At 43.7% G+C, this 144,179-nt stretch overlaps 4 protein-coding genes and 1 pseudogene across 7 annotated transcripts in view; 3 read left to right on the top strand and 2 right to left on the bottom strand.

The window, feature by feature from the left end:
- The window catches only part of LOC142834714 (disintegrin and metalloproteinase domain-containing protein 21-like), a 2,244-nt gene extending 920 nt beyond the window's left edge, over positions 1-1,324 (top strand). Inside the window, exon 1 of the mRNA XM_075947546.1 lies at positions 1-1,324. This exon is cut by the window's left edge and continues 920 nt beyond it. Within this exon, the coding sequence (XP_075803661.1) occupies positions 1-1,324 (1,324 nt within the window).
- An 11,769-nt stretch (positions 1,325-13,093) lies between these two features.
- Positions 13,094-15,337, top strand: LOC142834713 (disintegrin and metalloproteinase domain-containing protein 21-like). The gene has a single exon (XM_075947545.1). The coding sequence runs from the start codon at positions 13,094-13,096 to the stop codon at positions 15,335-15,337; it is 2,244 nt and encodes a 747-aa protein (XP_075803660.1).
- A 24,763-nt stretch (positions 15,338-40,100) lies between these two features.
- Med6 (mediator complex subunit 6) lies at positions 40,101-89,499 on the bottom strand. 4 transcript variants are annotated; one of them, XM_075948649.1, is made up of 8 exons: positions 89,419-89,499; positions 50,516-50,675; positions 49,576-49,667; positions 47,732-47,814; positions 46,782-46,890; positions 43,160-43,275; positions 41,049-41,076; positions 40,101-40,504 (listed from the first exon to the last, which is right to left on the bottom strand). In XM_075948649.1, exons 2-8 carry the CDS (start codon positions 50,542-50,544, stop codon positions 40,374-40,376), a joined length of 588 nt encoding a protein of 195 aa, XP_075804764.1. In that variant the 5' UTR covers positions 50,545-50,675; positions 89,419-89,499; the 3' UTR covers positions 40,101-40,373. The 4 variants fall into 4 exon arrangements, with proteins under 4 accessions (XP_075804764.1, XP_075804761.1, XP_075804762.1 ...); XM_075948646.1 differs by lacking the exon at positions 89,419-89,499 and adding an exon at positions 54,361-54,568; XM_075948647.1 differs by lacking the exon at positions 89,419-89,499 and adding an exon at positions 54,266-54,394.
- LOC142835266 (proteasome activator complex subunit 1 pseudogene) lies at positions 41,710-43,095 on the bottom strand (annotated as a pseudogene).
- Positions 89,434-129,984, top strand: Ttc9 (tetratricopeptide repeat domain 9). The gene is made up of 3 exons (XM_075948651.1): positions 89,434-90,202; positions 123,181-123,363; positions 125,989-129,984. The coding sequence occupies exons 1-3, from the start codon at positions 89,806-89,808 to the stop codon at positions 126,066-126,068; spliced, it is 660 nt and encodes a 219-aa protein (XP_075804766.1). The 5' UTR covers positions 89,434-89,805; the 3' UTR covers positions 126,069-129,984.
- Positions 129,985-144,179: the final 14,195 nt, after the last annotated feature.

Here is a 144,179-nt window from a genome sequence, read left to right as displayed (position 1 = left end):
AATTCAACAATATGAATACATGGGTCAGAGTAACACTCTGTGCCAGGACAACAGGGCAGTGTCATATGTAAATGCTGCAAGCCGCCATGTGTTTCTGATAGCAGTTTTTATGTCTCACTCAACAGGTCATGTTATGGGTTTACAGCATGATGCTCCAGGCTGTTATTGTTTCAGAAGAAGCAACTGTCTCATGCATGATTATCCCATTCTCACAGATATGTTAAGTAATTGCTCCCAAGCTGCAGTACATAAGAGGATCCATGAATGGGACGAATGCCTGAGTGAAAGTCGTGTTCCATATGACAATTTTAAATATGTAGTTCCTCGCTGTGGAGATAAGAAGGTGGATGAGAATGAGGAATGTGACTGCGGCTCCTTGAAAGAGTGTGCCTTCAACAGGTGCTGTACAACCACTTGCATCTTTACTCAGGGCACTACTTGTAATATAGGAGGTTGCTGTAGGGAGTGTACATTTGCACCATTTGGAACTTTGTGCAGAGAAAAAGCTGGCATTTGCGATCTTCCAGAATACTGTGATGGCAACTCCCAGAATTGCCCGGAAAATTTTTACATCCAGGACGGAACTCCCTGCTCACCACTAGCAGTTTGCATGTCAGGAAATTGCAGTGATCGTAATTTGCAGTGCCAAGCACTTTTTGGATATGAAGTTAGGGATGCTGACCCAATATGTTATAAATTAAATACCATAGGTGACCGATTTGGAAACTGTGGAGTAAAGAAACAGCGAGGAGGAAGCATACCTCTTGCGTGTGAAGATGACGGTATCTTTTGTGGACTGCTACATTGTGATGGTGTCAGTCGTGTTCCTGGTGGTGGTGAGCACACTACATTTCATCACATAAAGGTGCGAGGTATTAAAGAAGAGCAGTGCTTTGGGTATGATGCACACCACGGGACAGAAGTTCCTGAAATGGGGCTTGTAGTGGACGGTGCAAATTGTGGACCAGGGAAATTCTGCAAAGATAGAGCCTGTGTTTTTCATCAAGACTTTGATTTCAGATGCAACATCAGCCACTGTAATTTCAGAGGGGTATGTAACAACAGAGGCAATTGTCACTGTATGCAAGGTTGGCAGCCACCAAACTGTGAACAAAGAGGAGCAGGTGGCAGTCCAGACAGTGGCCCTGCAATTTCCTCTAAGAAAAGGTTTCGAGCCAAAATACGTGTGAGTGTGAACAGGATATTACTTGTCTTATTTACTCGTATGGCTCTTATCTTGGTGTCACTTCTTTTTGGTGGAATTTCAAAAGCAATAATAGTTATAGACACCAGAAAGAGACGTCCTCCTGTAAAAGAGAATTAATTTCATTCCATACGAACTGGAGCCACACAATGAACAAAATCATGTCGATTGCTATAAGAAATAATCAATGATTTCCTCTGGCAGCCATGTAACTTTCCCAAGTCTGTGATTTTCATCATTAAATAAAATCAGAGGAGTTAAAATTCTGCCTCTATGTTTAAATTTGTGCTTTTTAATTGTTTCTTAAAATCTCACTTCCTCTCTCCTCTCCTTTCCCTTTCTCCATCCTCATCCCCCCCCATTTGTAAATGTGGGTGCAGAAACTTATGGAGGCCAGAGTCACAGTTCTTGGAGCCAGAGTTGCAGGTGGCTGTGGGTAACCCATCGTGGATGCTGAGAACCAAACTCTGGGTCTCTGCAAGAGCAGTAAACATTCTTAACTGTTGAGTCTTAATATCACATAATTTATCATGTCTGAGGTTTTGTTTGGAGTTTAATTGTTTTTGTCTTGTTTGGTGGTGCTGAGCAGCACAGTCAAGAACCCCGAGCCTTACCCAAGCCAGGTAAATGCCCCGCCACTCTACTGTGCCCCAACATTTGGTCACATTCTTTATACTCCTATATGTAAATCCATCTTTCAGATCATTTTTCATGAAAAAAGAAAACATTTCTATGGTGTTCATGTTAAAAGTTTTCTAGATGCCTGTGTCAAATATGGGCTGCATTAGTGTGTGCTACTGTGAGCATTGCCCTGGTCTGCTTGCAACTCTAGTAGATAATTCTGTTTTGTTGTTAATGGAAAATTAGTCTCAAGAGGGACATTTGTGAATTAAATGGATGCATGAATGAAAGAAACATTCACGTTTTTAGACATCAGAATTTCAATAGTGGTGCTGAACTTTGCTATGTGACAATGGGAAAATTCTTTGTTTTGTCAAATACCCAGGGATTGCACTCAGCATCTAAGATGAGATACACTCCCTCAAAAGTATCAAAGTTGATGCAGTACCTTCAATAATGCTGGAGTAGTTTATGTGCTGAATATACACACTAGCTCCTACCATTGTCTTTAGGTTGTACAATGCCAAGAGCTATAGTTGCAGGGGAGTGTGTAACAAGAACGAGTCCTGTCGTTGTAGGTGTGGTTGGAAACCACCAACAGAGAGGATGGGGTAGTAGTGAAGATGGGGGCCTTCCACCTTATAGGCAAAAGGTTGAGAACCAGGATATCCATGCGTGTAAATCAGGCACTTATTCTGACACTTACTCACTTTGTTGTTTTTAAGGTTTCAGTGCTTGTCTGCTGACCTTTCTAAAGGAAAGGGGGGCCTTGTGGGAGAGGGGAAAACATCCAAGTGCTGGGATTAAAGGCATGTGCCACCACACCTTAAACTCACAGAGGTCCATCTACCTTGTCCCCCATGTGTTGGGATTAAAGGTGTGTACCACCAAACCCAACTACTCTCTCCCTCTCTCTTTTTTTTTAAAGACTTTAACCTTTTCTTTACTCTTCCAAGCTTGCATATATGTTTAACACACTGTAAACCATATAGAGGATTTCTTCATCTTTGAATCTCTCTTTACTGTATATCTCTCTTTTTCTGACCTTGTGAGTCTTTAATTTGCTAAGCAATATAGAGAGGATTAAAGCCATGGCTTTGATGGCTAGATTCAGCCCATTTCTTAGCTTTCTGAGATTTCAGCCTCATGGCAGAGGTACTGGCTACAGCTGTGTTTTTGCCACAACTCTATGGCACTTCACGGTCCCTGCCAGCAAGCAATCTGCAGCAGTCTGTTCACAAACCACACTCAATGCTTCATAGTCAGACCCCCTGCCTGAAAGAGTCAATATTTGCCCTGGCAGGACGGCCCAGAAAGCCGGAATTTTAAAACAGCACAGCTTTTTTCCTGCTACAGCTGAAAACCGAAAAGCATGCGGTCAGCTTTTTATCAACACTATTTAAGTGTTTCTTGGAAGGACCTCTTAAAAGAGCTGCAAGGCTTTACAGCTAAAGGTGAGTCAGGAAGCCTCTCTTAGTTGAGAGCACTTACTTGCCTCTAGCAAGCAGAGCAGACCCGAGAAATTGCTGCTACCAAGAAACCATGCATAATGCTGTTATTTTGTTCTAGAATTACTTCGCAAGCTGTCTCAGGCTTGATGGGGATGCAGTTGTCCACATGTTGGTGCCATTCTGTAACATGATGGACCAAAGTAGATATAAATATTGTAACTGTAATTCTTGCTTGATACCTGTTTTATTATATGTAATTTTACTATGTTAAAGTTAAAGCCTTCCTTTTTGTTTAAACAGAAAGGGGAAATGGTGTAGGAGATCCTTCTGTATCTGTGTTACTTTCATTGGTTAATAAAGAAACTGCTTTGGGCCTGGTTATAGGGCAGAACTTAGGTAGGCGGGGAGACAGAACTGAATTCTGGGAGGGAAAAAAGCAGAGTCAGAGATCTGCCATGGAGACACCAGAATCAGACATGCTGAATCTTTCCCGGCAAGCCACGACCTCGTGGTGATATACAGATTAACAGAAATGGGTTAAATCAAGATGTGAGAGATAGCCAATAAGAGGCTAGAGATAATGGGCCAGTCAGTGTTTAAGTATATATAGTTTCTATGTGATTATTTCAGGTGTAAGTTAGCAGGGTGGCTGGGACGAGAAGCAGCCCACTCGTTCCTGTAACAGAAAACAGTGAATCAAAAACAGTATCACATTCCCAGAGGAACTGCAGAAATTAGTGCCACCATCAAGGACTTGAAAGATGCAGGGATGGTGGTCTCCACCATGTCTCCCTCTAACTTTCCTATCTGGACAGTGCAGAAGACAGATGGATGTGGAGAATGACAGTCAACTATCAAAAAACTCACTCATGTAGTGACTCCAATTGCAGCTGCTGTACCAGATGCTGTGTCCTTACTTGAGCAAATTAACACATCTCCTGGTACATGATATGCAGCTATTTATTTAGCAAATGACTTTTTCTTTGTGCCTGTCTACAAGGACCACCAATAAGAAGCAATTTGTCTTCAGTTGGCAGTATACCTTTACAGTTAGTATATCCTCAGGGATATACTAACTCTCCTGCACTGTGACATAACTTAGTTGGAAGGGATCTTGATCATCTGTCTCATACACAAAATATCACACTGGATCTAGGCTGGAGTAGGCCTGAGAAAGCAAGCTCCACAGGCGTGGGAACGGATCCAGTCCAGAGACACTTGTGGCCCAGGACTGAGCCAGCTAGCTACCTGGGCTTGAGCAGACCTGAGACAGTGAACTCCACAGAAACAGGTACAGGGGAGCAACCGCTGAGCAAGTGAGCCAGAACCAGAAACCGCTGAGTGTCCAGATGTGAATCTGGGACCTTCAAGGAAGTAGACCTAAGCCAGGACCCCCGAATGTCTGGGCATGATTCTAGGACTTCCGAGGAACTGGGCCTAAGCCAGGAACTCTGTAGGTCTGGGCGTGAATCTGGGACCTCAGAGGGAGTGGGCCTGAGCCAGGACCTCTGTGCCTGTGGGCATTGGTCTGGGATGGCAAAGGGAATAGGCAGGAACCAGAAACCTCTACAGGTCTGAGCATGAGTCTGGGACCTCTAAGGGAATAAGTCTGAGCCAGGTCTTCTGCGGGTCAGGGCATACCCATGTCTGGGAACTCCAAGGGATTAGACAGGAGCCAGAGGCCTTTACAGGACCAACCCCAAGTCAGGGACCTCTGCAGGAAGAGATCCAGACTAGGGACATTTACAGAAACAAGTCTGAGCCACCATCCTAGGCTAGAGCAGGCCTGAGACAGAAAACTCCCAAGGGAGTGGAGCAAAGCTTGGGAGTGCTGAGCGACCTCCAGGAACATGGTGTGAACAATGGGGTACTAGAACTGTTGCACTGACTGTACCATGAGGAACAACTATCTGAGCCTTGGATTCACTGGCACCTAGAAGATTAATCAACAGAATTACAAGACAGCACCAACCACACCTATTAGAGGAAATGATGATCAGAAAAGGTAAGAACACACACAACACCACAAAGAGCAACACGACACCAGTAAAACCTAAAGACCCCACAACAGCAAGACCTGAGCAACCAAATATAGATGAAGCAGAAGAAAATGACCTAAAAGTAACTTCAGGAGAATGAAATTCTTAAAGAGGAAATGAGAAATTCCCCCAAAGAAATGGAGGAAAAGATAAACAAAACAATTAGAAGACATCAGCAAATCCCTTAAAGAAAACCAAGAAAAAGCAATCAAACATATGAAAGAAACTCTTCAAGACTTGAAAACTGAAATAGAGACAATAAAGAAAACACATCAAGTGAATTATATAAATAGAAATCATGAGAAAATGATCAGGAACTACAACGCAAGCATGAACAGCAGAATAAAAGAGATGGAAGGGAGAATCTCAAGCGCTGAAGATACAATAGAGGAAGTAGACACATTAGTCAAAGAAAACATTAAATCTAACAAAAGCTTAACTCAAAATATCCAGGAAATATGGGACATCATGAAAAGGCCAAACCTAAGAACAGCAGGTATAGAAGAAGGAGAAGAAGTTCAACTCAAAAGCACAAAAAAATATATTTAACAAAATCATAGAAGGAAAGTCTCCCAACCTAAAGAAAGATATACCTATGAAAACAGAAGAAGCTTACAGAACACCAAATAGACTGGATTAAAAAAAAAGTCCCCTCACTACATAATAATCAAAACATTAAACATACAGAGTAAAGAAAGAATATTAAGAGCTGCGAAGGGAAGAGGCCAAGTAACATATAAAGGCGGCCTTATCAGAATTACACCTGACTTTTCTCTGGAGACAATGAAAGCCAGAAGGTCATGGCAAAGTGTTGGGGGCCTTTTGTTGTCTGGGTTTCTGCCCTGCCTGGTTTCTGTCCTCCCACCAGGTCTCACAGCAGGTTAGCCCCAAAGAAATCACACAGAGGACTATATTAATGATAAACTGATTGGCCCATTAGCTCAGGCTTCTTATTAACTCTTATAACTTATATTGGTCCATTATTCTAGTATATGTTAGCCAAATGGCTCAGTACCTTTTTCAGCAGGGCAGGTCACATCTTGCTTCTTCCTTGTCTGGACAGGACTGGGGAGGAATGGGCTTCTTTCTTTCCAGAACTCTGCTGTTCTCACTGACCTAACTCTACTTCCTGTCTGGTTGTCCTGCTTATACTTCCTGCCTAGCTACTGACCAAGCAGTGTTTATTTAAAACATAATTAACAGAATACAGAGTTGTCCCACATCAGCCAAGTGTCATGTAGACATTAAGAGACCACTAGATCCCAGCCCAGACTACTATACTCAGCAAAACTTTCAATCACCACAGAAAGACAAAACAAGATAGTCCATGACAAAACCAGATTTAACCAATACCTAGCCACAAACCCAGCCCTACACAAAATACTAGAAGGAAAACTTCAACCCAAGGAAGTTGGCCACATCAACAAAAACACAGATAATTGATGGTCTCATAGCAGCAGATCCCAAAAAGGGAAAAACACATAAATTAACATCACCAACAATGCAAACTAAATTAACAGGAGGGAGCAATCACTGGTCATTAATATCCCTGTATATAAATGGACTCAACTCACCTATAAAAAGGCACAGGCTTTTTATATCTGTTTTGGTTACGAAAACAGAATCCATCCTTTTTCTGCACACAAGAAAAACACTTGAACCTCAAAAAAAGACATTGAAGGGCTGGGAAAAATATTCTAATCAAATGGACCCAAAAAACAAGCGGGTGTGGGATAAATCCGGACTAGCTGAACATAGCGGACAATGAGGAATACTGAGAACTCAAGAACAATGGCAGTGGGTTTTTGATCCTACTGCACGTACTGGCTTTGGGGGAGCCTAGGCAGTTTGGATGCTCACCTTACTAGACCTGGATAGAGGTGGGCGGTCCTTGGACTTCCCACTGGTCAGGGAACCCTGATTGCTCTTCGAGCAGATGAGGGAGGGGGACTTGATCAGGGGAGGGGGAGGGAAATGGGAGGCGGTGGTGGGGCGGAGGCAGAAATCCTTAATAAATAAATAAATTTAAAAAAAATAAAAATTAAAAAAATATATTAAAAAAACAAGCGGGTGTAGCTATCCTAATATCTAACAAAATAGACTTCAAACTAAAGTCAATCAAAACAGATAAAGAAGGTCATTTCATATTAGTCACAGGAAAAATCCATCAAGAGGAAATCTCATTACTGACCATCTATACCCCAAATACAAGGGCACCCTCATATGTAAAGGAAACACTTCTAAAGTTTAAATCATACATTAAACCCCACACACTAATAGTGGGAGACTTCAACACGCCACCCTCACCACGGGACAGGTCAGTCAGACAAAAAATGAACAGAGAAACAAGGGAATTAACAGATGCTATGATTCAAATGGAATTAACAGACATCTATAGAATATTCCATCCAAACATAACAGAATATACCTTCTTCTCAGCATCTCATTCTCAAAATTGACCACATACTCGGTAACAAAACAAACCTCAACAAAGACAAAAAAAAATGGAATAACCCCACGTATCTTATCAAATCACCATGGTTTAAACCTAGAAGTCAACAGCAATACTAATTCCAGAAAGCCCACAAATACATGGAAATTAAACAATGCTCACCTAAATCATCAATGGAGAAATTAAAGACTTCCTAAAACTCAATGAAAATGACCACACAACATACCCAAATTTATGGGACACAATGAAAACAGTGTTAAGAGGAAAATTCATAGGACTAAATGCCTACATAAAGAAGCCGGAAAACTCCCACACTAGTGAATTAACAGAACATTTGAAAACTTTAGAAGAAAAAGAAGCAAACTCACCTGAGAGAACTAGGTGGCAGGAAATAGTCAAATTGAGAGCAGAAATCAACAAAATAGAAACAAAGCAAACAATACAAAGAATCAACGAAACAAAGAGTTGGTTTTTGAGCAAATCAAGAAAATAGATAAACCTTTATCCAAACTAATCAAAAGGCAGAGAGAGAGAGAGAGAGAGAGAGAGAGAGAGAGAGAGAGAGAGAGAATATACAAATTAACAAAATCAGAAATGAAAAGGAGGTCATAACAACAGAAACAGAGGAAATTCAGAGAATCATCAGGTCATACTTTAAAAACCTGTACTCCACAAAATTGGAAAACTTAAAGGAAATGGATAACTTTCTGGATAAATATCATTGACCAAAATTAAATCAAGACCAGATAAACAAATTAAACAGACCTATAACTGCTGAAGAAACAGAAACAGTCATCAAAGGTCTCCCAACCAAAAAAAGCCAAGGACCAGATGGTTTCAGCTAAGAATTCTACAAGACTTTCAAAGAAGAACTATTACCAATATTCCTCAAGTTATTCCACACAAGAGAAACAGAAGGAACATTGCCAAACTCTTTATATGAGGCTACAATCACCCTGATATCCAAACCACAGAAAAACATTACTAAGAAAGAGAACTACAGACCAATAACACTCATGAACATTGATACAAAAATACTAAATAAAATACTGGCAAATAGAATCCAAGAATACATCAGAACCATCATCCACCATGATCAAGTCGGCTTCATCCCACAGATGCAAGGATGGTTCAACATACAAAAATCTGTCAACGTAATACACCATATAAACAAACTGAAAAATAAAAACCACATGATCATCTCATTAGATGCTGAAAAAGCTTTTGACAAAATACAACATGCCTTCATGATAAAGGTCTTGGAGACAGCAGGGATACAAGGAACATACTAAACATAATAAAGGCATTATACGGCAAGCCAACAGCCAACATCAAACTAAATGGAGAGAAACTCGCAGCAATCCAATGAAATCAGGAATGAGACAAAGTTGTCCACTCTCTCCACATCTATTCAATATAGTTCTTGAGGTCCTAGCTAGAGCAATGAGACATCAAAAGGAGATTAAGGGGATACAAATCAGAAAAGAAGAAGTCAAACTCTCACTATTTGCTGATGATAGGATAGTTTACATAAGCAACCCCAAAAATTCTACCAACAAACTTTTACAACTAACTCATAAACACTTTCAGTAATGTAGCAGGATACAAGATTAACTCAAAAAAAATCAGTAGCCCTCCTGTACAGAGATGAAAAATGAGATGAGACAGAAATCATAGAAACATCACCCTTCACAATCGCCACAAGTAGCATAAAATATCTCGGCATAACTCTAACCAAAGAAGTGGAAGACTTGTATGACAAGAACTTTAAATCTTTGAAGAAAGAAATTGAAGAAGACACCAGAAAATGGAATGATCCCTCATGCTCTTGCGTAGGTAGAATTAACATGGTAAGAATGGCAATTTTACCAAAAGCAATCTACAGATTCAATGCAATGCCCAGCAAAATCCCAGCAAAATTCTTCACAAACCTCAAAAGAACGGTACTCAACTTCATATGGAAAAGCAAAAAACCAAAGATAGCTGAAACAATCCTGTACAATAAAAGAACTGGAAGCATCACAATCCCTGACTTCAAACTCTACTACAGACCTACAGTACTGAAAACAGCCTGGTATTGGCATAAAAACAGATAGGAAGAACAATGGAACTGAATTGAAGGCCCAGATATTAATCCACACACCTTCGAACACATGATTTTTGACAAAGAAGCAAAAAATATCAAATGAAAAAAAGAAAGCATATTTTAACAAATGGTTCTGGCATAACTGGATATCAACATGTAGAAGATTGAAAATAGAACCATATCTATCACCATGCACAAAACTCAAGTCCAAATGGATCAAAGACCTCAATATAAAGCCAGCCACACTGAACCTTATATAGGAGAATGCTGTAAGACATCTTACAGCTTGTGGTTACCCGCCTACTGGGGCATGGCCTCTTATAATATATATGTTGATGCAGAGCATGTCTCTGTTCTCTTTCCTGGCCTCTCCCTCTGTTTGCAGATTTCAGTTTCTGATCATTGTTCCAGTAGAGGATTCTGATTTGTGAGTTTACCCCTAAACAAACAACCATCTATTTCTCAATTCTGAACTAGTGTGGGATTTCTTTTAAGCTACTGTCCTCAGGAGAATGTGTGAGGTACACTTGAACGCATGGGCACAGGAGAACATGTCTTAATTTTAACCCCAGCAGCACAGACACTGAGAGAAACATTTAATAAATGGGACCTCCTGAAGCTGAAAAGCTTCTGTAAAGCAGAGGACACAGTCAACAAAACAAAATGACAGCCTACAGAATGGGAAAAGAACTTCACTAACCCCACATCAGACAGAGGTCTGATCTCCAAAATATAAAAAGAACTCAAGAGACTGGTCATCAAAAGAACAAATAATCCAATAAAAAATTGGAGTACAGACCTAAACAGAGCACTCTCAACAGAGGACTCTAAGTTGGCTGAAAGACACTTAAGAAAATATTCAACATCCTTAGCCATCAGAGAAATGCAAATCAAAACAACTCTGTGATTCCATCTTAAACCTATAAAAATGGCCAAGATCAAAAACATTGATGACAACTTATGCTGGAGAGGTTGTGGGGTAAAGGGAACACTTCTGCATTGCTGGTGGGAATGCAAACTGGTACAGCCCCTTTGGATGTCAGTATGGCGATTTATCAGAAACTTAGGAAACAACCTACCTCAATACCCAGCAATACCACTTTTTGGGTATATACCCAAAGGACGCTCAATCGTAACATAAGGACATGTGCACAAGTATGTTCATAGCAACATTATTTGTCATAGCCAGAACCTGGAAATAACCTAAATGCCCCTTGACCGAAGACTGAATAAAGAATATGTGGTACATTTACACAATGGAGTACTACACAGCAGAAAAAATAATGTCATTTTGAATTTTGCAGAAAAATGGATGGAACTAGGAAACATCATTTTGAGTGAGGTAACCCAGACCCAGAAAGACAATTATCACATGTACTCACACACAAGTGGTTTTTTTAAACATAAAGCAAAGAAAACCAGTCAACAAATCACAATCCCAGAGAACCTAGACAACAATGAGGACCCTAAGAGAGACATATATGGATCTAATCTACAAGGGTAATAGAAAAAGACTAGATCTCCTGAATAAATGGGGAGAATGGGGATCTTGGGAGAGAGTTGAAGAGAATGGGAGAAGCAGAGAGGGGAGCAGAGAAAAATGTAGAGCTCAATAAAAATCAATAAAAGATAAATTTAAAAAATTAAAACAAAAAAACCCAAAATATCACAGTGGTGCATTATATTGATGACATTATGCTGATTGCATCAAGAGATCAGGAGGTAGTAACCACTTTGAACTCATAGGTAACACATATTTATACCAGAGGATAGGGTGGCAGTGGCAGCTAGGGATGCTATTTGGAGTCTTTGCAGGCCCCTACATGTGAATCACAGAGGAGACCTTTGGGATTTTGGAGCAAGGCTCTGCCATTACCTGCAGACAACTAGTCTCCCTTTGAAAGGCAGCTCTTGGCCTGCTATTGGGCCTTAGTGGAAACTGAATATTTGACAATGGGAAACCAATTTATCATGCAACCTGAATTGCCCATCAGAAGCTGGGTGATTTAAGCACACTAAGTCATAAAGTAGGGCATGCAGAGCATCTGTTTTATCAAATGGGAGTCATATATACGAGATTGGGCTCAGGCAGGTAGGTCCTGAAGACAAAAAAGTTAAGTATTGCAGGCTATTTGATCACACTGTAAAGCCTGAGATTGAACTAGAAACACATGTTTCTAGTTGGATTGTGGCTCAGCCCTAGCACACACCTTTAATCCAAGAGCTTTCTGCTTTGATATTTTAAGCAGGATTAAGTAAAGTCAACCATAGATTAAGAGGCAGAGCAAGCAACAAGTTGACAGGAAGTGAACATGATTATTAAGAAAAAACAGAGTAAAATGGAGTCAGGAGGATGGATAGAGAGACACACAGGAAGTAGAAGGGAGGGACACTGAGTTTGAAGAGATTTGTTTTAGATGGGAGAGAGGAGAAGCACTGGAGAGGTCTGTGGAGGAGGAAGGTCAGCTGGGTGCTTTCTCTGCCTCTCAGAACTAGCAAGTTTTCACCCCAGCATCTTGCTCCCAAACCTTTATTGGTAAAAGGCAACAATTGAGATTTTGATACAAACAACATTTGACACTCCACTACACAGCACAACCACAGGGTCAGAGAAATCATGCCAGCTGCAGACAAACTGAGAAGCCATCAGATGTGGTAGGACACTTTGGAAGCCGTTAAGAAGAGACTTAAGTAATATTAAAAGGAAAAATCTTTCCCATGTTAAGGATGGGAAATATCATAACACCAGGTGTTAGTATACAGCATAGTGCTACTTTAGGTGAAAATAGAAGCAGATTATGAAAAACTAAATGACTTATCTGAGATTGACATAATACCAATTATAATTACTGTCAGTCTGGTAATTCATTTTATCTTCAATAGCCATAGTGGGGTTTTTGTACCAACCATGAAAAGTGGATTGATAATTGTGTCAAATATGAAAAATGGACAGATAAGATACAAGCCTTAGAAAGCGTTATAAGTGTTTTGCTATAAATATATCCTAATTTCTCCAAGTGGCTCCCCCTTTGTTCGCAGCCCTGGGGCTTTGCCATAGGCTCTCCAGATCACTGAGCACACAATGCTTGGCTGAGCACAGCATTGTTATGTAACAGCATCTCTGGCTTTGCTCATCAGAGCTTGTCAGCCTCTTGCCTCACTCTCCTCTCCTCATGACATGGTGTAAACTTTGGGATCTTAGTCTTGTCTGCCCTCAGTGGACTACATTTGCTTTTGTCCATGGCCCCCTTCCGGGCATCTATCTGGACTTGGGTCCCCCTGGGAGGTTCTCTCTGGCTATCTGTGCTCTGGGTACTGTTGTGCCCTGTCTGTTCCCATAGCCCGCCAAAATGGCGCTTCACTACCTCTGAAGTTGTGATTCCCAGGAAGGTCCCCCAGAGGATGGGTAGAAGTGATATGCCAGCCGAGATCACCTACAGCATGCGCTTCAGGGGACAAAGACACGTGGTCCACATGAAGCTCAAGAAGAACATGATTCCTAAAAATTTTCCTGTATACACTACTAACGACCAAGGAGCTGAGCAGGAGGACTACCCATTTGTTCCTCGAGACTGTTACTTCTACAGCTACCTGGAAGGGGTCCCTGGGTCCCAGGCCACACTAGACACCTGCAATGGAGGTCTCAATGGCATGCTACAGGTGGATGACTTCACTTATGAAATCAAACCACTGGCATCTTCTTCCAAATTTGAGCACGTAATTTCTCTGCTTGTGGCGGAAGAAAGATCACTTGAGTCTAAAAGGTGTAGAAACGAAGAGCAGGTGGCAGAGGCAGATAAGTCCCTTGAAGAGACGAAGCTTGTTGGGAGTCCCAGAGCAGCTCCAGTCTACTTGTGGCGCGTGCATGTGAAAGTACTACGAGTCCACTACACGATGACTTCTACATTAGCTAAGGCAATCAACAACTTTACCCGTTCAGTTGAGTTTATATTGGTTATGAACAGCATATCAGACACCATTTACAAGCTAAGTGGCCTAGCTGTCTATGTACGCGCTGTATGTATTTGGCAAACACACGACCAAATGAATATTGAAAATTATAATAATAATAATTGGGGACTTGTGGTAGCATTTGGCGTTTTTAGAGGAAATTTTCATAATCAGATGAAGGCATCCCTTTCAGTTCTTCTAACAGGAAGGAGATTTGGAAAAGTTGAATACCTAAGCTATCAGAACACACTGTGCCAGCAAAGCAAGGCAGTGTCATATGTAAATGCTGCAAGCCGCCATGTGTTTATGGTAGCAGTTGTTACGTCTCACACAAACGGTCACGTTATTGGTTTAAAGCATGATGCTCCAGGCTGTTATTGTTTCAGAAGAAGCAACTGTCTCATGCATGAATATCCTGTTCTCGTGGATATGTTAAGTAATTGCTCCCAAGCTGCAGTACATAAGAGGATCCATGAATGGGACGAATGCCTGAGTGAAAGTCGTGTTCCATATGACAATTTTAAATATGTAGTTCCTCGCTGTGGAGATAAGAAGGTGGATGAGAATGAGGAATGTGACTGCGGCTCCTTGAAAGAGTGTGCCTTCAACAGGTGCTGTACAACCACTTGCATCTTTACTCAGGGCACTACTTGTAATATAGGAGGTTGCTGTAGGAACTGTACATTTGCACCCATAGGAACTTTGTGCAGAGACAAACTTGGCATTTGCGATCTTCCAGAATACTGTAATGGAATCTCCCAGGATTGCCCGGAAAATTTTTACATCCAGGACGGAACTCCCTGCTCACCACTAGCAGTTTGCATGTCAGGAAATTGCAGTGATCGTAATTTGCAGTGCCAAGCACTTTTTGGATATGAAGTTAGGGATGCTTCACCAGCATGCTATAAATTAAATATCAAAGGTGACCGATTTGGAAACTGTGGAGTGACGAAACAGCGAGGCGGAAGCCAACCTCTCCCATGTCAAGATGACGGTATTTTTTGTGGACTGCTACATTGTGATGGTGTCAGTCATGTTCCTGGTGGTGGTGAGCACACTACATTTCATCACATAAAGGTGCAAGACATCAAGGAAGAGCAGTGCTTTGGGTATGATGCACACCACGGGACAGAAGTTCCTGAAATGGGGCTTGTAGTGGACGGTGCAACCTGTGGCCCTGGGAAATACTGTAAAAACAAAGCCTGTGTTTTTCATCAAACCTTGAATTTTCATTGCAACATCAGCCACTGTAATTTCAGAGGGGTATGTAACAACAGAGGCAATTGTCACTGTATGCAAGGTTGGCGGCCACCAAACTGTGAACACATAGGAGCAGGCGGCAGTTTAGACAGTGGACCTACATTTTCTCCGGAGCAAATGTTTCGAGCCAAAATACGTGTGAGTGTGAACAGGATATTACTTGTCTTATTTACTCGTATGGCTCTTATCTTGGTGTCACTTCTTTTTGGTGGAATTTCAAAAGCAATAATAACTACAGACACCAGAGGGAAACAATCTCCTATAAAAAATTAATTGATTTCATTCCATATGAACTGGAGCCACACCATGAACAAAATCATGTCGATCGCTACAAGTAATTATCAATGATTTCCTCTGACAGCCATGTACTTTCCCAAGTCTGAGATTTTCATCATGAAATAAAATCACTGAGGAGTTAAAATTCTGCCTCTATGTTTAAATTTGTGCTTTTTAATTGTTTCTTAAAATCTCACTTCCTCTCTCCTCTCCTTTCCCTTTCTCCATCCTCATCCCCCCCCCCATTTGTAAATGTGGGTGCAGAAACTTATGGAGGCCAGAGTCACAGTTCTTGGAGCCAGAGTTGCAGGTGGCTGTGGGTAACCCATCGTGGATGCTGAGAACCAAACTCTGGGTCTCTGCAAGAGCAGTAAACATTCTTAACTGTTGAGTCTTAATATCACATAATTTATCATGTCTGAGGTTTTGTTTGGAGTTTAATTGTTTTTGTCTTGTTTGGTGGTGCTGAGCAGCACAGTCAAGAACCCCGAGCCTTACCCAAGCCAGGTAAATGCCTCGCCACTCTACTGTGCCCCAACATTTGGTCACATTCTTTATACTCCTATATGTAAATCCATCTTTCAGATCATTTTTCATGAAAAAAGAAAACATTTTTATGGTGTTCATGTTAAAAGTTTTCTAGATGCCTGTGTCAAATATGGGCTGCATTAGTGTGTGCTACTGTGAGCATTGCCCTGGTCTGCTTGCAACTCTAGTAGATAATTCTGTTTTGTTGTTAATGGAAAATTAGTCTCAAGAGGGACATTTGTGAATTAAATGGATGCATGAATGAAAGAAACATTCACGTTTTTAGACATCAGAATTTCAATAGCAGTGCTGAACTTTGCTATGTGACAATGGGAAAATTCTTTGTTTTGTCAAATACCCAGGGATTGCACTCAGCATCTAAGATGAGATACACTTCCTCAAAAGTATCAAAGTTGATGCAGTACCTTCAATAATGCTGGAGTAGTTTATGTGCTGAATATACACACTAGCTCCTACCATTGTCTTTAGGTTGTACAACGCCAAGAGCTATAGTTGCAGGGGAGTGTGTAACAAGAACGAGTCCTGTCGTTGTAGGTGTGGTTGGAGACCACCAACAGAGAGGATGGGGTGTAACATGAGGGCTGGCTTGTTGGGGTTTCCGTCCCGCCCAGTACCCCACAGCAGGCAAGTCCCAAGAAAATCACACACAGGTCTACATAATTTATAAACTGATTGTCCCATTAGCTCAGGTTACTTATTAGCTCTTATCACTTATATTAACCCATTATTCTGATCTATATTAGCCATGTGGCTCAGTATCTCTCTCAGCTGGGTAGATTACATCTTGCTTCTTGGTGGTCTTGGCAGGACTCGGAGGAATGGGCTTCCTCCTTCCTAGTATTCTCCTGTTCTCATCTCCCCACCTCTACTTCCTGTCTGGTTGACCCACCTATACTTCCTGCCTGGCCAATCAGGGTTTACTTAAAACATGATTGACAGAAGACAGACAATTCTCCCGCCCCAATGGGGTAGTAGTGAAGATGGGGGCCTTCCACCTTATAGGCAAAAGTTGAGAACAAGGATATCCATGCGTGTAAATCAGTCACTTATTCTGACACTTACTCACTTTGTTGTTTTTAAGGTTTCAGTGCCTGCCTGCTGACCTTTCTAAAGGAAAAGGGGGCCTTGAGGGAGAGGGTAAAACATCAAAAGGAGAATTTGAAATTAGTAATTCTCGTAACACACCAGAGGAAGTAACATTATGGAGGAAATAAATGTCTGCTACAGGAAGGAGTCATCATGATTCCTGTGACAATCTCATACTCTCCAAGAAGCCTGGCCTTTTCATCTTGAAATGAACTCATGGTGGGCTTAGAAAATGGGCTTCCACATTTAAACTTATCTCAAACATAATTTCTGAAGGTTATTCTGTTTTCTTTGTTTTGCTTGGCTTTCTTTATACTGGACTATCCCGTGCCGTACTTCAATGTCTGCTTATGCTTCATTGGTGCCTAGATAAGAGACAGCTTCCAAAGTCACAAGAGGAACTGCACACATTCTAAGGCCAGTCCTCCCAGTTTCCAGAGAAGCCCTCACTGAATTTAAAAGGATTAGCACCTACCAATATTAATGCTGTCATGGTATTTAAAATTGACGGTATTAGAATTTTATACTTGTCCATTTTACTGCTAGTCTAAACTAGCATTTGGAAGGACATATGCCAGTGATGTAGGGAGAAGCATGAAAGCATTTTTGTCTTAGGCATCTGGAATTTCAACAGTAGTTCTGAACCTTGCTATGCAGCTACCTATAGTAATATTTTCAGGCCTTGGAGGATGATATTATTATTCCTAGATAAATATACTTCGGCTACATGCTCCTGAAATAAAGACCACAAGTAAGGAAATGATGGAACATTCTAGGGACTGAATACACAGCCGCGTCTAGGCTACCTTCTCACTCTCATTCCTGGACTGTGCTAACTGTGTCTATCCCACATTCAGTCTTTGACATTTTTACTGTTACACCAGCACACAAGAAATCAACAGGTATGAATTTCAATTATTTAATTACTTCCTGAAACTTCTCACGTTTGAAATCATAGGATCACATATGTCAATTCCCAAAATTACATAAACAGAGGGTAATGGAGGAAGGTCATTGGTTAAATAAAAAGAAACTGCTTGGCCCTCATTGGTTAGAAGATAGGTGGGAGGAGTAAACAGAACAGAATGCTGGGAGGAAGAGGAAGTGAGCTCAGACTCCACAGCTCTCCTCGCGGGAGCAGACGCCTCAGAGAGACGCCATGCTCCCCACTCCAGGGAAGATGCACGCGATGAAGCTCCGACCCAGGATGGACTTAGGCTAGAATCTTCCCGGTAAGCGCACCTAGCTGTGCTACATAGAATATTAGAAATGGGCTAGTCCAGGTGTGAGAGTTAGCCGAGAAGAGGCTAGATAGAAATGGGCCAAGCAGTGATTAAAAGAATACAATGTTCGTGTAATTATTTCGGGGCATAAGCTAGCCAAGCAGGCGGCCGGGGTGCTGGGAACGCAGCCCCGCTGCTCTTATTACTACAAGAGGGTGTGTAAATTAAATTTGCATGGCTATATGAAGTTTACAGATAAAATTTTGGTGGAAGAGTTTAGGACGAATCACTTCAGAAATAGGTTCACAGAATATATGATGGGCAATGAGAAGCCTATTCCCGCCTTTGAAGTCAAAGTCTTTAAGCAAATGCATTTTCTGAATCAGAGCTCTACTTTGGGGTTGCCATCAAAAGAGAAAGAAGGGTTAAGAAGCAAGAGAACCACTGTGGTTGACACTTGGGACAGTCGTTATTAATCACCAACTTGAAACAATCTATAATCGGTTGGGATGGGCATCTCAGTGAGGGATTGTCTAGATTAGGTTGGCCTGTGGGCATGTGTGTGGATTATCTTAGTTTTGTTAATTGATGTGGGAAGACACATCCACTGTGGGTGGCACCCTTCCCTAGGAAGTGGGTTTCAAACTCTGTGGAGTGTAGAAGATGATCAGATACTAGCTAGTACTCCTGCACCAGCACCCTGCTCTCTGCTCCAGACTGTGGACATCATATGATTCAATGCTTCCAGTTCTTGCTACCTTGACTTTCCGGCAGAGATGGACCATAGCCTGGAATTGTGAGCCACGCCAGCACTTAGGTTGCTTTCCCCAGGATTTCTTATCATAGCAGCAGGAAAGGAAGCTGAGACCATTTACAGCATTATAGTTTGTCCATTTTCTATCGGGCTCTGTGAGCTGCAGCCTTTTGCTCGAGTGGCTCATGTGGAAGAAGAGTCATCTGAGTTTTCACTGAAGGTAGGTCACCTCAAACATTAGTAACTGGGTTTGTGCCTGACACTGCTAGCTACAGAAACCAAGACAGGATGGCCCTTTACCAACAAGACTGTATCCGCTTGATGCAGTGTTAGCGACTGAAACCACAGTGTAGCTACCTAGGAAGTGGTCATTTTGTCTGTGTTTGAGCAGGCTGTTGCTCAAGTGTCATAACCGTAGCCCCTGAAACCATAAGTTTTGATGTGGGAGTCTGCTGTTTTGTGTTGACTTCATTGGTTAAATAAAGAGACTGCCTTGGCCCTTTAAGAGGACAGAAAATTAGGTAGGTGGAGTAGACTGAACAGAATGCTGGGAGAAAGAAGCAGATTCAGGAGTCGCCATGATTCTCCCACTCCAGACAGATGCAGGTTAAGATCTTCCCTGGTAAGCCACCCCGTGGGCTACACAGATTATGAAAAATGGGTTAGATCAATATGTAAGAACTAGCCAATAAGAGGATGGAACTAACGGGCCAGGCAGCGTTTAAAAGAATAGTTTCCGTGTAATTATTTCAGGTATAAAGCTAGCCGTGCTAGCGGCCGGGTGCCATGAAAGCAGCCCCGCCACTCATATTTCAACAAAGTTTCAGTTTCCCTCTTTTATAACAGATGCTTACACTATTACTGAGCTGTCTTGTATTTGTGAAGAAGTTTTGTGTAGTAATATGGGCGTCCCCAAATCCCCAGCCGCCTGGCTCGGCTAGCTTATGCCCCAAATAATTACACGGACACTGTATTCTTTTAAACACTGCTCTGGCCCATTTCTAATCATCTGTGTAGCGCCCCTAGGTGCGCTTACCGGGAAGATTCTAGCCTAAGTCCATCCTGGGTCGGAGCTTCATAGCGTGCGTCTTCCCTGGAGCAGGTAGCATGGCGTCTCTCTTGCGTCTGCTCCCGAGAGAAGAGCTGTGGAGTCTGACCTCACTTCCTCTTCCTCCCGGCATTCTGTTCTGTTTACTCCTCCCACCTATCTCCTAACCAATGAGAGCCAAGCAGCTTCTTTTATTTTAACCTTCCTCCATCAGTTTTGGTTCCCTGAAGCTAGCTGTCTTCCTAGAGTTCTGATAGAGCTGTAAGCTTAAGTGTGCACGTTTTTCTGGTCTATTCAATATTATTATCTTAGAAATAGTGGAGCAACTAATGTCAGGCAGGATGTAATGTATTGAATGGTATTCAAACCCACAATCTATAGTCTCTCTTCATCTTCACCGTTCCACTGTTTCCAGAACTTTGATGCCTTCATGGGACTAATCCGTTTGGTATGTAATTTAGAATTTTTAAATTATTTTCTGCTTGGTACATCTGATGATTGGACTGGGGACTTCATGCACACTAGTGGCCTGGCACTGAGCCATAGTCTCAACACACAGTGCGTGTGCCGTGAATGGCAGAGCCTGCTAGGTGAAACTGCTCATGTCCCTCAAAACTCAGATGACTATGAGTGGGTCCCAGATGTCAAGCACTGAACATTTTATACTGTTGGAGTCTGGCTTGCTTTGATTTGATTGTGACTATGCTCTTATTATTCCCTTTGAAGTATGAGAGCACTTAATTTAGCTTTAATTTTTTTTACCCTTTCAACAATTTTTAAACAAACCAGTAAAAACCATGAAGCTTACACACTTCTTATTATGACACAAAATATTGATTACCTCAAGTCTCCATTTAAAATAAGCACAGGATAGCTGAATGTGTTAAGAAGCAAATCTGTTACTTGTGTATAAAAAACTCATCGTAGTTTTAAAGATAAGCTCACATTAACATGAAAGGATGGGAAAAAGTAGTCTAAGAAAATGAGATCAAGATACACATAGGTATTGCCATATTCATACCTGACAAAATAGACCTCAAGCTAAAACCAATTACAAAAAAAAATGAAGAACACTTATAATAACGGGATCAGGGAGAGGACAGAGTACTGGGGACTGAACCCAGGGAGGCACACATGCTAATAGGTGCTCTACCACTAAGACAGGTAAAATAGACTTTTATGTCTCTGAGATTCACCGACATTTCCATGGCTGGACACAATAGGCATAAAGAACCCTCAAAGCCTAAATTGAGATTCTTCATAATCCACGCAGGGCTCGCAAATGAGATGGCTCCCAAGTGACTCTTCTAGTCAAGGCCACCAACCACCCCCAACCCCCAACCCCTCGTCCAGAAGAGATGGCTGAGAATTTCCTGGGAGTCTAGGAAGAAAGCAGTGACTTTGCTTTGGGCAGTGCTATGGATGCTGTGCTCTCCTCTCTTCTTTAAGTATTGGATGGGAGAAGACGGCCTCTCATGTATCTTAGGCCAATGAGTGGGCTTCCTGTGGATCAGAGCCTCTATAAGAAAGCTTTCACCACAGGCACACACTCATGAACGAACGCACACATGCACGCACGCCCTGACAGTACCATCTGGAAGGGTGAAAAGTGGCTTCAACAAAGAGTGGACCAGGGCTTTCAGCTATGCTTCCAGTGACTAGGCTCCCTTCCTGATTGCACAGAGGGCTGTTGTCTGGGACGGTGATCTACACTCTGGCGCAGCGTTCCATTTGCCCTAGATCTTGTCCGAGTGCAGACGCAGGAGCGGCGGGGACCAGCGGGGACCTGCGCGGTGGCAGATGCAGGCAGAGGGGACTGGCGGGGACTGGCGTGGTGGCAGACGCAGGCGGCAGGGACAAGCACGCAACACCAAGAGCAGATAGCCCCACTACAATTAAATCAAAGAGGTAGGCCTTTTGTTGGTGAGGCCCCTGGCAAACGGGGAGCCTGTTCCTGTTCCTGAAGACCCTTCAGAGGGGTGAGAGGGATCTTGGCCCGCGGCAGGAGCCAGGAAACAGAGGGAGGGCATTTTGTAAGCGGAACACCTGGCCAGCAGGAAAACGTGATCCGGTTTTAAAGGACCCATTAGATAGCATTGATAGGAGGAGATGGGCAGGCACCCAATAATCTGAAAAGCAACATGAAAACAGCAGAACCCAATGATCTTTCAACAGAAGGATTTGAACACCCTAACACAGAAGTGGAAAAAATTGACTTTATGAAAGCAATAGAGTCCCTTAAACAACATGTAAAAAACGCCCTTATAGAAATGGATGAGAAGTATAACAAAAAGTTTGAAGAAATCAGTAAATATGTACATAATACCCTGGGAAACCAAGAAAGAACGATCAAACAGGTAGTGGAAACAGTTCAAGAATTGAAAACTGAAATGGAAGCAAGGAAAAAAAACACAAACTGAGGACCAGCTGGATATGGAAAATCTAGGTCAATGAGTAGAGTCTACAGAAACAAGCATAATCAATAGAATAAAAGAGATAGAAGAATCTCAGATTCTGAGGACACCATAGAGAAAATAAACACACAGATCAAAGAAAACAGCAAAGCCAACAAATTCTCAACACAAAACATTCAGGAAATATGGGACACAATAAAAAAGACCAAACCTAAGAATAATAGGAATAGAAGAAGGAGAAGAGTCACAGCTCAAAGGCCCAGAAAATATTTTTAACAAAATTATGGAAGAAAACTTTCCCAACATAAAGATATTCCTTTGAATATTCAAGAAGCATACAGAACACCAAACAGACTGGATCAAAGAAAAACATCCCCTCGCCATATAATAATCAAAACACAAAATATACAGGTTAAAGAAAGAACATTAAGAGCTGCAAAGGAAAAAGGCCAAGTAACATATAAAGGTAAACCAATCAGACTTACAACTGACTTCTCTATGGAAACCATGAAAGCTAGAAGGTCCTGGATAGAGGTACTTTAGAAACTAAGAGATCATGAATGCAAACCCAAACTACTACACCCAGCCAAGCTATTGTTCACTATCAATGGAGAAAACAAGACATTCCAGGATAAGAACAAATTTAAACAATACGTAGCCACAAATCCAGCCCTACAGAAAGTAATAGAAGGAAAATTGCAACCCAAGGAATCCAACATAGCCAACAATGCCTACAATAACTGAGGCATCTAGCAACCCTTCACCAGCACAACTCAAAGAAGGGAGACACACAAACTCTACTACCAAAAACAATAAGAATAACCGGAGTAAACGACCACTGGTCATTAATATCACTTAATATTAATGGTCTTAATTCACCTATAAAAAGGCACAAGCTAAGAGATTGGATACGAAAACAGGATCCAACATTCTGCTGTTTGCAAGAAACACATCTCAACCACAAAGATTGGCATCTACTCAGAGTAAAGGGCTGGGAAAAGGTTTTTCAAGCAAATGGTCCTAAGAAAAAAGCAGGTGTGGCCATACTAAATTCTAACAAAACTGACTTCAAACTAAAATCAATCAGAAGAGATCGAGATGGACACTTTATACTCATAACAGGAACAATTCATCAGGATGACGTCTCAATATTGAATATCTACACCCCTAATATAAAAGCATCCACTTATGTAAAAGAAATATTACTAGAACTCAAGGCAGACATCAAACCACACACACTAGTAGTAGGAGACTTCAACACACCTCTCTCTCCAAGGGACAGGTCAATCAGACAGAAACCTAATAGAGAATTAAGAGAATTATTGGAGGTAATGAAGCAAATGGACTTAACAGACATCTATAGAACATTCCACCCAAATAGGAAAGAATATACCTTCTTCTCTGCAGCTCATGGAACCTTCTAGAAAATTGACCACATACTCGGAAACAAAGGAAACCTCCACAGATACAAAAAAAATATCAGTGTCCACTTGTGTCTTATCAGATCACCATGGATTAAAATTAGAAGGCAACAACAATACTACCCCCAGAAAGCCGACAAACTCATGGAAACTGAACAGTCAACTACTGAACCACACCTGGGTCAAGGAAGAAATTAAGAAAGAAATTAAAGTCTTCCTTGAATTCAATGAAAATAAAGAGACAACATACTCAAACTTATGGGACATGATTAAAGCAGTGCTAAGAGGAAAGTTCATAGCACTAAGTGCCCACTTAAAGAAAACGGAGGATGCATACATTGGGGACTTAACAGCACACCTGAAAGCTCTAGAAAAAAAAGAAGCAGACACGCCCAGGAGGAGTAGAAGACTGGAAATAATCAAACTGAGGGCAGAAATCAACAAAATAGAAACATAGAAAACAGTCCAAAGAATCAATGAAACAAAAAGTTGGTTCTTGGAGAAAATCAACAAGATCGACAAACCCCTATCCAAACTAATTAAACGACAGAGAGAGAACACGCAAATAAATAAGATCAGAAATGAAAAGCGGGACATAACCACGGACACAGAGGAAATTCAGAGAATCATTAGATCTTACTACAAAAGCCTGTATGCCACAAAACAGGAAAATACAAAAGAAATGGACATTTTTTTAGATAAGTACCATTTACCAAAGCTAAACCAAGACCAGATGAACGATCTAAATAGACCTGTTAGTCGCGAAGAATTAGAAACTGTTATCAAAAATCTCCCTTCGAAAAAAAGCCCAGATAGTTTCAATGCAGAATTCTACCAGAACTTCCAAGAAGAGCTAATACCTATACTCCTAATGTATTTCACAATATAGAAACAGAATAGTCATTGCCAAATTCCTTTTATGAAGCTACAGTTACCCTGATACCAAAACCACACAAAGACCCAACCAAGAAAGAGAATTACAGGCCTATCTCACTCATGAACATCGATGCAAAAATTCTCAATAAAATACTGGCAAACCGAATCCAAGAACACATTAGAAAAATTATCCATTATGATCAAGTAGGCTTCATCCCAGAGATGCAGGGCTGATTCAACATACGAAAATCTATCAATGTAATCCACCATATAAATAAACTGAAAGAAAAAAACCATATAATTTCATTAGATGCTGAAAAAGCATTCAACAAAATTCAACACCCCTTTATGATAAAGGTCTTGGAGAGAATAGGGATACAAGGGTCATACATAAATATAATAAACGCTATTTACAGCAAGCCGACAGCTAACATTAAATTAAATGGAGAAAAACTCAAAGCCGTCCCACTAAAATCAGGAACACGACAAGGCTGTCCACTCTCTCCATACCTCTTCAATATAGTGCTTGAAGTTCTAGCAATAGCAATAAGACAACATAAGGGGATCAAGGGGATTCGTATTGGAAAGGAAGAAGTTAAGCTTTCATTATTTGCAGATGATATGATAATATATATAAGCGACCCCAAAAACTCCACCAAAGAACTCCTACAGCTGATAAACACCTTTAGTAATGTGGCAGGATACAAGATCAACTCCAAAAAAATCAGTTGCCTTCCTATACACTAAGGATAAGGAAACAGAGAAGGAAATCAAAGAAGCATCACTTTTCACAAATAGCATAAAATATCTTGGGGTAACTCTGACCAAGGAAGTGAAAGATCTATTTGACAAGAACTTTAAGTCTTTGAAAACAGAAATTGAAGAGGACACCAGAAAATGGAAGGATCTCCCTTGCTCTTGGATTGGGAGGATCAACATAGTAAAAATGGCATTTCTACCAAAAGTAATCTATAGATTCAATGCAATCCCCATCAAAATCCCATCAAAATTCTTCACAGATCTGGAGAAGACAATAACCAACTTTATATGGAAGAACAAAAAACCCAGGATAGCCAAAACAATCTTATACAATAAAGGATTGTCTGGAGGCATTACCATCCCTGACTTCAAACTCTATTACAGAGCTACAGTATTGAAAACAGCTTGGTATTGGCATAAAAACAGAGAAGTTGACCCAATGGAATAGAATTGAAGACCCTGACTTTAACCCACAAACCTATGAACACCTCATTTTCGATAAAGGAGCTAAAAGTATACAATGGAAAAAAGAGAGCATCTTCAACAAATTGTGCTGGCAAAACTGGATGTCCATCTGTAGAAGAATGAAAATAGATCCATATCTATCACCGTGCACAAAACTCAAGTCCAAATACATTAAAGACCTCAATATCAGTCCGAATACACTGAAACTGATAGAAGAGAAAGTGGAAAGTACTCTACAACACATGGGCACAGGAGACCACTTCCTACGTATAACCCCAGCAGCACAGACATTAAGGGCCTCATTGAATAAATGGGACCTCCTGAGACTGAGAAGCTTCTGTAAAGCAAAGGACACTGTCACTAAGACAAAAAGGCAACCACTGACTGGGAGAAGATCTTCACCAACCCCGCAACTGACAAAGGTCTGATCTCCAAAATATATAAAGAACTCAAGAAACTAGACCGTAAAAGGCTAATCAACCCAATTATAAAATGGCGCACTGAGCTGAACAGAGAATTCTCAACAGAAAAAGTTCAAATGGCCAAAAGACACTTAAGGTCATGCTCAACTTCCTTAGCGATCAGGGAAATGCAAATCAAGACAACTTTAAGATACCATCTTACACCTGTCAGAATGGCTAAAATAAAAAACACCAATGATAGCCTTTGCTGGAGAGGTTGTGGAGAAAGGGGTACACTCATCCATTGCTGGTGTGAATGCAAACTGGTGCAACCACTTTCGAAAGCAGTGTGGTGGCTTCTCAGCAAATTCGGGATCAACCTACCCCTGGACCCAGCAATACCACTCTTGGGAATATACCCAAGAGAGGCCTTATCATACAACAAAAGTATATGCTCTACGATGTTCATAGCAGCATTGTTTGTAATAACCAGAACCTGGAAACAACCTAGATGCCCTTCAATGGAAGAATGGATGAAGAAAGTATGGAATATATACATATTAGAGTACTACTCAGCAGTAAAAAACAAGGACTCCTTGAATTTTGCATGCAAATGGATGGAAATAGAAAACACTATCCTGAGTGAGGTAAGCCAGACCCAAAAAAAGGACCATGGGATGTACTCACTCATATTTGGTTTCTAGCCATAAATAAAGGACATTGAGACTATAATTAGTGATCCTAGAGAAGCTAAATAAGAAGGAGAACCTAAAGAAAAACATATAGGCATCCTCCTGAATATTAACCTTCATCAGGCAGTGAAAGGAGACAGAGACAGAGACCCACATTGGAGCACCGGACTGAAATCTCAAGGTCCAAATCAGGAGCAGAAGGAGAGAGAGCACGAGCAAGGAACTCAGGACCGCGAGGGGTGTACCCACACACTGAGACAATGGGGATGTTCTATCGGGAACTCACCAAGGCCAGCTGGACTGGGTCTGAAAAAGCCTGGGATAAAACCGGACTCACTGAACATAGCGGACAATGAGGACTACTGTGAACTCAAGAACAATGGCAATCGGTTTTTGATTCTACTGCACGTACTGGCTTTGTGGGAGCCTAGGTAGTTTGGATGCTCACCTTCCTAGACCTGGATGGAGGTGGGTGGTCCTTGGACTTCCCACAGGGCAGGGAACCCTGATTGCTCTTGGGCTGATGAGGGAGGGGGGTCTTGATTGGGGGAGGGGGAGGGAAATGGGAGGCAGTGGCGGGGAAGAGACAAAAATCTTAAATAAATAAATAAATAAATAAATAAATAAATAAATAAATAGAAAAAATAAAATAAAGGGATCAGGAAATTAGGAAAATTTAACACAGCTAAACACATGTGCACCAAATTCTGGGGCACCTAACTTTAAAAAATCATGCTAATGGAGACAAAAAGACAGATTCACACAAACTAACAATAGGTGAATTCAATATCACATTTTCTCCAATAGCGAGGTTATCAGTTGGTGTAGAGTGCTCATTTGTTCCCGGCTGCCCAGACCCAAAATAATTACACAGAAACTGTATTACTTGCAACACTGCTTGGCCAATAGTTGAAGCGTATTTCCAGCTAGTTCTTACATCCTAAATTCACCCATTTCTATTAATCTGTGCATCACCACAAGGTCATGGCCTACCAGCAAGGTTCCAACATCTATCTCCTCTGGTGATTACATGGCATTTCTCCCTAACTCTGCTTACTCTTCTTCTCTATCTTCTTGGAACTCCCTCCGTGCCCTATTCTGCACTGCAATAGGCCCAAAGCAGCTTCTTTATTAACCATTGGTATTCATCGCATACAAAGGGAAAATACAACATCATCTCCCCTTTTATGACTAAATAAAAAGGAAGGTTTTAACTTAAACATAGAAAGATTACATACAACAAAGCAGTAAGCAAAAAAACAGAAATATACACATAACAAAATTGACCTTAAATTTGTATCAAAATACCATTTCAAAGTGTCCATCTCTATAGCATATCCCTCTGTAAAGGTAAACAAACATTTATAAACAATCATTTAGGGAATTTGGGTGTAGTTCTCTCCAAAATGTTTCCTGCTTTTTATTGGGCAAAGTAATTTTAGGGGTTTACAGAGACCTTTCAGGGTCTTGATTTATCAAATGACACTAGTCTGGAAGGAATCCAGAGGTCCTCATCCTCTGGGGAAACAAAACTTCTTTTCCAAAGCAACATACCCTTAGACCCAAATTTTGAAGTCAAGATACCTTTAAAGTATGTATGTTGTTTTAGCTTAGCACCCTGTACAATGAAATGTTTTTCTGTACTTAGTTCATTCACAGTAAAAAAAAAAAAAATTAAAAAAAGACCATAATATATATAATCCAGACTCTCCATGTATTTTCCATTTCTATGTGGCTTATTTTTTTCACTCCTTTAATCTATGAGTGCCTGTGTTCTGTCTCTTTAAAGACTTTGCTTTATTTTTTTAACCCTATTTCTTTTTATAACTGTCTATACTCTTTTTCTTCTCTCTCCCAAGCTTATGCACATTTATCCAACACTGTGACCATTTAGAGGTCTTTTTATCTCAATCTGTCTTTATTGTGGATCTGTAATTATTTTCTGAGTAGAAGCATTTTTTTCTTAAATTTTAAGCAGACATGGCTAGGGCCAACTCCACGGTCCTGCCTCTAGGCTTTGCCCAGTCTAACATGATGGAGGCATGTTCACTGCCTCTGAGAGCCATGCATGTTGGCCCAGCTCCAGGATTGCAGCAGGTCTATGTCACAGTTAAGCAACTAGTAGCACACTGCTCACAAACCCCATTTAAGAGCTCCTGAAAGGGTCAGAGTTCATGCTGCCAGCATGAACCAGGAAGCCTCTGTTTTTTATGTCGAGTCAGTAAGCCTTCTGTTAAAGGAGCTGCAATACCCCTGCTCACCACCAGTAAACAGAGCCTATCTGAAAAAAATGTGGCTACTAACAAGCTCCAATTGACTCCCATTTCTGTGAATCTAGAAGCCTTTTTTTCTTAAGCTTTTTCAGGTCTTATGTGGATCTATGCCCCAGAAGATGGGTGCCATTCTGTTGACCAAGGCTGCTTGTTTGTTTCCTGGCTGCCCAGACCCAAAATAATCACTCAGAAACTATATTAATTGCAGTACTGTTTGGCCAATAGCTTAAGCATATTTCTAGCTAGCTCTTACATCCTAAATTAACTCACTTCTATTAATTTGTGCATCACCACAAGGTCATGACCATTTAGAGGTCTTTTAATCAGCAAGGTTCCAGCACCTGTCTCATCCAGTGGCTACAGGGAGTCTCTCTGACTCCACCAATTCTCTCCTCCTCTATCTGCTTGGAAATCCTGCCTTGCCCTGTTCTGCACTGCAATAGGCCCAAAGCAGCTTCTTTATTAACCAGTGGTATTCAGCATACAGAGGGGAATTCCACATCAGTTATCTGGACAAACACAGAGAAATCTCAAAATTAGATGACATCTTACATGTAATGTACCTAACATATCTGCAGAATATTGTTCCTGCTTTAGTCAAAATTCTATTGCTGTGAAGAAACACCATGACCATGGCAGCTCTTATACAGGAAAGCATTTAGTTGCAGCTGGCTTAGTTGCGGCTGGCTTACACTTATTACATTATTTAATCATGGCAGGAAACATGGTGGCATAGAGGCAGACACAGTATTGTAGAGGTAGTTAAGAATTCTACATTCAGATCCACAGGCAGAAGGAAGAGAAACAAACACTGTGCCTGGCTTGAACATGTGAAACCTCAAAGCTCAACCCCAGTGACCCACTTTCTTCAAAGGCCATAACTACCCCCAACAAGGCAACAGTTCTTAATCCTTTCAAATAATGTCACTATCTATGAGCATAGAAGGGGATATTTTCATTCAAACCACTGAATTCCACTCCCTGCCCCCCTTAGCCTTGTATTTATACCATAATGCAAAACTATTTAGTCCAACATCAAAAGTCCGCAAAGTCTCAACACTGTTTAAAAGTCCAAAGTTCAAAGTCTCTTCTGAGACTCATGATAACCCCTTAATATAATCCCCATTTAAAATCAAGTAAAAAAAGGCAGATCACATACTTCAGTATACAATGGCACAGAATATACCATTTTAAAAACGAGAAAAGGTAATGGAGTTAGGAAATGCTGGATCAAAGCAAGACCAAAATCCAGGTAGGAAAATTCCAAACTCTGCACCTCCATGTCTGATGTCAAAGAACTCTTCAGATCTCCAACTCCTTTCCCTATTGTTGACTGCAGCACATCTACCTCTCCTGGCTTTGTTCCACACCTGGTTAGCAGCTCTCCTTGGCAGGTGTCCCACAACTCTGGCATATTCCACATCTTGGGTTCTCTAAGGCAACCCAGGTTTCACCTTCACAGCTTTGTGGAAAGGTCCCTCTACCCAACACCAAAGAATATAAATGCTACTCGGCAGAACATGGAAACTTCTCAAAAATAGACTGGATGCTTGGCTACAAAGCAAACTTTAACTCTGATGGCTATTCTTGGTTGTCAGCTGGACTGCATCTGGAATTAACTAAAACTCAAATGGTAGAGGACACCTGTGAAGGATGTTTTTTCTTAATTAAGTCATTTGAAGTGGGAAGACTCATTTCTAATCTGGACCTTTGAGCTGACAAGAGCCACTTTTATCTGGGCCACACGTTCATCTGGGAGCCTATCCCAATGCCGTGGAAGAAGTAAGCTCTCTCTCCTTTTGCCTGCTTGCTCTCACTCTCAGCCTCACCTCACAGGCTGAACGACTACTGGGTTCTTGGCGCTTTCATGGTGAGAATTATTTTACAAACTTAAGGAGACAAATTAGTTTGATTATCCTGATTCACAAATTGTAAGAGGCAACTTATTGGGTGATTTTCTTTTTTTTAAATATTTATTTATTATGTATACAATTTTCTGTCTATGTGTATGCCTGAAGGCCAGAAGAGGGCGCCAGACCTCTTTACAGATGGTTGTGAGCCACCATGTGGTTGCTGGGAATCGAACTCGGGTCCTTTGGAAGAGCAGGCAATGCTCTTAACCACTGAGCCCCTTGGGTGATTTTCTATACAAAACTTTTAACAATTTGTAGAAAAAATAGGAAAACAATAATTGTCATTTCCTCCTAGCATCTCTGGATAAACAGACAAGGAAAAGACTGAGCACCCTCCGTGATCAAATGAACAACTTCTAGCATCTTCAAATATACTGAAGGACATTTAACACAGTGGTTGAATTGGTCAGCTCTACATAAACAGTCGAACGAAACAGTCAAACGATTCCCAAGTTCACAAGAGAGGAACTGTCAAGAGAGCAGGCCCAAGCCAGGGACATCCACAGAAACAGGCCTGAGCCTGTGATCTCCACTAAAGCAGGTCAGAGCCAGCACCCTCTGCCAGAACAGGTACAAAGGGATCTGCCCAAGCCAAAGACATCTATGGGAACTGGCCCAAGCTAGGGACCTCCATGGGAGCAGGTCTGAGCCAGGGACATCCACAGGAACAGGCCAGAGCCAGAGGCCTCCATGGGAACATGACCTCTGGCAAAGACACTGCCTGCATCAATTAGAGAAAGAAACAGGTAGGCCCCAATGAAAGGACACATTCAACAACCTAAAGAGCAATATGAAATACCAAAACCTAGTTGTCCTACAACAGGAAAACCTGAACATCCTAACCCAGAAGATTTGTTGTAATATGGGCGGCGGGGCTGCGTCCCCAACACCCCAGCCACCGGCTCGGCTAGCTTATGCCCCGAAATAATTACACAGACACTGTATTCATTTAAACACTGCTTGGCTCATTTCTACCTAGCATCTTCTAGGCTAACTCTCCCACCTGGACTAGCCCATTTCTTATCATCTGTATAGCACCGGTCTTACCGGGAAGATTCTAGCCTAAGTCCATCCTGGGTCGGAGCTTCACAGCGTGCGTCTTCCCTGGAGCAGGTAGCATGGCGTCTCTCTGAGGCCTCTGCTCCTGAGAGGAGAGCTGTGGAGTCTGACCTCACTTCTTCTTCCTCCCAGCGTTCTGTTCTGTCTACTCCTCCCACCTATCTTCTAACCAATGAGAGCCAAGCAGTTTCTTTTTATTCAACCAATGACCTTCCTCCATCACAGAAGAATCAGAAGAAAATGACTTAAATATAACTTTATGAAGATGATAGAGACCCATAAAGAGGAAATGAAAAATTCCCTTAAAGAAATGAAGGAAAAGACAACAAACATTGAAATAAATCAATAAATCTCTTTAAAAAGCCAGGAAACCCAAGGGGGAAAAAAAACCAAATAGGTGAAGCAAAAACTTCAAACAGTTCAAGACTTGAAAACTGAAATAGAATCAATTTTTTAATAAAAAAAAAGCACAAGCTGAGAAAATTGTGGAAATGAAGAATCTGGGTAAATGTACAGGAACTACAGACGCAAGCATAAGCAACAGAATACAAGAAACACAAGAATCTCAGGAATCAAAGATATGTAGATTCATTGGTCAAAGAAAACATTAAATCCAACAAATTCATAACACAAAACATCCAGAAAATCTGGGACACCATGAAAAGACAAAGAATACCTAAGAATAGTAGGGATAGAAGAAGAACTCTTGCTAAAAGGCACAGAAAATACACTTAACAAAATTATAGAAGAAAACTTTCCCAAAATGAAGAAGGATATGCCAATGAAGGTATGAGAAGCTTACAGAACACCAAATAGACTGGACCAAAAAAGTTCTTTTGTCATATAATAATCAAAACACTAAACATACAGAATAAAGGATATTAAGAGATGCAAAGGAAAAAGGTCAAGAAACACATAAAGGCAGACCTATCAGAATTACACCAGAATTCTCAATGGAAACTCTAAACGCCAGGAGGTCCCAGACAGATGTATTGCAGATACAAGAGACCACAAATACAAGCCCAGACTACTATACCCAGCAAAGCTTTTGATCACCATCGATGGAGAAAACAAGATTCCATGACAAAACTGGATTTAAACAATACCTATCCACAAATCCAGTCGTACAGAAAGTTCTAGAAGGAAAACTCCATCCCGAGGAAGCTAAGTGCACCCACATAAACACAGGCAACAGATAACCGCACACCAGCAAATCCTAAGGGAAACACACAAACACTACCACCAAAAAATAACAGGAATTAGCAATCACTGGTCATTAATATCTCTTAATATCAATGGACTCAATTCACCTAGAAAAAAGACACAGGTTAAGAAAATGGATACAAAAGCAGGATCCATCCTTCGGATGTTTACAAGAAACACTCCTCAACCTCAAAGACAGACATTACCTCAGAGTAAAGGGTTGAGAAAAGAGTTTCCAATCAAATGTATCTAAAGAAAAAAGCTGGTATACCTATGATAATATCTAACAAAATAGACTTCAAACGAAATCAACAGATAAGATGGAGAAGGACACTTTATACTCATCACAGGAACAACCCATCAAGTTCAAGTCTCAATTCTGAACATCTATGCCCCAGATAAAACAGCACCGGCATATAAAGGAAACATTACTAGACCTCTGCGGGTCCGGGCATGAGTCTTGAACCTCCAGGGGAGTAGGCCTAAGCCAGGACTGTGGGAAGTATACTTGAACGCATTGGCACAAGAGACCACTTCCTAAATATAACCCCAGCAGCACAGACACTGAGAGAAACATTTAATAAATGAGACCTCCTGAAACTGAAAAGCTTCTGTAAAGCAAACAAGACTAAACAGCAGCCTACAGAATGGGAAAAGATCTTCACTAACCCCACATCAGACAGAGGTCTGATCTCCAAAATATAAAAAGAACTCAAGAGATTGGTCATCAAAAGAACAAATAATCCAATAAAAAATGGAGTACAGACCTAAATAGAGATCTCTCAACAGAGGAATCTAAAAAGGCTGAAAGACACTTAAGGAAATGCTCAACATCCTTAATCATCAGAGAAATGCAAATCAAAACAACTGTGAGATTCTATCTTACACCTGTAAGAATGGCCAAGATCAATCACACTGATGACAACTTATGCTGGAGAGGTCATGGGGTAAAAGGAACACTCCTGCATTGCTGGTGGGAGTGCAAGGTGGTACAGCCCCTTTGGATATCAGTATGGCGATTTCTCAAAAAATTAGGAAACAACCTTCCTTAAGACCCATTTCTGGGTATATGTTCAAAAAATGTTCAATCATACCACAAGGACATGTGTTCAACTATGTTCATAACAGCATTGTTTGTCCATAGTCAGAACCTGGAAACAACCTAAATGCCCCTCGACCAAAGGATGGATGAAGAAAATATGGTACATTTACAAAATGGAGTACTACACAGCAGAAAAAATGATGACATCTTGAAATTTTGTAGGTAAATGGATGGATCTAGAAGATATCCTATTAAGTAAGGTAACCGAGACCCAGAAAGACAATTATCACATGTACTCACTCATAAGTGATTTTTAAACATAAAGCAAACAAAACCAGCCTACAAATCACAATCTCAGAGAACCCAGACAAAATGAGGACCCGAAGAGAGACATACATGGATCTAATCTACATGGGAAGTAGAAAAAGACAAGATCTCCTAAGTAAATTGGGAGCATGGGGACCTTGGGAGAGGGATTGAAGGGGAGGGGAGAGGAATGGAGGGAAGCAGAGAAAAATGTATAGCTCAACAAAATCAATAAAAAAGAAACATTACTAAAGCTTAAATCACACATCAAACCCCACCCCACTCCCCTACTCTCCCCAATGGACAGGTCAATCAGACAGAAACTTAGCAGAGAAATAAGAGAACTAACAGATGTCGTGTCTCAAATGGCCTTAACAGACATCTATGGAATATTCCACTGTAAACAAAAGAATATATCTGTTTTCTCAGTATCTCATGAAACCTTCTCTAAAATTGACCACATACTTGGTAACAAAGCAAACCCCAACAGATACAAAAAAAATTGGAGTAACCCCCTGTATCTTATCAGATCACCATGGTTTAAAGTTAGAGTTTAACAATAACACCATTTGCAGAAAGCCTACAAATTCATGGAAATTGAACAATGCTCAATTGAAACACCCCTGGGTCAAGGGAGAAATAAAGAAAGAAATTAAAGACTTCCTAGAATTCAATGAAAATGAAGGCACAATGTACCCAAATCTATGAGACACTATGAAAGCGGTGCTAAGAGAAATGTTCATAGCACTAAGGGCCTGCATAAAAGAAAGTGGAGAAATAGTGACCTAGCATCACACCTGAAAATTCTAGAGCAAAAAGAAGCAGACTCATTTAGGAGGAGTAGACAACAAGGAATAATCAAATTGAGGGCTGCAATCAATAAAATATAAAGAAAGAAAACAATACAAAAAAATCAATGAAACAAGCAGCTGATTCTTTGAGAAAATTAACAAGATAAACAAACCTTTATCCAAACTAATCAAAAGGCAGAGAGAGAACATCCAAATTAAAATCAGAAATGAAAAGGGGAACACAAAAACAAACACTGAGGAAATCCAGAGAATCATTAGGTCAATCATTAGGTCATACTACAAAAACTTGTACTCCACAAAATTGGAAAATGCAAAAGAAATAGACAATTTTGTGGATAGGTGCCAAAATTTTAAAGCAGACCATACATATGTGTGTATGTTCATATGTAATATGTATATATAATATGTTCCTCTGGAGAACCCTGACTAAAATACTCTGATCACAAGACTTACTGTTAGGTAAGTAGAGATGAGGCAGAAGGGTAGAAATGCATGACAAACAAAAGAAGTGTGGAAAAACCTACTAGAACTCTGCTGACATTGCACACACAAACCCCAAAACAAAACAAGATAGAAATCTGTAAGACTGAAGGAGAGAAGGGGGAAAACTAAATGATCATGAGTAACCCACTGAAGAATTAACCTGGTCTCGTAAGTCTCTGTACTTGACCAGCTGTGAGTTTTTGTATTCCTGTTCATCTACTGTAAAAAGAAGCTTCGCTGATGGGGGTTGGGAGATCCACTGATCTATAGTCAAAGATAAGAATTTAAAGAAAAGTTTATTACTATGCCTACTTAGTAAAATAGTATTAGATACCGCCCTAGGGGCTAGTCAGTCTTGGGGTTTTCACCAAGTTAGTGGTTCCAGGCATAAGTTCTGTTTTGTGTAGTAGGCTTTAAATCCACATATAAGTTGTGAAGGAAAAGAGGAGGGGGATGGGGAGTAGGGAAGAATTTAGAAGGAAGGCTGGATTTGATCAAAACATATGCAGGTCTGGGGGAGGACTTTGGACTTTCCACAGGGCAGGGAACCCTGACCGCTCTTCAGACTTGAGAGGGAGGGGGAGAGGAGTGAGGGGAGAGGGAGAGGAGTGGGGGGACGGGGAGGGGAGTGGGGGGGAGGAGTGGGAGGCTGGGAGGAGGCGGAAATTGTTTTTTTCTCAAAAATAAAAAGGAAAAAAAACATATGCAGGTATGGAATTCTCAAAAAAAAAAATTGGGGCAATTAACCCAGGTATATTTCTTCACACAGCACTGAACTATGCTGAAGAGCAAAATCACCATACGCCAATAATGAATGCCAGGTAGAGGCTTTTCACAGAGGTACAGGTTACCGACTGCAAAACCTCCTAGGGTTAAGCAAAAGTATCATACTTCATGACAACCAGAGCTCCTCTCATCCATACAAAGAGAGGCAGAGCCAGGGTGGAGCTCATTTAGAGGGCTTGTCTAGCATCATGGCCCAGGGTACAATCTGCAACATCACATTGTAACATGAGGGCCGGCTTGTTGGGGTTTTTGTCCCGCCCAATTTCCCATAGCCGGCAAGCCCCAAAGAAAATAACACAGAGGATTCCATAAGATTATAAACTGATTGGCCCATTAGCTCAGGCTTCTTATTAGCTCTTATCACTTACATTAACCCATTATTCTTATCTATGTTAGCCATGTGGCTCAGTACCTTTTTCAGCCAGGCAGATTACATGTTGCTTCTTCAGAGTCTGGGCAGGAGTGGGAGGAATCAACTTCTTCCTTCCCAGAATTTTCCTGTTCTTATTGCATCATTTCTACTTCCTGACTTTCCCACCTATACTTCCTGCCTGGCCAATCAGGCAAAAGAATAAAAAAGAGTGAAGTCTTAAGACTTACTTTAAATCTGTGAGGTATGAGTGTGAACTGATGCTAACTTTTAATCCACACTGAATAGACAGCTATCAATGTATGTGAGAATATGCTTTTTCTAAATGTGTCTCATATGTGTATATGTGCATGTGTTGTCATATCAGCTGAGGCCTAGAAGCAGTGAAACTCCAGTAGCAACAAACATACATCATGATTTCCAAACGCTAGTCTCCAAACAATGTATCTCCTTCACAAAACGGCTGTTGTCAAGGTTGGGATGAATGGAATATAAACATCTTTCTGTGCTAGAAAGCGAGGAAAGCTCCCAATGCGAACCTGCACAGCAGAAATCTCAGGGATCAGCTCCCAGTGGCTAAAGTGACACAGCTTTAGCAGCAATGTATGGGCTCCGAAAGATTCCCAATGATAATAGCATAGCACTTGAAGAGGCTATTTATAGCAGAAAACCAACAAAGAACAACAGAATTGCAAAGTCATTTAGGTCCCATCCTAGAAAAAAGGTAAGAACTTCCGCTAAAGGCTAACTTGCGGCTAGATGTTTGAGGAATAACAAGAATTATTTACAAAACCTCACAATATAACTTAAAGGGGTTGGAAAGATGACTCTGGATAAAACACTTGCTTAGCAAGTATGATGCCTGAGTTCAAACCCTCAGCACCCACATAAATGTTAAGTATGGCTAAATATGAGTGTATGCCTGTAACCCCAGCATTGCAGGAAAAGGTGGGGGTGGTAGGCCTTGGAGCTTGAGGTCAGTCAGCCTAGTCTAACAACCTTAGGAAGCTTCCATGTCTCAAGGGAATAATGAAGAACAGTACAGAAGACAGCCTGTTTTGCACATGGGTACACTTACCTGAACACAAAAGTGCACACACATGCAGATACCATCACCCACTAATTCAAACACAAATAAAAATATAATGTATAAATGGAGATGTGTAGTGGAGTAACCTGATGAGCTTGCCTTTAACTAGATGATCAACATTATTCTGAGACAGACGGGTGGCACATGGCACAAAACATCCTTGTGTGGAACTTCTGTAAAACAGGCATGAACTAAATAGGAATATATTGCACACAGTGACACTAAACAAAATAACTGGCCTATACTCTTTAAATATTGAGCTGATGAAAAACAAAACCCTTAGGGCTGGGAAGGAGACAGTGGAGGAGTGCTCATGCAGCATTCAGGAGGCTCTAGGCTCAATCCCCATGATCATCAAGGAAAAAAAGAGAAGGAAATAAAGAAAAAAAGGAAGGAAAGAGAGAGAGGGAGAGAAAAGCAAGCAAGCTTAAAGGATGAGTCAAGATGAAAAAAGTAGGCAACTAAGGAGATATGGCAATTAGAATTTTGTTTTGCTGTAAATAACATTATTGGTGCTATGGAGAAGATCAGAATAAGACGCTAGTTTAATTTTCATTGATTTTTTTGGGGGGAGAAACATACTAAAGTACTTGGAGAAATGGGCATATATGTCTTCTATTTTTCTCACTGCTATAACCAAAGTACTTCAAGAGAACTGTGCAAGCAATGGAAACAGAGAGGAAGAGCACCTTCATCTCAGGGTAGAGGGAAACGGGCAGGAAGGATACAAGTAAAGCTGAAGCAAGTAGATCCCTGAGGAACTTGCCCCCAGAGACCTACTCCTTCCATCTAGACCTCACCTCAAGCTTTTTTCCAGAACCTTCCAATATAGTACCAAACTCAATACATGACACTTTGGGAAAGACACTTTATATCCAAAGCATAGCGGCATGACTATAAATGAATCAAAAATAAAAGGGATGTAAATGTGTGTGAATACCACACAGGCACACAGAGAAGCAATGACAAGGAAGGGGCAGAAAACATAAGCGTTACACATGAGGGGTTGGTATATAAAGGAGCTCTGTGCTTGTTTTACAACTTCCCTGTACATCTGAAACTATATCAAAACTAACAGAAAGAACAAACATCTCAAAGAAAACCAAATGCTTCAAAAAAGCAGAAACAAAGACATGAAATTTGTCTTGCCACTTTAAATAATAAGACACTTTCTGCAGCTTAACTAGCAGTAAAACATTTAAGTGACAAACTTGGTGACAGAGACTGAAGAACACAGTACTTCACACTTTGTACTTAAATGATGAACTAAAGAACGGAAAACAACCTGACAAGACAGAATAAGAGCCCCAAGGATGTGGAGGGTGCAGTGACCCAGTCTACGGACCATGCATATGGTATTATAACACAAACGAGGTCACTGCAGCCTTTATATAAAATACAGACTACTGGGAAAACTCCAGCACAGAAGTATTTAAGAAAACTGAGCTATAAATCTCGGTAATAATACTCAATACACTAGTAAACACCGGCAAGTGCTCATAACAGAATAACACAATAAAGAAAAAAATGTGAGAAAACTATTTAAAAAAGAAAACAAAGCAAACTGACAAGAGTCCATGGGATGATGATATCAATGAGCGAGTGTTTTCCTTTACCTCTCAATTATTCAATAAATATGTTATTGTAATACAGAGCAATATCCAAATACTACAAGACATTCTCAGTTACTGCATTGACATTTCTCCTCTCAGAGACAAGGAAAAGGCAGGATGAGTAATATATACAAATAACTTTATTGTTTTTAAGGATCTATATTGGTGTATCTGTGAGTTAGGTGCACTGCCCATGTCCAGTAGAGGAAAGGATACAAAAGATACGTAAGAAATATTCACATAGAAATCCTGGGAGGAAGAACGTCCTTTTGGAAAAAACAAGTGCTCCACACAAATAAGAGGGCTGCGATAGTGTTTTAAGACTCGAGAGCCTCCCACGGTGCTGAGGTATAGTGACTGGCAAGGAGCTTGCCGGCTTCTTTCGTGCCCACTATTCACTGAAGTCTCATCCGTTTCTCAGGGGGACCTTTAGTGCTCACAGTCTGCTGAGCATTCTTTGTGCTCTCCTTCTCCTCGGATTTCACAGCTTCTGCTAGAGGCTCTGCCTCTTTCTTTGTCTGATCCACTAGCCATCAAAAGCAGTATTTGACAAAACGAAGGTGGAAGGAGAAATAAACACTGGTCAGTACTTACGGTTTACTCTTTTAAATTCATTTTGAATTGCCTATAAAGTTGAATATTTAGTTGTTTTCTCAGGCAAGCATATTTTAAAATTAATTTATAAGCCTAAATATTAATTAAATATTGCTAGGCAAACACATAGTATTAAAATAAGACATCATGTGTGAACAAGCCACAAAACCCGACTCTACGGCAACTTACCAGACAGCTCAACACCTGTTACTGATGATGAAACCTACCATCAAGTCACTGTGGCTTCTTTGCCCTTCCCCTTCTACCTAAACTCTACTTTTAAATGCTAGTAATGCTACCACAGAAACACTAAGTGCTAGCAATTCAAAGGAGTTCAAAGGTTAGGGGTGACAATAACGGAACAGCCTGAAAAGACAAAGTAGCCACAGCTCATCTCACAGGCAGTTGCTGTTAGAACATTACACAGGCTGCTTGATCTCACTTCAAGTTTAGTAAGAATAGCAGATGAACCATACCTGGGACAGGCTTTTCTCCAGACTTTTGCTAGGATTTGAAAAACAGAAAATGGGGGAAGGAGAAGGAAAAGTCAAGTTAATGTTTCTTTTGAATTGTATAGTTTTAAATGACATACTTATGTAACTGCATAGTAAAATGATTTCATAAAGGACAATTATCATTTCCCTTGTTCTATCTTCAAGAACAGTTTATGAAATTTCTCTAAGCTAGCTGGGCAGTGGTGGCACACACCTTTAATCCCAGCACTAGGGAGGCAGAGGCAGAGGCAGGTGGATCTTTGTGAGTTCGAGGCCAGCCTGGACTACAAGAGCTAGTTCCAGAACAGGCTCCAAAGCTACAGAGGAACCCTGTCTCAGAAGACAAAAAAAAAAAAAAAAAAAAATTTCTCCAAGCTAACTTTCTGATCTCACATTCCAACCTTTGCCTCTTCACCTCTTCACGACCACATAAGCATTATTATAGTAACATCCTTCACTACCTTTAAAATTCCCTCAATCCTTCATAACAATAATCAACACATCTATGAAAATATACATTTCCACAAAGGAATTCTAAATTCCAGAATAACTGACATTAACATGGCCATGCATTCCATTTCCCAGTTGCTTGACTTCAAAAGCTCACGTGGTAGAATGGCAGGTGGATCTGCTACTAGACTACTTTTTTTTTTTTTTTTTTGGCAACCATATATTTATTGTGTTTGGAAGGCAGAGTGGGGAAACCCCAGCAGGAAGAAGATTGGCTACAGTCTATAATTCCCGGTGAAGAGCAGGAAGGTCTCTATTGTACCCCATCACGGAATGAGAGAGGGGGCTCAATAGATCATTCCCTTTGTTTCTCCACGGGGCTTCTTGGGCTTCTCGAAGTTCTTCAGGATGATGTCGTATAACACAACATAAGCATTACGGATCTCCATGACCATCAGCCGGATGTCCTGGTACTCTGCCTCGTCCAGCTCGTGCACCAGCTGCCGATAATCACCCACGTGGGGCTGTTTGGCTGCTTTGGCCACTGCGTCACCCCTCTCTGAGAAGTACTTAGAGATTTGAGTGTGGAAGCCCTCCAGCTTGGTGTGAAGACTGGTCATCAGCTCAAACACCTTCTTCTGGACAGCCACCCCAAAGTTATTCCCATCCTCTATCCGAGGTATCTGTAGTTGCAGCCAGGTAGTGACCAGATTGAGTTGCTCAGTGACATCCTTTATCTCAGGCTTTAGGCGCTGCAGGAGGACCAATCTTCTCATTGCAGTTGACTGGGCCACAGGGAGGACCTTTTTCTTCATCTTCCCCCTTCTTCTTCTCATCCTTCTCTTCCTTCTCCTGTTGTTTCTTCCGCTCCTCCTTCTCTTTCTCCTTGACTGGATCAGGTATGGGGATGTCCAGTGGAGCCTTCAGACTGCTCAGGTTGGCTTCATTGAGATCTGGCTCCTTTAAGAATGCATCCAGTTCTGCGATCTTCTTGGGAAAATAGCTCCCAAGCAGGTTTTCTGTCTTGCTACACAGGTCTTTGCGGAACACATCCACCTTGGCTTGGGCTTCAGGATGGACCCTCAGTGTGGCCATGGTCGGAGAGGGCAGGGGGCTAAGCGCTGCACGAGGAGTCTGGAGTGGGCAGCGGGACTACTACTTCTAAATCACTAAGTGGCATTACAAACTTTTAACACAGTGATAAGAGAACTCTATTACTACCTCAGCTTTCTCTCCTGACCATGCCAAACCCTCTACCACTTTCTATTCCTTCTGCTCAGAGTCTTAACCCATTAACCTTTAAGAGCCTACATATGATATATATTAGGCTGGGAATGCAGCAAGCAGAATAGAGAGCATGAGTTTCATATTTGAGGTTTGTTACAACCAATTATTCTTTCAGCAACCTATGGATGAGAATATGATCTAAACACAGACCTCAATGCTCATATAGATTCAATAAGGAACAGAGAACAATGCTAAATGTATTCCTTTTACCCATTACCTCCATTAAGTCTTTTTAAACAATTCCTTCAGGGGTAATTCTTTTGCTAATAAAAAAAACCCAATACTTTAAAATTATACTTAAAAGATTTTCCAATTAAAAATGTGTCAAATCAAAATTCATAACACATTCTTATTACCTGAACAAATCTGGGTGGGAATTTTTGTCTGAGGTCAACAAGTAAAGCATCCACACGCTGTCTCTGAAAAATAGAGCTCGGTTCTTCTTTCCTTTTGGCTTTAGGTTTGACTTTATCTAATAAAATATAAAATCCAAATCAACATACTGAAATACTCAAACCATTATTTTAATAACACCTTTACTAAGACAACTCTTCAAATAAAACACAGCAAATATAAAAAAGAAGTTCCTAACTCTCCTTTACAAATGATGTTAAATTCTCATATTTCAAAAGCTGACATACCCCTCTCTTTTCGGTATTCAAGACAAGGTTTCTCTGTCACTTTGGAGCCTGTCCTGGAACTCCAGGCTGACCTTGGACTCACAGAGATCTGCCTTTCTCTGCCTCCCAAGTGCTGGGATTACAGGTGTGCAACACACTGACATGGGAGGTGATGTATGCTATGAGTATGTTTTATTGCCATTACTTAATAAAGAAGGTGCTATGGGCCAATGGCTTAACGGAGTAAAGCCAGGCTGAAAGAGAGTAGGCAGAGTCAGGGAGAAGCCATGTAGCTGTCACAGGAGACAGACGCATCTGCCGAAACCCATAGAAACTTTGCCGGTAGGCCATGACCTCATGGTGATGCACAGATTAATGAAAATGGGTTAGTTTAGGATATAAGAGCTAGCTAGAAATACGCTTAAGCTATTGGTCAAACAATATTGCAAATAGTATAGTTTCTGTGTGATTATTTGGGGTCTGAGCGACTAGGAAGGAAGGAACAGTGGCTTCTGACCACACCACCGCCTGGCCACACCTGTCTTGTAAAAGATATTTCAGTTTCAGTATTTAACACTGAAGGACAAACAGTTCTGAGGTTAGCATTCTTCATAATTACCTAAATAACAATACATATTGGCTTGAAATTATTTTTGAGTATTTTAAGTGTACTGAATGATTTGCTGTGCAATCTACTAAGGACAAATAGAAAAGACAGGTTTTAGTTACTATGCTCTGTTATAAAGACAGTAATTAAACCAAACAAGAGAATTAGGAGTTAAAGGTCATCCTTAGCTATATAGCAAGCTCAAGGTTGACCTGCTTAGACTACACAAGGTCTGCCTCAAAAGACTGCAATTAGCTAGGGATGGTGATGCATATCTGTTCATCTTAGCACTTGGGAGGACGAGACCAGGAGAATTAAGGGTTCAAGGATACCCTGGGCTCCATATGGAGAGATTTTCTAAAACACATTCATTTATTCATTCCTATTCTCTCTATGAAAAAAGCTAAACATTGTACTGAAAGGGAAAATTAGAAAACAAGATCATGAAGGAAAGCATAAAAAAAAATATGAAAGGGGGCTGGAGAGATGGCTCAGTGGTTAAGAGCACTGCCTGCTCTTCCAGAGGTCCTGAGTTCAACTCCCGGCAACCACATGGTAGCTCACAACCATCTGTAATGAGGTCTGGTGCCCTCTTCTGGCCTGCAGACGTACACACAGACAGAATATTGTATGCATGCCGGGCTGTGGTGGCGCAGGCCTTTAATCCCAGCACTTGGGAGGCAGAGGCAGGTGGATCTCTGTGAGTTCGAGACCAGCCTGGTCTACAGAGCTAGTTCCAGGAGAGGCTCCAAAGCCGCAGCAAAACCCTGTCTTGAAAATCCAAAAAAAAAAAAAAAAAAAAACAAAAAAAGAATATTGTATGCACAATAAATAAATAAATATTTTTTAAAAAAAGAATATGAAAGAAATTCTGAAGTTACATGTGTCATCTGCTCTGGCAGAGAGAACAGGGGTAGGGGGTGGATGTAGGGACTATCTTTACATGAAGGATTCCAAATGACCATGCTCTAGACATCATAAGGTGGGTACAATTGCCCCTGGGTCAACTTTACTCCATTAAGGCACACTTTCCTACAACAAACAGTACTGCCAATATTAATACCCAATATTAAGAATCAAAGTAACTGTATCTGAAGGCCACTACACAGCTCTGAATACTACATAAAGGGCATCTTTCCTACACTTTATTATTCTCAAAAAAAGAAAATAAACTGATACAAACACATTTCTGGGCATAGGATTTTGGTAAAAACAGGGCAAAAGAACAGTCATTGATTAGTATTCATGAGAACTAAAGAACCTAGGGTTATGACAGGTGCTAACATCCAAGAATTAGAAAGTCACCTAGGGTCAGTGAGAGGTACAGTGGACAAGGCACTGTACCTGAGACCTGAGTTTAATCCCAAAACACACATTAAAGGTAGATGTAGCATGAATTTTAATTGGTATTAACAATAAAAATCCAGAGTCAGATATAGGGGTTAATGCTAAAAGATCAGAGAAGCAGAGCTAGTTCTTACCTCTACCAAATCCTCAGACTGAATAGGTGATCCTGTCCCTAGGAATTCTCAGATGGAATGCTGTCTCTACGAAACCTCAGACTGAATGCTCTGAGCTCCCGTCTCCTCCCACCTCCACCTGCCTTATATTCCTCTCTGCCCAGCCATATCACTTCTGTCTCCACCTCCCTAGTGCTGAGATTAAAGGCCTATGATCCAAAGTACTGGGATAAAAAGGTATGAGCTCTGTTCCTCTTTGAAACTGGATCAATCTAGTGTAGCCCAGGGTGGCTTTGAACTCAGAGATCTGTCTGCCTCTGCCTCCCAAGTGCTGGAATTAAAGGTGTGTGCCACAGTTGCCTAGACTCTATGGCTAAACTAGTGATTTAGTGTTGTGAAAATTCATTCAGCCAATAGCTGTTTGAGTACCAGCCCACTAGGGTGTGGGCTGAGGTACTATAAACACAGACGGAAAGCAAAAAGTGTGTTGTCTCTGTCTCTCTCTCAGCTGGTGGTCTGTTCACAGCTCCCAGCATCCACAGAGCAGAGGACCGTAGCGTCTTTCTTATTTTGAGTGTTCCCTAATAAACATTTGTTATCCTTTATTATGGGCTCTTGTGGACCTCGAACACCTACTGCTTAGCTCTGCACTCTGATCTTCAGGCAAGCTTTATTTGTTAGATCACAAACAAAATATCACCACAGGTGGATAGAGAAAACCAACTACAGAGTTGTCCAATATCCACACATGGAACACAAGCTTACATGCACATCACACACTTACACACACAGATACACACAAGGTCAAAAGACAATCAGCAAACACCCTGATCAAACAGGGATAGAACTTGGGAGTAAGTGCTTGCCTAGCATGCTTAAGACCCTGGGCTTAATCCTTAAAACAAAAAGGAAAAAGAAGGGAGGGGAGAAAAGGAGAGAGCACAGTCTGGCCATCTGAAGAAAGGGCACCAAGAATAGTATCTCATCTCCTGACTTTGAAGACTAGAGGGCTCAACGGTTCCAAATTCCAAGGCAACCCAAGAAGTAAAAAATACCTTTGCTCACTCATCACCAGTTTCTCCTCATTATGTGCCAAATATTTGAAAACTTTACATCTTTTACAAAGCTTATGGACATGTGACCTCATGGGCACACTAACAACTGTTCTGATGTCACTATCACTGCACCTATGACATGAACACAGGGGCGGTAATGCCATCCTCTGAGAGATTAAAGCCTATCTCAGTAATGTCGGCACAAACTGTTTTGGGGGCCTAGGCACTCTACTTACCTTGCTCTTCATGATCTCTGAAGTGCCACCAATACCCTTTGGAAGGATGATAGCGACAGTATGACATAGCTTCATCAAAAGCTGACTGAATACCATGTACTGCAGTGAGCTTGGAAAACAAAACAACAAACAACAAATTCTAAATCTCTCATGAGGTCAAGTAAAATGTCCTAAGTAAATATAAAATATTACATATGCAAAGCTAATAATTCTGTTTTCAGAATCTAGATTACCGTTTGACTGGAGTTGTAAATAGCCATATCCCTTATATAAAATAATTAGCATTTCTATGTAAACTATGAATTCTCCAATAGTCTTTAAATCATCTCTAGATTACTTACAAGCATAAGTACTGTCACAATGTATTGTTTAGGGAATAATAAAAAGGGCAACAAAAATAATAGCAGAGGTGCAGTTTTCTTCCAAATGTTTTTATGCATATTACTAATGATGTGGAGCCTACAGCTCTTCAGACTCTATGTATTAGCACTGACTTGACCCAGAGTAAGTGCTCAAAACCCTCTAACAGTCAACATTTTATACCAGCTTACACAAAGCAGAATAGGGTATCTTGTTTAGAAGTTTGCATTCGTGTTCAAAGAATGTAGAAAAAAATAACCAACGTGTACAGGCACACATCTGGAATCTTAGGACTTAAAAGATGGAGGCAGTAGGACCAGGGGTTTAAGGCCATCTTTGGACACATAATGAGTCCAAGGCTACTGTCTTAAAGAAAAAGATAAAATAAGGGAAGGGAAAGGAAGGCAAAGGAAAAGGAAAAAAAAGGAAGGGAGAGGAAGGGAGGGGGAAGGAAGGGGAAGAGAGGGAGGAGAGGGGAAGGGAAGGGAAGAAGAAAAGGAAGGAAGGCAAAGGAAAGGGTGAGGGAGAATAGGCAGGAAGGCAGGTAGGCAGGTAGGCAGATAGATGTGCAGGTAGGTGAAGACACGTACCACTCTGGAGTTGATCACTGATCCCAAGTCTGGTGCCTGATAGATGACTCCAGCAATGATATAGTAATCAGCCAGTGGGATAACTGAAGCAGCAGGAAAAAAATGCTTAGAAACACATCTTGGACACAAACTGCTAAAAAATGGTATTTTCATAGAACAAACTAAACTTTGGCACTTTACTATATGGAACTTTAAGGGAAGACCTTGCAATTTCTCTCCAAGTACGCAGTATGGGAAAACAGTCATACTGTTCATATATGTTACCTAGGATTGTTAACAGTTGAGTAGTTCCATGCAGTTCCACCCACAAAGCCTAAAGAGTTTACTCTCTGCACTTCACAGAAAACATACAGGACTTCTCAAATCCCAGGCACATCTGAATCAAGTTTAATCAGTCCAATGCATCTTAAGATTATTAAAATGAGATTATTACTAGATCCATGTATAGATACATAGCACATTTCAGCAAAGCCAATGCTGTCAATCAACCAAACCGGGACATAAGACTGAAGAACATGAGAGACTTAGAGACCAGAGTGACGATATCTGATGCACTACACTTGCCTCCGAGTCCCAGGACTGAGTCCTAAGGACAAAGACAACTCTACTGAGCTTGATACCATCTTGTGTCATCACTATATCCTGAATGTTCTCAAGGAGCCTTGCTTATTATCTACAGTTCTGTTTTTCCCTATAGAGACTCTATAACTTCCATTTGGAAGGAAGACTTGAATTCTAAACTGTAACTTCTTTGGCAAGTTACTCTCTGGTATCAAAAGGACCCAGGGAAAAGGATGTCCCCCAAGTGTCTTTATGTACAGTATCTACTTGAGAGATGTCTCTCAGCAATACCACCTTGCTTTTCTACTTTGAATAATCTGTTCTGCAGTGAGACTCTTAAAAATCTTGAAGTGCCCATCATCACTAAAGTATATGCCTCAGCTCTGATTCAAAAGCAAATCTGAACACATTTACTCTTTAATATTGTTTCCTAAGCAAACACATTTACTCTTAAATATTGTTTCCTAAGCAAATATTTATTTGGTAGTAAAACCCAGGTAAGATTTTTGGTTGAATGTGTCATTTGAAGATACGCAGTAGATCCTCTATGGATTTAATAAAACTATATAGGCCATGTCTTTTATAAAGTATTAACTCTAAGAGGAAATGAAAGTTATTCAGGAAGCTCAAGGTCCAGTGGAAACTCAACAACAGTGCTCACAGAAAGAGCTGAACTATCTGACTTCCAGTGCTAATAGAGCTTTTGATATACTTCTTAATTGTAGCTACACCTGCATGCCCAACTAAAATGTATACCATGAATATGGTGGGAAACTGTTTCCTACTAGGAGTCTTCAATTCTAGTGGGCAGAAAATGCCTAAGTGATCAGTCCTCAAAAAAAGCCTTAGGCTCACAATTTCAAATGGCTTCCTGTAATAGAAATATGTATGATGTATGTATGTGTATACGTATATATGTATGTATAGAATCATCTTATGCTGACTAAAAAGCACGTTTGATATGGATCCTCAAGAGATATTGACTCCTACAAAGTCTTTTCCTGTAGTTTATCTACTGTGTAGCCTTACCAGGCAACCATAATGAATTCTGGCCATGAGTATAATAGATGCTGAGTCTGATGAGTACACCCCTACAAGTATTGGATATATATGTAGTTTATGGGACCTACAGAAACAGAACTCAGTGCAAAAAACAAACAAACAAACAAAAAAGGCCTAACATACAAATTCCTGAATGGTACACCAAAATAAAATAAACCCCTTCTTTAAAAACAAAATAAAGCACACAGGTCAGAAAGTAAACAAACTGTAGTGTCTTGTACCTTGAGCAGGGGACTGCCGCTGTTGCTTCCGAATGATGAAAAGAATGGGCTCTTGAGCATGTAAAAGGATGTATTCAACTCCAACCATCTGACTGAAATGGAGACACAAAGAGATCTATGAATGATTCCTAAAACTTTGTAGGATACTTAAATTACCAAATAAATTGCAACAGCAGTGTAAAAAGGGGACTAAAATTGCTTATGATTAATGTTAATAGTTGGCTATTGAATAAAACCAGCTATTTTCCTAGACAGTTTGATGTGGGAGTCCCCTCTGAATGTTGTGAATATGTTTTATTACCATTGGTTAATAAAGAAGCTGCTTCAGCATATAGCAGGGTAGAATAAAGTCAGGCAGGAAATCTGAACAGAGATATATAAAGTAGGCAGAGTCAAGGAGAAAGACACCCGCCAGAACCTTACCTTACTAGTAGGCCACAATCTTGTGGAGATACAGATTAATAGAAGTGGGCTAATTTAAGATGTAAGCGTTAGTTAATAAAAAGCTTGACCTAATAGGCCAAACAGTGTTGTAATCAATGAAGTTTCTGTGTGATTATTCCAATCTAGGCGGCCAGGAAACATAAGAGCAGCCTCCGTCTACAACAGTTGGTATATAAACTAAAATGTGGATTTTTATACAAATTTATACATTTATAAAATCCATAAAAATTCATGAATTTAAATTTGGTTTAGTAACAATATGCTTAAAACTACAATAAGTTACCTTTAACAGCTATAATTACATTTTAGCAAGAGTTATTTAAAATATAGTAACTAAACTTTATAAAACCACTGAGCCATCTCCCCAGCCTAAAACTTTTGGTTTTCCTTCCAAAGGTTTAACAGTGTCTGTCACCAATCACCACACACAGGTAAAATGACCAATCACTGCAAAATTTCTAGTTGGCAAAGGTGTTACCTTCTTAAAACAACTTACTTCAAGTGCTCTAATGTTAGCCTCTGCATCTTGACCACTTCATTATTACACGTCCTGTCATAAAAAGGATTGCTTCTTTCTGAAAAGTAATCTAGAACACTACCACTGTTCAAAATGGGGATCCAAGAGCTATCAACCCAAGAGATTCCCAGCAGGTTATCTACAGGAAAGAAACGAAAGAATTAGAAACAATGAATAACCTAATACAATGAATATCTACTATGTGTTATGAATTAATGATATAGACTCTGCCCTACGTACTCATAGGTTTGGCTGTGAGCCTAGCCTTTAACAGGTGAGCCATCTCTCCAGCCCAGGCCTATATACTTAAAAGTCTAACAGAAGACAGAAACATGAAAAAAAGAACACAGTAAGGACTATAGTAAAGTTAGGTATAGACTAATTGTAAAAAGGCAAATGAAGGAACAAAAACACTTTCCAGAGGAAATGAAAATTACTTTTTCATGGGGCGGGAGGTGGCTTCTGCATTGTGTTAAAGAAGAGAGGCTCACCATGAAGAAATGGAGGGTAAACTATTTCCCAGCAGGGAAAACTCATACAAAGTACAAAATGATAAAAAATATATTGTTTATATATTTTGATTTTGAATAGTTTGATTGGGTAACAAAATGTTAAGATCTAGATGTTAAGACTAGAAATCTCCAAAGATTTTAAATGACTCAAAATTTTCCAAACACACCCACAACCACCAGTTTAAAGATCCTTCCATTGGCAAGCAAAGAATGTTACTTCTAGGATGGACAAGAGGTGAAGGTTAAAAGTTAAGAGGCAAATGGTGAGTAAAATCCCCTTTTCATAGCCATAATGTTTCAGATTCAGAGTAGAATTAAATCTTAATTTTGGTTAGATCCAGAAACAGTGAAGACCTTCAGGTCATAGCACTCTAGGAGGCTAAGACAGAAGGTTCAAGAGATTGAGGCTATATATGATCAGCTTGGGCTATATATGATCCTGGCTCAAAAGACTCAGTGAGTTAATTTTCTATAACTAAGGAGTTTTATTGTGCACTGACTATGATGATGATGTTTCATATTAGTACCTACAAAACATCACTAGAGTTAAGTTATAAACATCATAATGCTTATATAATACTGGTTGAAAAGCTTCACCTCTTCTATACAGCTACCCTGGGCATCTCTGAAGTCAGATATAACTTAAGGTGACAAGTAATTCTGTGCAAAATGAATCCAATGTAAAAAAGTTGTGACATGTAAAAAAATTAAAAAAAAAATAAATTGTGCTTTATGTGTTCTAAAATAAAGGAGACAAACAGATGATGTATGCTAACAAAGATTAAACCAACCATCTATATCTGAATATAGATATAGAAATATATACACATATGTTACATACATATGTATATAGATATATAGATAGATAAAGTCATAGTCAAAATATACAAAAACAGAAACTGTTTTCAGAAAAAGATATCTCTTCTAATGAAAAGAAACAAAGGGAAACCATGACTAAGATTTTAATTCTCTAGTTCTAACAATTTTATTTACTGTAAAACATCCATTTCTTTTAGCTATTTTAGGAGATTGACTTTTTTTCCCTTAAAAATCTTTTTTATGCCTTATCTTTCTAACATTTACCAGGCAGAAGCCATTTCATACCCATATCTATTAACTAACAGTCGATAGGGAAGATCTTTAATTACACGTACAACATTATGTGTTAGATGCCGGACACACTGTAACCCAATAAATGTTAACTGTGACAGTGGTAGTGGTGACCTTTTCTCTGCTCTCATGGCAATTTTAATACACTGTTATTACTAATTCTTGTATCATAACCAGAAACTCAGAAATGTGCTCCCACTAAGTTGTAAGTTTTTATTCAGCAGGAAAATACTCATCAAATGCTTACAATTCACGACTGAAGGCCAAGACAAGTATGGTTTACTCTATTAATCAATTTTTGTTGTTGTTGTGTACCCCCTGCTCTGCTTTCCATCAGCAGCTGTCTTAGGAGACTGAATCTTGGAAGACTGTTCTGTAGACGGATGGACAGTTTATACCTTCAGATCCATGAATGCTTTGGGAGTCTATGAAGTCTGGAATCCTACCGCCAAAATTGGATGCGTTCATACACGTTATGTAAAGGGAAGTAGGGGGTTGTTAGACTACAACAAACCTTCAAAGCAGCCCAGTTAATCACAGATCTTTATCAATCAGTTTAAACAGCATCCTGTATCCAAGGACATTCACCTACAAAATACTTAACTGGAATGAAAAGTAAAGTCTTTGACTGGAAAAAAAAAATGTATTTGTCACACGTCAAGATAACCTGTGATCACAAGTTAATAAATATAACTACTACCAAATCAAACAGATTCAGTCACTTCTCACAAATGTAGTTTTCCAAAGTATCTGCAATTTTAATCCATTCCAGGAAAGTCTTTTAAAGTTTTTTAAACTCTACCCTTGCCCCTGTACACTATTCTCCGCAGAGAAAATGATCTAATAAATACATACATAAATGAAAAGAAAGACAGATAGAACATGTCATCCCCATTTGATCAAAACTCTGCAGTGACCTATGTCTTACTCAGAGGAGATAAACCTTACCCTACCCTACAATACTTCTCTAATTTATCTTCCCACACCTTCTCACTCTACTTCTGGTGATCCCAGCTTCTCTGCCTTTCCTGTAAACAGCAAACATATAATGATGCTAACAAATCCAAATAATAAGTAAAACATTAAAAATTATAAATGATCAAATATGGGATCATAGACTACATTTTTCTCCTTTCATTTATTAGCAAGATAGCATGGTGAACAGCTACCAGCTTAGCACTCAGCAATATTCCACTAATAAACTTAAAACCTGAAATTCTTCACAACGGAAGACAGGTAAAAATGTGGTCCAGAAATACTCATAACCACTACTTAAGTAACTACACATAAGCTAGTTGGAGCCTGAGTTCACCTAAGATAGCATCAGATATCTCAAAAGATATTTCATTTAAAAAAAGAAACATGCAGGGCGGTGGTGGTGCACGCCTTTAATCCCAGCACTCGGGAGGCAGAGGCAGGAGGATCTTTGTGAGTTCGAGGCTAGACTGGTCTACAAGAGCTAGTTCCAGGACAGGCTGCAAAGCTACAGAGAAACCCTGTCTCGAAAAACCAAAAGAAAAAGAAAAAAGAAAAATAAATAAACGAAACATGCTGATTCCAGTAACTCTAATTAATTAAACTCAATAAACATACAGACCATGGAAGTAGGTAGTGAACTTGCTTGTTGGGAAGAAAGGGTTCAGCGGGAGTGTGGAGGATAAAAGAGGGTAATGGGCGGTTTATACGACCAAAACGCAGTATATGAATGTATAAAATTGTCAAGAAAAAAATATATATACGAACAAAGCAAACATGCTACCCGAGAACAAGAAGCAATGAAGACGTTGCATCTCAATTTATTTATTCTGACTCAACAAAAATGACAATACCGCAACAGCCTGCAGAAGATAACTACCGAATAATAAATGAAAAGGATTATAGACTAAAAATTCAAACATTAATACGAAGACTTGGGGTTTTCTGTCCGGGGATCCGTACCTTATTCCACTTCTCTCTTCCCAAAAGCTATCCCTTCACCCCGATAACGTCCCAGCATTGTGGCAGATAAGGCCAAAACTGCTTCTAACGCTTCCGTTTAGACTCTTTTAACGAGACTCGTCAGAATACGGAAAAACTTAGACAACTTTTCGTCAAATTAGAGCCTTACGTTGTCCAGAAGCCACTCAAAAGGACTTGCGAGACCTCATAAAAGGGTGTGAAGCTGACCTCGGCGAGCTATAAAGTCTCAGTAGAATAAATTACCTCGGATATCCACCGCCGCCATAATTCCAAAAGCGCTCGTAGAGCTTCCTTCCGGCGCACCGTAACGGTAATGAGTGCCGCGACGGAAGCGGCGGGTTGACGACCGTACGGGAAGCAAGGAGGGCAAACTTATTCTCTCGAGCGTGGGGACGGGTGTGGGAGGGAGTAGGAGCTAGTCAAATGAGCCGAAAAGTTTTGCTATTGGACACCTACGAAGAGGAGAAAAGAAAGGCAACCGGTGGCGACCGAGAGTTGGAAGAGGTGGGGCCCACAGAAGAGAGCCGGGAAGAAGGGAAGGGCAGGACCTGTAGACCCTAGTAGATTCTTACTAGAGAAAGGAGAAGGGTAGCGTTGCAGTGCCTGCCAAGCTGGAACCCGCTGAGTCTGGTGGGACAGAAAGACGAAAAAAAAAAAAAAAGTAGGCAAAACGTCAGGACAGAACAGCGGGGAAAGTAATTCTATTAAGAGGTAAAGAGATTGAACAGAGTCCCGCCTCATGCACACCGCTGATATTCTAAAATTCTCCTGTAAACCGAGTCTAAGAGCCAAGCGGATAGCAAATTTGGAGCCAGCTTGGATTACATAGACAGTATTTTCAAAATAATAAAAACACCTCATGTGTGTATAAACAAGCCGTTATTTAACAAAGAATTCAAAAGTCTTTGGCTTGCCCTGTTGGCTGAGCCCATTAAAACCTAAACCAATGAAAAACCCGAATTAATTTATGACTAAATTTTGCAAAATAGGAAGTGCTTCTGAGGTAAACTATTAAGAAGATTAAGGGAAAAGGAATGCCCCGAGTAGTGTCTGCTTTCCAGGTGGTCTGAAACAGGCAGGGAACAATTCTGTGTTGTGGAGACAGCATGGAAAACAATAGAAGGACTTTCTGTGTCTAATGTGACTTTGTAAAAGCAAAATGACGGAGATGCCTGCAAACAAGACAGACTCCCAAAATCTGAAGGAAGGAGCCTATATTTTCAAAACTAAGTACTACCAAGCTCCCACTCCCAGCATTTAACCATAACCAACAAGTAAGCCGGGGGGCTACTCATTTAATTGGGATTTTTCCACTTATAGACCAAAAAATAGCCCGTTTTAAATCTCAGTGTAATAAAAGCATATTTCTTGTTCGCTTTCATTTTTTTTTCCAAGACAGGGTTTCATGGAGCCAGTCCTGGAAATAGCTCTTGTAGACCAGGCTAGCCTCGAACTCACAGAGATCCGCCTGCCTCTGCCTGGGATTAAAGGCGTGCGCCACCACTGCCCAACTCACTTCCATTTTTGAACTTGGAGTTTATCTGTGAAATGATGTGGAGGAAATTTCACTGATCTTGTTTCCTTGTGTCCTTCGAAGCAGATTCGGAGAAGCTGTGACAGAACACTGGGGAAGGTGGTAAACCAGATTCAGACTCAGGAAGACCACTGGGTTTTGCAGACACTGGAAGAAATGTGATTGAACTTCCAGCTTAGAAAGATGCTTTAAAGAGGGTGAGTTAGAAGTGTTCTAAGACTCAAATCGGGGAATCTATTTAGGAGGTCATTGGAAACCAAAAGAGAGTGACTCCCGCAACCCAGTAGAACTGGCCCTGGAGGTGTAGGTGTGGGCATGAAAGCAGGAGAACCGGCCCCACCCCTTCCTGCTTGCTGCTCCAGCCTAGGCAGTGCTGGAGAGCTCACCCTGGTGGTAAGGACTGGTAGTGAGGACAGAGCTGGTGGGCTGCCAGAACCAGGGCTATGAGTTGGCCACCCCATCACCCATTCCATCTATGATCTGATGGAGCATGTGAAGGGACCAGTCGTGCAGACCCAAAACTGCAGAATCACCACAACACAGGACAATAACAGGATATCCAAGAGGAGTCCCAGTGAGGGCCCAGCATCAATGGTGTAGCAGAATCCAGAGGCCTCAAACCAGACTATGATTCATAGCAATGAACACTTGCAAATACAAATACACACACAGACTAACGTATATACTGTGTGATTCACTGTGTCACACTACAGCTTCTATAGGGAGATTTTCTTTTTTTTTAACTTTTACTTCATTTTATTTGGGTGGGGTTTAGGGGCAAAGGGTGGGTGTGAGAGGAGAGGAAGATGGGTAGGTTCGAGATGCATGCTGTGAGAGCCACAAGGAAAAAAGGAAAAGAGAAAAAAAAACTCCTAAGATCTCTCCTGACCAGAGAACAATGCAGAACACACAACAAAAGCTCCCTTTAGACTAATGTTCTAAAAAAAATAGGAAGACACATGGCTGTGTTCCATATGATATCCTTGAGAAAATGTTCTAGAAAGCCTGAAGTCTGTGTGAGATGTTTTTTCCTATTATGAGGAGGAATTTCAGGTATTTCATAATATAAATGAAGGCATGAAATAACCTCAGGATTGTAGCGGCAACACCTCTGAAAAGTCATTCTGAAATCTCTGGGAAGGGGTCCAGTGGCTCAGGGAGAGACCAGGTATCAAGATGGTTTGTGTGTTCCCAGAACATTCATCACTCATACACGCCATGCAGTATAGGACATTACTTCTGGAAAGAGCTGTTCACCTAGGGGCGGGAGCTGTAACTGTGAAATAATCCAGTCACTAGAGCTTTAACCTGTAACCCTACAATCCCAAATAAAATAAGCCCAGTCCAGCCGGGCGGTGGTGGTGCACGCCTTTAATCCCAGCACTGGGGAGGCAGAGGCAGGTGGATCTCTGTGAGTTCGAGACCAGCCTGGTCTACAAGAGCTAGTTCCAGGACAGGCTCCAAAACCACACAGAAACCCTGTCTCGAAAAACAAAACAAAAAAATAAAATAAGCCCAGTCCAGAAGGAACAGAATCACCGGCACCTAATGGGTGTCATTATTCTTCTCACTACAGAACATTCATCAGATGTCTGTGAGGTTGGATGGCACTAAACTTCCAAGACCCCCATGAGGCAACTAAAAGCACCAACAATGGCAAACTCAATATTCAGAATCCCACACCACAGAAGACAATCCCAAACCACCATCCTGTTCCTTGCGATTAAGGTCTCTGGGTTGTGTAACTGAGTTTGGAGTTAGGGAGTGTCCTACTCATCTGTCAAGTGGGAGTCCAAAGTCAAATAGCTGTGTGTCAAGTGACAATCGCAGGAGGTAGCAATAACATGCAAACCTACAATAAACCCTTCTTAAGAACCTGTGAGTAGATGATTAGGCAGTTTTCTAAATAAGACTATCAAGGAGGGGGATGTAGTTCATGAAAAGTTTTTACAGCCCGATAAACCTCTCTGCCGACAATGCAATAATCTGGATCACACCAAATCAAATTGAATTAGAAAAAGCCCAGGTTTAATGAATGCCAGTGCTCCTGAGTGGGCTTCCAGTCCCCCAGCAAGGAGACGTGAAGAAAGACCAGAAACCACGTGTTTGTTCTCTGGGTTGCTGTTTAAATACTCTGTGGGAGTGGTCTTGAGCATCTCTGAGGAGGGGGTCATTATTTGGCAGGCTTTCTTGGGGGTGGAGTCTGGACTGAGGCAACTCCCAGTGGAGGGGCTTGGGATGGAACTTTCTACCCAAACATTCCAGACTTTTTTGGTTTTAGGGGTGCTAGGGGCTTGGTTGAAGCCTTAACCCAAACAGTTCAGTGGTAGGTGCTTCCCCTAGCATGGGCAAGACCCTGGGGTGCATCTCTAGCATTCGAAAGAAGTTGTAGCTAGGTGTGGTGGCTCACATTTGTAATCCCAGCACTTGTGAGACAGAGGCAGGAAGATCACTGCAAGTTCGAGGCCAGTCTGCTCTAGAGAGTGAGTTCTGGCCCAGCCAGGGCTACATACTGAGATACTGTTTCAAAACCTCCCTTCCAAAAAAACTCCCTAGATTTAATTAATAATACAATTAATTGATCCTAATATTCTTATTGTCATTTTAACCTGGGTCTTATCTACATGTGGGTCTCACTGTTAGTCATATTTATTTCATCTTTTTCATGATTAAAATCACCAAAGATTTATCTAATTTGATTATATTTCTTTTAAAAAAATCAATTCTTACCTTAATGAATTCTAGTGTGGTTGTTTTTTCTCTTTCATTTATTTCTGCTCTTAATTCTGTTCTTTCTAATTCTTGTGACTTTTCCCCCTAATTTTAAAAAAATCAAAATTATCTCATTATTGCTCTTTTAATCATTTATTGCTGTAACTTTTCCTTAAGGAAACACTTTGTTATATACCTTGAGTTTGGTGCAGTGTTTTCCTTTTCATTTTATTTTGAGTGGTTTTTTTTTTTTAAGTCTTGACTCATTTTTTTAACCCTGAGTTTTTAAAAGAAAAAAACGTGTGTTTTTTTAAAATTTACAAATGTATGTAATTTTTAGTTTTATCTTTTTGTTATTCTACTTGCCTTGCTCTCAGAAAATATTTTCTGTGCAATACCTATCCTTAATATTCGCTAACTTTGCTTTGCCTCCTATGTGATTATGTTACAACTGTGTTTTGAAATAAGATTTTGCTGTATAGCTCAGGCTTGCTGTGTGGACCAGATTGACATGGCACTGGCTCAGCCCCCTCACTGCTGTATGGAGACGCCATCCCTGAGACATCTAAACTTCAGTGAGTCCCATTCTCCTCTTCCTGCCATGACACATGCAGTCCAGTCCATGAGAGCAAACGTGTATGTGGGTGAGTAAGCGGGCGCGCATACACACGAGCACACAGGAAGAAACCACGAACATTTGCCTAGAATGTTCTACTCGTGTGTCAGCAAGAGTAAAACAAAGGACCAAAGTTAAAACAAAAAGGTTTACAGGTCTGCAGATGCTGACTGAAATAAATGTAACTTTAGTCAGAGAAGACTACGTGGGTAGGGAGAAAGCAGGAAACAGCGTCTGGGGACAGATGCTCCGCCTAGCAACTCTCCAGTGAAATGTGAGAAAATTATAGTATGCTCATTCCCACCACTTCTTAGTAGTGGAAATGCCCAGGCATTCCCATTTTCCTGTTACTTTCTCTGGCTTGGTTGCCCGGTAACTCTGGCCCACCTTCCTAGGAATTGCATTTTACACCCTCCAGTCACCACCTCCTGCTGAGTTTCCTGCAGTTCAGATTTTTTATTTCTAAACCGAGGCTGTGTGGATGTAAGAAAATCATGTTCTGTTCTCAGAACCATGCATAGACTGTGTTGATATAAGAATATTTACCAAGTATTTACTGATAGAGGGAAACTTATGGATTCATATTCAATTTCCTGCTGCTGGAGGCAGCCCATTTCCTCCGCAGATGTCTGTCTCTATGAATGGCTTTATGTGAGCTTGACATAAAATGCAAACTCATTGTGTATTTTCTCATAGCTGTCAAGAGCAAGATTCAGTGTTACTTCACAGGGTTTAGTTAAAAGATTGACCCTTGATAACAGAAGGGAATCGTGTGGAAGTGATAGACTTGGTGATAGAGCCCATTTTCTCATCCACATTATTTCCACGTTAGATGCAGATAAGGAGTATCGATGCATATAATTTCCAGATAGGTAGTGTACTGTGTAAAATATAAAACCATTCTCTATATGTGCTTTACAAGCTAAGAATCCCCATCTGATTAATGGCCTAGTCACTGGAAGAAATGCAGTTCTCTTCCTTGGTCTTTCTTTATTCCCTAAACTGTTAGTTGTGATTTGGTATAAAATGGCCATGTAAATATTGTAATAAAAATGGCTATGTACATATTGTAATAAGAAGTAAAATGATTTAGGAGATATTGTGAGGATACAGGGGATCAGTCAACTATAAGACCCTTGAAGAAGTCAAGCATCTAGTCAACGTCCTAGTCAGCATCTGCTGTGGTGGATTCCATCCTCAGTCTGGTCTTTCCTTGCTCTCCTCCAATCCATCCCTTTTGGGCAGGGAAGGTTTATTCTGTACCTTTGTATATTTGAAGTAGATGACTTTTTAAAACATTCTATAGTGACCCACAGTTAAGAGATTGCCTTGAGCCTCAGAAGAGAATTTGGATTTTGGACCTCTGAACAACGTGGGGACTTTTGGAGATGGGCTAAGTATGCTTTGCATTGTAAGATGAATATGAAACACTCTTGGGTGAGGAAGGGGGAATGTTTTCATTTAGACCAATGAATGTATTTGTGTATCAAGTTGACAAGGGGTGGAGTCTGTCAACCTTACTGGATTGAGAATCACTAGGGAGCCACACCTCTGGGCATATTTATGAGTGTACGAAGAGAGTTTAACTGAAGAAGGAAGGAAGATCTCCCCCTGAATATGGGCTGCACCATCCAATGGGGGAGGTCCTGGACTTTGATGCACCGGCACTCCTCCCTCTCAGCTGACTACTTGCATGGCAGTGTAACCATGTGGCTTATGCACCTGCTGCAGAGTCCCTTGCATGGTGAACTATACACTCAAAATGTGAGCCGGAGCAAACCCGTCCATCCTAAAGTTGCATTGTTTATAGACATTTAGTCACATGATCAAGAAAAGTAACCATAGGCATAGCAGACTTCAGTACAAAGATTTTGCAAAGGTGATGTCTTTCTCTGCTGAACACTAAGAATATCTGAATAAACTCTAAGGACTCCGTAAATAGAAAAGCTTGTCCTGGCATTGGTGAGATGACTCAGTGGGTGAAACATTTGCTTTAAAGCCTGACAACCTGTATTCAGTTTCCAGAACCACATAAAGGCAGAAGGAGAGAACTTAACCCACAAAGTTGCCATCTGAGTTCCACACATGGGCCAACACATTCCATCATACATACACAATAACTAATAATAATAATAAAAGACGTTTTTATCAAAAATCTTTATCATGACCTAGTAGTCCTTTGTTTGCTTTTTCTCGAGATAGGGTTTCTTTGTATAGTTTTGGCTGTCCTGAAACTTAACTCTACAGACCAGACTAGCCTCAAACTCAGAGATACGCCTGCCTCTGCCTCCTGAATGCTGGGATTAAAGGCGTGTGCCACCACTGCCTGGACATAGTTCTTGATAGAAAGAAGTATTCAAGGATTACTGCCACATCGCTTCAATATGTCTTGCTTGATCACACTCCATGAGATGAAATTGTGATAAACACTTAGGAATAAACAGAAGAGGCTCGATAATGATGTTCCCTTGGCCATTCAGTTTATATACTTGAGCTAATATAATTTTAGACATGAAAGTCGGTTAGTATAAAATATAACAACACTAAAATACAACTAAATTGAAAAATATCAGCAAAAATGTAAATAATAGTAGATGCTTCCATATTTCATACTTAGGCCAGACACAGTCCTAAGCACAATGATGAATCTTTGCATCTAACTTCCCAACAACTTGATGAGACATTTAAGTAGTCATCTTACACATGAAGAAATGGAAGTTTAAGAAAGTTACATAAAGTCGGGCAGTGGTGGCGCACGCCTTTAATCCCAGCACTCGGGAGGCAGAGGCAGGCGGATCTCTGTGAGTTTGAGGCCAGCCTGGTCTACCAGAGCTAGTTCCAGGATAGGCTCTAAAACTACAGCAAAACCCTCTCTCGAAAAAAAAAAGGAAAGAAAGGAAGAAAGAAAGAGAGAGAGAGAGAGAGAGAGAGAGAGAGAGAGAGAGAGAGAGAAAGAAAGAGAAAGTTACACAAGTCAAGGACATCAATAATGGAGCCTAAGTCTCCCAAAATCCTAACTCCTTCCCATTCTGTTATTTTGCATTTAGTACATTAAACACAACTGAAATCTGAACAGGTGGTGGCGCACGCCTTTAATCCCAGCACTCAGGAGGCAGAGGCAGGCGGATCTCTGTGAGTTCTAGGCCAGCTTAGTCTATGAGAGCTAGTTCCAGGACAGCTAGAATTGTTACACAGAGAAATCCTGTCTCAAAAAAAAAAGTTAATCAAAACTTGAGTATGATTTTCCTTGAGGGGTAAGGGGAATGAGCACATTGCTTCCGCTGGGAACATAGTCACAAACGTGAGAGGGATCATCTTCAAAGAGGACTAGGTAAACCTGTGGCATTAGTGGGAGTGCTGAGACAGGAGCCTGCAAGGTATGCATGATCCAGCTCATTTCAAACTGATTGGCATAGAAATTTTAACATGTTCCAGAAGGCCCTGGTTCATCAGTAGGGAACTATATTACAGAATGAGAATTCAAATGTCAAAATGAATTGGATAGAATATATTAGATATAGATATATTAGATATATATCAACTAAGAGTTCTTTTTTTTTTTTTTTTGGTTTTTTGAGACAGGGTGTCTCTGTAGCTTTGGAGCCTGTCCTGGAACTAGCTCTCGTAGACCAGGCTGGCCTTGAACTCACAGAGATCCGTCTGCCTCTTAACTAAGAGTTCTTAACAATAGAGGTTAACAGAGACAATCAAACAAAGACCTTGTTGTGAAGCAGGAGGGGATTGCTCCGTCCTGTCGGGATATGATCAGAATGACCCATAGTGGATGATGCCTTGGGGACCTGTGAGAGAGGCTCCAGGAAAAAAGGCAGAGGGCCTTTTTCCACAGGTGCATTTGGTTCCCTGGATTGTTCTTGGACATGATGTCATGCCTCCTATGACTAATATTTATTCATATTCATATTCATATGAAGACATATTCATTCTTGTTGAATGTCAGAACGTAGCTCTAGAGCCAAATTGGTTGGTGTACCCTGGATCTGGATGTCTGTCCTGCTTTTATGCTTTCCCAGATATAATCTATAGTAAATGTCAGGAAACTGTGTTTAAATTGGTCTGTCCTGAGAAAGTTCTGGGAAAGGGGCTGCTCTGTTAATACGTGGCATGTATGTGCTTACTGATGTTTATTTGCATGCTTTTCTGATCATGCCTTTCTGAATTCAGCCTTCCTTGGATCATTGCTTTCTTTGTTCCATTCATGTATAAAAGCACACTGAAACTGAAGTGTGGCTGTCTGCAGCAATGGGCTGTAGTCCGCCTGTTCTCCAGGTCCTCGGATCTGAGGTCTTGCAGACACAGATCTGCACAGATCGGCCAAAGTTGACACCTTCCTTGCCAAGGCCCACAAGTGACTGTTGGGTATATGCAGAAGAAAAGACTCAGGAAAGGGAGGCTATCCTGAGTTTTCACACATAAGATTTCCTCCCATGGCTTATGCATTAGTAACTCAGATGGGGAATCTTCAATTCTGACCTCAGAAGAAAGATGAATGGTAAAATTCATTAGGTTTCCTGAATTAAAAAGAAAGAGTAATGTCTTCCAAGAAAATAATTAAACCACCATGGGTCTCATCTGTATGATTTAAAACTACGAAGTAGGTCATTACTTGGTGTCCTGAGACTAGGGTACATCTAGCTACTTGACAATCACAACCCATCTGTCCAAAATTAGTCAAATTGTTCTGCACACCTGGAATGAAAAAGCATTCATTTCATTTTAGGGTTGTCAATGTATTGTTGTTGGGTGTAATTCATGTGCATCTTGATTATCCATTCTGATTTTCCTAAAATGCTTGAAAAGAGAAAGGAATATACAAAATGTGTAATAAAGGCTCTCATTCAAGAGTTCAACGTCATAGAAAGAGGGGATTTGGATAGTGCTATGGTTTGATCTGAACACATAACCGCAGTCAGAGCCCCATCCCTAAAGGCTGTGGCAACTTTAGGAGGTGGCATCTAGAAGGAGTGCATGGGTTCCTGACTCACACTGTGCTCCCAGGTCTAACCACCATGTGAATATATCTGCTGTATTCTCCTGTCCCTAGGGTGATGCTCCACCTTCTCCACTGTGAGGGACTGAAATCCTGAGCCCAAATAAACCCTTCCTTCTTTCAGTGGTTCCTATCAGTTTATCACAACAACCAGACAACTAATGAGTTCAAATAGAACATTGTTATCTCTACTTATAAAACAGGGAAAACAAACAGACATGTGACAAGCTGCCAGGTATCGAGGAGGTCAATTAGGACAACAAGCAAAAGGGAAAGTAACCATCAAATCTCTTGAATATATTTTCTGCATTTGTGCAGGCAGGGGGCAGAAAAGGAAGAAACTGGCTCCTAAGGGTTCCATTTTCAGAATGGCAGGGTGAAATGGAAGCACAGATGGAGAAATTGCCTTACTGCCAAATGTCCCTGAGTAAAAGGTTCCTAATGTTTCTTATTGATTTGTGGGGCAACAGGAAGGAAAAGGAAAGACTAGAAGTGAACAAGCACTGAGTCAGAATAAAGGACACCTGCCTCCAAAAACCCTCAGTAGCAAGGTCTTGGCAAAGGTACCAGGGAGTGTCTCAAACAGTATTCCAGTAGAGATGCCTCCAGATGCTGGACCTGATCTGTAAAATGCAGCTATTCACACTTCTGTCAATGCTGCATTAAGGAATAAAAAAGATTCTTCCTCTTGGAGTAGTTGAAACCAAGACCTAATCCAAGTTCAAATTCTCCACTTCTCTCCCTATGTCCTCCATCTGTCCTATTGTCTGTGTTCTGTCAACTGTCTGTTGAGTATGTCTGTCTGTCTGCCCCTACGAAAGGGCTTTGTGCTCACAAACACATGGAAATTAAACAAAGCTCACCTGAATCATCAATGGATCAAGGGAAAAAAACAAAGGGAGAAATTAAAGAATTTCTAAAATTCAATGAAAATGACCACAAAACATACCCAAATTTATGGGACACAATGAAAGCCAGTGTTAAGAGGAAAGGTCATAGCACTAAACGCCTACATAAAGAAGCTGGAAAAATCTAGTGAAGACTAGTGAATTAACAGAACATTTGAAAACTTTAGAACAAAAAGAAGCAAACTCACCTAAGAGAACTAGACAGCAGGAAATAATCAAATTGAGAGATGAAATCAACAAAATAGAAACAAAGAAAACAATACAAAGAATCAATGAGACAGAGTTGGTTCTTCAAGAAAATCGACAAAACAGACAAACCTTTATCCAAACCAACCAAAAGGTAGAGAGAGAATATCCAAATTAACAAAATCAGAAATGAAAAGGGGGACATAACTACAGACATGGAGAAAATACAGAGAATCATCAGGTCATATTTCGAAAACCTGTACTCCACAAAATTGGAAATCTTAAAGGAAATGAATAACTTTCTGGATAAACACAACTTACCAAAATTAAATCAAGACCAGATAAACAAACGAAACAGACCTATAACTGATGAAGAAACAGTCATCAAAAGTCTCCCAACCAAAATAAATAAATAAATAAATAAATAAGCAAGCAAGCCCAGGATCAGATGGTTTCAGCGCCGAATTCTACAAGATTTTCCAAGAAGAACTATTACCAATACTCCTCAAATTATTCCACACAACAGAAACAGAAGGAACATTGCCAAACTCTTTATACGAGGCTACAATTGCCCTGATACCCAAACCACAGAAAGACATTACTTAGAAATAGAACTACAGACCAATAACACTCATGAACATTGACGCAAAAATACTAAATAAAATACTGGCAAAAAGAATCCAAGAACACACCAGAACCATCATCCACCATGATCAAGTCGGCTTCATCCCACAGATGTAGGGATGGTTCAACATACGAAAAATCTGTCAACATAAACCACCATATAAACAAGCCGAAAAATAAAAACCACATGATCATCTCATTAGATGCCAAAAAAAAGCTTTTGACAAAATACAACATGCCTTCATGATAAAGGTCTTGGAGAGAGCAAGGATACAAGGAACATACCTAAACACAATAAAGACAATATATGGCAAGCCAACAGCCAACATCAAACTAAATGGAGAGAAACTCCTTGCGATCTCACTGAAATCAGAAACAAGACAAGGTAGTCCACTCTCTCCATATCTATTCAATATAGATCTTGAGGTCCTAGCTAGAGCAATAAGACATCAAAAGGAGATCAAGAGAAAACAAATCAGAAAAGAAAAAAAATCAAGCTTTCACTGTTTGCTGATGATAGTTTACATAAGCAATCCCAAAAATTCTACCAAGGAACGTCTATAGCTCATAAACACTTTCAGTAATGTAGCAGGATACAAGATTAACTAAAAAAAAAAATCAGTAGCCCTCCTGTACACAAATATAAAAGGGCTGGGAAAGAAATCAGGGAAACATCACCCTTCACAATTGCCACAAATAGCATAAAATATCTTGGCGGAGAGAGAAGAGAAGCCTGGAGGGGAGCAGAGAAAAATTCAGAGCTCAATAAAAATATAAATATATATATATAATATATAAAACAGAAAAGAAATGGCTTTGTGCTATATTTATTGAATAGCACAGAAAAATGGAATGGGAAAAAATGAGTTTTTTTTTTAATTTAACTTTTTTTGAGACAGGGTCTCTCTGTAACCCTGGCTTTCTGTAACTCACTATGTAGACCGGTCTGGTTTCAAACTCACAGAAATCTGCCTGCCTCTGCCTTCCAAGTGCTGGGATTAAAAGTGTTTTCTTTTTTACAGAAAATTTTAACAGTTTTACAGAGGAAGAAGTTGCTTCCCTGACACAGAACAGCACTTAAAGCTGCGAGCAGACGTTATCAACCTATATCCACGCGTTGCTTTCAGCGTTTATGGTGACTATTGTTTTCTTTAAGATGAAGGTCAGTTTACTGGCTTCTTTCAGTAAACGATTGCCACAACACAGACACACGTACACACAAACACACACCATGCATTTGCATACATTATTCTGGGTTGGGGTATAAAAGAGTACATCACTTTAAGATTAAAGCTATGGGTTTAGATTAAGCTGTAAAAGCCATGCATTGTGAACAGACATCATAAAAATCATACTTTTATAAAAGGGTACCTTTTTTGGAATTTTATGCAATTACTAGGGGCAGTTGTTGATTTTCATTTATTTATATTATACTTTAGAAGGACAAAGACTAGACACAGGCTGGATAAAGAAAGAAGAAACTTGCCGATTACCAACTCTACTGACTTCTCACACAATTGACTTTGAGAAAAGAGGGAAAGGGAAAAAAGAATGGGGATCTGAAAAATACTTGACCACCCTCAGTCTTCTGAACTTTGATATGTCTGCTTTCTCCACACCAGACTTCAGCATCTCCTGGACGATCAACCCTGGAAGGAGGCTCCTGCGGGCTGGAATGATACTCATATGCCAACACTCCTACAAACCGTCTCTCTAATGTCCATTCTCATTACCTCTCACTAAGAGTATTGTCATAGACCTGCACTTACCATTCCTGCCTCTGGCTTATCGCCCCACTCAAATATCTGGTAAGTAATGAAGAATACAGCGCAGGGCACCTTTGGAAGTTAGATGCGGACAGTCAGTAACTGAGCTCATGGGAGAACAGTGTCTAGTGACATAGCCTTTTTAAAAAAAATTGTTTATAATTTTTATTTTATGTGTATTGGTGTTTTGCCCGCGTGCATGTCTGTGTGACAGTGGCAGATCTTGGAGTTACAGACAGTTGTGAGCTGCCATGTGGGTGCTGGGAATTGAATCCAGGTCCTCTGGAAAAGCAGCCAGTCAGGGCTCTCAACCACTGAGCCATCTCTCCAGCTCTGTGATAAAGCCTTTCAAAAAGCCAAGCTCATCCATGAATTAATTAGGGAAAAAGAACACTCCGCTTCTTTATCCACTTCTTCAATAGGTAATTATGATTAATAACTATTAGTATGTATATTTACTATATCTGGAGTTGAAAATTTTCTTCCTAATAATAAAAATGGGGGTATTGAAAGAGGAATTTCAGTGAGCATTTCACACAGATGGCATCCAGTGAATGGAAAGGGCAAAGAGGTGTTTTCTAGATGCAGGAAGAAGGGAGAGAGAGAGAAGGAAGAGGAAAGGAGATATATAGGCAAGACACACCCTGCACGTTCCACCAAGGTAGAAACCAAGAACCATTACCCAAGATTGATTTCTGACCTCCACACAAGTCCTGTAGCACATGGCACACACACCCACTTGTACTCACGAAAATATACATACATGGATGCAAGCATACAGAGAGATACAGAGGAAAAAGGGGGGGGAGAGAAAGAGAATACCCCAAATAGAAATACAGATACGGGCTCAAACATCAGCTGAGATGCTAGCTCAGCACAGCTGTTTCAAACCTACAGTGAGCTGACTCATCCAAACCCAAACACATGCTTGGCACTTTCTATAGACCATAAGCATTTGGCGTCATAACATCCTCATGACATGATTTTACTTCTGTCTACATCTCTAGCCAATTCCCAGAGCCCTCGTGTTTCTAGCTGCAGAGACCCGTTTCACTTCCAAAAAGACCCAGTTACCCTCTGCAAGTTTTCCTCACAAGTCAGTCATTCACCCAACTTTACATCCTCATCCCACGCATGCACGCATGCATGCACGCACGGCCTCCAAACATAGGACGGAATCAGTGAATATGAGCTGAGTGGCTGAATGAGACTGAAGTAACTCTGAGTTCTCTGTTGCTTCTCATGTTGCCATCCCAACTCTTTTCCAAGCCCGGGAGAGTTCCGACTGAGAGCCTCTGACGCTCCTCAGTGGGTCCCTTTAAAGGCAGAGATGCAGGTAAAAGAATCCAGACCGCTCCTTTTTAGGGTCAGGTTCTTCCATTTACAAAGTTGCACTCCTCCGGAAATTGCATTGCTCCCTATTTAAACTCACGCAGAGTCACTTGTAGCCGGCTTCTGGGGGTGGTAGTAGCAATTAAAACCAATTACGCAAAGGCCTAATTTTGATAATCTTGTATTGTCAACAGATGACTCACAGTTTGGGCATCTGCAGCTGGGTAGGAGCAGTTTATGGAAAGACCGTCACCTTGGACCATGTGTTCTCGTTGGAGGCAGTGGAAATTGGCTCTCAGGGACGCACAGAGACTTGGGAAATCATTGTGCCCTCGTTACGTTTGAATCAGAGATGTCAAGTGCTATAGGCACAAACATTCAGTATATAAATAATGTTGAAGTTTCATGAGAACCACGTTATGTGATTCTTTTTATGCAAAATATTCAAACCAGGCAAATCTACAGAGGTAGGAAGTAGCCTGGTGATCATCCTGCTGGGGAAGAGAACTATGGGCTGTTGGGAATTCTCTGTACGGTGGTGTTTGCTTGTGGGAGCAGTAGAAATGGTCTAAACTTCAATTTAAGTTCATATAGTTCTCCCTTGCAGCCAGTTTCTGGGAGTTGGGTAAGGTCTGCACTCTGTAAATATGCTAAATAAGCTTTTGATTTCACACTATGGGTGGATTGAATGGTTTGGGATTTCTCTAAAATTGCCTATTAAAATGCTTTCCTACTCTTTTTGTTCATTTGTTTGTTTTTCGAGACAGGGTTTCCCTATAGCTTTGGAGCCTGTCCTGGAACTAGCTCTTGTAGACTAGGCTGGTCTTGAACTCACAAAGATCCGCCGGCCTCTGCCTCCCAAGTGCTGGGATTAAAGGCATGCGCCACCACCACCCAGCTTGTTCATTTGTTTTTTTAAGACAGGATTTATCTGTGTAGCCCTGGCTGGCCTGGAACTCGCTCTCTAGACCAGGTTGGCCTCAAACTCAGAGATGCACCTGCCTCTGCCTCCCAATTAAAGGTGTGTGCTACCACCACCCAGCTCTTCCCTTCTTTAAAAAAAAATGAGGTTTTCTGTGTCTGAATCTATGTCTATGCACCATGAGCACACAGCGCCTTCGGAAGGCAAAAGAGGGAACTGGATCCCCTGGAACTGGAGTCATAGGTGGGTGTGAGCTACCAGGTGGGTGCTGGGAATGGAACCAGGGTCCTCTTGAAGAACAGCCAGTGCTCTTAACCATAGAGCCATTTCTCCAGCCCCTTAAGAAGAATGTTTCCTTTCTTAAAAGGAGAAAAAAAAAGGAGGAGGCACAGACAAAGAGAGCAATTGGAAGGAAATATAACTCAAGAGACCGGCAACAACAAAATCAGAAATAGTTCCTTGAACTAAAAAAACTAAAATTTCATTTAAAGCTTTTTTTATTTGTGTATTTGTTAATTTATGTATGTGTGTATATGTATGTAATGTGTGTGTGTGTACATGTTCGCACACTGGCACATGCATGTACTGTGATATATGTGTAGAAGTCAGGACAACAGCGTTTAGGTCGCAGATATCAAACTCAAGTCATTAGGTTCTAAATAGCAACCACCATTATTTTCTTACAGGTCCTGAAATTTCATTTTTAACCTTGATATTCCCAGCCCAAACATCATGGTGACTGCTCACTCTCCAGAATTGTCTAGGTTAATCTTCCCCAAACTAACCAGTGCCCTAAGGGCCTCACCTCTGCCAGTAGATGGAGTCTGAGTTGGTTTCTCTGCCCAAACCTGGTTGCTGTGACTAGGCAGGAGCGCCTTATAGGAGTCAGGACTCATTAGAAACTGTTTCCTAGTGCTGGCAGTGTACCTGAGTGGCCCTGGGAATGTTCTGTCACCAGTGCACACATTCATTCATAGTCCCCACCACCAATTAGAAACTATCTCCTTACAGCTGCATGCTTGAGGCCACAGAAGGGTCCCTAAGTACAAACGCACTAGCTCAGCCATGTGGGCGAACCCTCAGGAAGACAGCCTGTTTGGTGTTTAGCAAGCACGCCATTGTTAGAGCTGCTCCTGCGAGTAAGGGTTAGGGTATGGCGGATTCACGTTAAAGGCTACATCAGACGGACAATGTGCTCAAGGGTAGCGCCTGCACTACGGGACGGTTCGCGAGCCAGGCAAGGGGCTGGAGATTGAAACACATACACACAGAGAGACACGGGCCGTCCTTGGAACAAAATACTGACTTTATTGTGCTCCAGGGGAGCTTATACAGGGATCCTTAACTGCTATCTACGCCCCAGCTCTTGGGATTTTTCAGCTGTAAACCCACCAGAAACCACTCCCCTGCCATTAGGTACTCATGAGGGTCTCGTGCTCAGAGTAGCTGCAGACACAGGAAAACAAGCTGTTTGCTCAGTTAACTCCAAGGGCAAAGAGCCACAGAAGGGTCTGAGGGTCTGCAGCCCCAACATTCAAGCATCCCCTAGAGATGGTTCCCTGTGAAATGTCTCTGTGAAGGGACTAAGTCCTTTATTCTTGAAGGGGTGTGGGGGTGACTCATCCTAACATCTATCCTGATCAGCATTTCAGAAGTCAGGTGCTATATTGAAAAGTACCAACAGCGGCTCGTGGGATGCTTAGATTGCTGTAATTGGACTACAGAAATTTACGTTCCAAGTAGATTCATTATTTTTTTCAACCTCAGAGCCACACAGAATGAGTGTCTACAGAATTATATTGCTTATATCACTAACACATGTATCACATTTTATATTACAATTATAAGGTAAAATGCATGAGCCAGCCATCATCATATAAAATATCCATCAAAGTTAAGGCATTTAGATAATGGTGCCAATGTTGTGCCTTTCGACACCATGTGACTATGATACGGGTAGGAGGGGCCTCCATGACCAAGTGTCCACCCTGACGCAGTCTCTGACAAGCCAGGAATTAAAACCCTGAGGACAAAGGAGCCACCAGAGAACATAAAACCACAATCATAAAAACAAAAGCCTCAGCTTTTGACACCCAGAGTGATTGCGGTAGGTTGGAACAGTGGGGAGGGGAAGTTAGGGGGTGGAGCAGGCAGTGGGCTACAAAGATCGCCATAGCAACAGGAATAGGCAGACCCCTTTGACAGCTCTTCCCTGATTGGTCCTTATTCTCATCTTATTTGCATACCCATATTCCGTTATCCAGAGCCAGCTGGTGCACCATAAATTTGAACGCTCTCGGGCCGCAGACGCAGAACATGCCAAGAACTTGATGGAAAAAGAAAAGGAAAACTGCCAGGGACAGATTTGGAAGCTCTCCACACCTGAGGCCCCTTCCCCTGGGCAAGGGCGCTTGTCCTAGCTGGCCTCCAGGACTCTACCAGCAGCAGGAAGTAGGTAGACTCCTTCCTGCCTCAGCCTCCACGACCCTCCACCCCAGCTGCAGATGGGAATTCCTTCCCAAAACCTGCTTTTAGCCTTCCAGGCCTGCCAGAGATGAGGGGATGGAAGCCCTTCTGCTCCTGTTGCTCCTGTCTGTGACAGGCTTTCTGCCGGGGACTGTTCTTGATTGACACCTCGAGGCCTTCCAGAGCTTCCTGGATTTGTAACCCTCCTCCAAGCGTTGACAGGTCTCTGCTAGCACTCCATTGCTATAAAGACTTCGAGCTTGTCTTATTCGAATTGTCCATTCCCATATGGCAGTTTGTTTAAAGTTATCTTTGGGGGCTGGAGAGATGGCTCAGCAGTTAAGAGCACTGGTTTCTCTTGCACAGGACCCTGGTTCAGTTTCCTGCACCCGTTATCAGACATCTCACACTTCTGTAACTCTACCTGTAGGGGACCCAATACCCTCCTCTGGTCTGCATGGGCACCTGCACATACATACACAGATACAAATAAAAATCATAATAAAGTAAGCCTTTATGGGGCTAGAGAGATGGCTCAGTGGTTAAGAGAACTGACTGCTCTTCCAGAGGACCCGGGTTCAATTCCCAGCATCCACATGGCAGCTCACAACTGTCTGCAACTCCCAAGATTTCACACTCTCACACATACGTGCAGACAAAACACCAATGCAAATACAATGAAAATATTTAAAAAAATAAGCCTTTCAAAATAAAGTTACCTGGGCGGTGGTGGCGCATGCCTTTAATCCCAGCACTTGGGAGGCAGAGGCAGGAGGATCTCTGTGAGTTCGAGGCCAGCCTGGTCTACAAAGGGAGTTCCAGGACAGGTTCCAAAGCTACAGAGAAACCCTGTCTCGAAAAACCAAAAAAAACCCCAAAAAACAAAAAACAAAAAAAAAAAAACAAAATTAAATTACCTAACCCATTTAAGGTTATTAATTCCCAGTTAATGATCAAGCTTCTGTTGTCTAAACATTCTTCACTGTCTGCCCACCCCATTCTTGGAGGGAAGACAGAGGGGAACCCAACTGGAGACAGAAGATGGTCTCTGCTGATCAATTCACTGGTGTGAAATTCATGTTATTTGACCTGAAACTGCTGGTGACTTGATCTTAGAATTCCCAGCCTCGAGAACCAGGGGAAATACATTTCTGTTCTTCATCAATTACTCCACATGTTACATCTTTAGGAATGGACTTCCTTGGAAATTAGCATCAAGAAGTGGGATACTGCTGTAACAAATACCTCAAAATAACAACAGTGATTTTGGAAGTAGGTAGCGGATGGTTTAGAGGACCATTAGAGATAAGGCCCAGGTGTCATGCACAGCCGTGTGACTGGTTCCGCTGGGGGGCTCAAAGCACTAGAGAGAAAACCTGAAGCTCCTCCCGGGTATTGCACACATGCTAGGAAACATTTATGATCTTGTTAGAAATATGGGCAATTCTTATAAAGCCTCAGGAGGAAATGAAGACAAAGACATTGGAAACTAGAGGAAAGGCCATCCTGCTACAAAGTGGCAAAAACCTCAGCTCAATTGTGTCTGAGTCGTTTGTGGGAGGCAGAACCTGGGCGTGATAAGTAGGCTATTTGGCAGAAGAACTCTCTAAGCAAAATGTTCAGAATATTGCTTGGCTTCTTCTAGTTACTTAGAGTAAAACAAGGAATATGTATGTATGGGGGGGGTGAAATGTATAATCAAAAGGGAAATAGAATGCAAAGACCTGGAAATTTCATAGCTTGGCAGGAGAATTAAAAATAAAATATTTAAAAGAAAAACACCAAGAGCATGGTCGAGCAACTTTTTTGTGATGTTATTACGGTACCAGGTGCTATGCATCAGGACGACAGAAGATTCCTACTGACAGCTTTTCTGGAGACTGTTGTGACTGTCTCAGCCATCTCCGTCCCCAGATGTCAGGGCCTGAAGAACAGATCAGTTTCAGCTGGGTGGCAGTAGCCCACACCTTTAATCCCAGCACTTGGGGGCAGAGGCAGGCGAACCTCTGTGAGTTCAAGGCCAGCCTGGTCTACGACAGGCTCCAAAGCTACAGAGAAACCCTGCCTCGAAAAAAATAAAAAAAAAAACAAAACAAAAAGATCTGTTTCTAATGAAAGGCCCTGGGTACCCACAGGAGCTCACTGCTTGCTGCCCAGGGCCACCTGCAGTTTCTGCTACATGCTTTCAGGTGCAGTCCTCTTTGGTCACCCCAGTCGCACCTCACCTGTGATGAGACACATCTCTGATGCCTTTCTGGAAGGCACAAGCAGTAAACTTGTCAGTCATTCAGTATCAATTCAGTACCCGGGCACAGCACAAGAACTCTAGACGCAGGCTGCCTCTGAATGAACGCACAATGGGGGTCTCCTAGAGCCTGTTTAGAGAAGACGGCTCTATGCTTTAGACTGAATGAGTGATTTGGTGTTTGTTGGGATGTAATGAATGCATTCTGCTTGTGAAAAGGATTTGGAAGACCAGGAACACAAATGATGCTCTGGTTTGAATGCCTTCAAAACTCTTCTGTTGCATTTAATCACCAGTATTACAGTATTAAGAGGAGGGGTCTTGGGGTATCATATAGCCATTTCCCTTCACAAGACTCAGGAAGTAAATTAAACTTACAAGTCCAGAAAGCCAAAACCAAGAACAATTTTCTAGCCCCTTCTCTTGAGGGTTTTTGTTTGTTTGTTTGTTTGGTTGTTTGGTTGGTTGGTTTGGTTTTTGTTTGTCTAAGTTGTCAGGCCCTAAGCAGAGCAGAGTGGGAACACATCCATTCCCTTGCCATCCATGGGTCAAAGCAGCCCAACCACTATCACATTGCATGGGTTACATATTAACGGAGGTCCACTCCCCAACCCAGAGAGTGATCCCTGTCAGACAGGCTAAATCATATCCTCCAGCAGTGGCCACATAGCACAGTCCATATATTAACCACGTATGCTTCCTTGCAGTGCAAGACCTTGCCCGCCCTCAAAAGCATTTGAGATTGGACCCTTGTTTTGTGTGGTGGGACTGAAGCTGTGTATTTCAGATCTCTGCTGTCTGTTGCCTGAAAGATGAGTTGACTTAGCACCCTGGCTTCCCTGCCCTCTCAACCCTTCTATCCGCTTCTCCTGCCTTCCCTAAAACAGGTTATATAAGCAGTAGCAATTGCTGAGAGGAGACTCTCCTACCAGCTGAGCTGTCTGCAGTAGACTTTCTGACTGACTGGGCTGCCTGAAAATTGGGGAAGGAACTCCAGGGAGGCAGCCTTCGTGAGTCATCACCCTTGCTGGGGTAGGCTTTTCAGGGATGCGGCTGCCCCGAGTCATCCGTGCTTCCTGTAGATGAGCAAAATCAACTCACCGGTTCCCTAAACTAGACCTGTACTTTCCCTGTCTGTCCTCAGTGTCCCGTCTGGGGTGAGTAAATGTTGGCTTGGCACACAGCAGGAGGTGCAGAGCCTTCCTTAAAGGGATTGGTGAAAAGGCTTCAGGATGCTGTTTGGTACTCTTTTGTCATGTAGAGGTGTCCAAGCAAGGCACCATCTTCTGCACGGAGCAGGTCTTTGTCACCACGTGCCAAACCTTTAGGTGTCTTGATCTTAGAATTCCAGCCACCATAACTGTGGGAATTTGGAGTTTATAAGTTACCCAGTCTATATTTGTTCGTTTGTTTTAGTTTTTGGTGGTAGCAACAGATACCTTACAGTATAAGGAAGTGTCGGAAAGAATGAAAATAAATGAACCAACATGGCAGGTATCTCAAAGGTGGGATTGACAAGAACTGGGGAGACGCATGCAATGAATCTAGTTTGTTAGCTACTTTGCTGAGACACAAAGAACAGGTATGTAAGAATCTGACGGGAGAGTCGGGTCTTGGGTGTGCTGTGCTTGAAGTGGACGTGGATCATCTACATGATGATGTCATCCAGAGACCTTCGTCTAAGAAAACTCCACACATGAGCTTCATGCTCTAGCAGCCCTTGGCCATCCAATGGAGCACCAGAGTCATGAAAATAAACACAAGAGAAGGCTATCTTTCATCAAAGGGTACATATCCTTCATCATCCTAGAATGGATATGAGCTGACTGTATGCGTCATTCTGACTTCCCAGCCCGCCAGGCTGATGCAGAACTCCTCAAGCCTAGGGTGTTTGTTATGGAGAAAATTCCAGTTTCTAACCCACCCTGGCTCGCTTTCATTCTAGCTGGCTCACTGTTCCACGAAGAGTCCTCAGTACGATCACTACTCAGGCTACGTTCGCAGCTACGTTCACAGATATTTGGACTACAACGCTACATAAGCCCTTCCTTCCTTTCTTTCCAGCTGCCTCAGCCACACACACACACACACACACACACACACACACACACACACACACACACACACTGTGGAAGGAAAGGCTCCCCGCCCTGAGGCCAGGTGACTAGAATGGTGGTAATCCTTGGCCTAAATGTTGTCTGGTATTTAAAATTGTCTTAGACACTTACATTCAAACTTTAGTGGGTGTCTTTCAAATTTAACTACTATGAAACAACCCAGCCCCCTTTAGAGAGTACTAAAGGGTTCTTTCATTCGGCAACAAACCTCTCCCTATCACAACTGTGACTGAATATTACAGCCTCCCACTTGACAAGCATAAGTTCAGACAGTGTTGTTCATGCGGGCCTCACAACGACCCTGTCAGAGGATACAAGAGCAAAAGGCATCAACAGTGATTTGTTTATTAATTAATTATTTATTATGCCACAGAAATTTCAATAAATACAATTCACTAACAATTTATTCAACACAACGTAATAAAAAGGATTTTGGCGTGATATCTTCCTTACAGTGTACCAGGCTTTCTTTTAGGCCGCCAGCCAACTCCCAAGTCATGACACAGAGACTTCTTATTAGTTATGAATTCTCTGCCTTAGCTTAGGCCCATTTCTTGCTAACTCTTATAACTTAACCTGTTTCTCTTCCTCTACTTTTTGCCTTGGGGCTCGTTAACTTTTCTTTCTTTCTTTTTTTTAACTCAGATTTTATTTATTTATTTATTTATTTATTATGTATACAATATTCTGTCTGTGTGTATGTCTGCAGGCCAGAAGAGGGCATCAGACCTCATTACAGATGGTTGTGAGCCACCATGTGGTTGCCGGGAATTGAACTCAGGACCTTTGGAAGAGCAGGCAATGCTCTTAACCACTGAGCCATCTCTCCAGCCCTAACTTTTCTTTCTGTATGCCACACTTTTCCTGCTTCTTCCCTGTCTGTCTGGCGGCTGCCTGGCTGCTGGCCCCAGGTGTGTCCCTCTCTTTCTCCCTCATCTTCTTCTTCTCTCTTGAGCCAAGGGTTTTCCTATTTAGTCTCTCTCCCTGCCAGCCTCACCCATCCCTCTTCTGCCTAGCTATTAGTCATTTGGCTCTTCATTAGACCAATCAGGTGCCCTAGGCAGGCAGGGTGAAACAGCAAGACATCTTTACATAATTAAACAAATGTAACACACCTTTACACATTTAAAGTAATATTCCACAGCATAAACAAATATAACACATCTTTGCCTAGTTAAAATGATATTCTACAACATAACAGTTTATGAATTAAGTATTATTGGCATGTGCGTGTGTGCATGTGCATACAGTGGGTATGCATGTGGCCATGTGTGAATATTGGAGTGGAGGCAGGAGGTTAGCATTGGGTACTTTCCTTAGTCACTCTGCCTTATTTTTTGAGAAGGGTCTCTCACTGAACCTGAAGCTGGCTGATTTGGTAGATCGACCAGGGAGCTCCCACAACCCACCTATTTCCATGCCATACGCCCTTGAGTGTTGGGTTACACCTCAATTGTTGGGAGCACTGAGGACCCGGCCTCAGGTTGTTATGTTTGTATAGCAAGTGCTTTACCCACCGAGCCATCTCACCACCGCCCCCAGCCCCATCCCCACCCCCTTACTTTCAGCACAGAAAACATTGGAATCGTAAAGATAAATGTTACCTGCTGAATGCATTCAGGTGCTTAATGGCACGCACAGCCAGGATTTGAACATGAATTTAAAAAAATGCTTTTGGAGACCTCACTCGGTGTTAATCACCATGCCTCAGTTGGTGGCCGCTGAAGTCCCCCTTCCAAGCCTGCCACCCATTGGAAGATTCATCCATTTGTATGTGTTCCGTGGACTTAACGCATTTCACTACCTATAAACAATTAAAATTATGGGGCCAGGAGAGGGTTGGGGGAGTGTAGAGTGCCTACCACGTGCCAGACAAGCATGAGGATCATAGTTCAAATCCCAGAATCCACGTAAATGCCTCGGTATGCGGTGACCCACCTGTAATCCCAGCGGTCCAGAGGTGAAGACAGGATCCTGGCTAACAAGACTATAGAATCGATGAGCCCCAGATTCAGTGAGAGACTCTTCCTCAACAAGCAAGTTGGAGGGTGATTGAACAAGACACCTAGCATCAACCTCTAGCCTCCATAAACACACACACACAATATGTATAAATACATACACACACACACACACACACGTGTGTGTGTGTGTGTGTGTATACAGTTTCAAATGCTTATGCTGCTTTTGTCTTTAGGATAGTTAATCTTGGGAACTTTTATCATCTACCAAGTTTCTTGTCAAGGCTCAACATTGGAAGCAGGTGGGGAGGGGACGTAAACACATGCAGCTGCAGGCTGGGGCCAGGCTCCCACTGCATAATCCAGTGACTCCTGAGTAGCAGAAGGTGCTCTTGTGAGGAGCTTCAGGTGCATGAGGCAATATCTTCTTTGTCCCTTCTTTTGGGCTCTTAGAAGCACAACAAAAACCGAACCATCATCTTAGGGATTAGGAGAAACTTCAGATTTACCAGGACAAAACTTAAAATGCCCCCCACCTCCCTTGGTCAGATCATAAAGGAGATAACCATAGTGAAATAATAAGATGGAAGCATCTTAAGGAATCCTAAATGCACTGCCCAGGCAACGAGTCTCCATGCTAGCAGGTGAGAGACTTGGAGAGTAACACACTTGCTTTTCTTTTTTACGTGTCCTTTCTCTTAGGCCTCAATACTGCCAGTGACTTTGAACCAAGGCCCTATGCATTCATTCAGGTCTGCACGCTGCTCTGGGCCTTCCCCTGTTCTCCACACGAATACAGGATCTACTAACGCAGCACCTTAAATAACAGCCATATCAGAACAGGGCAGCACCTTTTCTTCCCAGTGCAGATGGTGTTTGGTGAAGACAGAGCAAATCTATCAACTCCAGTGCAAATTACTTACTGGAGAGAGGTGAAGAAAGAAGGGAAGTAACTAATACATCCTCCTTAGGAGTGCGGGGTAGGAAAGCGTGTGGCCAGAGACCTTGTGGGAGAATGTGTACTTTCCCATATTTCTTATGCAGTATTAGCCTTAGGAATCTTATCAGAGAGCCTGAAGACTGCTTTATTGGAGAAATTCAGAGAACCCCAGAGTTCTAGTCTTGGCAAGTCAAGTATTTTACACCCCGATATAAACCTGTCTGGTTTGTGGGCATTTCTTGCCCCCGTCTTTCCCACCCTCAAACCCCAGTATCTCTCTCTCAGATGCACTCTGCAGTGCTGGGTCTACAGCAGCTTGGCAGCATAGACGGGGCGGACGGTGATTGGCTATAAGGTAGGGAGATGATGGACTTGGCCAGGAGCTGTGCAGCAGCAGCAGCAGCAGCACCACCACCACCACCACCACCACCACCAGCAGCAGCAGAGCCTGCAGGCATCCAGATGCACTTTTGCAACTCTGAAGAGATGTTAGATTTAAGAAAAGGCAAATCAAGTCTGCCCTTCTCTGGGAGCACCACGGTTAGGAGAACACATGCCATTGTCATCTCAGGATAAGAATGGCCCTTGTGATTCAAGCATTTGTGGTCAGTATGATTTGAGGCCCAGTCCCTCTCACTGAGTCTGAAATGCCTCATCAGTACCTTAGCCTGCCAGTCCCAATTTCATGCCACCAAAGGAAGCATGTGGCACCTGCCAGGCACTAGGAAGTACAGCGATATCGGCAAATGCTACATTGGCAAACTGTCTTCTTTCCCTCGCAGAGACAGAATAAGACCACAGTGAGAGTGTTAATAGGCAAGCTGAGAAGCCACACACACGGACGCCGGTCATCATAAAACCGAGAAGGGATTCCAGCAAAAATGTGGCAATTTGGCACCGGCATTCTGTCTGTCCTTTCCTCTCTATGGCGCAGTGCTGAGCAGGCGTGAAGAAACCCACACTCCAAGGCTCCTCGACATGGAAACAAGACAACCCATGCATCCAGTGTCCTGCTTTATCTGGAGTCTATTCATGAGCCTGGTTGCTGTCACAACTGCCTACAAGTGCGGCATGACCAACAAAACATAGCCAGTGAAAAACAAACGGTAACAGACCAAAGCTGCAGTTCTCCTAATCAACACCAGGGGGAGGAAAAGAATAGAAAAGGTTTGAGATGTCCTTGAACCTCCAGGGCTGATGGTCTTCTGGTGCGTAAAACCAAAGACGCAGCTGCTCTTTAAATGTCCAAATATAGGCCCTAAACTTATAAAGCATCAAGATTAGGAAAAATGGCTCAATCAAAAGATAAAAAGAAAACTCCAGAAACCAATTCCACAGAAATATTTGAGTTGACTCCAAAAGTAAAATAATAATAACAATAATAATAATATCCAATGAACTAAAAGGATGTAATCCCAGGATTCTGATGCTGAGGGAGGTAGGCTTCAAGTTCAAGGACATCCTGGACTTTGCGAGGAATTAAAGACCTTCTGAGCTGCATGGTAAGACGCTATCTTTAAAAAACAAAACAAACAAACAAACAAAAAACAGCCAAAAGAGAAAATAAGCAAATGAATGAAATTAGAAAAGTTATGCATAAGTCAAAAGAAAATAACAACAGAGATGTAAACAATAAAAAGATGTAAAAAGAAGGTTTTTTTTTTTTTAGCTTAATAACAGAATGACCAAATTGAAAAGTTATTATGTAAGTCCCATAGCAGACTGGTGAAGAAGAAGCAACTGAAAAACTGGAAGCCAGATCATCTAAAGAGATCACATTTGAGAAACACAAAGGAAGAATGAAGAAAAGCTAAAGACAGTCTGGGAAGCAAGTGATGGGTCACACCTCTGACTCCAGCGTCTTAGGTGGGGAGCAGAAGAATGTCACTCAGTGACAAGAACTTGCCTTACCTGTAGAAGGCCCTGGCTCAACACCTAACAGTCAGAGAGAGAGGGGGTGGGAGGGGGTAATTACTGCATACAGGTTATTAAGGGGGACAAAAGACAATTCTATGTTAATGGGTAAGCAGTTTGTGAAGATACAATGTATACAATTCGGGATGCAACTTGCAACATCAGTAACATCTGTAAAATGAGCTACAACTGAAGTTAAGCTGTCTGCGACCTAAGCTTGAATGCTGTAACTTTGTTTTATGCAATAAAATAAAACTGGAACATTGCACAAATCATTGAGCTAAAGCAGGAAGGACGTGGGACAATTTGGTGATCCCTCATTCCTATCCCCCAAGCTTACAGTGTTGCCTCATCCTTGCTAAAGTCCACCATCAGCCGAGAGGGAAAGGGCTTCTGTGGAGCGGGGGTGGGGGTGGGAGTGGGGGTGGGGGGGTGTCAGGGCAGGCACTGGAGGGGGGAGGGTGACATGGTGATTTGTGATGGCCAATACTGATTGTCCACCTAACAGGACAAAACTCTGGGCATGCCTGTGAGGAGGCTTCGATATTGAGTTAACTGAGATGAGAGGACCTACCCTAACTGTGGGCGTTCCACAGGCTAGAGTCCTAGATTAAAAACAAGAAAGGGAGCGGAGCACCAGCCTTCCTTGGTCACTATCTGCTTCCTGATTGAGGATACAATGTGAGTAGCCATCTTATTCTCCTGCTGACGACTCTTTCCCGCCATGTTGGCAATGCCCTCCCTCAAACTGTGAACCAAGACAAGCTCTTTCTTAGGGGATTTATCACAGCAGCAAGACAAGTGTCTGATACGGGGCTGGAACATGCTCAAAGTGGAAAAGAGCTTGCACGTCCAGGACCATGCTGTGTCGGAAGTAACAACTCACACTATCTTAAGTGTAAATGCATTGGTTTGCTTACCCGAGAAGCCCATGGGTGGATACAGCATTCCAAACAGTTGGAGTTTAGCACCTAACTGATACCCCTCCAGCTCTGCCTCTCACCCACTTCTTTTTCACTTCTCCTTATTGTCCAGGGGCTAAGTGAGAGGAACAAGAAGAGCCCTCAGCCCGAAGCCTCCCCTACAGTATTCCAAACGGAAAGTGAGCTTCCTCTCAGCACCTAAGGTTTGGGGGATTTCCTTACCTGTGTGCCGTCCCTGAACTACAGGAAGAGGGAGTAAGTAATGGTACGGGCTCTATCTAGAATAGGGGCCAGCAATGAGGATGGGGTGGGTGCAGGCAGTGAGAGAGTACCAGTGATTGACAGTTCTCCCAGCATAGGGGAAGTAAGAGTCTCCTAAGGACAGTCATTAGCAGGCGTAAATAATGAATATCATGGCCCCCAAGGGGTAGTACAATTGACAGTGGAGACAAGGAGGCTGGAAAGTGGATTGGGTGGTTAGGAGAGAGGAGGGAGGGCTGAGGGATCTTACTTTTCAAAATATAGTTTGGTGAAGTAATTATGAAATTAAAGGGAGATATGTTATTAGTCTTGAGAGGGGAGAAGATAACATGAGTTAAAATATGAAATGTACACTATGTCTAGATATGAAATAATTTAGAATCTTCACATTTCCTTAGTTATTTATTTATTTAGGTTTTTCGAGACAGGGTTTCTCTGTGTAACATCCCTAGCTGTCGTGGAACTAGCTCTTGTAGACCAGGCTGGCCTCGAACTCACAGAGATCTGCCTGCCTCTGCCTCCCGAGTGCTGGGGTTAAAGGCGTGTGCCACCACCGCCCACATTTTCTGTAGTAGAATATTTGAAGATTATTCTGAGAAACATTAATGATCGCTTCATAATAAGAGTCCTGGGAACTCAAAGCAGTGAAAAGGAGACAGATTTATTTTCAGTTCTTCAGACTCTGCGCCTCAGCCTGGACAAAAGGCGAAAATATCTGGCGTGTCAATTTGGCTTGAACAATTGTTTTTTTTTATTCCTAATCGCATTTCTCTGCTTCCCGAATTCCCGATTGGCTAAGCTCTTCACAAAGGTATGGGCTTCTTTGGGTTTAGTATTTCTCCAGACTCCCCCATCCTATTGGTTCAGGAAGTAAGACCTCATCAAATATACAATATCCTGGGGCTTGAGACACCTTCCTTTTTTTAACACAGGGGCTGAGTCACGTGGCAGACTCTGAAACTGCTCAGCCCTGGGATGAGCAGACAGTGCAGGTGCCAGTTGCTAACCAGGGAAAACAGGGGCCCAGGGTCTCCAGCTCCTCTGTGATTCTCTGATGACCAGTACATGCAGCCCATGCTGAAAACGGAACGTAATGATTTATGTCTTACATATGGATGGAAACAGATGATGGAAATGCTATAATTCTTCTCAGGTAAATTGTGCAGCTTGGGGCAATTAGCCGAACATCCTCAAAATAGCTTTGATTTGGTCCGCATGTGATCAAACCCTGAAAAGCTTCAATTTGAATGAACGAGGTTCAAATATCCATGTCTTGTGTGCTCAAGAAGCAGAACTGAAGGAAGAGACCACGAAGCACCAGCCGTCGCCTTAGGAGGTATGCCTGCTCCAAGATGAGTCTGCAAAAGGAGGAGGCTTTGAAGATCAGTGGACAGCGAAAGAGTGAGAGACTCCAAGAAGTAGAATCCATATCAAGACCCAGAGATGATTCAGAGCTGAAACTCTTACTGAGCAGGAGCAGCGTGGACGGAGCGGGAGCACCATGCTACCACAGTTCTTTCCCTCCAAGTACTTCCCCCTCCCACGCCTGCCTCAGCAGTAATGAGTTATGCCATGAGTAGTGGGACCACCCACAGGATTCTGAGGGGTGTGCTCATGGCCTGCCTGTTCTGGATGAAAGGTGAAGGTCTGATGCTGGCGTATTGAAGGTCCATGATCACTAGACACCGATTGTGGCTCAGTCATCCTTCTCCCAGAGGTTTCTGAGAAAGAGGATACCTGAGGACCCCGATGGAGGAGAAATCAAAACACCACTTCACATGCATCTAAGTAAATGCCGTATTTGTTAGTTTGGGATTCTCTTTTTAGGGCCAGCAGCCGACACCAATGGCTTCCAAAGGACTTTCCCTCGTGAGCGAGGCACCAAAATGGCTTTACTTTTGATGAGAGATGCAAACAATAAAACATATGGGTGATTGTGCACCTGAGGAGGAGAAAGCAAGATAGCCAGATCCCAAAAGGAGGCCCTGACTCGGTTTACCTGTGCCAGCCAAATGAAGCAGAAGAAAGAGCTAAACTATGTAAGGGCTGATGCCTCTGCTTTTATAAATGTGGACCAATTCATCTCCTTGTATCTGACCAATAGACTGAGCAACACCCCACCCCGGCAGATAGGAGAAAAGGGAAAATCTGGGGCTTCCCCTTCCTCCAGCACCTGCTCTTTCTAGGGTGCACCATGGACCAGCATGCGAACTTATCAGAACATACCTGGGAACTTATCAGAAACATGCAGTTCGGCCCCATCCTAAATGAACAGCATCAGAGTGGACGGCACTTTTGTAAGATCCTCGTGCAATTCAAATGTGTGTCAAAGTCTGAGAAACATTAAATTTCTAGCTCCTAGATTCACTCTCTGCTCATTTCCTAAAATAATGCTTGGCAGATGGTCAATAATTAATGAAAGGATATTTGAGAAATTCTCGTTGGCACCTCTTTAATTGCATCTGAGGGGAAGCAAGCATTTCTGGGAAGCTAGAACACACGACAAATGGGTGGCCTAGCCAGACAGAAGCATAGTGAAAACAAGCAAATAAAATCATTCCAGGCACTGCCAAGTGGGACAGATGGGCATAGTAGCTCCTTCCTCACTCCCTCCCCTCATGGTCTTCCCTCCCTGCCTCACTGGTGCTCCCCTTCATTCTTAGGAGTGCTAAGGTCTTGTGTTGAGTTCTGCATTGTATGCGAGGAAATGTCACGTGGGTTCTCTGCTTCTTAAAGCCTGCCCTGCCCTTCAGTCCAAAATGGAAGGCAAGACATAGCAGGGAAAATAGAAAAGGCTCTTTTTCATGTCCTTATTCTTACCTTTAATTTTATAAATTTTTTTCTCTGTGTGTGTGTTTATGGGTATACATGTATGGTGTGTGCGGGTATGTGCACACATATATGCCGAGGTCAGAAGTCAGCATAGATCACTCTCCACCTTATTTCTCCAGACAGGATCTCTCACTGAACTCAGAGTTCACTGATTGAACTAACTAGACTGGCTGGCCCAGACAGCTCCAGGTACCGCCCCTCCCCCCACCGTCTCTGGCTCCTCAGCACAGGGGTTATATAGGCTTGCTTGCACAGCCAACACGTTATTGACTGAGCCATCTCCCCAGCCCTACGCCTTACCTTTAAATATGACCTAATGTATGATTTTTTTTGTTGAGACATTACCAAATCCAAGGTCTGGATCTTTATTCAATATTTGTCATCTACAGCTCTGTCTACCCAAAGTACTTTTTTGGGGGCTAACAGTAGAATCTCAGAGCCCTCATTCCCAGCCTCTTCTTTCTGCTCAATCTGATAAACTGCTTGAAAATCAAAAGAGCCAGGAGTTGGCAGATAATTGTGAATTATTGGAGTTCTGCCACAACATCATTATGGGATCTCACCACGGTAGGACTTAAGGCTTAATATAGTTAGCATCTGCCAAGGACTTATACTGTGCTTCCCAACAAGCCCAGGGGTCATAACCCCACCTCCACCTAATGAGTGAGGAAATATGAGGTTGCCCAGAGTTGAATAACTTGCCCAGAAAGCAACCAGGATAGAATTCCAGGCCACACTGCCCTGAGTTCAAGGCTTCTTAGCCACTGAGCAGACAGAGTGCCTCGTTTGGTGGAAAACTGTAGGCTCATTGTGTAAGCAGAGGCTCTTTCCCCTCTGTAGTCCTAGCACGAGGCTCCAGTGGGATTAAAGACAGCAGAGTCCTTAGAAAAGGAACATTCTATAAAACACAGGTATAATTTAGGATACCGATTTCAGATCCAGTTAAAAGGCTTCAGTTCTCTACAAATGGTAACTACACATGTGAAAACATTCATCCTTAGCATGAAATATATCCCGGTTAAGATGATGTATATTTTTTATTATTTACCAAATTCAAGAATGTTTATGCAAGTTTTACTTTTGTTACTAAGGATACCGTTTGTGTGTGTGTGCGCACGTGCATGTTGGGAGCACAGGTTTGCCCCACCTTTTAAATTTGAATTACATTCTCTCTCTCTCTCTCTCTCTCTCTCTCTCTCTCTCTCTCTCTCTCTCTGACAAGGTCTCCCTTAGGTGAAGCCAATTTGAAGCACACACTTACTGCCTGGCTCCTGAGTGTTGGGAATGTGGGCAGGAGCCACCACATCCAGTCACATTTTAAAAATCAAACAAACAAACTGGGTGCTGGGGAGATGGCTGAGTGATTAAAGCACTAGTGAACACCGGGTTGGCTTGGGGGCCCACCCTTAGTGCCAGCAATTGGAAGGTGGAGACAGTGGATCCCCAGAGCTAGCTGGTTAGCCAGTCTAACTGCTTCCTAGGCTCTGGGTTCAACTGAGATACCCGCCTCCGTGAAAAAGATGGAGAACATCAATGAAGACTCCCAACATCAACCTCACGCCGCCACCTGCATGTGCACCTGCATCCCACGCCTGTGTGTTCACACACACAGGAACACTCACACACACATGAGGGAGAAAGAGCACACTGACGGTATGTTTCAAGACTTTATTTTTGTTTGTTTTGTTTTTTTTGTTTGTTTGTTTTTCGAGACAGGGTAGCTTTGAAGCCTGTCCTGGAACTAGCTCTTGTAGACCAGACTGGCTTTGAACTCACAGAGATCCGCCTGCCTCTGCCTCCTGAGTGCTGGGATTGAAGGCGTGTGCCACCACCGCCCGGCCAAGACTTTCTTGATCTGGGTATTAAACTCGGTGGCAGAAAGTTTGCCTGGCACAAATGAGGCCCTGGATTTGACTCAAAGCCCTTTAAAATTAACGTAATTTTAGAGATAGGAAAATAAGTAATAACAGAAGAAGAAACATGAGTAAGTGTAAAGAGCGATGCAAGAGACTCTGGAGCAGCATTGCTGGGTTCAGAAAACAGATTTCTGTCTGAGCTGAGCCTGGTGGCACACGCCTTCAATCCCAGCACTCAGATCTCTGTGAGTTCAAGGTCAGCCTTGTCCACGAAATGAGTTCCAGGATAGCCAAGGCTGTTACACAGAGAAATCCTGTCTCAAAAAAACCACACACACACACACACACACACACACACACACACACACACACACAGAGAGAGAGAGAGAGAGAGAGAGAGAGAGAGAGAGAGAGAGAGAGAGAAACAACAACAACAAAAGGCAAACAAAAAACAGATTTGCTGCTTCCTGGGAGTAGAATTTCCACAAGTCTCTGTGGCATGGTGTTCAAAATTAGCGTAGCAGCATGTATTTCACTAGACTATTAAAAAGGTAAAATGATTTATCTATAAAGTGCTTAACCCAGTATCTGGCATAGTACACAGTAAAATGCTCTCTGGCTACAAAGCCATTGCTTCCACACCCTATGGTACAGACATACAATAAATAGCCATTATATATAAGGCATAGGGGTCCAGTTCAGTGGTCGAGCACTTGTTAGTATGCATGACGCCCCAGGTTCAATCCCCAGAACTGCAAGGGGGAAGCAGTAAAAGAATATACAATCACATAAAACAAGAAGTTGTTTTTCTTAAGGTAATGAACTCTAAACATTGTCCCATAGCACTTATATTTGTTAAATAGAAATATAAACTTTACCTAGAGTCTCTGGTGACAATGTAAGCTGGGGGTGGGGGGTGTTGACAGTTTTCTGTACTGCAGAGCCGCAGGTCAGTCTGGTACCTATCACTGCCGGTCTTGCATACGCCCAGCACTTCCCACATGCTTGTGAGTGATGTTGATACTGCTGGTCCAAGGCCTGACCTTTGGATAGGAAGTCTTCACCGCAGTGTCTCTGAGCCAGTCTTGGAGCTTCGAAAGCACTGGGTTACTGGATCTAAGTCTGAGTTTCTGTTTTAAAGGGCCTGGATTCTGACCTTAGAATTTGAATATAGTAGTGTCCCAGGAGATGCTGATGCTGCAGACAATCACAGTAGAGCATCTTTTCTCTCTTAGCATCATAAATGACATGAGACCCTAAAAACGAATCTATATTCTTCACTGCCTATAAATCAAATCCAAACTTCATCCAGAAACTCCTGGAATTCCTCATTCCCACTGCCACAAAGTCAAGTCATTATGCCCTGAATACACCTGAGATATCAAACATCACAGTTCTACGAACATTCCTAGCCTTGGCTTATATGTAGCTTCCTCCTGCCCATCCATCCAGGGTCCTCAAATGATGTTATCCCCATAAGGCTCACAGAGCTCCGCAGGAGTTTCTGTTACTCCCCCAGTGACACTTTCCAACCTCTGCCTGGTCCAGTGATTGCTAATGGGGACTGTGTCATCCAGGAGGAAACTGGGCACTTCTGAGGTGCAGGGGGCGGGAGTAACTTGTGCCCGTTTTCATCTGCCTGCGGGCCTCATCCCATCTCCAGCACACAGTGGACACTCACGACTGAGAGAAAGAATGAAGGGAAGGATCCTCCCCAGGAAGGGCGCGGAACTGTCTAGTAATGGAAACTGGAACCCTGTGCCCGCCAAGCCTGATGACCCACAGTAACAGGTGTTTCCATCTCCGATTCTGTGATTCATTCTGCATAGCTGCGCACGCACATAGCGTAAGCACACACAGGCTCCCGGAATAAAACGCCGGGCACGCAAACGTGCACCCAGTGTCCTAGGCGCCCGGGAGACACACCTCAGCGACAACCTGGATCCACAAAGGGGAGGCCCTGCCACCTAAAATAGTAATGTCTTACTGCAAACAAAACAAGCAATGGCTCCTATCTTTTCCCCCCATTGCTCCCGTTGCACCTTTCTTTTTAGTTCTAAAGAAAGCTGTTGGGGTGACCCCCTCCTCCCGTCCTCCCATACACACGCACCCCTCCCCCACTGCCTCTTTCGGCCACGGCGAGTCTCGGAAGGTTGGATGAATGAGAACTAGGGGAACCTTTTTGCCGTCAATCCTCCCCTCCGTTGAGCAAGCCCAGCTTCTTCCGGGTCAGCGACAATCACCACCACCACACTGTTCGGGCCTCGCTGTCCCCTGCACCACGGCCAGGCGAGCACAGGGTCCAGTAACCAGCGGCGGCTGGTTGCGGGAGCAGAAAAGGGCGGGGACGAGGGCGGGCGCCACCGAAGCGGGGGAGGGAACTGGGAGGGGAGCGCTCGCAGGAGGAGGGAGCTGCCTCCGGCGGCTGGCGACGAGGATGGGAGTGCGGGGCAAGCGCGCGGCGCCTTGGGTCACGGCCGCGGCAGAGTCTGCCGGGCGCTAAGCCAGCGCCCGGCGCTTTTAAAGCCGGGATCCCGGCGCGCTCCAGGCGCGGGCGGAGGCCGGATGGAGAGGAAGGCGGCCCGAGCCTCGGGGAACCCTAACCCGCCCGCTCTGGGCGAGGGGCCGCGGTCCGTGCCACCACCGTGCGTCCCGGGCGGCGGAGGGGCCCCGGAGCGAGGCCAGGCTGGGGCGGCGGCCGAGCCCGCGGAGCTCATCCGGCGGGCGCACGAGTTCAAGAGCCAAGGGGCGCAGTGCTACAAGGACAAGAAATTCCGCGAAGCCATCGGCAAATACCACCGGGCGTTGCTGGAGCTGAAGGGGCTGCTGCCACCTCCAGGGGAGCGGGAAAGGGACGCGCGGCCAGCTTCCCCGGCCGGAGTCCCCAAACCCAGCCATCTCTCGGAGGAACAGAGCAAGACGATTGAAGCCATCGAGGTCGACTGCTACAACAGCCTGGCAGGTGAGCCGCGCCCCGCCGCGCCCCCTGCCCCTCCTCCCCCCTCCCCACCTCCAGGGGCCCCGCCCGGCCGTGCGTCTGTCCCCTGCTCCGCCGACCTAGTCCCTCTGGGTCCCAGAGCGCCAGTGAGGTACACCGCGGCGCTGACTCCCTCCTGTGACAGTGGTGCTCCAGGGAGGAGACCTGGGAGGGAGGCGCTTGAGAAAAAGTGTGACTTTCAAGATGATGCCTTCCAAAGGCCATAGTCATCTCGAGTCTCTTCCCTTACATACATGGTAAATATTACCTTTAAATGGCTGGACAGACAGAGGGCGACCCAGCGGGGTCTGGCAGCGACAGCTACTGCTCACCAGTGAACCTGGGTTCAAAATATAGAGGCAGCGCCCAGGTGTGTCCCACAGGCCATGGGTTCTATGGGCAGTCAATGCACCTGTCTGCCCCACTAAGGTATCACCCGCTCCAAAGTTGATCTATGCCTTCCCTTCTGTATGCATCCGGTGGGAATCGGCCTTTCCCCAAGTTCTCTTGCCCTAGTAGCAAAGGGGATTTTTTCAGGATGTCCTTAACAGCCTGAGCAAAATGGATTCCAAAAATGCTACTTTCTTCTCTCTGGGTCTTGCTGGTTGCTCCAGGTTGCCAATTCTTGGTAGGTAGGTTTCTAGCCCTGCTGAATTCTTGCTCTTCTTCATGAGGTTTGTCTGTTGGGCTAAAGGTGTACATTTTACAATGTACTTTAGGGGTGAGGCATATATATATGTGTATATATATATGTATATATATGTGTATATATATACACATATATATACATATATATATGTATATATGTGTGTGTGTGTGTGTATATGGTATAAAATCTTTACAGTCTGTTAAAAACGAGAACTCTGGGTCTTTCAAAGGACTTTCTGTGAAATATGGGAAACGGAGGCATGAGCAACTTGCCTTACAGTGAAAAAAAACACTCTCCTCTTGTCCAACCCTGTGTGCTGGGATTTGGCATAGTCAAACTTCCCTGGTAGAATAGAAGGACTTTCGTTTCTAACCTTAGAAGTTGCCTGAACTATGGACCTGTTCCAGCAAGGAGGAGGGGGATGACCGGTGGATGTGTCTGGAGGCTGGAAACGCCCCAACTAGGCTCTATTCAGAAGTGTAGACCTAATGTGTTCCCTTGAGCACCAGCCTCCCTCTGCCTTTACATTACTCCACGTTTGAGGTCATCTTTAGGCAAGCGCGCTACCGCTGTGCTATCATGCCCCTACAAGGGATCATCTTTACTAGGGTGAAACTGACCCTGGGGAGACACTTTATACGTTGTGAAGTAGTTTGCAAAGGTAAAGAATCAATACCAAGTCACAGAAATGGTGATATTGGTCCCAGTATTACAAACAATGGCGCCAGAGAAGATCGTGGTGCTGAAAGATGGAATTCTGTGAGTCCGAAAAAGGACACTTGATTCCTCTGTTTCCTGTAAGCGGCTGGCATACTGGCTGCTGCCCTGGTGACTAAAGGGCAGAGCGGCTGGGAGCGGAGGCCGAGGCACTCTGGATGGCTAATGCAGTGATTTGGGGGTGCTAATGGAGCCTGCCTCCAGTATTAGCCACAGGCGTTCCAGAACCACTTTCACCCCACGCTTCTGGCTACCAGCCAGTAAGTAGCACTGCCTGCCCTCCACCCCACAAATGGCTACATTTCTCTGGTGAAACTCAAGATGTGTCCTTGGTCAGGCCAGCCCAGTCAGGGCAGGGCTGAGGTCTAGTCAGCCCTTCTATCCCCACCACCCAAACACTTTGGAAAACTTCCCTGGTGACAGAATGGAAAGAGATCCTAGCAGACTTTCCCTCAGCTGCCTTCTCTGAGACCCATCCCTTATTAATATTAATAACTTAGTATGTGTACTACTAAGTACCTACATGTATTTTTTGAGACAGGGTTCACTATGTAGCCCTGGCTGGCCTGGAACTATACAGGTAGATCAGGCTGGCCTTGAATTCAGAGGTCCTCTTGTCTCAGAGTGCTGAGATTAAAGGCATACAGCACCACACACACACACACACACACACACACACACACACACACACACACACACACACTACTGAAAGAAATATAGCCATTTGCCTTACAGAAGGGTATCCCAAGGCCTCAAAGCCTTCCATCTCCAAAAACAAAATGCCTTTGCCATCAAACTTGATGCAGAAAGCCAGCATCTTCCAGACCTCTCCTGTTACCTGGTACCAGACTCTGGGGGACTCTCAAAACCCACATTTCAAAATTCTTTGGGGGAGCCCTCAGTCCTGGTCATCAGGAAAGAAGAACATACGGGACCTTGATTCAAGGCTCCGAGAGTACCACCTGATGTCTTCAGATCTCACATAACCGTGTGAGTGATGACAAGATGAACAGTTTTGTCAGAGTCTACACAGTGTGGGGAACATTCATCTCCTGGCAAGAAGGCTCTGCACAGAAATCACTTTGACGAGAAGCCTGACATTGTTCTCTTTGCATTGTCACATGAAATCACGTCAAATCCCAGTCTCTCAGAAGTTCCAGCTAGTAGCACATAGTCCTTTCTCGTGGGATTATCAAAGTAGTAGATACCTATATAGATATTTTCTTCTAGAAAAGAGCAAAACCTTGAAAGAACTGCAGAATGACCTCTAAATCCACCTCCTGAAGAAATCTGTGTTTAGCTGGGGGGTAGTGGCGTACATCCCAGCGCTTGGGAGGTAGGGGCAGGTGGATCTCTGAGTTTGAGGCTAGCCTGCTCTATAGAGTGAGTTCTAGGACAGCCAGAGCTACATAGAGAAACACTGTTTTAAAAAACAAAAACAAAAAAGAAATCCATGTTGAATGTGTGCCTGTGTGTGTGTGTGTGTGTGTGTGTGTGTGTGTGTGTGTTTACAAAGCAAGGCTCCTCGCCCTTCTGTTATACAGTAACATATTCTGCTCTTAACCCCACTTACCACTGTGTCAGAAGCATTTATACGCTTCATTAAAAATATTTTCATGAAGACTATTTTAAACATAAAATAAAAGATTTAAGTATGTATTCTCAGTTATCTTTGGTTAGAAAGGAAAGAAGAAAGACTCGTATTGTTTTGCTAGGGCTAGCACAGTGCAGACTGTCCCGTGAGGTAGCTTTTACCCTGAGCCCTGGCTAACAGGAAGGAGGGAGGCAAGAGCAGGTTCATTCTGGCAGAGAAGCAGCTGACCCTTCCTTCCATCGGGGATTTGGTGGCCCCTTGACAACCTGATGATGTGGTTCTTAAGGCCCTGTCCTTCACATAGAGCCATATGTAGAGATAGAGGCGTGGCATTGGGAAGGAACTTAGAATAGCCCAGAAACACCTAGAGAATTAAAATGTGTTGCTAAGGGCTGCTTTCTCCAAACAAGCGGCTGTGGTGAGGCATCTGGAGAAAACTTGCACAAACCCTCATGCTCTGTCTACAGAACCCTCAAGAATAGCAAGCGAGATGCTAGGATGCAGTGAGAGGTGTTAGTCTAATGCCCATTTGAATGTCCCTGGAAGCCCAAGAAGGCTGTGCAGACTCTGCAAATGGTCCCAAGTTATTGCCTCTTCTGACTCAGATTTCATTTTGGATGGGAGGACACTGGCTAGCTGTGCAAGGCTAGGGTTTTGCATGCCTTGTTCTCTGGGAAATTCAAGGGAATGGCATTTTATTCTTTCAGAATTTCAATAGAAAAGATAATCTAACCTGCCCAGGAAGACTGAGGAATCTGAGCCTTCCTGAGGCCACAGAGCAAGCTTGCATTTGTCGTTGACCCTGAACAAGACACATGATTCTCCTGGGGCCTTAGAACCTTGTGAAGGATAGAATTTTTCCTCTTGGGGCTCTGGAGGCTGCATCTGGGGTATGGCGACAGAGGTGCACCACACATCACTTTATTGATATTTTCAAGACCCACAATTTAAATGGCAACAGTGTGGATAGGTGCCATTGGATCCCAACAAAAGCTGGAAATCTGTGCCCTGATATTCCCCATGGCCTGCAATAAACACTTACCATTCTGTTCTATTGCTATTTCTCTACCTATGTAGAGCCATGTTTGGGAGATTTGTTTTCCTTCCCAAAGGGTAGACAGTACCATATCAGTCTCAACTTTAGACCACAATATAAAAGGCCTAGGAACAAGTTCATACCAATAGAAATCCTGGAATAGTGCCCTCTGAAACCAGCTTTATTGGTGCTAGTAGACATGTCTCAAAGTCATGGGGTCAGGGCTGGGCACACAATATTCAGAACTGTTCTAGTTGTTTGTCAACTTGACATACACAGGCCAGGGTCATTTGCATCCTTCACACAGGGTTCTCTGAAAAGTAACAAAATGGGACTGAACCATGGGTTGCCCTATCCTTCCCTTTCTGCCATTTCCAGCAAAGAGGGAACTGACCAAATGCCCCATCAGGTCTGTGAGGTGTTTTCTTGATTATGATCGATGTGGAACAGCCAAGCCCAGTGTGGGCTGGCGGTCCTGGGTTATATAAGAAAGCAGGGTGAGCAAACCACAAAGAGTGAGCCATTAAGTAGCTCCCCTCCATGTCCTCTACCTTAGCTCCTGCCTCCAGGTTTCTGCTTGTGATGGAGGAAGGTCATTGGCTAATAAAGGAACTGCCTTGGCCCATTTTATTGGTTAGAACATAGGTAGGTGGAGTAAACAGAACAGAACGTTGGGAGGAAGAGGAAGTGAGCTCAGACTCGACAGCTCTTCTCTCGGGAGCAGACGCCTCAGAGAGACACCATGCCTCGCTCCCAGGCAGACACACTCGATGAAGCAAGCTGTCAGGTTAGACATGCTGAATCTTTCCCGGTAAGACTGGTGCTCACAGATTATTAGAGATGGATTGATCGGGATGTGAGAATTAGCCTGTAAGGGCTAGAGCTAAAGGGCCAAGCAGTGTTTAAATGAATACAGTTTGTGTGTTGTTATTTCGGGCATAAGCTAGCCAGGCAGCTGGGGTGTTGGGGATGCAGCCCCGCCGCCCTTATTTCAACATGCTTGAGCTCCTGCCCTAGCAACCTTCCTACACAATGACCTGAGGTTGGGATGAGTAAACCCAAATGAACCCTTTCCTCCCCAAGTGGCTTCTGGTCACAGTGTTCTATCAGTGCCATAGGAACCTAACTATGTCAAGAGCACAACAGGAAAATATGGAACTTGAGCTGGGCAGTGGTGGCACATGTCTTCGATCCCAGTACTTGGGAGGCAGAGGCAGGCCAGTCTCTGAGTTCGAGGCCAGCCTGGTCTACAGTTTAAGTTCCAGGACGGTCAGGGCTACACAGAGAAACCCTGTCTCTAAAAAAGAAAACACAAGAACAAAAAAATTAAAACAAAAGAATATAGAACTTGTTCAAGAAGCAGGGAAATCATATCATTAATGATCCTAAAATATAAAAATTTTACCTGGGACATGACTGCAACCAAGTACTTGGAAGGTTAAGGGAAGAGGGCCATGAGTTCAAAGCTATCTCTCCTCATCTAACCTGGTCTATATAGTAAGTTTAGGGCTAGCCAGCCTGGTATAGATAGGCATTCAAAATTAGCCAGTCTAGTCAATATAGTGAGTTCAGGATTAGTTGGTCTGGTCTACATAGTCCAAGGCCAGTCAGCCTGGTCTATACAGTGAGTTCATAGCTAGTCTACATAGTGAATTCAGACTGGACTGTCTCAAACCCAACCAAAACGAGGTAAAAGATAAAACTTTTCTTTCATGGTTAAATTTGTTTTTAATGTCATTGCAAGTAAAGTAAGTTAAATTTTTATATTGGAAGGAATTTCACTGTTCATCTGTGTTCTTTACAATGTCAGTTTTAAATGAGACTGTGACTACTTAGGTTGAATGTGGAATCAAAAATTTCACAATTCATGTTTTGTAGTTCTTACAGGCATGCATAATTCATTCCTACTGGAACAGTAGGAAGGCTACACAAGCGAACTGTTTTTATTTAACTTCCTTATATGCATATTTTATGTGCAGATGCCATATACACCCTTCACATAGGGTTCTCTGAAAAGTAACAAAATGGGACTGAACCATGGGTTGCCCTATCCTTCCCTTTCTGCCATTTCCAGCAGAAGTGGTTGACTAAGCCGAGATTCAACAGAAATAAGAGAGAATTGTGGTCGGATGTTTCCCTTCTATCCACCTGTTCCCAAATACCCAGAAGTTGCTTCCCAGATGATTGACTCAGAGGCTTAATATAAATGACAAATGCTCCGTCAATAGCTTAGGGTTATTATTAATCATTAGCTTTTACATTTTAAGTTAACCCATATTTGTTATTTACACTCTGCCACATGGTGGTACCTCTATTAGCATGGACATTTATCTCCTGCTCCCTCTGTCTGTCTGGTGACTCCTGACTCCACCTTTCCTCTTCCCATCATCCTTAGTTTGGTTGCCCCACCTATACTTCCTGCCTGGGTACTGGCCAGTCAGCATTCTATTAAACCAATTCGAGTGACAAATCTTTACAGTGTACAAGAGGATTATCCCACAGCAAAGGATATGATTGGCTTCTATAGGACATTTGTGTTACTTAGAACATCTCCTCCCTTCACCCTTGAATTTGAAGACGTTTCTGGTTTAAGGGAGAGTGTGTGGTCTCTTGGGTTTGCCAGTGTGTCCACTTAGTTATAGATATTACCTACTCACGTTGAACTCTGCGTCGTGTATGGATCTGCCGGAAGTCTGTGCCTATGGGGTATTGTGAATTCATATGTGAACGGGGCTTTAGAGAACAGCACTACACTGGTCTCTGGTGCACGTTATATGGTGTCATCAAACCTCCCCTACAAAATGCAAACTCAAAATTGTTGAATGTGATGAAGGCACCGGAACAATATAGAACCAAGCACTGGTTGCTTCTGAACAAGGGCCCTAGGCAGCTTCCTAAGTGGTTTGCCTTTGAGGGCAACCCTCAAAGAGACTGTAGGAGATGAAGGGATGCATCTAAAATATACAAAACTAGGTGTAGATGCTGAGATGAAGTTTAAAAAAAAGAGAGAGTATTCAACAAGAACAGACATGGACCCAGACAGCCTAGCACAGAGGTGGAGGAGTTACAACTGCGATTAACGGCAAAGAGGACTTCAGAGACTAGTAACAAACGATTACCTGCTGGCCAAAAGATGAGCTTTGGGGAAAGAATTTGTGGAGAAGGAGGAAAGAGAGACTCAAAGCCACTTTTTCTGGGACTGTTGTGTAGGTAGCATTTGGACAATGTGTCTTAAAGACCTTCTAAATGCAGCTTCTAAAGCCATCTTCCAAAGAAAGGTGGAAGGATTAAATGTGCAAAACACATTCAGGAAAGACACTGGGAAGAACAGTCTAACCTTAGACTTTGGGCTGAGTCTCTAAGGTGAACTCTGAAGCTCCTTCAGAGGCCTCCATGGGACTTTGTCAAGCAGCCTCTAGGCAGAAACTCTTGAAGGGATCTTAAATCCAAATTCCCTACAGCCCAAATACTCAAGAAGGTCTGTGCAAGATGCAAAGATCTGACGGCTCTACAGACAGACAGGAAGAAACACCAAAGTACAGAAAAGCCAAAAGTTGCTCCTGGAGTGTTAACGGTTGGGTCCCAGCTGCAGAGGGAAGGTCTCACCATCCACTGTACTTGTTCGCCACCAGGCTGCACCTGTTCCAAACAGCAAGGATGAAAACTGGATGTCTCAAGCAAACAACCCAAGACTCCCTGATGCCCTGGAGTCAGATGCATGTTGAAATAGTTTTCTATTTCAGCCTAGATCATGGGTATGGCTTAGTCTCAATCACAGCACAGTAACATGTGCCCTAGCCCAGGCAACAGTGTGAGACATAAAAAGACCAAAGATGGGGGCAGAGAGATGGCTCTGCTGTCAAGAGCACTTCTTACTCTTGAAAAGAATCTGGTGGCTCACAACTGCCTGTAACTTCAGCTCCACCAGGTTCAATTTTACATCTTTGGGCTTTAGCACCCATGTATCAGACCCACAAAGACACATAATTAAACAATAATAAAATAAATTTTTTTAAAGGCCAAAGACAATCTGGCATCTCTAACCTCTGCAGGCATTGACTTAGGAACAAAAAGGTGCCTCCTTGAAATTTCTCTTAGTCCATCTGCTTTCTTCTTTTGCAACAACACAGCCTACATCTCATTGCTGTTAGAAGGATACACTTTGACATTTCTAGGGCAACTCCCTTGTCCATCCTTTTGTCATTTCTTCTGGAACTTATGCATCCCTTTCTGTGATTGTGTCTCGAGGAACTAGGTTTCTCATTCTCTGGAACTTGTGTGACCAGACAGAACTGGTGTGTCTGTGACTTTTCATGCTGTGACAGAGTCTGTGACAGAAACAAATTAAGAAAGGAAAGATTGACTGGGGCTCATAGTCCGTCATGCTGAGAAGGCGGGACTACGGGAGCAATTTGGGGCTGAGGCAGTGAGAGACTGCGGTGATTGGTTACACGAGCTGCCATCAGGAAGAATGCTCAGGCAAAAAGGAGGGCTATATCCCATAATCCCTGTTCCTACTGCCCTAAGTCTGCCAGCTACCTCCCAACCCCTCAGAACAGAGCCACCAAGTAGAGACAAACTGTTCAAACAGTTATACCTGTAGGAACATTTCACATTCAAACCATAAAGCCTAAACACCCTCCCTTGTCAGTGGAAAGGTGACCTGGGTTTGTATGGTCAGAGAAAAATAAGCCTGTGTAGTTGGTTGTTTTTACTCTTTGCTCTTTGGGGGCCCACCACCCAGCTCCCAAATAAATACACACACTGAGACTTACTATTACTTATAAATGTCCAGCCTTAGCTTGGCTTGTTTCTAGTTGGCTTTCTTATCTTTTGCCTCTGGGCTTTTATCTTTCTTTTTTTTTTAATAACTTATTTATTTATTTAAGATTTCTGTCTCTTCCCCGCCACCGCCTCCCATTTCCCCCCCTCTCCCAATCAAGTCCCCCTCCCTCGTCAGCCCAAAGAGCAATCAGGGTTCCCTGCCCTGTGGGAAGTCCAAGGACCACCCACCTCCATCCAGGTCTAGTAAGGTGAGCATCCAAACTGCCTAGGCTCCCACAAAGCCAGTACGTGCAGTAGGATCAAAAACCCATTGCCATTGGGCTTTTATCTTTCTATATGCCTTTCTTTACTTCTTACTCTGTGGCTTGCTGTATAGTTGGGAAGTTGATCCCTCAAGTCCCCTCCTTCTCCTTCTCTTGCTCCACTATCTCCTCTTCCCAGATTTCTCCTCCTATTTATCCTCTCTGCCCACCAGCCCGACCTATCCTTTCTCCTGCTTACCTATTGGCCATTCAGCTCTTTATTAGACCAACCAGGTGTTTTAGACGAGCAAAGTAACACAGCTCCACAGAGTTAAACAAAAGCAACATAAAAGAAGGTAGCACATCTTTGCATCATTAAACAAATGTTTCACAGCATAAACAAATGTAACACATCCTCAACTAACATTCTACAACATAAGCCAGCATGCGAAACTGTTTAACGGGCAGAGGGACTCGGAAGCCCACCTTGCCTCCCCCTCTTGGCGTCCTGCCTGCTCCAGAGTGTGTGGCTCCAGCCATGAGTTTTGAGTAGCTTCAGTGGGAGTGCTAAGAGCTGATGCTGGCTTCAGACACAGAAGAAATGAACTGCTAGGGAAGGTGCCCTGGGTGTGTGCTCTGGAAGCTGAGCGTGGCTGCTGTCTTCACAAGAGCTGGCCCTTAGGAACACAGCAGAAGCCTGGCCTGATGCAAAGGAGCCTGAGCTACAGAATCTGTCTCCTGTTTGCTGACTGCCTCAAGTCAAGGAGTTTTGCTTCTTGAGTTATGGGTTTCTAGTTTGTAAAAAGGGAGGGTTGGATTCTGGGACCTCTGAAGTCCTTTCCCATCGCTTACAGGTTCTTCTCTTCTGAATCGCAGACCAGTACACAGTGCTTCTGTGTGTCCTTACAGAGACCAGACTCCAAAATTTATTATACAGGAAGGTTTAATGCAGAACAGCATTCAATATGACGGTCCTCATTTGTTTTGTTTTGTTTTTTTGTTTTTTTGTTTTGTTTTGTTTTGTTTTGTTTTTTTTCGAGACAGGGTTTCTCTGTGGCTTTGGAGCCTGTCCTGGAACTCCCTTGGTAGACCAGGCTGGCCTCAAACTCACAGAGATCCGCCTGCCTCTACCTCCCAAGTGCTGGGATTTATAGGCGTGCGCCACCACCACCCAGCTCGACGGTCCTCATTTGGATATTGAAGAGTCAATAACAGTCTTTGCATTTGAGATCATGTCAAATCATAGTGCAGCAGTTGTCACCTTTGGAAACAGAGGCTAAAGAACTTCAGACAGAAGACAGACAGACAAAGGAACTCAGCTTTTTATTTGAAATCTTTCTGTAATATTGGCATTTCTAACTGTATGCTTCATAATGTTTTTTATTGTTTTTACTATTTATTTATTTTTTGGATTTTTGAGACAGGGTTTCTCCATAGCTTTTGGTTCCTGTCCTGGAACTAGCTCTTCTAGACCAGGCTGGCCTCGAACTCACAGATATCTGCTTGCCTCTGCCTCCCGAGTGCTGGGATTAAAGGCGTGCGCCACCACCGCTCGGCTTCATAATGTTTTTTAAAAGAAAAAATGAAAATTATGAGCTCTCTTGCTTTCCTTACATTTGCCCCAAGGTAACTCAACACACATATTTTTCAGTATCACTCTCGGAATCAGCTATGTCTCGTCTGTCTTTGTCAGACCCTTTATCCCAGACCCTATGTTCTCTCTTATGTCCCCTGATAGGATCCAATCCACATCCAGAGCTCAGTCCTGCAGCATGATAGCTCACAGAGTAGTGAGAAGACTGCACATTAACATAAATTTGGATCTGGTGGCAAGACAGGGACGACTAGGGTCAGCGCTTGTGACATGAGTTGGTCCTGGACATTACTACTGTGCGTCTAGCATTTGGGAAAGGGTGGGATGAGTGTCCAGGATTCTTTTTTTTTTTTTTTTTTTTTTTGGTTTTTCGAGACAGGGTTTCTCTGTGGCTTTGGAGTCTGTCCTGGAACTAGCTCTGTAGACCAGGCTGGTCTCGAACTCACAGAGATCCGCCTGCCTCTACCTCCCGAGTGCTGGGATTAAAGGCGTGCGCCACCACCGCCCGGCTCCAGGATTCTTGTCTAGGGAATCTTGCCTGCTGCTGCCTCCGACAGAGTACCAGAAGGAGGCCTACACATTCATCTGATCTTTACTGGACACCTGCCATGGCTCTTCATCACCCAAACTTGAGCCACTCCGTTCTCAGACTTTGAGACCAGGCTCTGCTGGAAAGCTGCTCTGCAACCTCAGGCAGATCATCCTTCAGAGGCTCGGTGGGACAGCTTCTCTCCAACTCCCCTTTCGGGAGCACTGAGCCACTAGGCCTTTGAAGGGCTTGTAACCATCCTCCTATCTCATCCTTTGTCTCTGGGAACTGTCAGATTTGGGGACGGAAATGGGAGATAAGCTCCCTTTTATTCCAGTTGACTCATCTGTGCTGACAGCTACGCATCCAAAGAACTTGGCTGAGACTGTCAGGCAACCTTTGCAAGTCGGAGAAGAGGCCAAGGGACTTCATTGTCTCTCAGGGTGTTAGGGATGGATATGCGGTGTCAGAGGAGGGTGAGTTGAGGAGGGGTTAAAGCCAATATAAAATTCTGCGTGGATCCTGCTATTCATTAATGACCCTAAATAGCACCCATTGATGCTGTATCTGACCTGATTCGTCAAAAATTCTGACTTTGACCCTAACCATTCAGTCTTCCACACCAGAAATGACCCCAGGGAGGCAGGGAAAGAAACAAAAAAGCCTTTGAGACACAGGCTGGCAAGGGCAAGAGTTTCGGGGAATAGATCCCAGCCAAACTATAACATCTCACAAAAAAAAAGTCACCCTTGGGCCAAGACTGAATAGCCTTGGGGAGTCTGGCCAGATCTGAAAGTTTTAGTCATACTAAGTCAAAACTGAGCACTTTTCTCGAATGGACCTGTCATCTCCAGATTGTAGAGACTACAGAACTCTCAGAGATTAGAGTAGCCTCTTCTCTGATACCTCTACAGGGAGGGTTGTGTGCCCATGTGTGTTGGGAGGTGGGCACAAGACACAGAGGCAATCCTAAACTGCACAGCAGGACCCAGCAATGGACAGGGCTAAGTAATGAAGAAAGATTTTTTTTGTTTAGCATAAGGCAATGCTCTTAACCTCTGAGCCATCTCTCCAGCCCCTTTGTTTAGCATAAGGGTCTGCATTTGAATCTTGACTTTTCTGTTAACCCGAACAGAGCTCAACCCCTGAGAGCTACTTTGTTCATCACTGCAAGGGAGTAAGATGCGTACGTACCACATGGGAATGCCATGTGGTTCAAGGACGTCAGCACCTACACCCTTCACGGTGCCTGACGTGCAGAAGCTGATTAAGACACGCAGAGGTGGCGATATTAGTGTCAGCGGATGGAAGTATATGGGAGGAGATGAGGAGGATGTGGCAAAGGAGGCTCTAGGAGCTTGAGAAGGAGATGAGAAAACTCTAAGGACAAAGGAGGGGTCACGAAAGCTTCACCCCCTAAGCAGTCCCAGGTAGGAAAGATGAGCAACATGTATCCAGCCCCTTTGGTGCTGATGTGGGGAGACTGAGTGAAGGAAACGTTGACCAGATGTTCTCTGAGAGTCAGCTAAACTCTGCCAGAACCCCCTCTCCTGGCCCCAAAGGGCCCAAAGTCTGCGCCCCCTTCTAGCTTCTCAGGATTGAGGGATGCACTCAGGAAACACATAGAAACTGTTTGGTAGGCCCTGGGGAGATGGGTAAGTGGGTAAAGTACCGGCTAAACAACTTGAATTCCAGAGTTCAGATCCCCAGCACACATGGAAGTTCTGGCAGGAGTGGTAGCCCACCTTGGGAAATGAAGACAAGATTATCCCCAGAGCAAGAGTCCTACCTAGACTACTTGAATCATGAGCTCTGGGCTCAAATAAGAGACCTTGCCTCAATAATATATTGTGGAGAGTGACAGAGGAGGACACCCAAGTTAACCTCTGACCTCCCATACACACACACACACACACATCTTTTAAATAAAAAAAAAAGAAACTGCTGGTTTCTAGACTGTCCTAGGCCCCAGGCTGACACTGTGTAAGAGAATGGGGCTCAGATGTGTCTGGATGTGTCTGTTCTCCTCCACGTTCCAGCCTCTGCCCCAGGGTTCCCCAGTGTCTTTCTTTGAACTGAACCAGCAGGGAAAGAACTACAGGCAGGTGGGTGCTCTTACAAATCAGACCAGTCTCCAGCTGTCTGACAGCAAGGACTTGATGAGATGAGAAGAGACATTCTGCCATCGTTGAGAACCCTGTAGGTCCCTATAGAGCTTAACAAGAAAGCAAGTGGGATGGGAATGGAATGATGATGGTGGAGTGGGGTGGTGATGATGGAGTGAGATGATGGGGTAGGATGGTGATGGAGTGGGATGATGATGGAGTGGGATGATGATGGAGTGAGATGATGATGGAATGGGATGCTGATGGAGTGGGATGATGATGGAATGGGGTGATGATGGAGTGGGATGCTGATGGAGTGGGATGATGATGGAGTGAGATGATGATGGAGTGGGATAATAATGGGGTGGGATGATGATGGAGTGGGATGATGATGGAGTGGGGTGATGATGGAATGGGATGATGATGGAGTGGGATGCTGATGGAGTGGGATGATGATGGAGTGGGATGATGATAGAGTGGGATGCTGATGGAATGGGGTGATGATGGAATGGGATGCTGATGGAGTGGGATGATGATGGAGTGAGATGATGATGGAGTGGGATGCTGATGGAGTGGGGTGATGATGGAATGGGATGCTGATGGAGTGGGATAATAATGGGGTGGGATGCTGATGGAGTGGGGTGATGATGTAGTGGGATAATAATGGGGTGGGATGCTGATGGAGTGGGGTGATGATGGAGTGGGATAATGATGGGGTGGGATGCTGATGGAGTGGAGTGATGATGGAGTGGGATAATGATGGGGTGGGATGCTGATGGAGTGGGATGCTGATGGAGTGGGGTGATGATGGAGTGGGATAATGATGGGGTGGGATGCTGATGGAGTGGGGTGATGATGGAGTGGGATAATGATGGGGTGGGATGCTGATGGAGTGGGGTGATGATGGAGTGGGATAATAATGGGGTGGGATGATGATGGAGTGGGATGATGATGGAGTGGGTGATGATGGAGTGGGATAATAATGGGGTGGGATGATGATGGAGTGGGATAATAATGGGGTGGGATGATGATGGAGTGGGATGATGATGGAGTGGGTGATGATGGAGTGGGATAATAATGGGGTGGGATGATGATGGAGTGGGATGATGATGGAGTGGGAGGATGATGGAGTGGGATGATGATGGAGTGGGATGATGATGGAGTGGGATGATAATGGGGTGGGATGATGATGGAGTGGGATGATGATGGAGTGGGATGATAATGGGGTGGGATGATGATGGAGTGGGGTGATGATGGAGTGGGATGATGATGGAGTGGGATGATAATGGGGTGGGATGATGATGGAGTGGGATGATGATGGAGTGGGATGATGATGGAGTGGGATGATGATGGAGTGGGTGATGATGGAGTGGGATAATAATGGGGTGGGATGATGATGGAGTGGGATAATAATGGGGTGGGATGATGATGGAGTGGGATGATGATGGAGTGGGTGATGATGGAGTGGGATAATAATGGGGTGGGATGATGATGGAGTGGGATGATGATGGAGTGGGATGACGATGGAGTGGGATGATAATGGGGTGGGATGATGATGGGGTGGGGTGATGATGGAGTGGGATGATGATGGAGTGGGATGATGATGGAGTGGGTGATGATGGAGTGGGATAATAATGGGGTGGGATGATGATGGAGTGGGATGATGATAGAGTGGGATGCTGATGGAATGGGATGCTGATGGAGTGGGATGCTGATGGAGTGGGGTGATGATGGAGTGGGATGATGATGGAGTGGGATAATAATGGGGTGGGATGATGATGGAGTGGGATGATGATGGAGTGGGATGATGATGGAATGGGATGATGATGGAGTGGGATAATAATGGAGTGGGATGATGATGGAGTGAGATGATGATGGAGTGGGATGATGATGGAGTGGGATGATGATGGAGTGGGATGATGATGGAGTGAGATGAGGAGTTGGATGATGATGGAGTGGGATGACGATGGAGTGGGATGACGATGGAGTGGAATGATGATGGAGTGGGGTAATGATAGAGTGAGATGATGATGATGGAGTGGGACGAAGGAGGAGTGGGATATGTCAGGTACCCATGGGAAAAGTCATAGACAGATGCTGCCCATCTTCCACATTTTATGCAGGCACCTAAACCCCAAAGCTTCCTCCTAGGCTGAGGATGGAGACAGCTCTGGCCTGGCTGGGTATCCTGGGAGTAGGAGAACAGTGCATATGTTGTCCCTTGGATCGCCTCTTGGGTGTTTGAAGATTAGGATGTCCCCCGTCCTCTCAACCCAAGACAACCCTAAGGTACTGCCCTATAACCAGACAGCATTGTCTGTGTGGAAACCCTTCTCTCTTAAACAGAATAGAAACCAATATTTGATTTTTCTTCATGTCTTGTTTTAATGGTTTCTAATAAAAAAAAAGTATTGTAGTCACTGGAGTTGCTGAAAGTATAAGAAATTACTGTAACAAATGAAGAATGATCATCAGCCACCTCACTTCAAGGTTTACCTTTCTCCAGCTTGTCAGAAATGAAGTTGGTCTCCTTTGGCTTTCTCAGTCCCACAAGGTGCTGCTCAGGACCCCTGGGTGTCACCAAGGGCAGCCCAGTCCTCACTGCCATTTCCTTTCATACCTCACCAGTCTGTTGAGTTACTCTAGGCTTTTCTGGGGCTTATGGAATGCGCAAAGCATTTCTGTTTCTTAGGAATATTTTTTACTATTTTATTATTTTTTTTAAAAAAAGAAAACAAACTCTTTTTTTCATTATACATACCAATTCAAGTTCCTACTCCCTCCTCTCATCCACTCCTCAGAGAGGGTAAAGCACGTTGTTTTAGGGAAGGCCCAAGGCCCTCCCTACTATATCTAAGCTGAGTAAAGTATCCATCCAAAGAGAATAGGTTACCAAAAAGCCAGTACATGCAGTAGGGATAAATCCTGGTGCCACTGTCAGTGGTTCCTCAGTCTGCCCCAGCCATGCAACTGTCAGCCACATTCAGAGGGACTAGTTTGATCCTATGCCTGTTCCTTCCAGGTCCAGCTGGTGTTGATGAGCTCCCATTAGCTCACACAGACTGAGTGGGTGTCCCCATCATGGTCTTGACCTCTTTGCTCATATTCTCCCCCTCCCCCTCTTCAACTGGACTTTGGGAGCTCAGGAATCTCCTTATTAAAACTTATCCACCATCACACTATCAGGAATTAATTATTAAACCCTTACTTTTTTGGCAGGTTCCTTCTACTTGCTATGCTTATGCCTCCTTTTCCCTCATTTCCATGTCCTAGCCTCCCCCCAGCTCCTGACATTACGTATGCAGAGCAGGTTGGCTGTATCTTGTTATCTTGAATTACCTGGTACCTACCTTCAAGCTTCCACACACTTACCTGAGGCAGCTTGTTGTCAGGGTTTCTGTTCTGCCCTGTTCCCGCAGTCGTTAAGTCCCAAAGAAATCACACAGAGGTCCACATTAGTTGTAAACTGATTGGCCTATTGCCTCAGGCTTCTTATTAACTCTTATAACTTATATTAGCCCATTATTCTTATCTATGTTAGCCACGTGGCTCAGTACCTTTTTCAGCGAGGCAGTCACATCTTGCTTCTTCTGTGGCCAGGAAAGGACTGCGGAGGAATGGGCTTCCTCCTTCCCAGAATTCTCCTGTTCTCATTGACCCGCCTCTACTTCCTGTCCGGTTGTCCCAACTCTACTTCCTGCCTGGCTACTGACTAATCAGTAAATTATATTTATTTAAAATATAATTGACAGAATACAGACCATGTATGTATGAAGACCATGTATGTATGAAGATAATGGGGGGGGGGCAATTTCTTGCCTGATGGAGAGGCTATTTTTTAACAGCATTTAGGGCACACATTTTTTCATTCTCCATTTTCCAGCAATATTTTTCATTTGAATATTTTTGGTGTCATTAAGTATTCTTCTTCTCTACAGTGCTCCCAGCTGCACCCATTATTAATTTAGCTGGCGTCCTACTAGTTGATATTTGGGTTATTTTAACAATCTGCTCTGATACTCTGTTGCCAGGAAGGCTGTGTGTGGCTCTTCCTGTTTCAGCTGGGCCTGTTAACTTACCCCCATGCATCTGATAACATGGCGGAAGGCCAGTGGGAGAGACAATGGGGCAGAGGAGATGTCACTGGAGTTACTCAAGAGTGGCAGGAAAGGTTATCAGAACAGAAAGGTTTGGTTTTTGTTGTTGTTTTGATCTGTCTTAGTCACTGTTCTGTTGCTGTGAAGACACACCATGACCAAGGAAATGCCTACAAAATAAGCATTTGATTGGGGGCTTGCTTACAGTTTCAGAGGATTCGTCTATTGTTATCGTGCTGAGGGTACATGGCAGGCAGGCAGGCACGGTGCTGGAGCGGTAGCCGAGAACTTCACATCCTGATCTGAAGGCAGCAGGCAGAGAGCTGCAGCTTCTTTTTTCTTTGTCCTTTCTGTAGGCTGCCACGGGAAGGGTGTGGCCAGACTAAAGGTGGTCTTCTGACCCCAGGTGATGGATGTAAAGTGGGTTCAGATAGCTGAGCCTATAAGTTCTCATTCACATCACCACACCATCCCAAAAGAACAGGGGGGAAGTCTGGCTTCTGATTTCTCCCCATCCCTGGCTCGGGGCCAGACAGGGCTGACAAGGGAAAGCTAGGATCAGGTGGGTTTCTCTTGAGTATTTCTGGTGGTTGTACCTGTCATCACACAGGTGAACTGATCCTTCCCAAGGGTTGGCTGTATTTTGCCCACTTGAACCCACGCAGCACCTACCTCCAAGCTTCCGGAAAGAAGAGTGGGTATTAACATGGACTCGGCACACACAGTCCTTCTGCCCTTTGTGCCTCCCCTGCCTTCTCTATCACAATGAGATCAAGAGGGAGTTTGGGGAACTATGGTTGTGATAACTTGAAAGAGGGCTGCCATGGCAGCCAGGTAGGGCCCTCCTCGGAAGCGACGTGAAACAGTCACCAAAGGCTGATCTGACCTTGGGACTTGGTGCTCCAGCTCTCTTTGGTGGATTCCAAAATCCCATAAATGCTGTTAACATAAGCCTTCCCCAAGAGGATTCTACACTGGCTCCTTCGCCAGCCATTTATCAGTTGCCCCGTCATGCTGCAAATCCAAATGGAGGTTAGCTCCAGGAGCCCTTGCAAACAGCAGAAATCCACAGATCCTCTTGTTCCTTATGTGATATGGTGTCATATTTGCATGTGACCTCCACACATACGACTCTCGATTCCTTACGTGACCTAAAAATGCAGTTGCCATGTGCATAGCTGTAGTAACTGTCTTCGGGAATACTGACTGTGAAGTCTGTATGTTACACACTTTAAAGTCTGTTCAATATGGAGGCAGGTTTTTTTTTCTTTTTTTTCTCCCTCAAATATGTTTGACTGACAGTTGAACCTACACAGGCAGGACCTGTGTAGGAGGGGATGGCTTGCCAGCAGAGCAGATATGAAGAAAGTATCTCTCGGTGCTTTCCTTATGACGCCCCCGCACAGGCCACAGGAAGTGAGTCCTTTACCACAGACCTCTGACCAGGATCCGCAGTGACAGTGAGAGGGGAACAGGTACCAAAAGCACTGGGCCATCCAACTGGAGGCTTCAGAGAGGGGAAAATGGCAGACTGGTGATAACGAAAGTTCTAAGAGAGTGTTCCAGAAACAAAAGAGACCGCAGAAAGGCGGGAATCTAGCGGGAACCTGTGGTCGTCTGTAAAAGCAGAAGGTCCGAAATTTGGGGTGATGAAATCAAAACTTACCCCCTTGAGATAAATATCCTAAGTGTGTTCTGAGTGTGGGGGTAGCGGCAGCATAGAGGGAGACCCCTCTGTCTGGTTGGTAAAAGGAGACATATTTCTGAGAACAAAGACATAGCTACTTGGAAGGCATTGGCTCCCATCTGGCCGTCCTCCTGCGCACAACCATTCCCCACTCTGGTCTTGGAAGGGACCATTGGAGGATAGCAATTCCAGGTTCCACGTCCGTGGGTATCGCTTGAGTATAGGTAATCCTGGGCGTCTCCCTGCTGAGTGCAGAGCTTAGAAAGTCACTTGACGCCCAGATCCCTACTGATCATGACCGCCGCCATGACAGGTGCTGGGGGAGGATTTAAAAAGCCTTGATGCTCGTCTAGAAGAGCAGAGAATGTGTCTCACAAACAACGGCAAAGATGGGCATCTCCTGCCTTCAGGGTGTGACTGTGAAAAGTAAGCTTTAACTATGAGGATCCTTGCAATGGTCACATCTGCAGACACGATTTCACTAGGAAGAGATTCCCACGACACTTTCTATACGAGCCTTACCTGGAGGCGAGAGTATGTTGCAATGCACAGACCTTTCTGTGAGCTGGTAATAGGAAGGGAGGGGAAGGGGTGGCACCTGCTCTTTAAAAGGCCGTCTCCGAGAAGCTAAAACTCACTTTACACTTAGTAGCGAGCGACCAAAGGCACGTTCTCTCTTACGACCTAGAAATTAAACTCTGAGGGGTTTACTCAAGAGAAACCAAGGGGAAATAACTGTTCCCATCAGCTTTATCCATAATAACTCACAAGTCATAAACCCTATGGTGGCAGAACCATTCTGTAACTTAATTTTAACAGAAGATTAAATATAGCTCAGGTGTGCCTCAGATGAATGATTAACTGCGTATATCTGCACCACAGGATACTATTCAGACACGAGAGGGAGTGAACGATTGATACATGCGACAGCTTGGATCTCAAGGGAATTATGTTGGTTAAAAATAATTCTAAAAAACGTCACACCATATTACTCCCTCTTCTCCCCTCCCCTTCTCTTTCTTTTTTCTCTTTCTGTTGTTTAGTTTGTTGGTTTGTCTTATAAGAATAGATTTCTCTATGTAGCCTGGGCTGCCTTTGAACTCACTGTGTATCCTGGAACTCACGGCCCTCCTACCACTGAATGCTGACTCCTAGGACTACAGAACACATCTCTCATGCCCAGCCCATACTGCAGTTTTGAAATGAGCACTCTTAAAACGTGGAGAACAGTTGGACAGCCGTTGGGGAGAGACGACAGGAGGAAGGTAGATAGATGCGTGTATAAGAGGTGACTGACTGACAGGAAGTCCTGGGGTCTAATCCTGGATTGACAAACACTTCACTTGATGGCCTTCAGCAAGTGACTCAACTTCCTTGTATCTCTGATTCCTTATCTGAAAAATGGACAAAATACTAGAGCATGCCTTGGAGGTGGCGGTCAGAAGCGCCTCGGGTGAGTTCTTAGAAAGCAGGTCTAGCCCTTGGTGCTCACTCTAGATCCCCTCTTGTGCTGCCTTCCTGAGAGGGGCAGGCCCACTGGCCACTGACACATAGCTGGATTCTTCTGATCTCCCCTGTGCACCTTGTCCTGTCCCTTCTCTACCCACTGCTCTCCATCAAGAAATCTCATCACCAAGAGAGTAACCAGGATGCCAGGGTTTGACAATCTGTCTGAGAACAACTGTTTGTCTCCACATGCAGATTTCCCAGCTCTAGAACTTGGCCATCTGAAATCTCTGCCCCTTGGCTAGACCTGGAGCACCCAATGACTGTCCTGGGCTTAGCAAGCAGCTGGGTGTTTCTTAAGAAACGCAGTCCTGGGGGCTGGAGAGATGGCTCAGCACTTCCTGTTCTCCCAGAGAACTCATTCAGTTTCCTGCATCCCTGTAGGTGTCTCACAACTGCCTACAGTTGCACATCCGTGTGATCCAGTGCCCTTTCCTGACCTCCATAGGTACCTGCACACATATGGTGTATATACACACACACACACACAAACACACACACACACAACTGGAAATAAATCTTTTTTTAAAAAGAGAAGAAACACAAAATTGTAATCTCAGTTATTCAGGAGGCTGAGGTAGAAGGATCACTAAAAGCCTGGGCATTTTAGTAAGATTCTGTCTCACAATAAAGATTAGAACAATGACAACAGATGTTCGCATGGATGTGGAGAAAGGGAAGCAGCTGTGCACTGCTGTACAGTGTGAGCTGGTGTACAAGCCGGTGCAGCCACTGTGGAAATCGCCATTGGCAGTTCCTTGGAAAACTAGGAATGGATCTAGCATCTGCTAACTATACCACTCGTGGTTATATACCTAAGGGACCTCTATCCTACTATAGAAATACCTGCTCGTTCATGGTCATTGTTGTTCTAGCCACAACAGCCAGGAAATGGAAACCGCCTAGAATGTCTATCCACTGATTAAGGCATAATACAAATATGGTTCATTTGCACAATGGAATATTTTTCAGCTATTAAGAAAAAATTATGAAATTCACAGGTAAATGGATAAAGCTAGAAACAATCATTCCGAGAGAGCTAACCCGGACCCAGAAAGGCAAATGTTGCATGTTTGTTTTCTCTCATTGTGAATGTTAGCTTTGACTCCAGATATGTGTATTTCACTTGGAATACCTATAGAAGTTAGGAAATATGGAAACAGGAAGAGGATAGTTCAAGGGAAAGGAGATAGACCACAGGGCTATAAAGGGTTAAAGAGGAATAACAGAGCAGGAAGGATTAAATTGGAGGAAGCAAGGGGAGGGCTTAGTAGAGGAGGGAATGTGGGAAGGAATAAATAGCACCAAAGACCTTAAGAAAAAGTCGTTTGGAAACCTACTACTGTAGATGCTTCCTAAAATACACACATACAGAAAATGTTTAAGTGGAGTTACCCTATAACAGGGCAATAATTCCCCTGCTAGATACCACAGGCTAATAGCTAAGAAGCCCGGTGCCAGGGATAGATAGAGTTACTTCTTTTGAAGTAGTTGGCCAGTGGGGTCCCATATACCCCCAAACATTATAGGATGTTGTCATTGCTCTTGACTACCATCCTCTAGAGCTTGCCTTTAAAACCTTGTTACTGAAGATACCACACACCTGAGTCATGGATCATGGAAAAATCAAGCTGGTACTTACCTGCAAAACTCACACCTCCCGGGTAGTTTTTACAGCTCTGGAAGGTGTCATGTACACCACCAGAAGGGTAATCATCCGTTTCACCCAGATGTGAACCTTGAAAGCTACGGTAATGACCAGCCTGGCAAGATACGCTCTCTCGTTCAATAGTGGCAGGAATACCATGGGAGTAACCAGCCATTTTCTCATTTGACTAAAAGCTTACTCCACAAGATGAAACCCATCCCTGGCATTTTGTCTGGGCCAAGAACCTGTGACTAAACATGTTCCAGGCCCCGAGGGAAAAATCTACTGTTATTCTGCAAAATTGACATAGTATTAAGCCAGCTCCTAATGATTTATCATTATACCCAGGGGTGCATTGCTCAACTGGCATCAGAGGGGTTCCTTTATGTAGCAGACAGTGACGAACAAAGAGAGACTTGCAATTGGTCCAGGTGCAGAGAATGAAATACTGAGGAATATTCAGCCCTAAATGGCACATCTATACCCCCTCCTCCCAGGGCTCATGGATCATTGTGGAGGGCAGGCAGAAGGATGATAAAAGCTGGAGGTGGTGGGTGATTCCAAGGAAACCATGTTCTCCAGACACATCAGAGCTGCTGCACATGGGAACTCACCATGGCTATGAAAACACGCACAAGACCTGCGCAAATTCAAGCCAGCATTGAGGGGGGAAGTATGTATAAGTCCCACTCCTACCCGAGAAGCTACTGGAAAATGATAACTACAGGGGGGTGATCCGTCTTCTGTAAGGGCATGGCCCCTGGTAGATTGACTGCAGGGGAGTGGAAGGCCACACGTCCTAGAGAAGTGGGCAGCACAAATTATACTTCACGGATGAGGGGGGGAAAGGCACAAAGATGGGTGGGTAGAGAAGGGGTGTAGGTATGGGATGAGTTTTGGGAGATAGGGATGAATATTACTAAAACACATTGTATGAACTTCTCAAAAAAAAACTAATTCAAAAATTTAAAAAAGAACTAAATGAAAGAGAGGTGGGCATATGGCTCAGTAGTAAAGTACTTTCTTAGCACGTGGGAGGTTCAGTTCCCAGAATCACACAATGGCAACATCAAAAGAAAGGTATAGTTAGTTCTCAAGTGCTAGAATTGGGGGCGGGGCACACGTGTTAGAGGTCCCCATGGTCCTTGGAGTGCTGAGTCTGTGGACAAATGGTAGAAGGATCCTCACACCGGACAAACCTCTCTGGGCGGTTTTAGGAGGCACACTCTCAAGACCGCGGATTTCTCTAGACTTCAGAACTTACTCTTGACTGATGCCTTTTCCACCCTGGTAAGAAGCCTACAAGGAAAACAGCTAGCAACCACAACTACCTCCATATTTACCATTTTTCAACACTGGGATGCTGAGGGATGAGGTGTTCTAACCCAGTGCACAGAATGAATCATGCTGGAAACATTGTAGTCACTGACTCAGAGGCTACCAAACTGACCTGGCAACTGAATGAGAGCGGGGGGGGGGGGGGGGGGGGGCGGAGGATATGACTGCTCTTAGGTATGCTGGAGAAAAGATTTTATTATAGATATGTGGGTGAGCATAGTCAGAGGTGGGGACATCTGGGAGAGTCCTGAGTGGACAGGACCCTGAGTCACATCAGGAAAGTGGGGAGGGAGGGGAGAGGGAGGGGAGCGCCAGGTGCAGTAGCCAGGAGGCCCAAAAGAGAGCAGGTAACAAAAGTGACTGGATTGTACAGGGAAGGACAACTGGGGTAAGGGAAGCCCAGCCCCTAGGCTGGAGAAGTTAGGGTAGCAGATGAGATCTGACAGCCAGGAGGACCTAGTTACAGGTAGGGCTGAGGGATGAGGGAGAACCTGGTCACCAGTGTCTGCTTTGATATGCTAACAATAGTTTACCCCCTGCTACAACTGTCCGCTGTCTTCATAGGCTCTCTTATGCCTTACAGAGCAGGGGACCAACTATTCAGGTTCATCTTTGTTGCCACAGCCTTTTAGGCTCCTAGCTCTTGTGTTGTTGGGTCTCTGGGGGAGTTAAGTAGTTTGGGGTCCAGCCATAAAGCTGTCAGCCATCTGGGACTGTGGAGACCCCTTTGTGACAAGGAAAGGGGATGTGGGCAGGCAGTAGAGTCTGGGGTTGCCCCAGGCTGATCTGTAAAAGAGAAAATAGGCCCAGAGCTCCCTATCCCACTCCCCAGCCTCGCCCTGTCTTCCTGGACTCACAACTTCTTTTTAAACTGTTTTCTATACTTACCAAACCCAGTGTGGAAAATACACTTCTGGGAAGAAAGCTTGTGAGTGAACCAAGCACCCAGCCTGGACTGGGGAGTAGCTGGGGTGAGTGGGACTCTGTACATACTAGACCTTGAAACAAAAACAAGAAACCAAAACTAAGTGGAACATTTGTGTATGTGGAAGAGAAAATCAGCACTTTTGTGAAAAGGTAAAATTGGGCTTTCTGACCTGGGTTTTTGTTGTTGTTGTTGTTGTTATTGTTGTTTTGGTTTGGTTTTTTTTTTTGAGACAGGGTTTCTGTGTGGCTTTGGAGCCTGTCCTGGAACTAGCTCTTGTAGAACAGGCTGGCCTCGAACTCACAGAGATCCGCCTGCCTCTGCCTTCCGAGAGCTGGGATTAAAGGCGTGCGCCACTACTGCTCAGCAGAGGTGGCATCCGTAAGAAACAACATTAAAGAGAATCAGTGTTTATCCCAGCACTATGAAATACATATACACATACCAGTGATATATGTGTATGCACACCTTTTACCACAAACAAGTGAGTTCACAGGCATCATTATCCTATTGAACGCAGGTCGTACCCTGCCAGTGTGCCCCAGAGTGGTACCCTGCCAGTGTGCCCCAGAGTGGTACCCTGCCAGTGTGCCCCAGAGCGGTTGTAATCTTACCCGGTCATTAAATACTCTGAATGTCACCTGTCTGGATCCGTCACTCCTTCTGCCTTACTGCTGTGCCAATGTTCATTGAAATCATTTTAAAAGCAGATCAAATGTTTTGGCACATTGGGTAAAAACTTCCTCCCCGAGAACGTAAAGGGTGCTCCTGGGCTACAGAAGAATAACAAGCAAAGGCTTGTTGGCTCTATAAATTACCTTGACTTGCAAGCCTTAAAGTCAAGGAAACAGCTTATCACACTGGAGCCCGAGGATTCAGGTCAGGGGGTCAATAGGGACAGTTCCTTCTGAAGTTGAGGAAGAATATTTCTCCAAATCCTTGACAGCCTCAGGCTGCACTGGGTCTTCCTGTGGCCTTTCTTCATTTCTGTCTCAGTGTCTGTTCATGTTTCTTTTTATAAATACATTTGGATTAAGGCCTATTCCAATATCTTCTCTTTTAAAAGAATTATTAATATTACATTATTTCCCCTCCCTCTCTTCCCTCTAACCCCTCTTAGGCCTTCCCTCAAATTCATGGCCTCTTTTTCTTTAATTAGTGTTGTTATGCAAGTGTGTGTGAGAGAGAGACAGAGAGAATAAATATATGAACACAACTTGCCGAGTCCGGTTGGTGTTACTTACATGTCTGTGTATTTTAGGGCTCACTTCTTAATACTGGATAACCAATCAGAGGGCTCATCCTCAATGACTGATCTCCCTGTCTCAGCAGTCCTAGTTGCTTGTCACTCTTCACCCAGGGGTGGACCCTTGACACGCCCCCCTCCATGCTGGGACGTTAGCTGGTGTTGGGATTGTTCCGCTCTTGTTTAGGCCGCCATGCTGTGGAGATTTCGTGAAGATAGCTCCCCAGTCATATCTAGGCACACTCTCCTAGCAGACTTTCTGCTCCTCGAGCTCTTAGAATCTTTCTGCCCTTTCTTCCTTGACTGTTCCCCGAACCTTTGGAATAGGGGTGGTGTGGTAGCTGTGTCAGCTGGGGCTGGGCACTGCATGACCACTGTTCTCTGCCATCTGACCAGTAGGGGCTTTCTGGAATGGTCTCCAGTGATCTCTAAATTGGCACTCTTTTTTTTTTTAACCTCTAAAAAAGATTACATTTGCAGGTACTGAAGATCGTGACTCTTTTGGGGAGGACACAGGACAACTAACTCAGAGTAGCGAAGCAGATGTGTAGGCAAGGACTCTCTTTTCCTCCCAGCCCTAGGAGCCCTTTCCTTTCCACCCAGTTCCTACTTCTCTTCTACTCTTCATCTTTAGCTAAGAGTTCTCACTAGTGAGTCAGTCGTGAGTCCGTGTGCGCAAACTTGTTCTTCCTCTCATTTGATTTCTCTTCATCTCAAGCCAGTTGGTGGCATCTTGCCTAGGCAGTCACTATGCCCCAGATAGATCGGGAAAAATAACAACAAGACAGGTGCCAGAGAGAGCGGCTTCTCATAGGCTGGAGCCTGCGGCCTCAGTATGGTTGCTTCGGGGAATGTCAAATGGAAGATTTTCTGTGTCCAGGAGGCTACCCGGAGCTCCTTACGTCACCAATTCTCTAATTTTTATGAGCATAATTGTCTTTGTGGAGCTGAAATTGCCTACCAGCTCTTTTCATAAAATAAAACCCCAACCACTCAAGTAGGGGGTATAGGAGGAATCTGTGATCGGAGCATGATTACAGCCTCCAAATTCACCCTGTAAATCATAGCAGCTACTGCCAGCATCACCAATTAGACTCGGCAGAGTGTTCCATCTGGGTCTTCTGAAGCATGGGTGAAACTTATCTTAATTCCTTATTCTCCATTGCCTAACCAACTCTAGACATGTTCATTCAGACTTCTCAGAGGCCTTAGAAATCGGAAAGCTAGTGTTATGTCCTCAAGGAGGTTCTTAGGTGGTTGTTACAGATGCTTGGGTCCATCATCATGTGTCCAGTGCAGATGTATCTCCCATCATGCAACTCTTTATCACCAAGTAACTACTTCGTTAGAGTTCACACATGCCTTCCTGGGCCGAGGATATAGGTTAGTAGTAGAGTGCTTGCCTCGTATGTTGAAGGCTCTGGGTTTGACTCCTAGGACTTTAAGAATAAAAATGATGGATAGATAAATAGGTAGGTAGACAGTCAGATGATGGATGGATGTGGGGGTGGGTAGATGGATAGACATACAGGCGACTTGTCTTCTCAATTTAACGCTTGGTTTAACAGATTTACTTCAAGAAAGAGCCTTCCCTAGGGGAGACCTTGCCTTGGAAGCTCAAACTCACCTCCAGTTTACACACACACACGCACACACACACGCACGCACACACACACGCACGCATACACACACGGGGTGGGAGGTTATCCACTCAGGGATGGGGGTAATATGTCATCTTACCTCTTGACCATTGCCTTCTTATTCTGACCTGTAGCATGAATTGTAACAGCTGTTAATATATAAAACCCAGAGTCAGATATTAGGGGAGGAAGTTGAAGGATCAGTGGAGCAGTGTGGCCAGCCACGGGAGAGACCAAAGGGGCAATCCTGTCCTCAGACTGCATCCTCAGACTGCACTGAGCTCCTGTCTCCTGCCTTATAGTCCTCTCTCCACCCAAGCCATGTCACTCCTGTCTCTACTTCCCTAGTGCTGGGATTAAAGACGTTGGATCCCAAGTGCTGGAATCACCTTTGTGTGAGCTCTGTTTCTCTTCTAGACAGATTCAATCTCTTGTAGCCCAGAGTGGCCTTGACCTAACAGAACTGCCTCTGTTTCCCCAAGTCCTGGGATTAAGGTGTGTACCACCACTGCCTCCAGTGGCCTAGCTCTGTACTCTGATCTTCAGGCAAACTTTGTTAGACAACAACATCACTACATTGACCACAATCCCCTAAAGAAGATGCTTCACTCAACAGGAAAGATGGAATTCCTTTTGACAAGGATCCGGGAAAACAATTGTGTTCTTCCATGAAGAGACCAATCCTTTTTCTCATGGGATGCTAGTCTAAAAGGATGCTAGAGACTATTTAGTAGAGTGTAGGCCCCTTGTTTAGCAGACAGGAAGTCGAGGCCTACAAAGAGAAAATGATTCTTGTTCTTTTGGTTAGAGGCAAAGGTGGGTCAGCCTAGAAAATACTGGTCTGTGCCACACGGCATAATTCAGCTTTCACTCAAACGGGGAGCGGGGTCGCAGCAGAGTGAGCGGGTGCTTTTTCCTCAGCAGAAATTTCCTTGTGACAGACTTGAAGAGGAACAGCAGGGGAGCAAAACAGGGTTTTCCCAGTGCTAGCTGGTTCCACCCAGTGTATGTAACACATTGACCCAGGCCTCCTGTCCGTCTGCTTCCGTTTTAAATGAATATCCTGAAAAGCCACACTTACCTCATAATAGAAAAGGAGGTCTGGGTGTCCTGGGTTCTTGCTTTTCTTTTCCAGCTTTGTTTTTCTCTCAGGCTTCCCTGGGTTCCCCCAGACACTCCCTGCCACTGCGCATGTGCGCTCCCTCTGCCTGTGTCTGTCTGTCCTTCCCCAAGTCTCTCCTTCTGTCTTCCCACCCGCCAAGAAAAATTTCCTTAGTTTCTCTTAGACCAGTCAGCCTCAAACAAGAGTGATTTTACCTCTCCAGGGGACATTTAGCAATGTCTGGGACTATTTATCAGCTGTCACAGTTAGTGCCTGGGTGAAGAGAAGCTAAGGGATGCTAACCATCCCACAATGCCCAAGACTTTATCTATAATAAAAAGTTACCTGGCTCCCAATGCGCATAATGCTGAGGTTAGAAACATCCAATATTTTGCTTTTCGACTTAAAGGTCACCCTTCCAGGAAGGCCTCCCCTGAGGTGGTAAATTGGGTGGAGGTCCCTCCCATCATCCGCAGGTGTTCCCACTCTCTCCTTTCCCTCATAATCTAACCCCTGCTTCTTGGCAGTCTCCCAACCCCCAGGAATGGACCAGGGGTACCCCAAATTTGACACTGTAATATGACATTGTCAGCCATAGCTAGCCAGGGACATGTATGGCCTGCTAGCCATAGGTTAAAAACACCTGGAGTAGAGAGTGCTTTGGCCCATCCCCCACCCCACACAACCACTGTCCATGTCCATAAGGCAGACTTCCACCTGTTGCCCTTGGACACAGTAGCCTGCAAGGTGTTCTTTCTTCCCAGGAGTGGTATAGGTTTCTGAGAGCTTCAAATGCAGATCCTTCACGATTCTGGCACACTCTGGGGAGTCTGGCAGAATGGTCTGATATCCTATTTCTACCCCCTTGTAGTTGAGTGACCTTCAGCGAGTTGCTTAATTTCCCTGAACTCAATTTCATCTTTATGAAGGACTATTATTTTTATAGTCCTTTTCTATTTTTGAACCTGCTCCATAGAGCGGCGGAGATTTAAAGGCATGCGCAGTATTGTGAGGTAGTGAGCCCAGCTCTGATGGCGAGCCAAGGAATGCATTACTGTCAGGAGGCAGAGACGGCTCGGTGTGGAAGAGCATTTGCTGTACACGCGTGAGGACCTGAGTTCAGATCTCAGAACCTGTATAAAGCCAGATGTGTTCGTTTGCATGTCTGTAACCATAGCACATGTGAGAATGTGACAGAGACAAGATCTGGTCAGCAGCCAGCTCCAGGTTCAGTGAGAAACCCTGTTAGTAAGGGAATAAGATGGATCATGCTAGACCACACACCCTACATCCTCTTCTGCCCTCTGCACACACACAAACAGGTGCTGATATCTACACACATGTGTGCCCATATACCACACTCTTACACACACCCTTACTGTGAAGAGGGTCCCCTTGCAAACTCCCAGCGTGCAGAAGAAGGATGAATGGTTGGTGGCAGCCTGTCACCGTATTCCTCAAAGTTGCCTACAAATGTCTTGTCTTACTATAGATGTATTGCATGTGCCTGGAGAATTCCCCAGCCCAAGCCGAGGAGTGCCTCTATATCACCAGCAGGTAGGGCTCGGGTCATCTCCAGCCGCTCACCCTCTCCACCTGCATACTCTTTCAACCCCTAGCCTGGCACCCTAGCTCCTTATCTGGATTCTCCCTCTCAAGTTCCACCTTCTGCTTCGGCCTTTCTCTGGAAGGCTGCCCACGTCTCTTCTCCCTGGGCGCAGCCTCCAGTGTGAGCAGGGGTTCCACGCCCTGTAACCAGCCTGGCCCTGCCTCCTATCAGGTCTGATCCTCGGTCCACAGCCAGGTGCCCCAGTTCCCATGGGATTCCCTACGAAGGAATTAGAAACATTTTTATGAGCTGAGGGCCCAAATAGCCCACTGGATTTGCTTTTCCCTTGTAGGGGCTGGGAGAGAGTGAGGTTTTCCTATTTCCACCCTCCTACTTTCTTTCTCTGCTGCTTTAGACATAAAAAGGGAGAAAGGGAGGGAGGGAGGGAGGGAGGGAGGGAGGAAGGGAGGGAGGCAGGAAGAAAAACCATTTTTAAAGAAGCAGAGGTCCTTCCTAGACTTCCCAGGTCAGTAGACAGAAGTGTGTGTTTAACGCTGTCCAGCAAAGGCTTCAGACAGGGGGTACTGGGAAGCTACACAGGGGAAATCCTTCTGCTCTGAGAGCAGATGTAAAAGTCTGATGTAGGAGCAGATGCAGGAGCCCACAGGCCAGTAGGATCACATCCAGGCACACCCCCTTTCAAAGCCCCTCCCCATCAGCATAGCCTGGGACAGGGGAAGGGACAGCGGTGTCCAGGATCCTACTGCTAAATGTGGGGGGTGGAGGCTGTGGCATCAAAGGAGCCTCTGGTGGACCAACAGCTTGTGATTCTGGGTGAACCGCCACCCCGAGGGTGAGCAGTCGGCTGCCCCTGCTGACTGGCTTTTGGCTTTCTGCCTAGCAGCTAGGAAAACCTGGTGGGTTGGTTTCTAGATCTCGTTCTCATACCCTCGGGTGGAGAGTTTGTGTGGTTCACCTGAGAGTCTGCGAAGGGATGGGGTTTGGGTTCAGAATGTGTGACGGAAGATTACTGAAGGGGTGGAAACAAGTGAAATTAGAACCCTTAAGATTAAAGCTGGGCATGATGGCACAGGTCTCTAATACACTCTGGAGGCGGAGGCAGAGGCAGGTGGACCTCTGTGCGTTTGAGGCCGGCCTAGTTAGTCTACACAGAGAGTTCCAGGCCACCCAGCTCTACACAGTGAGACCCTGTATCACACACACACACACACACACACACAGACTCTCTGTAATCGGAACACCAAGAGACAGCTGCACATTGGCCAGAAGCCTTCCAACTCCCTTCTCAGGCTGGCCATAGGTGGTCCACTGTCTCTATTTTGGTTAGATTTGTGGAAACAGACAGACACCATCCCACCCTGCCCTATTTGCAGTCCTTCCAGTGAGTACAATGAGCCTCTTTGCTTAGTCAGAGCTTACTATGGCAGAAGCATCTCAGCAGGCTCCCAGTGATGTGCCCAGGACCCTGAGATGGTTCAGCCTCCTCCAGACACATTCCCACTCTGTCCTGGCCCTGTGGCTCAGGCTAATAATGAGAAAATCCTTCAAGGGAAGATGCGTTATTCAAATATGGCTAGTTACAGAATGAGCACCTGCCACCCTTAGCTTCGACACCTAGAGCTCCATGTCCAGAATGGGTCCTGTACGAGCTGGCCACCAGCCCATCAGAAAACACCCCCTCTCAGAGAGAAGCGAGAAGGAAGGAGAAAGACAAAGACCTGTCTTGTCAGAGGCTGGGGGGACAAGCTGAACAGGGCTATAGTGAAGTTTATTTTGTTTCTTTTTTTGTTTTTGTTTTTTTTTTTGATTTTTCGAGACAGGGTTTCTCTGTAGCTTTTGGTTCCTGTCCTGGAACTAGCTCTTGTAGACCAGGCTGGCCTCGTATAGTGAAGTTTAAAAACATGATCTGAATGCTCCTTGCATGCCAAGCCGTGTATTAAGTACTTTATGGTCCTTATTTTGTACCCCACACCCATCAGTCTGATAAGGAGGAATCTAGGCCGGGGAGCCAGCCATTAGTTTAAACCTATCCTTGCCTCTTGAACATTGTGTACTCTCAAGAACATTCTTACATTCTTAAAGGCTCAATTTGCTTATCTGTAAAATGGAGTAATAACAGTACTGACACCATAGTATTCTGAGGATTACATCAGATAAATGCATATAAAATGGTAAGGCATGTCTCCGGTGCAAGGCAAGCAGTCAACAAGTATTAGCTGGCCTTATTACCATTGCCTTTGATAGCTTCTTTCTTGGCCTTCTGCAACAAAGTCCCATAAACTAGATGACTCCAGGTCACATAGCTGTGTTGTCGGATAGTTCTCGAGGCTAGGAGTCCAAAATCAAGGTGGCGGTGGGTTGGTTTCTTTGCAAGGCTGTGAGGGATAGACTTGTCCCATTTTCTGGAGTTTGCTTCCTGGCCCAGCCAGATTCTCTTCCCTACACGTGGGAGCCTCAGTCACAGCAGGCCGTCTTCTGTCTGTATCCCTTCCTATTGTTCTTCCCTGTGTACCTATTTCCCCTTTATAAGAAAACCTGTCGCATCATTGGGGCCCACTCTAATGACCTGCTTTTAACATGATTACCTCGAGGGAAATCTTGTTTCCAATAAAAGTCACGTTCTCAGATACTGACAGTTGATAGTACCCATGTATCTTTTAGAGGAGACGTAATTTGGTCTATGACATAAGGCTATGTAACATGTTTAGTTACGTGACTTGTTGGTGATGGAACTGGTCCTCTAGCCACTGATTTTTGGAACGCAGAAAGACTGAGGCAGGGGTGTCTAGTACTGTAACATGACAATGTTGTCATCTCCAGATGGGTTGAGCTGCACTCACAGCTATCCTGGGACCCATGTGGGCTGTGGGCCACAAGCTAAACTAGCAGGAGCTACTCAGACCCCGCCAGTTTTGGTAATGGCGTTTTCTCTTTATTTTCCCTTCTTCCACAGCCTGCCTGCTCCAGGCCGAGCTGGTAAATTATGAGCGAGTCAAGGAGTATTGCCTCAAGGTCCTAAAGAAAGAAGGAGAGAACTTCAAGGCCCTTTACAGGTCTGGCGTGGCCTTCTATCATCTCGGGGACTACGACAAAGCTCTCTACTACCTGAAAGAAGCAAGGACCCGACAACCAACAGGTGAGACAGCTGTCCCTTCTTTCTCAGCACAGGCCTCCCTGACACTTCCTGGGGCCTGCTCACTGCAGAAGACACATCTGTGGCTGGCAGAACTAGGTGGGCCCAGGAATAGAAAACAAGGCCTCAGGCATAGGTAAGACTTGGAATGAGGAGAGCCCATGGTCCATGCCTTCACCTGGGGTCTGGTGCTCAGGGACCCTGGGTACCTCTTCTCTTCAGATACACTACAGAGTTGAGTTTTGTCTTTCCCAGTTCAAACCTGGGTCTCATCACTGATTCAATAAATAAATACAGAGTTTTTGCTATGTAGCACAATTTGTACTGGGTACCAGGGATGCAGATGAGAAGGTGCCTCCTCTTTCCCATAAGTCCGCGTTGGCTGGCAAGACAGATGTGAACAGAAACTTTTGATGCTAAGGGTAGCATCTTTCAGGAAGCGTACACCGACTTCTCTAAATCAGATCGCATTCCTTTACATAGTGTGTATTAGCTTTCCCACCATCCATTCATTCCCTCGGTGTTTGTTAAGGTAGTGCAGTGCACCAGGAACTAGTCTAGGTGATTACATGAGCAGTGAGCAAGAAAAGGCTGCTGCTGTGCCCAGGGTCCTGTTCTTATGGTCCTAGCATTCAGGAAGCTGTGGCAAGAGGATTGCTTCAGCCTAGGATTTCAAGACCAGTCTGGATAACACAAGAGAAAGTTACTTGTTTTATTTGGGTTTGAGTTTTGTTTTGGGTGTTGATGTTTGTTTTGAAACAAGGTCTCACTGTGTCAACCAGACTGTCCTCAAACTCCCCATTCTCCGGCCTCAGCCTCCCAAGTGCTGGGATTAGAAGTGTGTGCCCCCACACCCAGCAGGGAATGTTCCTTTCAATGAAGGAAGCACACAGACAGGGAGATGGTGCCTTATTTAGCAGCAGTAAATGCTATGAAGGAGATTAAGCAGAGTGAAAGGAACACCGTCTTAGAACAGGTGGTCAGAGAGCCTCTCCGACAAGGTGAACCGTAGGCAGTGACTTGGCTCGGTGTTATTGCTCGTGTGGCAGATTCCTTAAGATAGCAAGAGTCCCTCCAATCCATATCTCTAAAAACTTCTCAATTTTCAAATATCAAGCATATTCTTTGTCTTTTTAAAGACTACCTCTCCATAGTTATGTATGGTTTGCTTGTTTTCTGTGCACAAAGTGTGGTCTGCTGACTATATTGTAAGCAAATTTGGAACCAAAAGCAAGCTCTTCCAGCAGAGTTGTCTTGAGCACCTGCTATGTGTGCCAGTACAGGATGGATGCTATGCCTGGGGACTTTAAGCATGATGCTATATCATTTTTACTTCCACGAGTAGGTATCCTAGGCAGCAGTGTGGTCCATATGCTGTGGTAAGTGCTGAACTAAACGATTCTAGCCCACCATGAGCTACTTAAGGGAAGGACTGGAATCAGGAGAAAATGCTTCAGTTGAGAAGTGGCTGTCTGGCTGTACTCACAAAGACAAAAATAAGCATGGAGCAACGTCCTTTGAAGCTCCTAAGTTAAGTAAAACAACACATTCGACTAATGTTCGCTGATCACTATGTTAAGCACTTTTTGACTTCCCTCTTCTGGCCCTCACAGCAACTCTGTGAGAAGGGTATTATGAGTCCCAGGAGAATCAGGCTTGGGCAGACATGCCAATCACTACATGTCTCCTTGAGAATTTTTATTTCTTTATTTACTTTGCTATAGGGTCTCTCTCTACATAACCCTGGCTGTCCTGAAACTCACTCTGTAGACCACATTGGCTTTGAACTCTCAGAGATCTGCCTGTCTCTGCCTCCCAAGTGATGGGGTTTAAAGGACGTGCCATACTCCTGGCTCCCTGGGCATCTTTATGTTTCCAGGTGCCAGCCTTCCTTTTGCCATAGTGAGGGTCGGGATACATTCCTCGCAGGCTGCAATAAGAACTAGATGAGACAACGAAGGTTAAAAAGGCTCAGCCCAAGGGGGCACAATGGTGTATGTACACCTGTAGTCCTAAGAGCCTGGGAATCTGAGGCAAGAATATCACTTGATTCCAGGAGTTCAAGGCAAGCCTGAGCAACCCTCTCCATTAAAAATGTTTTGTTTGCTTAGGTTTTAGAGACAGGGTTTCGTGTGGCCCAAGCTAGCCTCAAACTGGTTACCCAGTCAAGGATGACCTTGAATTGAACCTCAGGTTTGTGCCTCCCAGGTGCTGGGATTTACAGGTACTTGCCACTACATCCAGCTGTAAGCAACATTTTTTTTTTAATTCAAAAGAAAAATCACAAAGTAGATATGAAAAATGAACATTGTTTCTTGCAAATGAGACACAAGGGTAGGGATGTTGGCTTACCTGAGGGTTACTGCCAAGCAGACTCTCAACTAACTGTGCTGACACCGGAACCACTGAGGTCAGTTCTTGCCCACCAGGTCAGGTAACCACAGTAGACTGGTTCCATTTGCTAGGGAGGAAAAGGCCGGCATCTGGTTACCACCTAGGCAGAAGGGACCCTGACTGAAAGAGTCTAGTCTGTCACCAAGCTTTAAACCCAGCTCTTGCCCCCGTCTTTGAAGACAACACCATAACCCATGCTGGGAGGTCCCTGAGCTGTGTTTTCTCTCCCTGCAGACACCAATGTGGTTCGGTACATCCAGCTGACGGAGATGAAGCTCAGCAGATGTTCCCACAGGGAGAAAGAAGCCATGTAGCCAAGAGGCCTCTATCAAGCCACACCCATGCCTGACGCGGGACTTCCAGGCACCCTTGGTGGAGAGTCCCCGCGTGGGTTCTCTCCCTCTCTCCCCAGTTCCTCCTGTACTCCTTGTCCTTCCTGTTGCTCCCTGACTCTGTCTACTCCCAGGGCGAGGTGAGAGGCACTCTTGGACCTTGGCGGGTGGCCCAGATGTGGACTTAATTCTCTTTTCCAGCAGACCAGCAAATGGGACAGCTGGGGAAGAGTCTCATGGACTGGGGACAGCACTGTGGCTTTGACTTGGGCCAATGTTTCGGAGCCTGGCAGGTGTGCAGAGCCAACGGTCTGGAACCTTCTACACCTTCTTGATGAATCAGAGCATCTTGAAGGAACTGAAAGAAACCTGGGGCTGATGAATGGGAGAAGCCTTTTTGAACCAAGGCTGAGATTGTGAATTCCCTACCCCCCCCCTCCTCCCGCCAGTCACCTGGGCTCCTACCACACACACTCTTACTTGTCTAGGCTTGTGCTTTCTTCTCTCGCTCTGGGAGGTCAGTTCTTTGCCAGGCAGCTTCACATGCCATCAAGTCCCACTCTCGGTGCCCTCTGGTGACCACACATACCATTCCCCTGCCTCCCAGCCAGCAGGCAGCTGTGACAGCAAAAGGGCGGGGTGCAATGGGCCAAATGTTGGGAGCAGAGCAGACTGCGTAGGTGACAGAGGAGGGAAAGATGACGCCACGGGAAGAATGAGCCTTGGGTGGGCTGAGGGACTGGACTGACTAATGTAAATAAAAACTAGCTCCCAGGCATCAGTTCCTGTCCTTTCTGTTGAGAGCAGCCCACTCCCTCATTTCCTTTCCCTTCCCGTCCCTCAGGCAGAGTGGCCTATAACTTCCCCTAAAGCCAGTGACCGTTAGCCAGGACTAACCTTCATGGTGGCCACAGGCTTTTGTGCTTTGAGGAGTCGGCTGGGATGGTGGAGGGTGCCCCAGGATTTGGCTTTGTGAGGATTTGTCCAGCCCCCCTTTTTTTGACAGAATTGCCTGAACTCAATATTTAGCACATAACAAATTTTTGTTGAATTGATAAATTTCGACTGCATTCTGACTCTCCTGCCTTAAACTGATCGGATCCCAGCCTGTTTCTCCTGACACGTATGCTTTTTATGCTATGCCATGTTGAAACATCTCTTGCGGGGGGCTTGCAGTTTCCCCACCACAGTGCAACATAGGATGCAGTCCCAGTCTTCACGGAGATAGGACAGCTGAGAAATCCATATGAGATTATTACCAATGACACCACTAATGTATAGGACGCTTCAACATTTCCAAGGCACTTTCATGTCTTTTTTCGTGTGACTTAGTGAGACACTGTTGTATAAAATTAAAATATCTACAGATGCAATAATGTTAATAGTTAGGATTTATTAAATGCTCTGTCTCCAGATCTCTACATGGACAATCTCATTTCTTTCATATAATCGCTTTGTGAGATACTATTCCCAGGTGATGATGAAGAAAACGGGCAGAAAAATGAACTTTCTTGAGGTTGCACGGCCTTACGGGACATGACTAGGACTGGATCAGAGCTGTCTGACTCCAGAGTTCTTGTGACTAACAACTACCCTGTGCCTGGCTGCCTCTCTGTTGGGCAGGAACAACTGTTGGAGTAGAAAAATATTTGCATTAAGTTAGGGAATGTTCCACGCAGTGCCCTGCCCACCTTATATTTATGAATGCAAGATAAAAAGAGACCAGAAACCAGAAGCCCCAGTGGCTTGAACAGTGACCAGCCAGGAGAAGACAACTAAGACCCAACAGTAAATCTGTGTGTTGGTCGCTCTATTTGCTGATGGGGCGGCATGAATGGGAACAACCCACCTGGCCTTCCTCACTGTGTGGCCAGCAGCGAGAAAGGATCACAATTATAGGCAAAGACAAGAGAGAAACGTGAAGTGAGTTATGGGTCCCTAGTTTAGTAGCTTTGCCACTGCAAGACCCAGTCACTGCTGAAGGGCCCAGCAGCCAACAGCACAGGTTTTATCCACACAGCTCCCCAAACACTTTCAATGGGGGCTGCAGGAAGGTGCTAGAAATATCCAGAAGTCCACAGTGACTCTGGAGAAGAAGAAAAGGAAAAAGCCATTCCAGGTACCACATTCCCTTTTCTCTCCCCGATTTCGACCATATCTTATATTCTTCCTCCAAAATGACTTCACATGACCCCAACCCCAAACTCCTCTCAGACCTCCACCCCCAATGCCATCCCCAGGCTCAGGATTTATAAGTTGACAAACTATTAGGATCTGAAGGACAAGAATGAGGTCAAAGGTGATCTACAGAATGAGTTCAAACTGGCAGGTTTCCCTTTGTTCTTCAATGCATTAGAAATGATTTCTATACTTATTCCCAACAAAGGGGCATGAGAGAAGTCTTGCTTGGATGTTTTGGGTCAGAACTATACTCACAGGGATCACTCCCAAAGAGAATGCTTGGAAAACACAAGGAGATGAGGACAAGTGTATAGCCATTGTCTTATCCAGTGACGCAGAGAAATAGGCTCACGGGAACTCTTATTCACTGCTGTGTTCCCGACAAGGAACTGCCTGGGGTATTAGTTAACGCTAAGGGGTGGCAGGGTTGACGTTTCTGCTCATTTGTTGGCAAAGTCTTCAGAGGGCTGTGTAATCTCCCTTTTCCCCCAGCTCCTAAAATCAACGACTGTACTCTAATTACAGACTTGATGGGTGTCTTGGTTGAACTTGTGTAGACACTCGTCCTGGATCGGACTGCACGGTGTGGACTTTTGTGAGAGACCCCGCGGCATAAAACTTAGACTTTTCTTTGCGCTACAAAACCGTCCCACATGTATTGTAAAAATTTAAGGAGAGTTAAGGATGAAGCTCAGCCCCTCACACAACCACATTTTTATCCTTTCGGCACAGTTTTTTTTCATTTTTCTTGGTATAAATGTGTGCGCACACTCTCACTGATTTTTGTTTGTTTTTTAATGAAGAAAACTGGACCATGCTGTATATAGTCTTTAATAACTTACTTTTCAAATGTGTATTTATATTTTAGAATATGCAATATATGCACAGGTATACAAAATTCAAATAGTACATGAACTCTGTAGCTGGAGGTAAATTTTTCCCTTGTCTGTGCACACCTAGTTTCCTTCTGGTTTCTTGTGTACCCCACTAGAGATAAGCGTTTTTTCAAAGAGATGTATATGTTCTTTTATTACTCACAAGTGGTTAGCATAGCAGATACTGTTTCCTCTGTTGCTTTATTTCTGTAACACGACATGGGCATTTTTGGATTTTTTTTTCTGCAAGCATCTTCATGATATGGGTGGATCTTTATTTTGTAACCTGTCTACAGATATGGATGAATGGTCCCAATCTTTATTGTAAATAATGTTGTAACCGACATTCTTGTTGCTAAATTTTGCACATGTCTGTGACGAGTTCCTTGGGATATAATCCAAGAAGGAAACTGCTTGGCTATTTTCAAGGATTTTGTCACCAATGCCCTGTGGAAAGTTTGTACCAAAAACACTGTCCTGTTGCAGCCCCCAGACTGCCCTGCTCTCTGGGCCCTAGCAAGCACTACACTAGGTATTATCTCTTTTGACAATTTGATAGGCAAATGACAGTTTGTCGATGGTATTCCAACTTATTGCTTTAACTTTCTTTGGTTACTGGTAAACAACTTTTTCATATGCTTACTGACCATCTGTATTTCTTTCCTTGTGAACTTTCTATTTATTTAATAGTGATGTGCTCGTCATTATCTGTGTTTATCTTTATTATCTGTTTGTAACTTTAAGAATATTATTTTCATCAAGAAATGCTATGGACATGCTTTCCAAGAGCTTTGCTTTCATTTATGGTGCTTTTTGACATACATAAATTCCTAATTCTGCAATTAATCTGTCCTATGTTGCTAGCTTTTCCCGCCCATGTCTTAGACCCTCGTGTCTAAGAGGCAACCCAAGCAGGTGCTTCCACAGCTTCAAGATGCTTGGTCACTTCTCATGGCTCCTTGACATAACGCGCCAGGTCTTTCCTGTACCTTCCTCTAACTTCAGCAGGCTCACCTGGCCCTCTGAAAGTATCCTCCGGTCCATAGTCATGTCACTGAGCCACTGAGCTGGGTCTGTGCGGCTTTGCATTCTGGCCCCTGTGCCTTGTGGAACATTCCTCACACTTCACCCCGTCTTTGCCTTGTAACTCTTAGAAGCGCTGACCCAGGGTCACTCACCAAACCCTAGTGTACGTTCATAAAACAAAGCCTCCCTACCTCCGTGAGGTGTCTGCCACCACTGGTCAGAATGTCTTCTTTACAGTCACCTCTCTCCTTGCCTGGGTGTTTGTTCCCCAAAGCAGGTGCTCGGGTTTCTTTGGAGTCAGAATGTCTGACATTGTAGGTGTTCAGAAGCTGCGGAGCACAGGACCTGTGGTGGATGAGCAGTGGATTCAGCGGCCGATATTGCTTGTGGTATAAGGTGGGGCTGGACTAGATCTGTGCTTTTGAGAAATGAGAACTTCCTGGAAGACTTGGGCTGGCAAGGAAGCCGTGCACTCCAACCCTTGCTTTCCCAAACACCGTAATCACTTAAGCTTTTTAAAAGTACAGGCTCTTGGGTTCCATTTCAGACCTGATGAATTACAGAATTAATGCCCATGGCATTAGAGTGTTTACAAAGTTCTGATGACCAGGCACAGTAAAGGGCCAGCACTGAAAAGGCCAGCAGAGTCGTTCCATCGCTTCAAACCACGTGACGTCTTACAGGGGACAGGTGAAGCTTTATCACAGGTAGTTACTTAACTTTCTGGCTCTCATTTTCCTAACCCATATAGAAGGGTATTGTGGGGATTAGAAAACTGGCTCCCAGCTAGTGTCCGCAACAGAGTGAGCACAGAATAAACTATCATTCCCTTCCCACCCTCTTCAGCCTCAGTTTTCCTCATTCATAGTGTGACGGCACCTCTATGCCTGTCCTCGCTATTCTTACACTCGGCACTCTTGTGTAAGTCTGGCCAATCGGGCTAAGTTCTTGGGAGGGGTGGTAGGAAACAGAGCAAGCCCCATAAGGAGTCTTCAGGTCCTCTCCATAGCAACCGATGGGAAACATTTGATGACTTTCAGAACTCGGTGTCCTCTGGTCATACCCAAAGAGCACAGTTTTCTTCCTGACAGCTCACCCGAGAGGACAAGCAGTCAGGTGCCGGCACTACGCTGCAAGGAGGAAGCCACTGTTAGGGAATAGAAGGGAAGCTGCCCACTCTTCTTCCAGTGCCCTTGGTATCCCCATCACAAGACCATTGTGCGGACAAACTCCTAATGGGGCAGCTGCTTTGAGTAAGATGTTCCAGCCTCTGTATCCAGCGCCAGGCACCCGGGGCAGGTGGCGGCAGCAGGGAGAATGCACTCTGTCCATCAGGCATGGCATAGTTCAAATTACCGAGTCAGCATGAAAAGTCCCACTCTAAATGGACTGAAATTAGATTCTATTAAAAACCGCAGGCAGCAATGCCTTCGGCTATTAATATTTGCTAAGACATCGGAGAGGGAAAGGAGGGAGGAGGCCTCTGAAGAAGGTTGGGCTGCAGCTGCTGGTGATAGGAGACCTACACTGGCCTGTTTTTGAAGTCTCAAAGAATGTTAGGCGTGGAAGGAAGCGTGAAGGGAAATAGCTGTACCCTCTTACACACACACACACACACATACACACACACACACAAGACTAGTCACATCCAGTCTGATGACCTATCCAAGGTCACACAGCTTGTAAGCAGTTCAGTCAGAACTGGAACTCGGGCTAGTTTCCTGTCGACAAACAACACTTCATTAATCACCTGGCCTCCATAGGCCCGTATTTTAACTGGAGGGCCGCAGTGGTTTTTGGGATCTCCTGGAACCAGCGTCAATTCAGAACTAGTATCCAAGAGACCCCAGAAAGTCCGGTTGTTTCCTTTTCCCCTGTTAAGTCCTGGCTCAGGTAGACAGTGTTAAGAGACACCCGGTGTTGACCTCTGGCCTCCACATGTACATGTGTGCACACGCTTGTGTTTGTGGTGTCTGTGGATATGGTTCACTGTTGCTTCCAAACATGAGGTCCTAAGCACTTGGATGGAGCCCGACATTGTCACTTCTCACATCTCTGCCTCTTTATTCTGCCTAGAATGGCACTGTGAATTAGAAACATAGTGTGGATCAGCTTATGTCTAGTAGTCCCAGATCCAACAGTAAAAAGAAACAGGGGAGACAATCTTTAATAATAACCATAATGATAATGATTTAATAATAACCTTTAATAATAATAATGATAATGCAGCACAAATCCTAATGGTTCTTAATAAAAACCTGGAGTCAGTTATCAGGGGATGAAAGCTGAGAGATCAGAGAAGCAGTGCAGCCACTAGAGACCTTACCTCTGCTGAATCCTCAGACCAAAAGGGCAGTCCTGGCCTCAGACTGTGTCCTCTGACCGCATCCTCAGACTGCTGCCTCAGACTGCAATAAATGCCTGTCTCCTCCAACTTTATATTCCTCTCTCTGGCCAGCTGTATCACTCCTGTATTCACCTCCCTAGTGCTGGAGTTAAAGGTGTGGGATCCCAAGTGTGAACTCTCTTTCTCTTTTAGACTAGATCACTTTTGTGTGGCCCAGAGATCTGTTCTCCCTAGTCATGGGATTAAAGGTGTGTGCCACCACTCCCTGGCCTCTATGGTGCCTTAGCTCTGCACTCTGATCTTCAGGCAAGCTTTATTTGTTAAAACACAAACAAAATATCACTACAGTAGAGTCAAAAAAAACAAAGGTAAGAAAACTGCCAAAAATATTCAAAAATACATTTCGCAAAAGAAGTACAGCATTAATACTCCAAATACTGCCAATCATTGCTGGAAGAAAAGATGCCTGAATAAGTAGAAATATATATCTCATTTTGATGATAGAAGATTTAATTTTTCCTGATGCCAGTACTTCCAGGCTGATCTGGAGATTCAACACTCTTCCTATGATTGACAAAATAATCCTAAATTTCATATAGAGAGTCAAAGAATCTAGAACAACCAATCTAAAAACAAAACCAAAAAAGGAACAAGGACCGGAGAGATGACTCCAATGGTTAAGAGCACTCCTTGCTCTTCCGGGGGATACAATTGTTGTGGTTCCCAACACCTACTGGGAGCTCTTGGGGGCTATGGACCCCCAGACTCTGAATTTCTTGTAAACAGCTTATTTTCCCCTGTTCTGAGCCAGCCTGCAGCTGCTCTGAGCACGAGACCCTGATGGCAGGTGAGTGGGTTCTGATGGATCTGCAGCTGAAAGATCCCGAGAGCTGGGGCGTGGCCAGAGCCCTATATAAGCTGCCCCTGAGCACAAATAAAGCTGGTACTCTGGTATCAAGGATGACGCGTGTCCACGTCTCTCTCTGTGTCTCTATGTGTTTTTTAAGTCTCCAGCTTGGTTCCTAGCTCGCATACCGTCTTTAAGTGGGACGGGTGTTATTGGACTTTCAGCTTTTTACAAACACTCACGTGAGACCACCTCCTGTGACTTCAGTTCCAGGAGATCCAGGACCTTCTTCTGGCCTCTGAAGATACATGCACATATGCCTCACAGATAACCTCTCCTAAATAAGCTAAATATTACTAAAAGGAATACAGGATCCACATCTGCTTCCGAAGTTTCATGTAACAATTAAGACCACGTGAAGCTAACACAATGAGGGACAATGGATCAACAGATCAGCAGAAGGGAATGAGGATCCTAAAATAAGCCCCGGCATTGACAGTAAATTGATTTTGTACAAGGGTATCAAGACCATTGAGTGAGGGGGAAAAAGTGTCTTCCCTACAAATGGTGCTTAGCTGACAAGCTGCCCTCTGCCAAGTGAGACCATCTGCCTCACGCTACATACAGAAATCCACTCGACATGGGCTGCAGGCTTCAATGTCAGCGCCAGCATTCTAAAACACTTGTGACTCGGGTTAGATAAAGGCTCCAAAACACAAGCAACACATGAAAAAAAAAAAACAATGATAAACCAAACTTCACTGAAAGTTGAAAATGTACTTCAGAAGATGCGTTCCAGAACTGACAGCCCGAAGGTGTGGGGTGGGGGATGCTGCAATTGGTATGTCTAACAAAGAACTTGTATCTGGAATGTATAAAGTATTACAACTCGACAATGAAAAACAGCGTGACTTTAAGAAGGGATACGGGATCTGAATACACGGTACCGCAAAGGAAATAGGCAAATGCCAATACCCACATTAGCAGATGATCAATAACACGAGCGAAGTGCATTTGAAAACCACAGTGAGCTACCACTTTGTGTCCTTAGAACTGGGTCATCAGACGGGCAACAAAAGGTACTAGAGCAAACAGATTCACCCTATGACCAGTTGCATCCATTTACTTAGGGAAGAAGGGCTTATTTTGATCTCCAGTTTAGAGGGTACAGTCAGTCCATCATGGCAAGAAACACGGTGGCAGGGCTGGCTTCTGTCTCTGGCACCAGGAGCTTTAGGAGTGCATTATTGCATCTCCGAAGAAGATGATTTGAGAGCTAGACCAATCTCTGCTCTCAAAGTCCATCCCTATGGCTCTGCACCTGCCACCTAGGCTCCACACCCAAACCTTTCTGTAATCTCCCCTGCCTTACTTAGGGTTTCTATTGCGGTGAAGAGACACCATGACCACAGCAATGCTCATAAATGAAAATTTTTTTCATTGGAGCTGGTTTACAGTTTCAGAGATTTAGTCCATTATCATCATGGTGGGAAGCTTGTCAGGGTGGAGAAGTAGCCAAGAGCTCTTCCTCTGGATCCACAAGCAATAGGAAGAGAGAGTGAGGCACTAGGCCAGGCTTGGGCTTTTGAAACCTCAAGTCCACCCCAGTGACATACTTTCTCCAACAAGGCCAAACCTACCAAAAGTACCACTCCCTATGAGTTTTATGGGAGCCATTTTTTCTTTTTTTCTCTTTCTTCCTTTTCTATCTTTCTTTCTTCCTTTTCTTTTCTTTCTTCCTTTTCTTTTCTTTCTCTTCTATCTTTATTTCTTCTTTTCTATCTATCTTTCTTCCTTTCTTCCTTCCTTTCTTCCTTTTTCCTTCCTTCCTTCCTTCCTTCCTTCCTTCCTTCCTTCCTTTCTTTTTTGGTTTTGTTTTGTTTTCCCAAGGCAGGGTTTCTCCGTAGCTTTGGAGCCTGTCCTGGAATCTGCTCTGTAAACCAGGCTGACCTCAATCTGAGGCCTTTAATCCCAAATTCTGGGATTAAAGGCATGCGCCACCACTGCCTGGTAAGGGTCATTTTCTTTCAAACCACTACACCCCTCAAAAGACGTGAGATGGTTAAAAGCTGTCTTCAAATCATCCCCCCAGTTTCTCAAGCCTGGACTCAAATATAGCCATGTCTGTTACCTCAGTAAGCCCAAGAGTTGAGCAATTACAGAGGAGACTGAGTTGTGTCTGGTTAAGTCCCTCAGATGACTGACAACTGGAATAGTCTCTGAATGCAATCAGAGGACCAGCAAGATCTGTGATCCTGGATTCTTCCAGCACAACTCACTGATGTCCGAGTGTTGAAAACATGAGTATGTGAGGGGCATTAGCCCGGTGTCTCATCACTGTTCTGTTGCTGTGAGGAGACACGATGACCAAGACAACTTACAAAATAAAGCATTTAACTTGGGGCTTGCTTACAGTTTCAGGGAGTCAGGCCATGACCCTCAGGTCAGGGAGTGTGGAAATCGACAGGCAGGCATGCAGCTGGAGCAGTAGCTGACTGCTCACATCTGATAGGAAACTTGCAGGCAGAGAGAGAATAGGCCTGACTCAGGAATTTGAAATATCAAATTCCCCAGTGACGTACCTCCTCCAACAAGGCCACACCCCTAATCCTTCTTAAAGAGTCTCACTGGGGACCAAACATTTCAACATATGAGACCATTCTTGTTCAGATCACCACAGCATGGAAACAATAACACCCAGCAAGCAGGTCCTCCTGAAGTTTATATCCAAGATACCTGGATGTATATGTCCACATAAAAGTCTATACATAATAACCAGAGCAATGTTATCTATAGGGGTCAAAACATGAAAACAACCCAAATGCCCATAAATTTGCCAATGATCAATAAAATGTGGTCAAGTCACACACGATCCAGAGAGCGCGAAGAAATGCAATACTGACATGCTACGGAATGAACTTGACAAGACACTGAATGAAAGGAGCTATGGGCACCTTTTACACTGTGATGATGCCTCTCTGCCAAGACACCTTCTGATTGGTTTAATAAAGAGCTGATTAGCCAATAGCTAGGCAGGAGAGGATAGGCGGGACTTCCGGACAGAGATAGGAACTCGGGGAAGAAGAGAGGTGGGATTCACTAACCAGACACTGAGGAAGTGGGACACACAGCAGAGGTAATGAGCCACGTAGCAGAATGTAGATTAATATAAACGGGTTGAATTAAGTTTTAAGAGCTAGTTGAGAACAAGCCTAAGGCCAAGCTTTCATAATTAATTCTTACTGGTTATGATAATTATCAATAATTATGGTAATAATGAGTATTCATTATTAATAATGAGTCTCCATGTCATTATTTGGGAGCTGGCAGTCCAAAGAGAGTCCAGCTACAGAAAGAACCTGTTCACAGCCACCCCATATTACAAGATTTCCAACTTACATGAAATTTCCAGAAGAGGCAAATGACAGAGATAAAAAAGAAAATAGCAATTTCTTAGAGGGCAGAGCTAAAGGAATGGAGGGAACAGGGTTGACATCTGAGGGGTGTGAGACTTTGTGTTGAGGTAATGAAAATGTCCTACAATTGATTGTGTTGATGAATACACAACTTGGCAAAAATATTATTAGTCATTGAAATGTGCGCTTTTAGCAGGTACATTCCATTTCTAACATCAGGGATTTGCAAAATCAGAAATTCCTATGAGTAGAGTAACATATCAGTGATCTTAGTCCACCATGTTACTCCTAGTAAATTACTCCTAGGGATTTCAGTCCTTCCTCATGGTCTATTAAAGCCATTTGGTTTCACTTCCCCAACCCACAACTAGCTGCTGACTGCCTCCACTCCATGCTACCTCCAGATCTGGTCATCTGTTTAAGCTAACCTAACAGCAGACAGGAACCACCAAGGAGCCCACGGTACTTAACTAGACAGTCTGCACTCTGCAGCTTAGCAGCTGAGACGCCCTGGCCGCAGGTGGCACAGGAAGATAATCCTTCTTGATGGACAGGATCCAGATCTATTCGGATTAAATGACTGTGAAGAGAAAATGGCTTTCCTCCACTCTCTCAGGTTCTTTGGCTGAGCTAGGAATTAAACTGACAAAAACCATATTGACTAATGGGAGAAAGCTCATTTTAATTATTCACTAAAGGCCTCCAAAGAATATGAGACTCTAGGAGAGCTGGATGATTAGACACAGAAAGGAAAAGAGATCGGAGGTTCTGGGGGCTGTGGGACTGATTGAGAGGATGATGAAAAGAAGAAACTTGGGTTAAAAAAAAAGTTGCCTTTTATGTAAGTAAGAGTCTCTCAGGGCTGGGTGATGGTGGCACACACCTTTAATTCCAGCACTGGGGAGGTAGATTTCTGAATTGTAGGCCAGCCTGGTCTACAGAGCAAGTTCCAGAACATTCAGGGCTACACAGAGAAACCCTGTCCTGAAAGAAAAAAAAAAGAAAGGAAGGAAGGAAGGAGAGTTAGCTCCCTCAGGTGACTAATACCATCTAGGAACATTCATTTTGTGATCTATAAAATTATTTTTGAGAGAGTCTCTCTATGTAGACCAAATTGGCCTCAAATTCCCAGAACTCCTCATAGCTTTGTCTTCCAAGTGCTGGGCTTAAAGGCTTGTGACACCACACCTGGCCTTTTTTTTTTTAAAAAAACTTCTTTTTTTTTTATTGATAAAAGGAGGATAAAGAAAAGGAAAAAAAAACAAATTTCCACCTCCTCCCACCAGCCTCCCATTTCCCTCCCCCTCCTCCCACTCTTCTCCCCCTCCTCCCACCCCTCTCCCCTTCCCCCCACTCCTCTCCCCCTCCCTTTCCAGTCCAAAGAGCTGTCAGGGTTCCCTGCCCTGTGGTAAGTCCTAGGTCCTCCCCCCTCCATCCATATCTAGGAAGGTGAACATCCAGACTGGCTAGGCTCCCACCAAGCCAGCACATTGCGTAGGATCAAAACCGCGTGCCAATGTCCTTGGCATCTCATCAGCCCTCATTGTTCGCCGTTCCGAGAGTCCAGTTTTATCCCATGCTTTTTCTGGTAACAGTCCAGCTGCACACCTGGCCTTTTAAGAATAATCATAATCATATAACGTATATGTGTGTGGATTTCTACACACAGTATAGTGCCCATGGAGGCCAGAAGAGAGCATCAGATCCCTTGGAGATGGGGTTACAGTCAGTTATGAGCAGCCAACAGCAGGTGCTGGGAGCTGAACTCAGGTCTTCTAGAAGAGCAGCAGGCGCCATCTACGACTGGGCCATCTCTGGAGCCCTCAGTGCGCAGCTTTAGCTAGTAAAGAGTTAGATGAAATCTCTTTTTAGAAATGTGTGTGTGTGTGTGTGTGTGTGTGTGTGTGTGTGTGTGTGTGTACGTGCGAACAACTTTTGGAAGCTAATTCTCTCCTTCTGCCATGTGGGATGGAGACATTAAATCCAGGTTGCCAGACAAGGGCTTTTACCTGCTGAGCTGTCTTTGCCAGCCCCTGACACAAAAAGCTTTAAAGACAAATTCTCAGAGATACCTTGTGTATGTGGTTTCTCAAAATAACCATTTAATAACCACTTTGCTAGAGATGTGTGTTCTGGGGTGACACAGCCTGCTCCCTTGTGGTCTTATTTCTTGAGAGACGGCATACTGGGGGACAGAAGTGGGGACAGGACCCCAGCAGTGGGATGTGTGCTGGGAGAGGACCGAGCTCAAGAGAGGGACTGAGTCACACCTGTGGAAGACAGCACTCAGTGGCAGGAGGCTCCAAAGGAGCATACCAGTCACTCACAGGGAAGGCCCTGCCTGCGGTTTCCAGGGTCCTCTCCCTGAGGGATCCTGAGCTAAAGCTATTGTTTGGATTTAATGCTATGCTTTGTTTCATTTTGTTTGTTTTGCTAAGTCCTAAATAGAGTCTGGCAGCTCGTAAGGAAAAACAATTTTCCTAGATTTAGAAGCTGCTGGGACCATGAAATGATGTAAAATACTTAGTTTCTTCCCAGCTCTCAACCACAAAGCACTGGTGTAGTCAGAGAACAGATGAGGGGGAGGGGCGGAATACTGTGAACTGGTTCTCTGTCTTCAGGGAAACACTCTAGTAAAGGTCACCTTGTAAAAATGCTCCTTAAATGTTTACTTTTTGATTACATGAATGGATAGTATAGAAACTGTATTTCTTTGAAATACAGGCAGACTTAGAAATGCAGGTGTAGCCGGGAGGTGGTGGCGCACACCTTTAGTCCCAGCACTCAGGAGGCAGAGGCAGGCGGATCTCTGTGAGTTCAAGACCAGCCTGGTCTACAGAGCAAGTTCCAGGACAGCTAGGGCTACACAGAGAAATCCTGTCTTGAAAAACCGAAAAGAAGGAAGGGAGGGAGGGAGGGAGGGAGGAGGGAAGGAGGGAAAGAAAGGAAGGGAGGGAGGGAGGGAAAGGAAGGAAGGGAGGGAGGGAGGGAGGGAGGGAGGGAGGGAGGGAGGGAGGGAAAGGAAGGAAGGAAGGAAGGAAGGAAGGAAGGAAGAAAGAAAGAAAGAAAGAAAGAAAGAAAGAAAGAAAGAAAGAAAGAAAGAAAGAAAGAAAGAAAGAAGTGTACGTGTCTTATGACAGAAAGCATAAACCTGGATCTGCCATGTTTGGGCTGGACTTTAACTTGTAGCAGACTTCCTTTGTTTTTATTTCACCCAAAGATGAACAAGAATTATAAATCTATTAAGATGTCAGAATTAGCCAATGAATATTTTAAAAAATACAGATCAGGTGAGGGTTATTCTGTTTTAGTGTTGCCTGGGATGGAAGCAAGGACCTCATATCTGCTAAGAAAATGGTTCCCCCTGAGCTGAATCCTCAACCCTAATAACTGCTTTAAAAGCCAAAATTTACACACAATTTTATAAGCCTATTTTATCCGATTCTTAGGGAATGAAATCGGAAGAAGCTGTAACTACAGTCCAGCAGTTCAAGACCAGCCTGGGCAACATAGCAGGGTGCTAGCTCACCTCCTAAGAGAAAAAGTTATGACTGGTATGTGAGGAATTACTGAACTGTTATGTGATGTGTTTGCTCTTACTCTTTTGACTTTTTGAGGGGCCCAACACCCAGCTCCCAAAGAAATCACACAGAGAGGCTTATTCTTAGTTAGCAATGCCCGGCCTTAGCTTGGCTTCTTTCTAGCCAGCTCTTTTTAAACTATCCCATCCACCTTTTGCCTCTGGGCTTTTTCCTTTTCTTACTTCTGTGTATCTTACTTTCCTTCTTACTCTATGGCTGGCCCCTGATGTCCTCCTCTCCTTGTTCTCTGACCCCTGATGTCCTCCTCTCCTTGTTCTCTGACCCCTGATGTCCTCCTCTCCTTGTTCTCTGACCCCTGATGTCCTCCTCTCCTTGTTCTCTGACCCCTGATGTCCTCCTCTCCTTGTTCTCTGACCCCTGATGTCCTCCTCTCCTTGTTCTCTGGCCCCTGATGTCCTCCTCTCCTTGTTCTCTGGCCCCTGATGTCCTCCTCTCCTTGTTCTCTGGCCCCTGATGCCCTCCTCTCCTTGTTCTCTGGCCCCTGATGTCCTCCTCTCCTTGTTCTCTGACCCCTGATGTCCTCCTCTCCTTGTTCTCTGACCCCTGATGTCCTCCTCTCCTTGTTCTCTGGTCCCTGATGTCCTCCTCTCCTTGTTCTCTGGCCCCTGATGTCCTCCTCTTCTTGTTCTCTGGTCCCTGATGTCCTCCTCTCCTTGTTCTCTGGCCCCTGATGTCCTCCTCTCCTTGTTCTCTTGCTCTTTTTTCTCCCAGATTTCTCCTGTTTATTCTCTCTGCCTGCCAGCCCCGCCTATCCTTGCTTCTGCCTCGCTATTGGCCATTCTGCTCTTTATTAGACCATTAGGTGTTTTAGACAGGCACAGTAACACAGCTTCACAGAGTTAAACAAATGCAGCATAAACAAAAGTCACACACCTTAAAATAATATTCCCCAACACTGAACTATAAGACGTTTATGGTTTTACCATCTATAAATTCCGGGTACAATGTTAGCTAGACAAATTAGTCCTTTCCAGGCTGTGCGTCTATTTGCGTACATTAATATGCATCAGAACATTGGTTTGGTCCTAAGGTAGGAACAGACTTCTTTCTTGGCCTAGAGATTTGAGAGCACCTGAAGGAATACAGATGGAGGCAATGGTGATGGACAGAGACTCCGAGGTCAGGCATAGTCTCCAGTTCATAGAAGACTGATGCTTAATAGAAAGTTCTATAATAAGGACAGGAAGGGACTTTAAAGGGCACGCCAGTGGTGTAAGTGAGGTACTGACTTGCTTGTAGTGAAGCATGAGGTAACCTGGGACACTAAGCCCCTCCAAGTTCGGCCTGAATTACACAAGGACTGGATCCTCTGGCTTTCTTCATTCCCCGTCTACTTTTTGCAACTACAACTACCATTTGAACCACTAAACCCTGCTGTCCTCGCCTTGAGACAAACCCTACATGTTGCGGAAATATATATATTAGTTTTTCGAGACGGGGTTTCTCTGTAGCTTTGGAGCCTATCCTGGAACTAGCTCTTGTAGACCAGGCTGGCCTCGAACTCACAGAGATTCGCCTACCTCTTCCTGCTGAGTGCTGTGATTAAAGACGTGCACCACCACTGCCCGGCATAGGCTGAGCTTTTAAAAATAAGTCTCCATGTCATGTTTTGTGAGCTGGCAGCCCAAAGAAAAATCCATCTACACCTACACTTGCTGCTGAGGCTCTTTTGAAAAAGGAAGAGCAGGACTGGAGATTTAGCTCATTTATATAACAATGCCCCAGGCCCTGGGTTCTATCCCCAGGACCAAAGAAAAAGGAGGAGGAGGAAGAGGAAAGGGAGCTATGCATGTTCAACAAGCTGAAACCATCCGCTACTCACTTCGCAGCTGAGCATCACAGAGTGAGTTGAGGAAATACTGGCCACAAACACAGCATGGACTTCGTTCACAGATCTTCTGAGGTTCACTGTACAGAAACCTTAGGTCTCAGTAGAGCTGCTGGGGGCTGACAGGTTGTTGGTTTCCTGGCAGGTGACAAAAGAGGAATTTTTAATAAGACTTAATAGAAGGTATGCGTTAGGGAATGTCTAGTAAATCAACTAATATAGATATTGTCCAGTGTCCAATCACTCTCTCTCTCTCTCTCTCTCTATATATATATATATATATATATATGTGTGTGTGTGTGTGTGTGTGTGTGTGTGTGTGTGTGTGTATTTTATATATATTATATTATATGTATATATACATATATGTGTTTGTGTGTACATATATGGAATGCGTCGAGGGCATCTTGGTAATATGCCTTTCCACAGCATTGTTCTCTATTCGAAGACTCAATTATTGGAAAATAAGCTTCCTAGAGCCACATCCTGCCATCTTAGCACTCTGGAGTCCAACCCTAGCTACATATTGAGACCCTGTCTCTAAACCTAAGGGAAAGATGGGGGGAAATGATTTAAGATAATAAGCCTGCTAAAGTATAAACTTCATTTAAAATTATAATGCAATCAGATCTTGCTTTGTCTCAGACCAAAACAGAAATAATATACCTTGCAGGTCAAGGGTTCTGGTTGCAGTTAAGATGGTTAAGAATAAGTTCTTGATTGTCCTATGTTAAGTCCTTGCAAGTTAAGGTTTCTATTGGGAATTAAGAAGTTCCTGCTTGTCCTGTGCAGGTTGTGAGGCTTCTGTTTGTAGTTCAAGAGCAAGCGCCTGTTGGTCCTTGCAAGGTAAGGTTTTTATTTGTCGTTAAGAACAAGTTCCTGTCTCTTAGATCTGATGTAAGCCGCTTCCAACCTCATTCACAGAATAGACATCCTTACGTTTGTTCCCTGCTTTTCATTGTAGCTTTGTAACAATGTATAACAGCCAGCTCTCTGCTTTTCATTGTAGCTTTGTAACAATGTATAACAGCCAGCTCTCTCCCCTGGGAACACCTTATCTCTCCTATAAAAGGGACCTCAAGAAACCAGCAAGGGCTTCAGGGTGAGAGAGTTGGCTGGCCAGTCCTGGTGTACCCCAAAATACAGCTTGTTTTAACTGGACAACTGTGGATCTGGTCTTTTCTCCTCACAATTCTCAAGTTCAACAAGAGTCCAGGCTGGTGACCTGGAACTCACTGTCTAGCCAAGGACAACCCTGAACTGTAAGTGCTGGGATTATAGGCATGTGTCACCATGCCTGGTTTATAATTAGATTCTTTTTGTTTATTCATATATTCAGTGTGTGTGTGTGTGTGTGTGTGTGTGTGTGTGTGTGTGTGTGTGTGTGTAGTTCACAGGACAGCTTGCAGAACTGGTTCTCTCCACCTACCGTGTGGGTCCCAGGAATCTGAACTCAGGGCAGCGAGCTAGACAGCAAATGTCACTTCACTGAGCCCAGTGATCTGCTTCTCAACAGCACCTGATGGCATTCTGTCCTGCGGGGAATCATTTAATACCCCTTAGCGCTTCCTCTCCCACCCCAACTTCCATGTGCCATGAATCCTCTGATGATCTTATGAAAATGTGGATTTTGATTCAGTCCATCTGGAGCGAGGCCCAGGGTTCTGCCTGCCATGATCCCAGCTGGTCTGTAGCCTGCACAGTAACAAGGAGGGTAGGGAGTGGCTGTCTCCTGAGCGGAAGCAGATACTCTGCAAAGTCGGAGAGTTCCCAGCCGTGTACCCAATTACTCCTTTGTCCGCATCCTTATCTATGATTGCTTCTCAACAGCCTACAGGACTCTCAAGTGGCATGGAGACTTTGGGATTTCCACCCTCTGAACATCCTGGGAAACAATAAGGACTCCCCTCCAGCTCGACCCTCTTGTTAGCTAAATTCTTCTTTGTACAACTCCAACCCATTCCTTGTCAT

Source organism: Microtus pennsylvanicus, chromosome 14, assembly GCF_037038515.1.
Source record: "Microtus pennsylvanicus isolate mMicPen1 chromosome 14, mMicPen1.hap1, whole genome shotgun sequence".
In the NCBI taxonomy this organism is placed as follows: domain Eukaryota; kingdom Metazoa; phylum Chordata; class Mammalia; order Rodentia; family Cricetidae; genus Microtus; species Microtus pennsylvanicus.
The sequence above is the reverse complement of the archived record's forward strand: the minus strand, read 5'-3'. Positions and strand labels throughout refer to the sequence as shown.

Excerpts from the sequence above, each read along its gene's own strand:
- LOC142834713 (XM_075947545.1), top strand. The coding sequence starts at position 13,094 with ATGGCCCCCTTCCGGGCATCTATCTGGACTTGGGTCCCCCTGGGAGGT.
- Med6 (XM_075948646.1), bottom strand. The coding sequence starts at position 54,382 with ATGGCGGCGGTGGATATCCGAG. Across the intron at positions 50,676-54,360 it reads GGCGGCGGTGGATATCCGAG|ATAACCTGCTGGGAATCTCT; the intron begins GTAATTTATTCT and ends TCTTTCCTGTAG. Across the intron at positions 41,077-43,159 it reads TCCCACCCAGATTTGTTCAG|CAAAAGTCTGGAGAAAAGCC; the intron begins GTAATAAGAATG and ends TTCAAATCCTAG.
- Ttc9 (XM_075948651.1), top strand. The coding sequence starts at position 89,806 with ATGGAGAGGAAGGCGGCCCGAGCCTCGGGGAACCCTAACCCGCCCGCT. Across the intron at positions 90,203-123,180 it reads CTGCTACAACAGCCTGGCAG|CCTGCCTGCTCCAGGCCGAG; the intron begins GTGAGCCGCGCC and ends CTTCTTCCACAG. Across the intron at positions 123,364-125,988 it reads AAGGACCCGACAACCAACAG|ACACCAATGTGGTTCGGTAC; the intron begins GTGAGACAGCTG and ends CTCTCCCTGCAG.